Source organism: Zonotrichia leucophrys, chromosome 1 (genome assembly GCF_028769735.1).
Source record: "Zonotrichia leucophrys gambelii isolate GWCS_2022_RI chromosome 1, RI_Zleu_2.0, whole genome shotgun sequence".
Lineage (NCBI taxonomy): Eukaryota > Metazoa > Chordata > Aves > Passeriformes > Passerellidae > Zonotrichia > Zonotrichia leucophrys.
The window spans coordinates 29,659,415-29,803,593 of record NC_088169.1 but is presented as its reverse complement, the minus strand read 5'-3'; the positions used below and the strand labels follow the sequence as shown (position 1 = coordinate 29,803,593).

General features: G+C 36.8%; 1 long non-coding RNA gene across 1 annotated transcript; it reads left to right on the top strand.

Annotated features, from left to right (window-relative positions):
- Window positions 1-49,200: 49,200 nt before the first annotated feature.
- Window positions 49,201-133,996, top strand: LOC135447806 (uncharacterized). The gene is made up of 3 exons (XR_010440330.1): window positions 49,201-49,301; window positions 61,046-61,134; window positions 133,919-133,996. It is a non-coding gene; the product is annotated as an uncharacterized LOC135447806 (long non-coding RNA).
- The last annotated feature ends 10,183 nt before the right edge of the window (window positions 133,997-144,179 follow it).

The following is a 144,179-nucleotide window of genomic DNA, read 5'->3' as shown; positions in this document are numbered from 1 at the left end:
TATTGCCAGGGTTTATTTCTGCCTTGACAATACATAATAACCATTTCCAGCAGGTCAGGCTCCTATTAAATATCCATTGCAACTTGACTTTTGGCAATATCTGTAGTTTTACAAGGGAAACAAAAGCTACAATTCTCTAAATGAAGGCAGAAGACACATTAGGCTTCATGTAGCTTTTCTTGCCAGAAATGCCTGGTGAAGCCCATCTATTAGATTTTATTTATATAGTAAAGGTGCAGTAGCTTTCCAATTCCACGCTGACTTCCAGAAATGAAGAGTTACAATAATAATATGCAGTACAGTGTGGGGTTTTTTTCTCAAAATAGCCATTTTGCATGATGGCAGGATCAGGCATTGCGCTGACCCTTGAAGATATTTCCCTGTTACTCTTCTTTTCAACAAAACATGTCATGCTCATTCACTGAAGGTTTCTCTGCTGATGATGTCAAAGAAAAGCCAAGCAGACTCTGCCAGAGTTACATCCCATAATGTTCTTGAAATTGTCCTCAAACCTTTAGCTATTACAAACTTCCTTGCTGAGTCTGAATTAAACATCAGATTTCAAACTGAGATCTAGAGCTGAGTTATTTCAAAGTTTTATTAGGAGTTAGGAACTGAGGCCAAAATCAAAATATCTGCTGCTTTATAAAATGTGGGGAATACTATAAGAAAGAAAATAAGGATTCTAACTTCAGAAATTGTAAGGCACAGTAGTGGAGAGGAGAGGAGGGTTCTTTTCTTGCCATCAAATGCCCTTGCTCAGTCACGACCAAAATAAATACATGCACAATTAAAATATCTTCTGATAGAATTTTATGTTGTTTTGCTTTTCCATTAAAACATATTTTTTGTTTATCACCTTATTTTCTATATTAGCCATGAGGAAGTTTGGTCTCATAACTTCTCATTTGGTTTCATAAACACTTTATTTAACTAAAAGCTTATTTAATTTAGTCTTGCACCTCTTTTCAATCTCAGCATACACAAACTTCCATTTTAATCTTTTCTTGTGTTGATATTGTTACCTCATTGCCTCCAGATGACTGGTGCCTCCAAAACTAGAAAATCCCATTTTGTTACATAGTCCGGCTGTAACAGATAAAAAAGCAGTTTTTCCCTTGTTCCCCAATGATCTAGATCATCAAAGTGCAATCTACTCACAAATAAAATTACTGGGTTTTTTTAGTAAGATAAGGCAAACTTCAACAAATACTGTATTTGTTGTCTGCAAAATACTAAGATACAAACATTGATCTTTCTGTAGGTTTTCTTCAAATCTTTATTTGGTTGTAATTTTAGCTATTTAGCACAAACAAAACCATTTTGTTCCAGCTCTTATCAACATCAGTGTCTTTCTTTGCAAACTTCTTGAATCAGCATTCCTGTGTCAGTGATTACAGATACTCCAGAGAGAAAATGCTGCAACTGCTATTCCTCTGTGGGCACCTTAGTTTTTGTGACCCTCATTCTGAACTGCTGAATCAGAAGAAACAGCTTTCTGACACAGACACTTTACATTTCTGACACAGACACTTCAGACTTCTTCACTAGCTGCCTTCCTCCCCTTAGGACGTTTTGGTTTGGGTTTTTGTTTTGGTAGCAGAAAGAAAAGAAATTTCTGAACAAACAAACAAACAAGCAAGCAGAGAAACAAAATCCAATACAGAAGCTACAGCTCGGGTCAAAATGTATTTAGCCTGGAGTCCACACACAAAACTCCATTTAGTCAAATCCCAGTTTCATTGGGTCATTCTGCTCTTCCCTTCTGTTTTCTTCATCCATTGGAAAGAGGTGTTGCAATCTGACTCCACTGATTGTTAACTCTCACATGATTAAAAGCCAAAAATAACCCACAAAATTTTACTCATGCAGAAAAAGCATCCTGCATTAAAACATTTTGCTCATTCAGTTCCTAGAGTAGGATATTCAGGGAAATTCAGCAAGTAAATCAATGACAAGGTAATGGCCTATGCAGCAAGAGGCTAATTATAGTGAGACAAAATGGAGGAACAGTTCTTCTGTTTTTTCACTCCCCTTGTGTTATCCTGAGTCCCCACTACCTTGGAGGCAGTAATTCATTAATCTGTGCAGCATTCTGGTAACATTGAAATTGTTGATTTACTTTATCGTGGACAAATTGTTTATATAAAGACATGGATTCTACAAAATAAATATATTATATTTATATATTTATATTCTACAAAATAAATATTATATAAATATGGGAAAGAAAATAAGAATTTTCTAAAATAATGTCATTCATTCTGCAGCCTGTGAAACAAAATCTTTGGTATGTTTTTCACATAAAACACTGTTCTAAATGCAAGTGGATCTGTAACCTCAGAGATTAATAAAAGAAATCCTTTGGTTTGTTTGTTGTGGTTGCTTTTATTCAGATGATGAAAATAGAACAAAGCAGACTATGTTCAAACAGCAGTTATTCAGTAGTCTTTACAGATATTGTCTGAATCTAATTGGATTTTAATGAAATGATATTTCCTTTGTGATAAGTACATAAAAATTATGTTTTTAATTAACATCACAAGGTATAAGCTATAGATACCAACCCTCAACTGAAATAATATTACTTTAATGTTTGCTTCATTAAAAAAAGGACAGAAGTAATAACAACGTAGCAAGGAACGTGTGTAAACTAACTGGACAATGATTAGTGCTGGACCCTTTTCATCCCATGGAGCCGAGCAATTTTCCTCACGTCTTTTTCATTTACTACTTCTCAGTTCAGTGGTGTTTAGCCATGAAAGAGTTTACAGAGTTTGTTTACACACTTGAAATTCATTTTGGGGAGGAACAGGCACTTGGACTGGAATATCAATATGCCAAGCAAAATATAAAATGAAATAAGTTTTCAAAGAGGTCTTGAAAGTGGTACAAGTGAAAATGACACAAAGCAAAACAATTGAAAAGTGATAAAGAAACAGTGATGTCCTGGCACAAAGAACCCTTGAGATACTGTGCTTGTTTGTAATTATTTCTATGGCTTGTTACAGTGTAACACTGCCAGCGTAGAATTGTAGAATAATTTATTTTGAAAAACTCCTCTAAGATAATCAAGTCCAACCAAACTCCCAGCACTGCCAAGTCCACCATTAACCCTTGTCCCCAAGTGCCACATCTACATGTCTTGTAAATACTTCCAGGGATGGTGGCTTAGCTACTTCCCTGGGCAGTCTGTTCTAATGTTTAACAACCTCTTTGCTGAAAATTCTTTCCTAATATCCAATCTAATCCTACCCTGGCACAACTTAAGGCCATTTCTTCTTGTTCTGTCACATGTTACTTGGGAGAAGAGACTGAAACAACCTTGCTACAATTTTGAATGGCCATTGTAGGTAAAACCAAGGGTCTATGTAAATTTTTGGTCCTATCTCAGGTAAAGTCTGACACTGATCCTTCAAAAAATAATATGGCAAGTGTAGACTGATAATGCTGTCTCAGTGTTTGCCAATTGATAAATTCATTTTCATGCCAGCATTATCTATTTGATCTTTTTATTCAAATAATTCAGGAGCAAAGAAATACCCTGGCAGGGTACTTTGACTTAATATTTCCCAAGAGATGAGAGAACAAACAGTCATAAAAAATGAAAAAAAACCCACCAAAAGAGTTTTTTTCTTCAGCACCTTAATTGTGTTCCCCATTGGGCACGAAATCATTACCTTATTTTGCTTCAAGAGCTACAATGAATTAAGGGAAAGACTCAGGACACAGAACTACTTCTGCTCCTGGGTCACAGCAGCCCTGTGTTGCCCTTTTTAGTAAAGGCTTGACAATAAATTTGATATAATGTTAGACATATATCAAACACGTGGCAGTTCAAGGTATAATGCACAGTACTCAAGCGGGCAAGAGAACAAAGGGAAAAAAGCAAAGTAAGCTCAGAAGTTTAAGCCACAGCAAGTTATTTATATTTCCAAGGTGTTCATCCTGGCAAGAAACTGACAGTGAGATTTCCCTTGGCCAGATTCTGGGTTAAGTGGAATGAAGGAAAATCACTTTATCAGTTTAAAAAGTGTGTTTTAAGGCAGTCCAAAATCCATAACCCAGATGCTCCAAGCCCTACAGTCTGTCTCTACAGCTCTGTCTCTAAAGCAGGGATGCTGTGTATCATGTCCTTGGGGTAGGGAAATACTTGAATCAAGGCACAGCTCTGAACCCTGAATCCTGCTTGGCACCTTTTTTCTTTCTGCTTGCAATTTTCAACCAAAGGAGGAGTTGACAAATATGAGTCTGTAAAGGCCTGTAATGTTATGGATGTAACAGAGCATCCTTACCTGGTCACTTCACCATGGAGAACCTAGATGAAAATATTCTTGCTTGGAAATATTTAGACCCTTTTCTACTAACAATGGCTTAATTTGGTGCTCCCTGAGACTCCTGTAATTTATTCATACTGAAGTACACTTACCATTATGTAACTGCAGTACCATTGTTTGAGTTTTTTATTCTGTAACATTAGCTTAAACATTTTATAAACTGCTGTGCAGGTGACAGGTTTATTAAACCAGGAAAGATAATTGTTGTACAGAAATAGTGTTACACCACAAATTTCACAGAGCTCTATTGTATTTATCCTATTTGTCATGTGACAAGAAAGGACTGTACTTTTCCATTGCTAAAGCCACAAATGTAAACAATTCAAAAATACACTTTAAACCATCCAAACATAGATGATTTAACATGAAATTTATATTCAGCCTTGACCCACAATCCTATGCTTAGAAATTCATTGTGTCCAGACCTTTCTAGGCTTGTACTAAGGAAGAAGGGAAGGCTACACTCTGTCTCCACCTCCAGTCACAGAACTAGTCAATTAAGGTTAATGTTCTGATCTGTTTGAATATTAGCTTTGATAATTTAAACTGGAATATCTTTTAACACACAAGACATACCCTCCTCATGTAGAAAGCCTGCATACTATCATCAGGGATATAAAAAGGGAAGTTCAAGTTGTTCAAAGACATCTAACAAAGTGTATGATATATTTTAAACTTATCTGTATGAGGCTTTTCACCACAAATTACGCTGCAGTCACTTTCATGTAGGTATTCCGAGTGCAATAGAGCCATAAGATCATTTAGATTGGGTAGTATGGAAACTACCTTAGCATATAATAACTGATAGTAATGGGAGCAGTAAATCCTCTAATGAGAACACAGAGAAATACAAGCAAATTAATTTTCCCCATATGTTTAAAATAAAATGCAGTGATTTAAAAACAAGTAGCAGAAATCACTACTCTGAATTAAATTTTTTACCTGACAGGCCTATTCCTTATTCCTAATCTTGCTGCCTTAGTGTATTATCTAAAATAGTTCATTGAAACTGAGGGTTGAAAGTGCAGTTTTGCATTTAAGATAGTTGTAAAAAATACATTAAACTCTGTGAAGGATCTGGAAATAATTGGTGTCTCTCAGCATATGTCAGTGACAGAAACAGAAACACAACTGAATTTGCAAAGACATTTCAAAACTATGCTTGAGAATGTTTATTACGTATTTCTTTTTCTAACTAGATAAGCTTTCAAGATCCCATATTTGTAGCTAGCCATAAAATAATTAAACTCCCTGATTTCTGTGGTGCTTAGTAATGTGCATATTTTCTTTTAGACTAAAAGTATTTTATCTCAGTGTTTTATTGAAGAATTCTGATGGGATTATCTTCTGTCAGAGTTTCCACAATGGCAATACTGCCCAAGAGCATTGAGTGCACCCTGTGTTGATACAGATCCTGTATTGATATTGGTAACATTTGCCCAGCAGTGCAAAGCCCTCACTGGTCATGGTAGGTACTCTTGTGCAAGTAAAATATTTTTTGAGTAAAAATGGTTTTGTGGAAGATGGAGGGAGAAATTAATGGGAGCCTGGGCTACAGAAATTATAATTTAGCTTTGAGACATTCATGCTGCAGTGAAATGGAGTTTGATCTGCAGGAGGTGCAAGTAGGTATTTTTACAAGCAAGACAGAAACTGGTAACTGCATAAAGGCAGTGAAGAAGCCCAGTCTGTACTCCCAAAAATTAATGACCTGGAAACCTTGCTCTAACAAACATCTAACAGTGAGAAGATGGACACCAAATTTTTATATGATTTTTTCCCCCACAAAATATTAATCTCTTTTGAATACTCATTTCTGTCTTGACAACAATTTTATCAAAGAGTTCCGAGCTGTTTAATAAATATTCTGGAGTCACAGGCAGAAACAAAGCTGCAAATATTGGCTTAGGTAAATAAAGTTCCTTCCGAGCACTGAGACAATTTCATATTTGTAGTGATCTAGAAAGCACAAGAAAGTCAAGGAGACACATGAAACACAGAGACCAATTTTTGTAACACCTGATTTATCTTTGTCCTGTGACTGTAGATAGAGGAAATTTATGCCAGAAGTTGGCTGAGTTAACCTGAGTCAAAAAGCCACTAAAATATGGTCGTATTTTAACTCTCTATGTTTTAATAAAACTCATATTAATTAAAATGTTGCTAAAAATATATATATGATATTCCCAATTGTGACTCATCAAAAATAAAAACTTGAATTTTTAGTATCTTAAACTAATTTATATCACTATTATTAAATACTAAGAAAACTACTATTAGATCAACACTCATCCCCAAAACATTGCTGACTACACTCATCAGACTTTTCTCATCATCACAAAAATTGTTCCTGACTGAGCATTTATTCTCACAAAATTTTTATTCCTGCTAAACATGGAGCAAATTGTATACAGTCTTGAAATGTCTCTTGAGCGAACAGTTGAGAGCTATTAATAAACAAAATGTGACATGAAAAATAAGGGTATTTCAAGTGCCCCAAAAGACATTTCTTGGCAACTCTCTGATGACTTATTGTAAAAATATTTATATTTCATCTTTTTTAAAACATATCAATAGTCCTGGAAGCTTCACACTATTATTATAGATTATTCATGATTTTCCATTTAAAAAGCTTCAGGAAATATAATGGGAAAAAAAAAAAGCCACAAACAAAATTAGTTCAGCTGATCCAGTCACCAGCAATAATAAACAGTAGTAAACATTTTTCAAGTAACATATAGAATACAAATGCATTCCGTAAATGAACAATTTTTAGAGGTGATGCCCTTTTTTACCCTCTTCTGTTGTTTCCTTATTGTGTAAAGTAAAATATCATACTTTAAATGAAAATGTGAAACTAATCTGTGAAGAATTTATTATTCAGGTCACTTTCTTTGTCTGACCAAACATGTTTTCTGTTGCTATATCTGATTTTCTCTATTTAATAACATCCTTTGCATCTGCCAGAGTGGGTCCATGACCATAACAATGATCTTGATTGCAATACTGCACAAGGTAGTATTAATGGATAGGTAAGAGTGGGAAAATACTAAATTGTTTTTGACAATGAACTAAAAAATGAAGGGGAAAAAAGAGAGAAGTAATAATAAAGGTTTTTGTTTGGTTTCCTGGTATTAAACATTGAAAAAGAAAATATTTTAATTTTTACTTAAATCCATGTGTAATTTTTGTACCCTGCCATAAACACCCAAATCCAGAAGTAATCGTTGTGTTTGGCACAATGAGCATAAGACTACAAAGAAAATATTGCTGATTTGGCAAGCAGAGGGAACAAAGTTCCCACAGTAAATCATGCAAAGTACCCTGCAAAGAAAGTTTGACAGGGGCACAGTATCCACAGAGTGACCAGGAGCAGCCCTGTGGCATGGGTCCTGCTCTAGGGTGTTTCCATTGCCCACAGTAGGGGCATCCATGGCCTTAATTGCAAATGCCCCTGACTGCAAAAGCAACATCAAGCCTTGTGATCTGCATGGCTTCTTGCACTGACACTGCCTTCCATCACAAAGAGAAGCCCTCGAGCAGGCGCTGCTGTATCGCTTACACTCCCATTAAAGGAGCTCACAGAGCTCGCCTCTTCCTGGCACTTCTCCTGGTTCCTTGGTCCTTCCAGAAATTGCCGAATTAAGACGTAAAGGAATAAAAGAATAGCTTTTAAGTTCCTTGTCATTTCAGTGGGTTCCTGCAGGGTTTGTGCCAACTCAGATGCTCAAGTCATATTTGATTAAGCTAACTACAATCAAGGAGGAACATTTCCAGGCCAACTCTAATAATTAAATAACAGAAACAGTACCACCAAATCTGTTGCCCATCATGGTATGCAATCAGAGTGCCTATGCATGTAAAGTAATTATGACTGTGGTTATCCCAAGCATAATTCCGTACAATTAAAGGCAATAGATTTTCCAACATATTCCCCTGGTGTATAATCCTCCTGTTGATTTTTTTCTATATTCTGTTAGAAATCACATAAAAGTGTTGCAACTCAGAGGAGAAAGCAGTCTAAATATTCCATCTGTGGTATATGTTGGTTGAATCTTATGAATCATGTTTATTTCTTTTTGATTAAATATGAGGTTTTATTTCAGAGTATATGGCTATGTATTAAAAACTTAACAATGCTACCTTATAGCATCAGTGCTAGTAGATAACAGATTGTAGATTACGAATGCATATTTGGCATAGGCAACAGTGTTCAATGGCATGAGGTATCCTAACAGATTCATCTGGTTTTCAATCACTTTTGACTGCTTGCAAATACGATACCTCTTTCAGTAGGTGTCAGAGTTTGCAGCTCTCTGCCATGAACTTAGACAAATTTTGTGACAGACTGTTGTCACTCACAGCTGTTTGTGTCTTAAAAGCTGCTAGTAAACAATTGTCAAGGAACCAACCTCGCGTACGCCTAAGGAAAGTGTGTTCTGAGTGAGCCACCATTTGGATGTCTTTATGTTCTAGCCCAGATTCATTCCACAGCTTGTGTTACACTACACTTAACTTTCCTCAAAGTTAATGCTATATGATCCTTAGCACATTTGCAGTTAGGCCAATTTATTTTGGATATGAGGTCCATTTAATTCTATTGTTTGGTGGGGGTTTTCTGTGGTGTTTGGGATTTTTTTTAAGAAAAAAGATAATGTATATGTAGTCTTACTTAATATTTATAAGGGATACGTGCATGTATGCATATTTGTGGAGGTGTACGTACATATTTTGCTATTATAACTGATTACTGTGCAGTTAGTAAATAAACATCAAGTAAATAGCAAGAAAAATGATGACATTTTTAGAATAAAAGGAACAAGTGAATGCTATGTTTTATACAAAGCAGCATCCTTAGTGCACTATATCTCAATACAGGTTGCTGTACAAGGGTGAGAAATCTAGGATTAATGCTGTAAAAAACACCATTGTCATTTCAAATTATATTGGATGAGTTGAGATTGGTGTGTAGTAGTGGTGAGGAAGGGCTGCTCTTTTCATCAGTATTTACCTGACATTTCCTATATGTTAGAGGATTAAATACATCTTTTACAGGTAATTGTCTTCTGGCATGGACTCTGTCAAAGTCCACAATATAATATAAGCAAATAAGTACATTTTAAGAACAAATACAAGCATTTTGTACCATGGCTTCAAAGCAAATCTCAGCTGTAATTCCCATGTATGCTGTTGGAATAATTCTTACTGAATACTCAAATCCTGTTATGTCTTACCCTTTTGAATGACTACCTAGGAGCCTTTTAGCCTGATGGCATTTCAAAAACCAGCAGGGCGATGAAAATCAGTGTGCGTGTTCCATATAGTCATCTGCTATTCCAGATTAGTTTTAATAATTTTCAGCTTGCTTTATATGATACCACTGAACATATGGCAGCAGCTTCAGAAAAATAACAGGTTCTTAAGACTATCTGTAGAGATTAGAACACAACAAAATCCTTGTATGCAGATACATATGAACCAGTATAAGCTTCAGTTCTGCATTCTACTACTCAGCTTTAGTGCCCATCTGAGTATGAAAGTTCATTGTGAAAGATACCTATGGAATTAGAGTCATTCATACCTTTCATACTTTCAGGATTACTCTGGAAAGACCAGAGAGAGAAAACAGGGAGATCTTTGTTTATTTCTTTAATTTATTCCTGTAGAATCCAGACCACAATTCCACAATTCATGAAGGCAACACCTATTTCAGTGGAGGACTATTAATTGGAATACTGCTCTGTGTATAATAGTAGGCTTCAACTGTAACTCATGACAAAAAAATATACTTGCTTATCAGCCATCAGATTTTTTTTTTTTTTTTATCTAGAGAAGTTCATCTTAACATCACCTGAAGAACTTGTAACACAGCTAAGGCCTAATTGTAAATAATTACAGCTCCCACCATTTTCTAGGACTTACTTGTTTAGAAATAGTCATACCTAATATCATGCACACCTAGTGAGAAATTATGGGGACAGTCATGAACAACACTATCACATAACTTCCCTGAACTTTATTTTGACTCACACTGTGCCTTGAACCTATCATGACACTGTAAAGCTTTCAGCAAAATAGTGCAGTCCATAGATGGTAGAAGCTTTCTTACAGAACAATATAGAAAAACTACAAACAGGCTGAACAGGTTACTATATATTTATCTGTGGTGGTTACCTTTTACTATTATGCATTTAAGTACAGGAACTCCATGATATTAAATGCAATTGAATTTTGATATATCCTCCATTCTTACCAATCTGCCACCACGTAATTCAAATGAAAAATAAATAAAATGTGTTGTGCTCAAAGCTGAGTAAAGCTCATTGTGGCATCAATATGTGTTGTATTATATTTTAATTTCTCAAGGTCCATGCCAAGGAGTTATGCATTCCAAAAGTGTCAGTTCATGGTTATGCTTAATTCAATAAGCTTAGAATAATATCATGTCACTAATGTTTTCACTCTAATTGAAGAATAAATTAGTAAAAACAACAAAAAGGATGCACCAAAAATCTTCAGTTCTGTTCCACTTGACTGAACTTTCACAATGGCCATTTCTTCTCCTTCTTTCTTCACCCGACAGACCCCCTGATTCTGTTTAAATTTTACTGGTTGGATTCTGGTCCAACTGCAGGGTCTTGTAAGAGAAAGCAGAACTCAGAAGCGCCCTAAACAATTTTGTACAGATAACAAGCAAGACTACTAGTATTGAATACTCAGCTTAGTGGTTCTAATAGAAAAAAAAAATTAGCTCATAATGCCTTATTGCAGGATCAGCAATCATAGGGAGTTTTGTCACTTTGTGTTCAATATTCCATTGTATTATGATAGGAAGATTAAATTTGAAATTTTTGACTTTCTGCAATTATAAACTCAACCTTAAGCGTAGCATTAATGTCATTATTTGCATGAAATAATATATGTAAAGAGGTAAAAATCAAACCAAGACAGAGAGTATTTATTTCTCACCCATTTTGTCATCTTTTATATGTCAATTTTCTGAGCTCTAAATGAGCTCTTTCCTTTAAACAGTGGCTGTGGGCCTGCTGATCCTCCTTGGGATAGTATTGGGATGTGAACTTGGGATGTTTAGTAACCCTGATCCACAAAAAAATCTTCAAGACCTGTCCTACTTAGTAGCTACTAAAGGTGGGGTAAAAGTGCATTCACAGTGCTTAATCATAGACACGTAGGGTTTACAAGAGAGCAAGAGACTCCCTCCACCATAAACAGAGTGGGATATGTGTCTCCAGTGAGCCTGATCTTCTCTTAGGCAGTGACCAAAAGCACTTAAGTGCTCCAGTTATGTGCCTAAATTTAGACAGTGTGAGCCCCCTCTTCCCCCCAGTCTATTGATATCCATATTGGCATGACTCATACATCTATTTAAGTCTGTGCAGTGCTCAGTACAGCTCAGGCCCAGCTGGGACCTTGAGGTTCTTGCATGATGTGTATGGATCATAATAAAATGCAGAGAATCCCTTTCCTCTAAATATAACTACACAAAAGATCAGCATTTCCAGTTATTTCTGTCTTATATATCTATTTTAAAATAGTATCAAATGTCCTTTGGAAGTGCCTACTTCTCTGCTGACGGTAAATGGCGATTAGAAGATTGGCTTGGAGTAGATATCCAACTTTCAGGGGGTTGTAGTTTGTGAGTTAAATCTTGCCCATCATGTTTAGGTTTACAGTTTTTTACAACAAACGCCAGAAGAATATACTGACTGGTCCTGATGCATATTAAAGTAATGTCAAACGTCACTAACTAAAAATCGCCTTTGTTTCCAAGGACTGCTGAACAATCATCATATGAATGTTGCAATAATGAATGTTGCAATGTCAGTTTGAGCAGACAATAGGTATTGCCATTTTTTTTAAAAAGTCAGAGTTGTACCATTTAACATCCACTTTGCATATATTTAAATGACACCAAAACCACTTTCTCTCAGCTTTCTTTTTAAGAACAGAGAGACATACATGCTGAACATCCAAGGTAAGGTGTAGATCCTGTAGTACCATTTCTTTCCATTCCGGGAAAGCTGCCGACAGTAACTGACAAATAAAGGACCAAAGGAAATTTTTGAATGATTAATGGAGAAAGAAACCTCCTGACCCCCTTCCTCTATAGTCTGGGTCAAAGAAATGTCCTTTTTCAGAGAACATGGACGCAAAGAACCTATCACAAATAAAACAGGGAAAGGGAAAAAACAAAATGCTTTTTAAAATTGGCTTTTCTCCACTTCCTAGACATTCGGCTCACAGAGGGTATGCCTGAATGATCATCCAACATATTTCTTCTGAAAATGTAACTAAAAAAACTTCACAAAAATCCAACCTGTCAGGAAGCTTCAACTTTATGAAACCAGTAGGTAAGCAAGTAAAATGATTGCAATCCAATTGGACTGAATGACAGAAAGGTAGTGCACTAAAGGATGCATACTGCACAAAGTTCTAAAGGTTTGCTCTTACTTGGTATGAATTCTGATATTTGTTCAATGAACCATGTTTAGATACTGGATTTTTTGTGTTAAAGGATGGCATCACTGCAAAACATACATAAACATACACATGAAGTCTAAACAAAATCAAGGACTGACGCCACACTAAAGTTCTTAAGGTGCCATGTGCTTAAAAAGCACTATAGTTAAAATAGACTGACAGCTATGTAGAAAATTCAGCAAAAAGAGTAAACTGGCATCTTTTTATAATGATAGAAACCAAATGAGGAACTTTTAGTTTCATCTACAGCTACCACCAGTATTAGTTTGTATATTTCTCTGTGGACACCCTAACAAAGACAGTATCAGCATATGAGTTCTTTTTTTCAGTCTAGGAAAGTAACATCCAGAATGTAGGGACCTGTTGATTTAGAGCTGGCACAGATAATAAAGCCTTCTCACATCACTGATGCTTAGTGTATGACCACACTGCAAGCACAGGAATGTGCTGTCAACATATGAAAGTTAGCTTAAAAATTAGCTAATTCAGATGCCACAAACCTAGCTGGAGCAACAGGGAGCTCAGTAAGAACTTCCTGAGTGAATATTCACCCGCCACTCTGGCAGGCAGGGCTCCATGCTGTGTGGAGTTGCTAAACTGCTCTTGGTAGCAATAATAGCTAATCCCGTTGTGCCTCCTCTGCTGTGGTCACAGCAGTGATGGTGGTGTAGAGACAGATTTGGCTTGTTGACTATGAAGCGCTAAAAGAGTCACAGGTTATTTTTGCACAGCAGCCAGCATGTGTGATTCAATCCACAGAGAGCTGTCACTGAGGAAGAAGGTGCTATTTTAATGTCATCAAGATGGAACAGGACTTTGTACCATTTTCCAGCTCCAATTCCCTGCACAGATGTTAGAGATGTCAGCCTACATTTCTGCTGTAATTTTTCAAGAAGAAAAGCTTTTATTTTAAATTCCAAATATTCTGTGTATTTTTCTTTTTAGAAGGAAGGCTCTCCTTGAAACTGTATCAGATCCAGAGATCCTTGAGGATCAATGTACTTATAATAAAACATGGATCATTTATACACTAGGCCATATCTTCTCTTTCAGTCATCACAGTCTCATATCAAGGCCTCGTGTTCACATGCTGCACTGAGCTATTAAGCACTATTGTGTCAGGCTTGCCTGGAAGAGTGGGGAGCACTTGAATGCATGGATTATTGGCGCAATACACTGTAATGGTATGTCAATTGTCAAGGCCTGTGTGGGATACTTTCCTATGTGGATCATTAACAAAGGAGCTGACACTCTATCATGTCAGTGCAGCTGCCAAGTGCACACACCAACTCTGCATATTAACACCCTTTATGAAATTCTGAGTAAGGAGAGTGTGTGCCCACTCCTGGCACTTGAAATTCACTCCATTTATGTATATTTAATAACTACATACATGCTCATGCTGCAAGAACTGGCAAGAAAAAGGGGAACCCCTTTAAAAAATTATGCTAGAAAGACTTTATTAATGAGAAGTGAATTGCTCTTCTGTAGCACTTCCCAACAGTGATCTCAGAATGCCTTACAGAGTAGCTTATGTTATCCCCAAGTGACTTGTGGTATGCCTAATTCATAGATGAAGAGCTGAATCACAAATATTAGTTACAGAGGACACTCAAGTTACAACCAACATTTCTGAGACCCAGAAGAAGAGACCATATATGCTACATAAAAACATATTGTGAGAATCTTTATGAATACATAGAACTACCTCTCTACTATACTACTATCTCTCTCTCTTTTCTTTCTCTGTACTTGTGAACAGAATTCTCTTTTTGCTAACAGTTGTTCTGTTACATGTACACTAATAGTCATTTCTCCTTTGCTCCCTCTTATTAAGAAAATAAATACTTCATAAAAGTACTTCAGAACCTCATAAAATATTTACTTGCATCCAGTAGATGACAATAGAAAGATGGCACTCTTTGGTTTGTTCTCTTGTGGCTCTTGAAAGTAAAAACTGAAACTTCTGCTTGCAACATTTTAGTCCTAATATGTCTAGATCTTGATCCAGTCCATTATCACCATCATTAGTGAGACCAGATTTTACACTTGCACAAGGCTTCAGCTGCAGGTAGGATGTTCTCTGCTTATGGAGATTAATTTTCTTAGTGAAGACAGTCTGTTTTCTGTAGGCTGGAACATTTTTTTTTTTTAAGGAGTGTCAAGAAAAACCTTTCCTTACAGGTAGAACGTAAAGACAATCATCAGCATCAAGATATTCCTTGGACAAGCTCAATCCAGCCTTGAACACTGTAAATTATTTTGAGTCAATGACCATAATGCTAATGGAAAGTTACATATTGATATCTCTGATGCCGAACCAAAAGGCTGAAACAAAGCCCACTGAGGAAAAAACCAAACCTTTTCGCTGTTGTCTAATGGTCAAGAGTTCAAGTCCCCGGTTGGGGAAGATACAATAAGCAGAATATACAGCAGAGAAAGGAATTAGTAACATTCTGAATGTTTTTACTTCAGTGACTTTACTAAGACTACAATAATGAAAATCCTCTCTGTAGCTAGTAAATCTTTCACTCAAATAACTTGTTAAATTGTTTAGTATTTGGTTGTTCATGCTGCCATTGGTGGGTTATTGTGGTTTTTCCTTTTATTTTGTGGGGGTGAGGAATCACAATATTCTAATCAAAATATCAAAAGGAACTGAAAATAGTCCACTGTTCCTAAATCTATTTTTATGACATGCTTGCCTGAGTGGATATTTCTTTCTGAAAGACTTTAAATTGAAGTAACTTTTTCAAGTCCACAAGAATAGAACCAACCTAATAATTTAACAAAAGCTAGCACAAACCTCTAGGCAAAGCAACGGGAATTAAAAATACAAGCAAACACAACAACCATCATTTTTCAGCAGTCTATTTGGTTTAAAAAGAGGAAAAACAAATCTTACAAAGATAGAGCTAAATGTAATAAAGAGTTACAATTAATTGTTACTGAAATTTATTTGTGTAAAGATAGAGAGACCATGAGGCCATTGCAACAATGGATAATATAAAAGGAAAATGAGTGATAAGAAAAAGATACAGCTAGAAGGTTTGAAGATTATGAATATGAGACTCCAGTCTGATTTGCTAGAGGATGTACTCACCTTTTGGAGAATGAATACTCTCAATTATTATTTCCAAGATCAATAGAGCTCCGGAGTGCAAAGAGCAGTTAAAACTAGAGGTGGTCAAGGTTATGCAAGCTGTAAAACGTAAATAATGAGCAAACCGTATTTGTAAAGCAAGTGTTGCATCTGAAAGAAAGTGATTCAGTTTAGTACAGGTTCACTTGAATTTATGAAATGGTGAGGTGCTCTTCCATCTTAATCTGTTTGCAGAATCACAGATCACAAATGGTTGAGGTTGAATAGGACCTCTCGAGATGATCTGATCCACCTTCCCTGCTCAGTCCAGCATTAACTAGAGCAAGTTGTTCAGGGCTGTCTCCAGTTGGGTTTTGATTATCACCAAGGCTACAGACTTCAAAAACTCTCTGGGCAACTTATCTCAGTGTTCAACTATCCTAACATTTAAAAACAATTTTTTTTGTAGAATTTCCCATATTCCAGTTTATGCTTGCCACATCTTGTATTGTCACTCAGCACAGACAAGAAAAACCTGACTGTAGTCTTTTACTTTCCCATCAGGTACCAATACACATAGATAAGATCTCCCTGAGCCTTCTTTTCTTCAGGCTGGACAATCCCAACTCTCTCAACCTCCCCTCATATGAAAGATACTGCTCTCCCTAAATTTTCTTTGTGGTACTTTTCTGGACTGTCTTCAGTATGTCTGTGTCTCTGTTGTACCTGTGAGCGCAGCGATGGACCCTGATCTCAGTGTGCCTGAGCAGAGGGGAAGGGTCATTTCCCTTTACTGGCTGCCAATGCCTTTCCCTGTGCAGCCCAGGAAGGAGCTGGAGAGCAATTACCTTTGCTGCAAGGGACACCATGGGCTCATATTCCACCTAATGTCCTACATGACACCATGGGTCTTTATTATTTTATAAGATTTCTTTCTAGTCAGTCAGTCCTAAGCCTGTACTGGCCATAGAGTCAGATAAAGCATTTATAATTTGTCTTTTCTGTACTTCATAAAGTTCTTGTCAGCTCATTTCTCCAACCTGCTGAATGGCAACATGGAATGTGGTGTAGGAGTCACCCTTCCCAACTCCATATCATCTGCAACTTTGCTGAGGGTCTACTCTGTCCTAATCCTGATCAGTAACGAAGGAGTTGCCCAGTATTGGTTTCACTATCAATCTCTTGTGTGCCTTGCTACTGACAATGTTCAACTGGACGTTGTGAAGGTGATCACAACCCTTGGAGCTTTGCCGTTCAGTCACTTTTAAATACATCTGATTATCTAATCTGTATTTCATTAGTTTATCAGCGAGGATGGCATCAAAAGCCTTGCTAAAGTCAAGGTGAACAATATCCACTGCTTTCTCCTATGTGTTCCCTGTGTCAGGAGTCTTTTAGGAGTGACAACTTACCTAAAATCCAAGCATGGGACTTGGTGAGTGGCAAACAGTCAAGTCTCTGTTTGCAAGCATAGCTACAGAGACATAACTCACATTACTTACATGAATTTAGTGCATGGTTTTAGGGGATTTGGGATGTGTCTATGTACAGCTGGATGTGCCTCACCTAAAATATTTTAATTTTTTTTTTTTCATTTTCTTTCTGAGCCTGAAAAGGCCACTTTGGATGAAGGTAATCACATTAGATGGTTGAATTCTGCTAAATTATGATAGTATGGTGATTTCCTTGTAAATTGTTTCCTTGTAACCTCTGTTGCTGTTAATCCTTTCAGTCAAGTGGGGCATGCTTAGTTCACAGCCTGTTTTTGACAGTGCCAGTGGACATCTATGCATGTGCAACTTTCAGAATCCACAGCTGCTTCCATTACTCTATGGCAGTCTTCCAAATGCCGAAATTGCATCAGAGGTAGACTAACATGTCACAGGGAACCAAATTCACCAAAACATTTATGAAACTTTTGCTCACTAATATTATCATTATTTTTTAACATGAAACATGCAATATTCTCTGTTACACAAAGGAAAGGAGCAATGTGGTACATGGGATACAGCAGTACCAAAGAGGACAATTTCCATCAGATCATGGTTGCTCACTGCTTGCTGTAATATTCTAGAAACATGGTTCAGTATAACACTGCTGCTTATCTGCATTTGCTTGAGATAAAGAAATGTGCTTTGATCACCTGAGCCTTCAGACAAGTTCATTAGTTAACTGTAAATCAATATATTGATTTGCATATTTGTTTGTTTATAAATGTGTAAAGGAACTGCTAACAGGCTGGTCATTCAACTTCATAACCTTAATGAATGTGGCCGCTACAAGCGGCTACAAGGTATTGTGGTTTTTGGTAACAGAAGTCTTGCAAGAACTACACACATGACATTGCCTCATGACACTAAAAGATTTGAAACACCTGATTTTAAAATCAGATGTAACTCTGTGCTGTTGGTTTTCAGCAGCCAACCTGCTTCTTTTATTATGATTATACAAACCACTTTTTATTTTACAAATAATAATAAATTAATACATATATTTGATATATTTAGAAATAACATCGTAGGATCTGATTGGGTTTTTTTTAATAAAGTCTTGAAAACATCTGCCTTTGCCTGCTATTGCATTCATGTTAAAAAGAAACACCTTTCTTTCAGACAAATGGATCACTTGGGCACAAATATTCTAAACATCAATAAAGCTAATCAGGCTTAATATTGAAAGGAGAATTTAACTGAAGATTAGGCTGAGAAAACAAACTGAGAAACAGGTTCTTCTCTTTCCTCAACTGCGAACTGAAACTGAAGAAGCTTATCATAATCAAGTGACGAGTTGAACTTAGCACTTACAGTGTCTAGCCTTATGAGCAAATAGTGATATTTATTGATGGTATTAATGTTTTTAAATAGGCTTAGACCTTTTATAATACCACCAACATTTCATTTTATGGAACAAGGAATGTAGAGACTGTAAAGTCATGATTAATATTGCTAACAGTAATAAGTGGAAGTGCAATAGTAATTTTTGTGCATATTTGCTTATATTATGTGAATGCCTTCAGTGTCTGAAGAAACTCTATAGGGATGCAAATTTCCCCAGGTCTGGAAATTGATTGACTTCTGAAAACATTGCCCAGAGGGACAGAAAAGAGTTCAGATTATACACTTTAACTGTTAAACGACCAAAGGCTGTGATAGTCACTTAAGAGGTATGTATCCTAGCTGTGCAATTAGCTGTATTATTTAATCTTTCTCAGCATGTGCTGCTGTTCAGTGGGGGATTTGAATATGTTCAGCATCTCAGTTCTGCAAAAAAAGATGCTAATCATCCAGAGACTTCTGAAAGAAAATTACAAGATCAGAATAAAACTGAAATAAGTTTTGAGAAAATGAAAGAAATCAGAACAGAAAATCAGCTCTACCCTTGCCTAGCTTTGTGAAAGACTGCCAATTTTTGACTGTTGCAGCTGAGCAGTACAGTAAGAGATCTGAAAGTGAATTGCTTACATTACCATTTAAGAAGGTCATCCATCCATAAGAATAAACAAAATTTGTGAAATAATAAAGATTATCCTATAGTAGAATGGTACAAAAAGAAAAATGTAATAGAATGGTAAAAAGAACTTCGATTACCTAACCTTCAGGCTAACCTGAAGATAGCAATTTATCAGCTGATCTATGCCTCAGTGATCTCCATTTTACTTTTTTTGGTTATGTTTCCATTTTATGGTGTAGTAAATATCAGTACAATGACCAAAACATATATCCAAAATCACATCCGAGATTATAGATCATAGACCATACTCTTAACTGACTGACTGAAGTGACAGGGCTTAGATTTCAAGATTTATCAATTTTTTTGCTTTTACCTTTTTTTTTTTTTTTTTTTTTTTTGGGTTTTTTTTGGGGGGGGGTTGGGGTTTTTTTTGTTTTTTTTTTTTTTGGGGGGGGGGGTTTCTTGGTGGTGGTTTGGGTTGGGTTTTTGTTTTTTTTTTTTTTTTTTTTTTTTTTTTTTTTTTTTGTTTGGTTTGATTTTTTGGGTTTTTTATGCAATTACAATGAGTGCAAGTAGTGGTTGGGAAGAAAGCCAGAAAGAATAGGGAATTCCTTATTTCTAAGCATTTTAAGAATAATAAAATAAGGGGCAAAAAAAGGTTATTTTCCTTTGCCACTTAATTGAGCAATTTTTGTCTGTTGTAATGGTTAAAATTAGAATAGTCCAGAATATCAGATATATGTGCAGTGCATTGCTTTAAAACCAGAGCTTTTCTTCTTGAGTGTAAGATAATACAAGCCTGTTTGACATACAAGAACTGCTGTGAAACAGTGGCAACTCACTTCAAAGAATGCACAGAAAATTCTAATTCTTGGATTACTCTTTCTGTGGCTGTTTTTCAAAATGGAATAACAATCAGGGAACATCACTAGAGATGCTGCAGTTTTTGATTTCTTGGCTATTGGTTCAGCTCTGTCAGTAATATCTGTACCCTGTTCTATGCTTTCAACAAGGACTGCAGTTTTTCTCTTTAAAGAAGGAGAAAAGAGTTCTCAGTTTTATTCTGATATTTAAAAACTCCCTAGGACACAGACTACCCTCTCAATGCATAAGCCTGCATCTTCTAATACAGACTCGTATAATCATAGAATGTTTTAAACTGGAAAAGATCTTTTAGATCAATAAGTAAAGCTGGTACCCTGGCATTGCCAAGTTCACCACTAAACCATTTTCCCAAGTGCCACATCTACCTGTGTTATACACCGTCAGGGATGGTGACTCAGCCATTTCCCTGGGAAGCCTATTGCAGTGCTTAACAACTTTTTCCATGAAGAAATATTTCCTATTTTTCAATCCAAATCTTTCCTGCTGCAAGTTGAGGTCAATTCCTCATGTCCTCTCCCCAGTTAACTGGGAGAAGAGCCCAGCCCTCACCTGGCTATCGCATCCACTCACATACTTGTAGAGAATGATGAGGCGTCCCTTTCTCCAGACTGAGCAATCCCATCCCCCTCAGCCTCTCCTCATGTGACTCATGCTCTAGACCCTTCACCAGCACCATTGCCCTTCTCTGGACATGCTTCAGCACCTCAGTGTTTTTCTTGTAGTGAGGGGTCCAAAACTGAGCACAGGATTTGAGGTGTGACGTCACCAGTGCTGAGTACAGGGAGACAATCATTGTCCTGGTCCTGCTGGTCACACTATTGCTGATGCAACCAGGTTTCCATTGCCTTCTTGGTGACCTCAGCACACTCTGGACAATGTTCAGCCTCTGTGTACCAGCACCCCCAGGCCCTTTTCCACTAGGCAGTTTTCCAGCCACTCTGTCAAATTGTAGCAATGCAGGGGGCTGTTGTGACCCAAGTAGAGGACCCAGCACTTCAGCTTGTTGAACCTCATAAATGTGACCTTGTCACATTTATCCAGACTGTCCAGATCCCTCTGCAGAGCCTTCCAACCCTCCAGCAGATCAACATTCCCACCCAACAGGGTGTCATCAGCAAACCACCACAGGGTGCACTCAATCCCCTCAATCCACATCAACGATAAAGATCCCAAAGAGAATATTAGTACTATTGGTACTAAGGATACTTGAAGAAAATTTGTGCAAAGTGTTCAGAGTCCTGAAAGACTAGAGGCAGTGAGATATTTGTGATTGTTTCTGTGTACATAGGATAAAGCTTGTATCATCAGCTCATATTTCAACCTGGTTTCTTAGTCCTGGCTTCATATTAGTGGATACTTATCCAAAAGATTTTTGGGTGTATAGAGATCTTATCCTCTGCTTTTTAATCATATAATTTTTATTGTTCAGTTCAGAGAATTGTTATTGTTCAGAGAAAGAAAGAATTCTGTATGGTAAGAATCTCGTAGTAGTTATTCAAGGACAAAATAATTACTAATAAGACAGAAATATTCTCTCCATGGAGTCACTGTCTGTTTGATCTACTGAGGAGTTAGAGATGTGATATACTGAGAGGCCATGATTTGTTTTTTGGATTTTTTTAGTGATAGTACTTCTTAGAAGCACTATGCATTTAGACATTAGCAAGAATAAAAATGGTGTTTGGATAAATCCATATATTATATTTATCTACTGATATATGGATACTTACTTTGAAAACTTGACTTCTGACCATGAATAATGGTATCTTTATAATATTCCTCTGAGGGAAAGAAATACAATTAGATCTGTTTTATAAAGATGAAGGAAAGAGATTAGGGATTAAACTTAGAAAGGTACCAGAGGACTATTTACAAAAGGTAGCTGTAGTCAGACATTTCCAGAGTATGATTTACAGTACTTAAAGATGGTCTTTGAATCAATCCATGGAGTTTCTTTCTCTTTGTCTCACTTTGTGGACTCATCCTGGGATGATTAGCTCCCCTAGGCTAAAGTTTGCATTTGGCAAGATGCAGTGCAAGCCATATTTCAGACATATCCTTTCAATTGCCTTTCAATTGCTGGCATCCAAAGTCTGTCTATATTTTGGGTCTCTGTGCAATGAGAGAAGTTTGGGGGAAGAAAAAACCAAAATCAGGACTGTGCTTAAGGAGTCCAGTGGGCAAGGATGGGCTTTGAACACTCGTTCCAGGATATGATTGCATTTATTCACTCCCAGCAGGAGGTCAAAGGAATTCTTTCTGGAGCTGCAAAACACCAAGTGCTTCTTAACCAGGTGCCACCAATCCACTTAGTTCTGCCCCCCTTTCTCCCTAGCTCCACTTCTTGCTCAACTTCTGATGGTTCCTCCCCATCTTCCTCCGCCCATACAACAGCTGCAGGGTAATCAGGGTACTGATAATTCCCTTTAGTCAAGAGCACATCCAGGAGACTAGAAAGATGAACTGAGGAGTGTTGAGATCTCTCAATGACTGTGGCAAGGAGAGGAAGGTAATTTCATAGAACACTGTAGCATTTAGTGTACAGACGGCACCTGAAATGGTTTGTTGAACTCTCTGTAAATGTCTTTTAAGATGTGGAAAATATTTGTGGCATTTACTAGAATTATCTACCTGTCTCCTGAATCTTTGTCCAGTGTCTCAATCATCAGATGATGAAATCAAGAGGAAATATGTTAGAACTAAAATAAATTGGACTGTTTTCCTTGTGGAGACTGGAAGAACTCTTAAATGTATGAATGAACCAAAGAAACTTTATATTTTTTTAATACCATTTCTAAGGGTTGAATGGCATCTTGGATATACTTGTTTTTACAGAAATATTAATTTCTACTTGTGAATTACCAGCTGGTTTGGTTGCAGTTCTTCTGCCTATTGAAGCCAGAACATTGTTTGGTTCACTATTATTTGCCTCTATTAAAATAGTGTCTTATGCCAGATTTTTAACAGGTGAAGAACATGGACTGACACCTAAAATTCTGTATTTTTGCCAATTCATTCGAATTTCAGTCAAGAATAAAATAGTGCAGCTGAGTGTCTGTGGGAAATGGAAACTCAGGGTATGAATTACAGAAGTTGAGTAATGTCTTACACCAGAAAGCTTGGAAGGTAACAAGTTTTATGTTGAGTTTTTTCTCCTTCATTTCTTATGCTGTTCTTTACAGCCTGTGTCCATGTAGATCTGTGGGTACTGGTCATGGTGGTGTGTCTTCACTCATCTCCCAGTGATCCTGTCTGGGACCTTCATGAAGTTCACTGTTGCATGATCAAGTTTCATTGAGCTTGTGGATGTCACAGGCATCAGGGCACAGATAAGTGGGGAGGGGAGGAAGAGTGACAGGTGACAATGCTTGTGTCCCAGTGTGACAGGGAGACAGACATATTCAAAGAACTTGAGAGCTCAGAATCACTCCTGTGTCCCACAGCTTAGATAAAGTGTTGGATTTTAATACCACAGCCTCAAACGTGAAGACAATGCAGCAAATACCAGAGCTGCATTGTGGTGCCCCCATGAGATATTCACAGTTGTCAGTACAGCTTTGATACAGTTCAGCTGTGGGCTCGTAGCCAGCTTGCCACTGCAGGATCTTTAGGGGTTCAAAGACAGCCCAACAGTTCTATTTGGGGTAGAATTCCACATGGAAATTGAATGTATGTTAGATCATTGCCTTCCATCATTTAGGTGCTATTTTATTTATTTGAAGCCAGAAAATGCAAAATTGGAATTATCAAACTGTGGCCTGAGTCTCATGCCTTTCACAGGTATCACCACTCTGTTATATGTTACTTTGTCAATTCAGATCCCAAGTTTTGGATCCTTGTGTAACATGTGGATGCTAATGTAAGGCCTAAAGAGAAGACATCTGGGTTTGGAAGTTCCTTGAAGATGTAATTTCACTTCTACATGAAAAGAGTACTTGACATGACAGGGAGTGGGGATATATATGAAATAATTATATGAATACTAAAAATAAATCTACATTCCTCTATCAGCCTTGCATTAAAGTACACTCTATAACATGAATGAATTTAATCAACCATAAGGCTGCTTTTTTATTAACACTCATTTCTGAATGAGATCTGAAAATTCCTACAGACTGAAAAGAATGTTTTTCATCTCTACCCATAGGTAGGTTTGAGCTGCATCACTTGGAACTTTTCAGGCTTGTAAATCTTCACCACCTTAACAGTCCTGGGGTATAAAATGTAGGTCTATTAACATCCTAAGAGGAGCAGAAAATCATGAGTAGGTCCTCTCAGCCCACCATATGACAAACACATTGGAATTGGAAATTGCTTCTTTCAGTTTAATGTATCAGATTTCTTGTTGTTTAGGGCAGAACTATATGCCATTGGCATTACCTGCTTTGGTCCCTTCTGCCCGCTCTTCATGCACTCTTTTGTGCAACTTCAGAATTCTAGAACCAAAGGGAAGAAGCTGGCAAGAACCAGGTGTTTGTGTACTCTGTGAGTGGCATGATGAGTGTGGAGATCTTACTCAGCAGCAGGCTATAGAAGCAGAGAAATTTATTTGCTCAATGGTTTCTATATCAGATTTGATTCAAGTGAATTGGACAGGCAAGTGATAATTAGATCAAGTTTGGATTTCACTGTATGGCTTAGGTAACCAGGACCATACCCTCCTTCTCAGATCAGAATTGCAAAGATAGTGTTTCAGTTACATGGGAAAGATGAGGATGATATATTGGAAAAAAAAATCTTTATCAGATAAAAAATTAGTTTCATTGGTCTGGGTGGAACAACCATTCCCTATTGAGCTGTAGTTTTCTCTATTGTGCTCTAATTTCTGTTCTGTATAGAGGATAATATAGAGATCAATTTCACTGGTCAAACTTTTAAGGAACAAATAAATAAATACTCATCTCATATCATGAGCATTAGAGTTCTTGTGTTTGACAATATGGAACATTTAATGTAGCCTCTTTCATGCTTTCCTCTGTAGCATATTTCTCTTTAGTAAAATTAGGGGGTGGGGAGACAAATTGCAGTAATAAGGGACTGAAAGGTGTGTAAAACATACGGCAAATAAAGTAATTTTCCAGTGAGTCTGTGATATTGCCATTTCCTTTAGCAGTGTTGAGTCTCCTTCATAATAGAAGTTGCTGAGGGCTTAGAGTACTAGAAAATATAAAATACCTATGGGACATATTCCAGTACTGTACATTAAATTTGAGGATTTTACATGTGATAAAGTATGTCAGTGTTGCTTACAGGGAATTCCAGTGATACCTCAGCTTTCTTGGACTTATTATAAATCCTTTGTTGGAATTATTGCGGCTGGTTCAATAATTCAGATTAGCCCTCATGTTTATTAATGCACTACATCTGTGCAAACAACATGTCAAGCAGAGAGTTTATTGTAATTGCCTGAGCAAACAGAACCTGAAAGAAGCAATTTCCAGTTACAATGTGCTATGACAAGTAATGAGGTAATTGGCATTCTGTCCTGATTACTTCCACCTTCCTTTTCATCAGGTCTATATTGTGTGTGATAGATAGTTTTATAAGAAATGAAGGTGTTTGATAATATGGTCTGCTGCTGCTTAAGGTTAGTGATTAAAGACAATCATAATTTTCTCTCAGAGATCTTATTAGCTTTAACATTATTTATTCATATGTGTGAGATGTGGGCCCAGAATCTCTCTTTCACTACTATACATACACTTAAAATGTAAACTCAACTACAATCCTATTGAATGCAAAATATCTTTGAGATTTCCAAGCTCATACAGCACGTCAACTTCTTGTGATAAAATATGTGCTCAAGCAGAAGGATTATGATGAACTACTTCATGTCTATGGTTAAACATAAGCATTTCGGGTATAATATATGCTAATTTAATATCTCAATTGCAGTGTATCAATATTAATAATATAGTTAAAGGTATGATCGATGGTTTTAAACAGATCTTCTTTTGGGGTGAAGCTGTAACTTTCCAGAAAAAGAAATATTGTGCATACTATCTTATTTTTTTTAATATTTAATTTTTAAATATTTGTCCTCAACCAAAACCAAACATTTACAGGCTGTTTTTGTTAGGTATCTTTATTGTCCTACTGTTGGCACTGAACATTTGTCTAGTTATTTTTCAATCTTACTGAAAGTATTTTGAACTTTACTGGGAGGAGAAAGTTGAGAAAAGAGAGAAATATATGCAGAAGGCTCAGAAAAGAACTGTGTGCCTTGTGACATCAGCTAAGTACTTTGGACATAAAATCACATAGTCTTCTTCAGGTATTGCAAGGATTTGGACTTTAATAATTAACTTTTTCTCATCACAGGCATGAAGTATTGTCAAAACCAAAGACACAAAAATAAACACAAAAAGAAGACTATTATTATGGCAAAAATTACTGTAGCTTTCAATTCAAAACAGACACATAAAAATTCATTTTATTAAGATTTTTAAGCAACAAAATAAGAGTTGCAATTTAAAAACATACGAAAACATGCAGATATAGAGAAAGAAAAACCTTGCCTCTTCATTGAAGTTTGTGGTATATGAACACAGCCATCACTAAAAACATTTGAAGAGAATGTTTCTTCCTAGTTCAGCTAAAAGGCAATATTTACCCAAAAGTTGCAAAAGCATTTTCATTTAGGGTACAGAAATTGAAAAAACAGATGACCACACTGACTATTTCAGATGAAGCAGGCAGGCAACTACAGGTATAAGAAACCAAAACACGGTAGGAATGAAGTCAAAATTTCAAAAAGATAGTTTCCCATTAAACCCAAAGTAATAAAAGGAGCCAAAATTTGCATATCTGTATGTCAGTACTGCATACAACACTAGGTCAAGGCGTCCTGCTGTTACCTCTCCTACACAGTTATTAGTGAGAGTGTTTGTCCTTTCCAGGGTACATTTTTGATGGAGATGTCTGCTAAGCTCATACATTGCTAAGCCCAAAAACTTTAGAAAACTTTGTGCTAGACAATTTCCACAGTGCCCATAAATTATCTGTTTCTGTGTGGACATGACTGCTTGTACCCCCTTGCTTTAGGGAGTAAGGAAGCACTACTAGGACCTGGACAAGGCAATTCATTCTGCAAAAGTGTCTGATTTAGCAGGTTGATTGGCCAGGACTTCTCCCATGTTGACTCTTACCTACCAAGCTTAGCAGAGGTGATACGTGGTTGTAATAGTTTAGCCAAGCACTGATGGTAAAATGATCCAATATTTTTTTTTCCTCTAGAGAATTAAATAATTTCAAAATATTTCATGCCTCCAGGTATGCAGCCTTATTTTGAGATTTGTTAATTTTTATACCACTTCAGAAAGCCAACTAAATTCATTAAATCTCTTATTTGGTGTCTTTGAAAAAGAATTGGTGAATGTTTGTGCAATAGTTTTATTATTTTGGCTTATATTTTGTAGTATTATGTTCCTACTAGATGCTTCTCGCTGTTTGTAAATAGATCAAGACTATAACTTCACTTTTCGTGTTTGAGTACAATAATTCCTGTTTCACATGCTTTTATGCTGGTTGCATATGTGAAGTAAAGATGGGGCAAAAGAAGAAAGTTAAGTGTGATACCCTTAAATATTCTAGCAAATGAAATACAGGAAACAGACAATTTGAAGATTATAGTGTTTTCTTCAGACGTATTTAATTATAAAAATCCAGTGATAAACACAGCAGCTCAATAGCCCAAGTGTGGTGCTTACAAGGATAAGAGATTTATACCCTGAGCTACTGCAACAGCCAAGTCTTGGTGACATAAGCAAAACTAAACTAGAAGTTTAGTAGCATGGGAATTTATAGTACCTGAATAATACCCACCTCCGTTTTTTTTCTCTCAAAGATCAACAAAAACACAGGTTCTGGTCATCCAGGCTGTCCATGGGAAATTGCCACTCTAGTACATCAATAAAAATTTGGGGGAGAGCAGTGGAGTTGTCAACTCCTAATTGTTACATTCATGAAAGACTGTAAGGCTCTTCCATTAGCATAGCTGCTCTTGAGCCGCTGCACAACTTTATGTATTTCACTGGGAATTGGTCCTTTATGTTATCAAAAGCAGGAGGCATTTCCTCAATTGGTATGAAGGCTGAGGCTTGTAGGTAATGGAGCTTCAAATTGAATTCTGGATTAAATCCATGCTGAGTTGCCAATCCAGTACTTTGTGTTCTTTGCCAATAGCTTTGGCTCAAGTGAAAGAAACAGGCTTTGTTCTAAACTGGTGCAAATTCCTTGGTTGCTGTGATTGTAGCTTGTTCAAAGTGAGTGATCACATATGTGAGTCTTAAGTAGAGCTGTGCAAAACTTGGCAGCTTGAGTGCACAAGGGGTTTGGTGAACCTTCATTTGGCTTCTATGTTTATGGGTTTGAATTAGTGTTAGGAAAATTAAAGGATGAGGTAGGAGATGCACTAAAAGGAAGCATCTCAAGAAGTAAAATGAGTCACAGAGAGATATCAAAAGTATATGTAATTAAAAGTGAGGGAGTGCAAAAATAGTTTGCTACAATTTAGACACAGTCTTGTTATTTAAATACATTTGTTTTAGTTTAGACATAATATAGAGTATGCAAAGGTAGAACCTTAAAGAAAAGTATGCTTTATTTTGTTTTATGTTGGGTTTTTTTCTTTTTTTTTCCTTTTTTTTTTTTTTTCTTTTTTCTATGGAAGTGACTTCCTCATTCACTGGAAATAAGAGCAAAAGCATAACTTTCCAGAATGAGTACTGACAATGATTCACTTAGTTCTGCATTGCTCATATTAGGCTTTATAATTTGTATGTCTTCCTTGCCAGAATACTCATACTCATTAGCTGTTTTCAATTCTTTTTTAATTTAAGATTTACACATTAATAAATTATGTGTAAGTAGTAGGCTATGGTAAATGATTCTGCTAAATACTGCCTCAGCATCAAACTGTCTTGGAGGAGAATGGGCCCTTTTAAAGGTGTCTTCATATCTTCTTTGTCCTCCAATGTTGTATGAGAGTGAAGAAATGGTAATAGGTAGAAATTCCTTCTTCTACATGATAGGAGTTTAGGGTGAGCTCATTGAGAAACTGATGAAATATACTTTAAAATTTAAATTTATGGTGCTGCCTTTCCCACTCTAAGAATTGACACTATTTCTTAATAACAATGGCAATGAGATATTCTGGTATGCTATGCTTTTATAGATCGTGGTGTTCTCTTTAGAAAAAAATATACTTTTACCATTATCACATCACTTGTTTTTCAAATGCAAATGTAACTGATTGACTAACTATCATTTTCCACTCAGTCTCCCTATTCAAAATTACCCTTGTGGCATTTTCAACCACTCTCAGTGAAGAAATCCTGACCAAGACAGAGGGACAATCCGAAGTACTCCTGTTCACCACCTCAAACTGTGAGTGCATGGAACCACTGGAGTGGTGAAAATGGGTGGTTTGCTCCTAATTTCTCCTCAGGATCAACTCTACTTGCTGAATAACCATGGAACCCTTACTTTGCTTTTAAGATGAGAAGGGTAGAAACGAGTTTGTATTAAGGATGTGACTTTAATGGGATACATATGAAAATGCCATCAATGTGACAATATAGAATGCATCTCTATTTTCAAGGCAAAACTTCAAGATTTCAAACCCAATAAAGAGCAGCATAGGGCAAATAGTAAAACAGACATGGATGAAAATCTAGGCTATCCATTAGCATCTGATGTTGACTCAGCAGGGGAATCCTTCCTCTGAGTTGTTCTGTAATCAGTGCTCCTGTATTTATGCATCTCATTTTTCCAAGAGCAAATGGAGCAGAGCTGGTGATTCGTACCAGTCTTTTGCCCAGTAGCAATTTTGAGGTTTTAGCCAAATTTGAAGCAAATCCCAACCAGAAATTATTTTAACACAGATGTGTAGCACAAGAGTTGTGGCAGAAATAGCAATTTATTTCCAAGGACCTTTCATGTTAAAGGGGCTGTCACTTGCCAGTGATCATGAGAAAATTCATGTCTGCCGGTTCTACTGGCTATAGTTTTATTTGACTGGGAACATAAACCTTTGGTCAATTAACAAGAGAATGCTTCTTTTTCTTAAACATTATCATGCTATTCAGAAATTAGGATATAGTTTGGGATACAGCTGCAGCATTTCTGGTAGTCACACTGGTTGTTTTTGTGTTATAGCATACAATTAAATATTTTAGAGCTAAATTTACCACCAAATAAAATACTCAGGTACCTCTAACTTTGCATTCATGAGATGATATTTGAATATTGCTATTATTAAGTAAAATTAAATTGAGAGCAATTACTGAGAATGAAAAAAGCCTCTCCCAAACTAAGTCAAAAACATACAGCTAATGAACAAAACTAAAGAAGAATGTAGGAGAAGTGATGTAAAGCATTGTTTTTCTAAATGGAAAATCTTGTAAAGAAAAAAAAAAGAAAAGGAAGAGATGTCTGGTATCATTTATATTAAAATTATCCTATTGCATTAGCAAAAAAATGTTAAAAACACATTCCTCCTGTAAAATGCAATAGGATCATTCAGTTGATCCATGAATACAACACATCTTATTAAAATGCAATAATTTTCTACAACAGTTTAGAAAGAAAAATTACATTTTTATCTGACTATTTATATTTCATCCCTTTAAGAACTTCATTGTGAGAGGATATGCTTTGTTTAACCAAAGAGGAATTATAATGTTGGGTAAAAATCCCTATAAAGTAATCAGTGTTTTAAGAAAATCACAAGGTGAAAGTCAACTAATTTGGTAGGCAACAATGTTTCTGTAAGAAAAGGACTTATATTTTAGAAAGAGGGAAATAATCAATATAATAAGAAAATAATCTCACTGGTTGAAGTAAACACTAACACATACACTGAACATTCACCTTAAAAAGTATATTCATTTAAAAGAAACCTTGAATTTTGTTTTTGTTTGGCATAATGTCCTGATGTGAGAAAAATGAGCAAATGAAAGTAGAACTAGTCTATAGCTTCGTGCCTTTCCTTTTTTTTTTTTTTTAAGAAACAAGACATATTTAATAATATAATAATAATAATTGAAAAACCTGAAACACATTTGGGATTTCACTGAATTAGTTTCTCGCATAACTCTGCTAAAGATTAAATATAACAAAACCAATATATTGTTCTTAACTATTAGTATTTTAATATGTGATTATCAATAATTGTAAAAACAATCATGTTAGACCTTTTCTTTTTACAGCATTCTTAAAATATTCCACAGAGTTGAAATAATATAAGTTGGTAGAGTTAGTAGGGGAGATTATGTAGGATGACTTTACAGGGGAAAATATTTAGGCCTCAAAGGTCTGAACAAATTTTTTTACTTTTCCATTTCATGTATTTCACAAGAAAGATTATTAAATCTTAGTGTCAGCATGGCTAGCACTTAGTCATTCTATAATTTTTCTAATTAGAGTATTTCTTCAACCTGATGTATTGCCAGTTAACAGTTCATTTTCTAGCCAGCTCTTATTCCAGCAAATCATAATTGCCTGCTACAGAGCTCTTTACACAGGATCCACAATAAACTCTTTCTTTATAATTCACTAGCCCAGAGGAGGTCTCTGCTCAGAAAGTTTTGAGAACTATTTCTTGTCTTCCTTCTTCATCTTGCCACTACTATAAGGGCTCAAGAAAAAGCCCATCATCTTTCTATGTGTGGTTATGACTTCAAAGAAAGACTGGTTCTGGGGAAATATTTTTCCCCGTTGTCATCAAAGTTTACCTTATGTATGGAAGCCAGATGTTTTCTGCCTTTCTATAAACCAGTATACCTGGTAGAGTAATGCAAAGTGTGTCTTTTATGATCTGTTCACTGTTCACAGTCAAATGTTTTCAGGAAACAGGACTGAAAAATACTGTGAAAAAAATTACCTGAATCTATTTTATTTGGGGAAAAAGCAAATCTCTATTTTGCTAGAAAGTAATTTTGAAAAATGTTTAGTACCCCAACTCAAACAAAGTATTTGCAGTTTCAAAATATCCTTGTATATATGCAATTTTGTACAGTGCCATTCTTCACTCACATACTTTGTGCCTTTTCATTCAGGGCCTGTTTTGGGGCTTTTTTATCAATTTTCTTCTTTTTCAAAACCTTCACTTGTTTTACTTCCAGCTATATTTCCTCTGAAACTTGCAAGTTGGTCCCACACTAAGCTGGAATGAATGCAGTTTTGCAGTCATGTTCATGATGGTATATCTTTCTACAAACATTCCTTTAGAGCAAGATTTGATCGCATGGAAGTTCAAGAGGAAATATAATTATGACTATCACAAGGGGAGCTCAAAATATCAGCAAATTTAGAGTTTTTGCAAAATGAAGTGATAGCCTTTTCATTTAGCAGCTACTCATTTTCTCTACCTAGTCAACACTTACTCCATCAGGTACTAAATTTGCAATGTATCTTCTTTGCTTATTTGCTATGATTGTCTTATTTGCTTCAGTGTATTTTTACTATGTGTGACTTCTGGCTGAATCCATTCAGGGATTGAAGTATCTATGGGACAATTTTGTTATGCAAATTCACTGTTTATGAATTACTATTATTTCTGAAATGTGAAATTCTTTGCTGTGTACCAGTTGGCAATTCACATTGCAAGGCATCCACGCTCCTGAGGGTGGGAAAGGAACACTCCTGGAATGTGGCTGTGGGCCCCTTCACAGAACTTTTGCTTTGAGGAATCTCATGTTAGCAATAGAAAAAGTGACTGGGCCAAGTTCAGTGAAAATGAGCAAAAGGAAGAATTGATGTCAAGTTACTTCAGTGAGCCCATACTGAAAAAAGATGTGTTCATGTGAGCTCCTTTACTCACTAGGAAAGCATCTTGGGCTGACTATGCAAACATTTCCTTAAGTGCTGTTTTTGACTTATGTGGAGTCAAATTTTTGGTGATAAGAGTACAATGAAGCCACAAATCTGAGCCTCAGGATATGGGGACAGCTCCAGATATTCAGCCCTGAAAGTAACTGAATTATCTAACTGAAATAAATTAGGTTTCATTACCCAGTCTCTCTTTAACCTTTCCTACTGGTTAGGTTTGGTAGCATTTCACTCCTCATCTGCTCTGTTCTAGGTTTCAATAGGTTTTCTACAGTTTTCAATAAAGTATGTTGGAAGTAAGTCAGAATCACAGAATCACAAAATGGTTGAGGTTGGCAGGCACCTCTGGAGGTTTTCTGGTCCAATCTCCTGTTTCATCAGGACCACCTAGAGCCAATTGCCCAAGACCTTTCCCAGATATCCCTTGAATATATCCTCTGCAGAGTCATCCTCACAGTAAAATCTGATATTTCCTGATATTTAGAGGGAAATTATTTTCAAGTTGTGCCCAGTGACTCTGGTCCTCTCAGTGGGTACCACTGAAAACTCTCTGCAACCTACCTTCAGTTATTTGTACACATGGATGAGAACCTGGGCCTTCTCTTCTCCAGGCTGAGCAGGCAGAAACCTCTCAACCTCACCTCATATGTCAAGAGCTTCTGTTCCTTAATAATTTCAGTGGCCCTTTGCTGGACTTTTTTTAGTATCTTCATGTGTCTCTTATAGTGGGAAGCCCTGAACTGGGCCCAGCAGCCTAGTTGTGGCCTAACCAGTGCTGGGTAGAGAAAAAGGATCTTGATCCGCTGAAAATATTTTGCCTAATGCACCCCAGGATACTACTCACCCTTGTTGCAGCAGTAACACTTGCTGGCTCATGGTCAACTTGGTATCTAACAAGATCCCCAGATCCTTTTCTGCAGAGCCACTTTCTAGCAGGGTGGACCCAGCCTCTGCTTGTTCCTGCCTGTTCCTCCCATGCTCAAGACTTTGCACTTCTCCATGTTAAAATTCCTGAGGCCCCATCAGTCCATCTCTCCAGCTGCCAAGGTCGCTCTGGAAAACAGCACAGCTGCTTGGCATATCATCTACTCCTCCCAGTTTGGTGTGATCTGCAAACTTAGTGAGGGTAGATTCTGTCCCACCATTCACAACATTAATGAAGGTGTTGTATGGAACTGGAGCTGCTCTTGACCCAGGGGTACGCTACTAGGTGCTGCTGCAACAAGGCCTCCAACAAGGATTTCTGCTGTTGATCACACCCTGTGCCTGGCCATTTAGTCTGCTTTCAATCCACCTCAATAATGAGCTGAACAATTGAGTACTTCAAAATAGCTATTATAATCTATTTTTTTTTAATTTAGCATTTTATACCAGGAAAGTGTTAAAGTGACTCTTTGATTAGTTTTATCCCAGTCCAATACACATAAAGTTTGGTTGTAAATATCCTGAAAACTGTAAATGTACTAAAACTTTAGTTTTATAAAATGAGCTAAGGTCAGGAAGTCTGCAAGCTGAATATTAACTCCCAGGACACCAGGAGCTGATATTCATATAACTGAAGAACATACTTAAAAGTCAGAGTCATAGCATCACTCTAGGGAGGAGAAGTGGAAAGTAGCCTTGAACAGATTGTAAATATCAGCACTTTAAATATTCTCATCTAACAAAACATTACTTAAATTCTTTACATGTAATTACTTCTTCCACAAACCCTGTTTAGAGTAAAACAGTCCTCTGCTGAAATTAGGGTATTATTAATGTAACTACTCATACAGACATTTTTGTTTTATTTTGGCTGCCAGATTAATTTGCTGTAGTTAGGACAAAATGAATGGCAAGGGACATTAACATCTATCAATAAATAAATAAACTGTTAAATTTAGATTTAAACAAGCACTTAGGCATCGTGATCAACACGTGGGAAGAATTTTGATGTCTTTGTTCATAATGGGAATTTTAAATCCAAAGGTTGCCTGGTTCTGGAGGAGCACCTCACCTGGGCAGGGTAGGTGTGATCTGGAAGGGACTAGAGGGAAGACTAAGAGCAGGACAGAAATATTTGTAATTTCAACCCTAACAGTGGTTCTCATGAATTCTGACCTACATGTAAAGGACTGTCTCGGAATCTGCATCTTCATATATGTATGTAAAAATTGTGTCCAGGACCTGAACTGCAGAAGTGAGTGTCCTAGCAGAAAACTATAGTGCCAAGTCTCCAGTTCAGTTTTCATTTCTGTTCTTATAAATCTTGGTTTTGTGTTGATGCCATGAGACTTCCAGCAGATTGGGTTGAAATCATCTCACTGCATTGCCAAGAGCCTCATAGTGTTCTTTTGCTGGAGAATTGTCAGTTTTTAACAAAATAAAAAAACTTAAGTCCGTTCTTGAAGTCAACCCATAGGCAACAGGTCACTACATAACAATTGGTCTTAATAATTTTGGGTTTTATATTATATTTTAATGTCTCTTTAGTATGCATCTTCTTATATGCTTTTGTAGAAGTACTCATATTTTCATCATTCTAACCAAATTAAAAAGCAATCAGCATCTTCCACTTATTCAAAATGAATGAAATGGTAGTAAATTATTCCTAAATGTTTTTGTCACTCCTCAGCAGAAAGCTAGAGTACTGCTGACCAGAGGAAACATATCTTTTTTTTTTTTTAACATGTTTTGTGAATTTAAAATTGAGTAATGTGAAAACATTTCAAATTTCATGGATAATGAGAAGTTTGAAAGTGTTGATTGCAGAGACTCCAGAAGCAGAAGTTAAATTTTAAAACTGTACATAGTGTAAGAATAAAAAGTTAATGCAGAGAAAAGGGTTGTCTCTTTTCTTCTGTAAATAACAATAAATGAAAGTAGGCAGAATGAACCAAATGTGGGAACATTTACTTCTGTTTCTTGTATGTATTTTAGTTTCCCTAAAAAGAGGTCTTCTTTTCATTTCAGGTACCAATAGTCATACTGTTTGGGGTTTTTTTTGTTTCCTTTCTTTGCAGTAGAAGAGCTTATATCTCACAGGTCTGAGCCATTTCCCTAATGAAAAATTGTAAGAAGCATTGTGGGGAAGGAATCAGCATTTTTGCCTGTGACTTTCAATATTTAGGAAATTACATAATTGGTGTTTACTTTCATACAATAAGACCTAACAATACATTAAGGTGCTGCACATTATACAGCCAAAAATATATACATGGCCTACTAGGAGCTCTTCTGTTTTTCTGTATCTGTAGGAGGTTAGCAGGTAGTTTGACTGCAGAGGTCAACAAAGGGATAAGACCAGAGTAAAAGAGATTATGGCTAAAAAAATAATCTCTTAACAAAATCTCTTCAAACCTTCCAGTATATATTCAGGTAATATGCAAAGATTTGTGGCCATTTGGAGAAGAAACTGGTTAAAAAGTACTTACAATATAGAAATACAACCGAGTCTGTATGTACTTTAGTATAAGGGGAATGAACTTTGTGTCATATGGAAAATTCTGGTTCCAATGCATTTTTCTCTCAGATACTTCAATATTTTATAAGAGTATGAGGCCTTTCAGGATTTTACAGTAGGAAAATAACCAGTAGGGGTTAGTTTTAGGTTTCCTTCTTTTGTTGTCTTTTAAAGAATGGTGTTCTGCCTAAATTTAGTTGTCTGTCATGCAAATAGAAGAAAAAACCCTGGAGCAAAACCCCAACAAACCTCATCTAATAGTGAAAATCCCAGACCAAAAGAAAAACAAAATCTTCTTGTTCTAGCTGATTCGATTGGTTTTGCAGCAGAGCAGGAATTGCTATACTTTACAGATTTCAGGACTTACTATGCCCTGATTCAAGTCTGAGAGGTCAGCAGAGGCCAGATGAAGGGCCAGGCTGGGATCTGCAAGACTTTCTACCTAAGTGAGAGGCAAACTGCTGGATCCTTCTGTGGCTGCTGTGGCAAAAGCAACTGAACAAAAGCCTGCATTGCTTATTAGAAGGAGGAGTGTGATTTCAAAGGAATCAATATCCTTTACCTCTGACCTCTCCTCATGCTTTTCTGGGAAAAAAAAATAGTGCATATGGATATTCATCAGAATTAGTACCTGTACCTAGCAAAGGGGGATTAACAGTCCACTATTCATGGCTTGCAATTGTGCTAGTTATTGTGTTAAGGAAAAGTCATGCATTTAAGTAAAATAAGTAAATGTTTTTATTCAGATGCTTTAATTTTGTTCTAATTTAATTCATAAGGAAAAGAAAAAATGGCAGCAATTGTGGATGATAAATATAAGATAGAAAAGATTAAAGAAAAAATAAAGTCCAACAGTTTTACATTATACTTCATTCCAAGGTCTGAAATTAGTTGGTGCTGACTTTGCTCAGTGAGATAATATCTATCTTTAGCCTGACTTCAAGTGAACTCTATTGATGAATGGAAAAGGCTGTTAGTCCCTGGGAAAGTGCCTGAAAACAATCTCTTCCTGAGAGCAACTGAGATGTTAGCAGAAAAGAAAGAGACAGTCATCTGAGATGTTCCTTCATGTGTTCTACTGCTCTGAATAATACAGAAAATTGCATACTAATTCTTTGAATGTAAGGATTCTAATAAACTGCTCTTAGACAAAGGAAGTTTTCTTATCTGGGATTTTTTCCCCCATTATTCTCCATTTGTCTTTTCATATTGTAAGCTCTTGGGGTAAGATCTTTCATACATATTTGTAAAACACTTGGCTTAATACAAACACTAAAATCCAACACAGTATAAAATATTACCTCTTCAGTTATATTAAATCAGAATGGTTCAGTTAACTCCCCTCTACCTTCTGTGAAGAGTATTAATTAAAGTAGCCAGTAAAAAAAAAAGGTAATGATGGGGTTTGAAACCATCTTGTCTAGTTTTACCTCAGTTAAACTTTTGCTTCATGGTGTTACACTTGGTACTTTTTCTTATAACTGAAATTAAAATCCAGGCTACACAAAAATAAAGAACTAACTGAGAGAGGCTAGTCAGGATGTGGGCTATTTTCTTCATCGCAACTTCCTAAAAATTTGCTAGAAAGAAATAACACATCATGATAGTGTCCTTTCCTGGCTCTAGCAAACCTGGAAACATATAAAGAGTAAATAGAATGTTTCCTTGTAAGGATCTTTCTTTCTATTGTATTTTTTAAAATATTAGCCTCACTAGAAATCATCCAAATTAATGAAATATAAAAGGGAAAATAGAAAACAACACCAAAAAATCATGTGAGAGGAGTAGAGGAGTTCTACTCCCTCTTCCCTTTCTCCAAGAGGAGAAAAATTCTTTTGAATTCCCTTGAAGAATTCCAGTGAGTCTCAGAGACAAATATTCAGCTGTGGTCTTGATGCTTCTCAGAGGTCTTATTTTAAAAAATGAGTCACACCCATCTTCTGAAGAAGCAAATTATTTTAAAACACTCTTGGCTGCTGAAAATCATTATTCTTCTTGAATGTCTTAAGGCTATATTAATTGCCTACAGATAAAGATATATTAATTACCTACTGATAAGTTCTTCTTTAAAAATGTTGAGTTCCGATAGCAAGGCACTTGAATATAATTAAGAACTTGGGATAATTGAGAATTGTAGGGCAAATCCACATACACTTCACGTAAGTTTATTCAAGTTAGTCCCAAAAGAGAGGATACGTGTATGCCAGGCTGCTATGCCACACAGGTATGCTAGCTCATGTATAGGAAGCTGTATAGTGATGTGAATGTGGTATTTGCACTGGGACTAATTAGGTCACCTCACTTTTCACACTGTGAGAGTTTCCAGTTCTGGAGCCAGCTGAGTATCTTTTCATGGTGCAGTAGTGTTCACTGTAGACATACCCTTAAAATTATTGTGTATACCCCTTACCTATTTGTCATGTGTACTGAATGAATTAGGATCCCCACTGGAAAACAGAACACAATTATTCATAAGGCATCACATATTTCAGGATTCTTTATTTGGGGTTTTCTAACTTTAAATGTTTGTTTTTTGCCATCTGACTTTTGAAGAAAGGAGGAAACCTTAACATATTTTTATATGTTGTGACAACCCTCCATTCTGTGCTCTAACAAGTATTTGAACCACAACCTTCACAGCTGAGACTGCTATTCCTTGTAGTAGGAGACAACTATTATCTCAGTGGGGAATACACAAACCTATGGTGTTTAATCAAGGGTCTTGGAGGGGCCTCAGAACAGGCTGACTTCCTTTCTTCAACTTCCTACCGTGGAGGCTTTTGGCCAGACGTGAGGAAAGAATTACTTGGATTACTTTGATGCTAGGAAAAATAGAAGGAACTTTTCTTTTTCCATAAAAAAATTTAGCATATATTGCTCTGAATACATATACAGTACCCAAGTATCACCTACTAGTCATTGCATCAATATGTGACAAAAAAACCCCAAAACCAAACTTGTAAAAACCCTACACAGGAGCAATGAAAATTGTGTTCAGATGACGGATTCAGAGGTGTATGCAAGTTTTTTTCCCTACAATGTAGTTTAGGATTTTATCCCTGAAGAAGTTTCTTAAAAAAAATTAAAGATAAAAATATTTTTTCATAAATATGTATTCCCTTTTTACAGAGTTAGCATGAAACAGTAAATTTTTGTATCTGCTATGATTGAAGTATGAGTAATTGCACATATAATTGAACTGCCAGATATAATTTCTCTGATTAGTAATGTACAGATTTGAGTTTGGTTTTCTGGCTTGAAACTGATCTAGCATCATAGATTTGTGTGTTAACATGATCTATTGAGATAGATTTTCATTGGTCTCTGTGCAAAATAAAGTCAAGCCATTCACAAACACTTAATTCTATTAAAGATTAATTCCATTACATTGTTGCAATCTTTCTGAAGTGATAAATTTGACAGCAATGAGCCAGATTCATGCCTAGGATACACTGAATTTTAGAGGCCTCATCTTTGAGTGCAGATTTTTCAGATAAGGAATTTTTTTTCTGGATGTGGGCTACAACCACACAAAAGCACATATGATTGCAGGAAACTGGAACCAAAGTATTCAGTACTAAACTGCCAGGATGTCTGACTGCCCATTAAAACTGTCAGCAAGCTACAGAAAAGTTTAAAAAGACAGTAACATAATCACTGTTTACATTCTCATGAACTTGAACCCATCTTTAGTGACTGCATCAATCTCAGCCTCTAGTTCTGGTGCAGAATTCATGACTTAAAGGCTTTTTGCTCAAAGTCATAATTGTCATCATTTACAGATGGCTTGTTTAGACCCTGTTTCATAAGACACAGCAGAGGAAAGCTCAGGATATTTGGTACAGCACTTATATCAGCCCAGACCTCTCTAGGGGCACCAAGGAAAAGACATTAATAAGAAAGAAACCCCAAACCCAGAAATTAGGTACCCAGGCAAGGTAGAGCTTAGTTATCTTTAGTATCTTAAACTCCACAGGCTGAGAAGAAAAATAATTACATTTACAAAAAATAAAAAATCCTTTTTAATTCCTACTTCTAATGGAGAAATCAAAACGCAAAAGATTGGAGGAAGAGTCATTACAGGTTTTAAGTTAAACTATAAAATGAAAAATAACACGCTTGTCATAGCAAACAGTAAAACTTTTCAGTATGGTTCAGACCTACTTGAAAGACTGAGATATTACTGAAATTGGAAATGCTGCTGAGCTTAAGTATAATACCACACAAGTTTTTTCTAGAACACATATATTCTTCTATAGAACAGCCAATACAAGAAGCATATAAACTCTGAAAAGGATACTTGCAGAATAGGTTTAATTAACCTAATGTGCTTCCAATCCATCAATGAAACGGTTCAAATATTTTCAGTATGCTAAATGTAAATAAGTGAGGCGAGGTTCATAAATTCAACATATTGCTTTGTTGTCTGTGAAGTTGTACTGATTTTCCAATTGGAGTAATTATAGCAATGTCATTTCTTTAATAAATCTTTTTATTAATTTTTGATGCATATAAATACACAAAAGCCATAAATATGAAAAAATAGCACAAAAGAGAATAATGCTGAAGAAAATACAAATTATATCCGTTCATAATACCAACAATAATCTGCATTTCTAGAACACTTTGCATTTTGTTGTCTCCAAACATGCCACAGATATGAAATTGTGAGGCTACTGTGAGAAGAGGAAGACTTAGCATCTCTGTTTAACTTCCTTCCATTTTTTAACTGCCCAACAATTTGGAGAGATATTTTTGGAGAAGTGTGTGACTAAAGGAGGACTGAACTACCCTTATGACATTCTGATCAATAATAAAAATGCCTCTTTTTATCACTGATATCCTTAAAGATCTGGGTCCTTTGGAATAGAGGAGAATTTCATCTGGAGTATGTATTAGGAAAAGAATAGAGTTGAGGGCTGCTGATTTTCAGTCTCCTGTTCTATCCACCAAATCATCCTGTCCATCTCACAGCACAACAGTGTGGCTTGAGGACATCAACTGTCCACAGTTTCAATGTCTCTGAGCTGTTTGTAGCGGAGCTACTTGTCCAAGGAAACTCATTTTGCAATAACTATTGGGACTTCCTGTTTCTGCTCTTATAAATGAGACATATCATCCTCCTCCTGCCCCTTGTAGATTCTGTAGAAATTTATCAGGTCTCTTTTGTATTTTAGTCTATAACACCGCACCAAAAGGAATGTGAATAATTAAATGATTGTGTTCTCTATATGTCTGGAAAGGGACATAGTTTCTGATAAAACTTCCTCTCTGTACAAAGTGTTTGTCTGGAGAACAATGACAGTTTGAAATATCAATACAATTGTTTCAATTAGCACATTAACAGAGAGAAATTTATTTTAAGAAATAAAATAATAATTTGAAAAATAAAACAAAACAAAAAAAAAAAAAAGGAAAGGAAAATAGGAGCTATGTCCTACTCAGTGTTTTGAATTTTTATCTTCTAACTCTGTACTACATCAATAGAAAAGACAGAAAATTTTTCCAGCAGTTATTTCAAGACTCTGTAACCCAAATCCATATTATCATGTTGGGGAGATGTCCTGGTTTCAAGAAATTAAACGAGCCTTAATAATTTCAATTCACCAGTCTCTTATGATTTGTTCATATGATTTCACTAAGTAGTTTGATACGTTGTTTAAGAATATTCTGTTAAATAAGTAACATTTACAAGAATTTCTCTCCATCCCTGCAGGGATAATAGAACATTATAACAGTTCCTTCATAGATAAAGCCCTCAACTTTTAGTTCCTTTTTTGTTAAATCTAAAAATCAACTTCCTTTCTAGCAGCACTGACAAATCTATTCACAGTAGATCAAACAAAGGGGTGGAAAATGAAGTGGAAAATGTCAGGGAGATTGGTAATGTTAGAGAGGACAATAAAATCTCAAGAAAGAGGACCTGGAGTACAAAATCTCTATACAGGCAGTTGTTTCACAACAACTTGCCAGTATGATGACACTTTTATAGATAGTTTTGGGGTTTGTCCTGAGAGTTTATGTATCTTCTGCAACACCCAGGGACTCTGGGAGCTCTGCAGGAAGCCAGAATATGATATGCAGACAGGGGTCTTGGTGACTTCTCCTTCACTTGCTCTCCTTTGCTTGGCCAAATCACAGTACATAATATTTCTTAAAAGTCATAACCTATCACAAAACTTATTTTGGGGGAATGATAATGGATGACAGAAGATATAAATATCACAGAAGAGCCCCTTTCAATCCCCATACCTACATGCCCATGCATAAAAATCATCTTGGCATTGACTGATGATTTCTTCTAAATATGACAGATCACGAATTTCTAGCTCATTTGTTTCTTTCTCTTTCATAGAAGATCTGATTATCGGCCATGAAATTTACCTAAATAAAGACTGTGTGTGGAGCAGATTTTACGCCTTTAATTACAAAGAGGAGTTAGTTAACGTTGCTGTACCAGCCTTCCTCTCTGTTGCACGTTGATTCCACGCAGCCCTTTCAGAAAAAGGAGTGCCTACAAAATGGAACAGCAACAAGGAAGGCAAAGCTGGGAGGGGATCTGTTGTAAATGTCTAGCCTAGGTGTGTCCCTGGAGGTTTTCTGGCAGAAATTTGAGCTTGCAGAGTCCTCAGTTCAAGTGTGCTTGTTGGGAGATGCTGATTGCGAGCCTCGGTTTTTAGAAGGTGAGCGGGTGGTTCGTAATTTGGGGAGAAGAGGGTGCTGAGCTGCCTTGCCGTCAAGCCTTCTGACTGCAACAGTGGCAGGTCTGGCTTCAGTTCTGAGAAGAGAGAGGGGTTTTTGCCAAATTTTCTAACCCAAGTACCTGCATTGTTACATGCTTAGCACTGACATGCAAATACTGACGCTCATACATATGTATGAATATGTCAGTGTCGGTCTTCAGCCGTGGATAGCTGTATGCTTGACTGGCATGTGTGTTGCTGATTACTTGATTCTTGGATTCCAATGATTTTTTGAGACAGCTGAAACCCCAATTTTTTTGCATTTTGTTTATTTAGTGAAATAGCAAAAAAAAAAAAAAAAAAGGAAGAGAAGGCGAAGGTTGATTTAAGTTTGGAGGTTTGTTTTTTTCAAGGTTTTTTTTTTTTTTCCTTTGGCTTTGGTGTTTTCTCTTAAGCTGTGTTTCAGCTTGCAGCAAGTGGTTGGCCACCCCTACCCTTCTGGTTCCTTGCTTTCTTTTACACTATTCCAGAACATGTTTCATGCCTTCCCTCTTTCTTGTTTAGACTAAATTAGCCAATGAACAACCTGACCCAGCTGCTTAGCTGTTCCCTGATCTGCATTTTACTTCTTAATGAGCTCAGAGTGACAAGCTATTTAGGCTGCTTGTTCCAGCATCAGCTCTGACTCCATCTGTAACTTTAGTGCCACTTCTTTGTCAGCAATGCCAATTACAAATGTGTGCCTTTCTAATTTACAGCACTCTACTTATAACGCCCACGCTGTGCTCCGTGTGTTCTCTCTTTGCTTCTACTGTTTGTAGTCACCTGAGCAGACCTTCAGATTGTCAGAGCAAGGGTCTGCTACATGGCTGGCATTGATCAGCTATCTATAGCACCATATACAATTTGGCACTGCATAGATCGTTTGCTCCCTTTCATCTGCCCTGAATTTGGAAAGCTCTGTCGGTTCACACGGGGTTCTACAAACCTGTCTGTGCGTTGATCCTTCTGTGAACTGGCAATCCTGGAGCAAATGTGTTCCCTTGCATATGATACTGCAATATGGGAAAAAGAATTACTTACTGTGCATCTGTAGGGCTATATTATATTTTTCTTGGCCTCCTCTGCATTCATCTGCAGAAAAATCTTAAATATGTTCCTCTTTTGCCCGTGAGCAATAACTACAACTTGATCCATTTCTTTGTGTGTATTGTTAAAAATGCAGAACATCCTCAATTCTCTGATCAGGCAAATACAATATCAGTAAGCAGTCTCCATTTCTGCTGGTTTATAATATGGCTTACTGAGTAGCTGAAAATGGATCTGCTCTTTTCTGTTGTTGCTGCTGCTGCTGGGTGTGCATTGCCTGTTGACCAGTTGGCCTTCTGAAGAGTAAGACTCATATCTAGAAAGATGTTTCAGGGAGCACTAAAGGAAGCAATCTGTTTGGCTCCTTATCTTCTCAGACAGACAGTTCCTCAGATTTAATAGCTCGTGTATTTTAAATTAATTAAAATACATTACTTCTTCACACTATTCATAATTTACTTTTTTGTTTTAACTTCATCATGTTCTGTTGCTGTTCTGATTGGTGGTTGGATATAAAAAGACCAGTATTATCTCCAGCCATGCCAGATGATATGAGAGCACAATCTCAGACTGTCTGATATTTCATCTGAAAGTTCACCATGGGTGGTTTTACCACTAAATTTTTTCCTCCCTGTTTGCACTATTTCTTAGTAACTGTGGAATGCCCTCAATTATTGTAAGCAGAGAGGAATGAGGGAAATCCCAAGAAGAGCATCAGGTGGGTTATGACGTACATCTGTAAAGGTAGAATAACAAGGTCCCAGTAGTTACCAGGCTACATTTCTTTTATCAGATCCCATGTGGTGCTTTCAGTTGAAATGAGTGGGCATCAGCCAAGGTATTCCTGAAATTATTAAGCCCTTTATCTCCCACGGACTGTGGAAGTAGAATTTGGTTTGATGTGCAGAACAAAGAAGCAGTAGTGAGCAATATTTAGTATCTATTTCTACATTATTGTATTGTCTTCAGGGGAGAAAAAATTGAGTCTGAGATAAAATGGTTACTTGCATGGTAGAAGTGCTAAAAGTTTTGTGTTGCACTGACATGCATAACAGTCAGAAACTGTAAACCAGAAAATCTGGTATTAGAAAGTTTATATCTTGCGTCGGTAAAATTATAGACGTAGGTTGCTGAGTTTAAATGGCCCTAGGAATAAGGCAGTGTATGGATTGATTTTGGACCATTTTTGATCTATCTCTAATAACTCTTCCTTTATTAGAAGATTTAATCAGTTTTCAGGAAAACAAAACAATAGTGAACAAGCTGCTCAGCATTTAGATTCTCTTGAGCAACTGATAACTAACTATGCAGTTTGTTTAGATTATTAAAAATGCTACCAAATTTTCAAGTTTTATCATAAATTCTATTTCAAATGTTTTTGCAGAGGGTAAACATCATTGAAAAAAATCCCAAAGGCTGACATGCACAGTGAACATGGTGGAGATCTGAATATCATATCTCATTTTTTTTATTAAACAAGCATAGAAAAGTGCAATAGTAAGTGATGGTGGTGGTCAGACCTGTGAATTTTAGGTTTTAATACTGTATGATTCAGTTTGTTTATTGTTTTTTTGAAGATTCTTCACTAAACAACCAGAAAAGCTTTGAAAATTATGATCATAATTCTAAAGTAATACCATTAGAATTGGCGGGTTTGTCTCAGGAAATTAGATTTGCTTTTATTCTTCTGTTTTGAATGGCTTAAGTTTTCTGAAAAGGAAGGTTTATTACAAAGGTTTTAGTCTACTTTCCACAAGTAAGATTGTGCTGATGTCTCTCAAGTGTCACAATGAAATAACTTCTTTTAAATTTATTCATTTGTAAGAAGGATTCTGTCCTGTAAGAAGATCCTGTCTTTATCCTTTTTTTAAGTCTATTGATAGTAAGGACGAAATAATTTATTTTAGATATATCATTTTAGCTGCAATAAGGAGATGTGATTCTGATCACAATGACTCTTTGCTACTCCTCCTACTTTTCCTCTGTCTCTCTAGTTTTTTTTAGGAAACATGCTTTGGGGACTGCCAGAGGAATGATGCAGAGGTGTATGGATCCTGATCAGGCCTGATTATTCATCAGCCAGTACAACAGTCACAGGACACATTTGCCAGCTAGAACAACTTAGGGCAGTCCTGAGGCTGCGCAAAGGGATGAACAGTCCCGAGAAGGACACAGGAACTGTGACTGTCTCTGTCACCACTTTTCACTACTGCACTGAGAGTACTTTAGCCAAGGCAGGAAAATCTGGCAAGTGAAAAAATCTGGAGTGTTATAAATATGTTATTTTCAAATAGTCACTTTAAAAATGCATAGGATCAAGACCTCCTTATTAATTTCCATTGATATTGCATCAGCTACAGAGCTATTTTGTTAAGATTGGTCATTGTTTCCCAACTTTTTACTTTTCCTTTTTCTTTTTTTATACATAATTTTTTTTTCTCATGTGGTCTAAAACTAATAAATTAATACATTTTAAGTTCAAAAATATGCATGACAATATTTTGGTTTTACCTCCTATATTACATGAGTCATTGAACTTCTTTTTGTGATTTCTGCATTGAATCTTATAACTTACAGTTTAGCTAGAATGTACCTTTTAAAAAGCTGTCCAGTATTGATTTAAGGACTCCCACTGAAAGGGAATCAGCTATGCCCCTCAGTAATTTACTCCAGTGATTAATTACCTTCAGTATTAATATTGTGCATCTTATTTTCAATATGTCTCTTTTTCAATCCAACATTTTCAGTGGGAAAGATAGGAGAGATTTTACACTGTTCTGTGGAGAACTGCTCAGCACTATATGAAGCAAAAATAGCATTGCTCCCTTATTGCTCCCTTACAGATGCATCATTTCACCAGTAACACTTTGAAGCTCATTGAGACATACCTCTAAATAGGGGCTCAAACATGGTATAAGCCCCTATTACCTCCCAATGAATGCCAGAGAAATGCTTACTTTTCCATGGGATCTGGAGAGTGAGCTGTTGTGTGTACCAGGGGGCTAAGACTGCAGGTACATTTACTCTCTGGCCTGTAGCAAGTAACCTGAAGGAGATAGAGCTTAAGTCCTTCCCCTAAGTGCATGTCTGAAAATAATGTGATTGTACAGGTTAGTTTGTAGAGAACAGCTTTTCAGGTACAGATTTTTCATATATTTTCATAGAAGTCAACATGGTGATGGAGATGACTGGAGGGTATCAGCCTCTCCCCCTAATTATGAAACATAATTTTTAAAAGGAAATCAAAACCTTTGCTTATTTATAGGATAAATTGAGGCAGCAAGACTAGACATTGGTTAAGAATTGGTTGCATCGCCTTCAGTGCAGGCTAAAGTTTCTTGTTCGCAAATTAAACAGTACCTTTGGTGTACATTTTTCTCTTCATTTCTTCATCTCCAAATGTGCTTTAGTCTTAACCTAGAGGGACCACCTGTGAGTGAGAGGGTAGTTTAGTCTCCATGCTTATTCACTCCTTGGTCTCTCTGCTGAGACTGTCAAGCCAAGAATGCCAATTAGTTCAGCATTAACAAGCCCCTTTATGTGTTCTATTGGGCCTGAGAATTGACAGCTTCAATTCTGAATTTCCTTGGTTATGTGGATTTATGTTAAATTCTTGTTTCTCATGAAAATGCTCTCAAGCCTCTAGTTGGGCTGTAACTAATTGTTTCAGAATTAAAAGTGGGTGCAAATGAAAACCTGGTCAGGTTACCCTTGGACTTGGATACACTATCAAAGCTAATCTGTACAGATCTTGCCTAACTGTGTTTACAGTGACCCTCTGAAATATTTTTTTTTGTCTAAAACTGTGAAAGGTCTTAGTTTTATATTGATGGACATGCATATGCCTGATACATGAGCATAGAGTGGAATTCGAAGGAAGCCCTGTTCAGAAACAAATTTTGAAAAAGGGAAAGAATTTTAAATGCATGCGCTATATAAACTGCCTTGTACATTTGGTTCAATGTTAGCCCACGTTGCAAAAGCACGGCAAGTGCTGGCTGCTTATGGACTACATAGGGTAGTTGTGCTTTCTCCTGTGCCACCCCACATGCTTAGGAAGACGTATGGGTAAACTCCAGAAAACCATGTTACCTCACTTTTAGTATTCAACATGCCCTCTTAAAAGCCTTCATCATGAGAACTGCAAAGCAAAAGAAGAAAAAGAAAAGAAAAGAAAAAAAGCTGGTGGTGATTAGGCTACTCTATTGCTGAGATCACAGCATGTCCCAGGATCCTGTATTTTCCCATTGCTTCCCTGTGCCAAGCCCTTCCACTGAGTTCTTTTACTAGATGTAACAGTGAATTTTTTTTTTGCATAGGTTCTGACCCTTCCCGGGGTAAAAGTTTATGACATAGATCCCCATGCTTCACAGTTACACCAGTATGAAATAATTTATAAGCACCTGCAAACAAAAGGGCAAAATCAGAGAGATTGTTTCTCATTCTGCTTTTCCATTGAGTATACAACAGTAGTCAGCATGCCTGAAAAATGTCTCTATGCATGTTGTTTATAGCTCTGTTGCATTAGTCAGCTTCCTTTAATAAATCAGATACAAGTTGTGACATGTTGTTAATTCGATCACTAATAACCTGCTCAAATTGCAAATCTATGTCAGCAGGTTGGTGTTGATTAAGTCATAGTCACTACTAACATATTGTTTTAAATGACTGATAAATTTTATTTGCTGCAGTGATAGACAGCCTGCTCTGATGTATTTGGTTGTGGGCTTGTGGGGGATTTTTGTTGCGGGGGCTTTTTGGTTGTTGTGGTCTTTTTTTTTTCTTTTTTGTCTCCTTGTAAGCTTAGAAAAATGACACAAATGGCCCCGAGGTGGTCCTCTAAAGGCCTTTCTCTTCCCCTGTTTGCTGCAAAGAGAGCTGGTAGCCACTAGAGGGGAGGAGACTGCCGGCTTTTCTGAGCGCTCCAGCTACAGCTTGAAGGTGCAGAGGCTGTCACCAGACTGGTTGCCCAACGAAATGGTTTAAAATATGTTATGAAGGTTAGTAAAAAAATAAAAATAAAATGCTTTTCCCTCATGCCCCCACTTCCTTTAATGCATTTGAAATATTAACTGTTCAGCACATGGGCTGTCTTAGGAGGGTTACTATCTCAGGTGATAACTGGGGGAGGGAAAAAAGCCTACGGTAAAAAACATTTAAAATGTTACGTCTGAAGGTAATGTGTTAAATCTTTCAAGGCAAATGTTTCATTTTCTATGCAAGGATGCTGGAAAATTAGGGTGTAGTCTAGGAATAACAGTCATTTATTTCCTATGTGAAATGAGAAGTTTTGATTTTATGTGTTCGAAGTTTCCAATCATTCTGTCCATTCCCCTCTTCCCTTCTCCCCCTCCCCAAAACTATTGATGCTGAACAAATGTCTAAACTAGTAGAAAACTTAAGTATCATTCTTACAAACTTTTTGAAACATATGGTCTGTGTTATATGTAAGCAAATCTAAGCCAGAATAGCAGAAAATCTCATTTTATCATCTGTAGATGGATAAATATATATTTCTTTTTTTATATATACAGTTGACCTTTTTATTTTATTTTTTAAAACAGAGTAAAATTCTTGGTATTGTTAAAGAGCTATAATGTAGAACTGTAGCTTGTTACACTTACTCTCCTGAGTGTAATTGCACTAAGATCATTCAGTTTCCATTTGGAAAGCCAGTGGCAATTACTGGAATACAATGTATCATGCATTTGCTCACTGGATATAAAACGTATATACTAATTCGCAATAAAATGTAACAGCTGTCAGTGCATTTTCTGCTCTGTTACTTCAATAAATTGGAACTCTGACTAGAAAATGGGAATATTGCATTTTTACACACTCCGTAATGTGTTTGCTTTTTGCAAATACAATTTATTTTTTTCATGACAAAAATTGTGGTTTGTTATTACTGCTAGTGGATAAATATTCTTATATCAGAATGAATTACACATGGTATCTGTAAAGAAGTAGTAATATTTTCTGCTTTTTATTGTAGCCTGTCTCCAGTAAACAAAATGCACTTAACCTACTTCTGTCATATATTGGGTATTTTTTTATTTTATTTTATTTTATTTTTTAGCATGGCAGTGGTTGAAGGATAGCGGGAGTGTATTTTACCCTACCTTTGCAGTTATTTGAGTAACTGGTTAACATTTTATAGCAGACTGTTAATTCTCTCTTGGATTTATTTTTATTTTTATAAACATATATAGAGATAAATAGTTCTGGAAGACAGTTATTAACCATGACTCCTCACATCATGAACTAGTGCATCTGAGTTTTATTTAAGATAAAATGCCTGCACATTTGTGTAATTTTGTTACTTGAGGTCAGACTTTTCACAGATAATTAGCCTTTTACACACTGTGAAATCAACCTGCATTGGTTATTTGGCTAGACTCTTTGCTTCTGTTCTTTATTTCCCAGAAGGTTAACGTGCTGAAAATCTAGCTGCAAGCACATAGTACTGTCTCTTTGTGTTGCTAATTATCCTGTTGCATAATTATTAATATCAGGAGCAGGAAGAGGAAACAAGCACACCAAATAGTCATGAATGCTAGTGTTCTGGCAGGAAGCTAGTCCTGCATTAATAAAATGTGCCTGTGCCAATATCACAGAAGATAGGAGCGTTCCTTGTTAAGGATCATTTATTAACTGAGATCATCTTTTAGTTCGCCTTGGGGTAATGACTAATGTCAATGGCAAATTTCACAGTTGTCTAGAGAAATGAATTAAATTTGTAATAAAAAGCCCTTCGGCTTGTTGTACATGTTCATTTATTGGAGTAGTTGAACTAGGAGAACTGTAAGGCAACCAAGAACATTGGCTTAATTTTCCTTACATATAATAGTGACCTTTAGCTTCATATTGAAAAAGTTACCTATTATAGACTGGTAAATTAAATGAGAAGTTCCTCTAATGCAAAATAAACTAAGTGACTGAGCTAAGTTAAACGGCCCTTGAGCTTATGAGGTTTTTGGCAGAAACAAATTCCTTTTTTTGCTACATCTGTTCTGCACCAGCCTTCTGAAGGTGGTTTGGTATATAATCAGTCAGATAAAGTATTACAAACTGGGATGCTAAGAAGTAGTTAGAAGCTCATCCTGTAGGATACCAGGATGATTACAATCTTGGGACAGTACAGTGACATTTTTCACACTGAAATTCTGGGTTTTTTTGAAAACTTTCAAATGTTCTTTACATTATATCTTTTATATAAAGTCAAAGCAACCTGCATCCATTAATAAAAAGGGTGTGTTGGAGTTTACTTTTTTTAAAATTTATGTGTGCATTGGAAAACAGAAAAAAGTTTTAAACATTGTGACCGCAGAGAGTAAATATGAAATTTACAGGAAAATATCAAAATGTAAAGGGAAATGGCATGCACCACAGCACAGATGGAGTGAGAATTATAAAATTTCTCTTTTCCTAGGTCAAAGGACAAGAGAATTTTTTGACTTTGGGGTGTATGTATTTTAGTTTTAGGAAAAATGTTAAGCCCTGTCCCACCACAAATTTAATACGGACTGTGTCTAATGGTTAGTATGGTGGGTTTCTCTCTTTCAAAGAGAGACAAGACACAAAAATGACAAAAAAAGTATGTGGGGAAATCCCAACAGACAGCAAGAGAAAAATACTGTAGATGTTGAAAGAAAATAGAGGTGAGAATACATTTTCTTTGCCATCAAGACCTAGCAGGGCTCAGGATGTGCTTTTATGGTGGCTCCCTGAAATCATACCACAGTGCTTGGAAAATGGACAGAATCAACACAATAGTGCTGTCTTACTCTGCCTGTTTTACAAAGTTCATGACAGAATTGCACCACCAATGTTTTCAAAATCACTTTTCTGTTTGTATAACTACTCCATTTAATTCTAAATAATGGGTGCTTTGGTGTGATCTGCTGCTGGAATCCTGGGTTTATTTCAATCAAATTTAATATGGCAATCATTTAGCTTATTTACTCTGAAGGTTCCTGAAGTTTTAAAAGTTTTGTAGATGTGAAATTTCCTTTCTGCTCTATTCAACGGCATAAACTAACTTTTGGAATTCTAGTGACTTTAATGGATGTTTTCCCCATAAAATAATATTTAAAATATATTTTCATGGGACTTAAAGGATGTTCTTACTATAACTGATGAGGCCGAGCAAAAAAACATTGGAATGACTAATAAAATAATGAAAATACAACTGTTAGTATGAATTCCTAATGGCCCCCAGTGCAAACCATAGGTTGTTGACAAACATGCAGACATAAGAAGTTTTTACAGAATTTTGGCAACTCTTGACTACAATATTATTGTGTGACCAAGTCAAGATTGAATTATTTCAAATGTAAAATTAGGTTGAAGAAAGGTTATAGTCAAGTGTAATATCCAGAGATTGTAATACATCCACAGGGAGTCAGTGTTGCCGGGGATCTTTTTTGCACCAGTCAGTTAATGGACCCAAACTAGGGAGGCAGAAAATAGGGAGTTAAATGCAGAGGTACAAAGCTGCTAATGGTTACTGTTTATTTTTTCTGACAGAGAAGGTCAACTTTAATTTTGTATCTGTCACATGCCTGAATTCTAATGTATCATGTTAGCAGCTTGTAAGAATATTCCGGAGATGGTTACCAGAAGATAATGCAGAAATGAAGCATGGTGGCATTCGTAGGTGGGGGAGGGAAAGAGCAGGTTTGCATTGTCCTTCGGTGTAAATCATTGTTAAGTTGTGTGGGACAGCTATCTTTCTTTAAAGTCCAGACTAATATTCATGGCACTGACAGGATGATAACTAATTGAAGAAAAATTGTCACCTACATGGCTCTGAGTAAAATCTAAAAGTTTATCTTTTATTCCTTTTTGAAATCTAGAAAAAACACTTGAGAATATCTTTTTCTTCAGCAGTAAAAAAAGGTTTTGCTTAGCCGTATGCAGTGAAATTGCATTTTCTCACTAGCAAGAATGTACAGTAGCAGGAGACTTTCATTTCAAAAAGGCTGCTCTAAAATCCAGCCGTTGAAAGTTGTGAACATGGTAAGCAAGCCCTGTGTTTTTTAAATAAATACTCTAATGCCTGTTCAGAATGTGGGCATGGGCATGTATAAAAAGTGTGGTTTACATAAAGTTTCCAGTATGTTGATTTAGGTGGGGTTTTGGTTTGTTTTTTAAGGAAAGAAGAAAAAAGTGTAATCAAAGCTAAAACTTGATCTGAGTGACAAAAATATTCTAATTTGGGAGTTGATAAAGACAGTGATCATATACAGGTACTGATAAATTTCAATATGCAGTTCTATGAAGAAAACAAAGAATTTTTTTATGTGTAAGGAAAAGGAGACTAACTCATACATTATTTTTTTCCACAACTTTTTTTCTTTTCTAGGTGGTGTGTAACGAATAATATAAAATCTTTTAAAAAAACTCAATGAAACTAATGTCCCTGCAGCCAGAAATATGACAGTGTGTAATTATTGCACAATTAAATGAAACTATTGAATATATATTTTCTTAAAATTCAAGCGCTGTCATTAGCATTTACAAACTTGATACCTGGAGTACCTGCAGCACATGTCAAAATGTTTCAGAAATTTCGATATGCAGAATATCTCAAATTTGGGCTATTGTTACTCAAGTCAGCCAAATATGGATTTAAGTAGCTTAAGCAGCTAAGCTTCAACATGCTGGCTCACTTTTGGGCTTTTTAAATTGTTTTCTTTTTTTTTTTTTTTTTTCAATTTTATTAGCCTTTTAGGAAAAGATCTTTCCTCTCTGCTCTGTTTACTTAAAATTAATTTTGTGTTTTCTACCAAGAGGCATGTTATATTCTGGATTTTTTTTTTTTTGGTCTTAATTTTTCCACCTTTGTAAACTCTAGTATTTACTTTTCACAGCCTTAGATGACCAAGAGATACAGCAACATGGGAGAAATAAAGCAGATATGGGTGGGGTTCTCTAAAACAAATTCATTTTCTGTCTGTGCATTTCTGTGCTGTGGAATAGACTTTGTGCTTATTCACACAGAGGGAGTTTAGAAATGTTTTTAGAAAATGCAGATGTGTAAAGCATTCTTAATAAGGATGGGAAAAGAGTTTGCACTCCCCTTTTAACCACTCTCTCACCTCAGCCCTTTTCAGCATGTAACCTTATTCTCTGTGGGATTACTTGGATGAAAACCAATTAGAGAACTGCTCACACAATATAAATGCATACAGATTAGTACAGATTGAACGGTACCAATGCCAACTAATCATACAGTATATAAAGTCCTAAACAATATAGATATTAAGGAATGATGGGGAAATGGACTCATATTGTTATAAAACTGAGCACAAAATGGAAGCAGCAGAAAACTATTTATTTGAATAATAAATAAAGTATAGGTTTTCTTTTGTCCCTCCTTTTTTTCCCCTTTGTGGCAATCTGCCCATAGACAAAACTAAGTGTACCAAAGAAAAGTCAGCCTACATGTTTTCAGGGTATTCCCCACGCCTTCATGGTAATGTTACTTTATTGCTGCTGTTTTCTGTCCTTTAACTGTCCGTCCCTTTGATAACCTCGAATGCAGAGTTAATTCTCCAGCTGGGATGAGAAAATGGTCTCCTCTGATGTGGATGTTTATTCCTTACAAAGGTGTCTGGGAGGGACAAATAGAGACTGTGAATATAACTGAGTTATTTTAATGCATGGCCCCCAAGGACTGTGTGACCTGAAGGGTTTGTTTTGCCGAGGGAAGCCTGAAAGAGGACGACTGCAGAACCATGACATCAGCCATTGTTTCCTTTTGCGTTGGTGTTGTCAGTTCCTGACATTCCAGGGAGGATATTTTGAGGAAAATATAGTTGTTTTTTCTCTTCACAACTGTTGCCCAGCAAAGGTAATGGAATGATGAAAAAATACAAGTCTCCAGGTTTCATTCTGTCTTCATACTACAATGTCTGTTCTGATATGCTCACAACTTTGGTCATTTGTTCTTCCTTTACATTTTATTTATGGGGGTTTTTTTGTTAATATAAATAGGAAAATGTTTCAACAATTCAACTCTAGGCTTTCTGTTGAGCAGTAAGCTCTTCCTACCTCCTTCTTCTGATGTTTCTTTGCTATATATAATCACAGTGAAACCTGAATTTTTAAAGTAATTTCCTAGACAATTATAATTCTGTTTCTAATTGGAGTCATGTGAGGTACTGTGAGGTACCTGTTATCTACTTTATTATTGGAAAAGCTTTTTAGTGGTTCGAAAACATTTTGGCAACATTGTTGAAATAATAGAACAGAATTTTGAGTGTATTGCTTCATAACTGCTCCTGGGCATTTGTCTCACAGATCTCTTAGCTGCTGGACTGAATTGTCCATTTACGATTATGCTGAAAGTGACAGAGTAAGGAATCTATCTAGATATAGCTACAAATCAAAAGAAACACACATAAAAGAACTGAGTCATACTCAGTTTCGAAAAAGAAACCCTTAACATAACTAAAGGAAGTGGAATAGTTTACAGGAGGGATTGGTGTGTACATTGGTCTTCTCCAGAACAGCTGTCATTTTTAGATCAGCAGTGATTATGCATTGAGTTTTACTCTGAAAGTGTTTACTATAGCATTCAGGAAAAAAAAGACTAATTACTATAGTCACTCTCTGTACTACATAGTGTCTGTTTTTCTCTAGCCTCAAAGAAGAGAGAAAAGAAGTCCTTCCTACCATGGCTGTTACATAATTTTAGCTGGATTTTTGTGTTCAACTTTTGATAGAGATATGCAGGAGCTCAAATGCCTGCATTCATTAAGCTCTAACTGCTCAGTTCTGTAGCTGCAATCCAGAGCCAAATCCTGACTGTATGCTCAGATACTAATTATGTCCTAAAAGGAGTGTTGGATTGGCCCTTGTGCGTGTGGCACCCTCATCAGATGATGTCTAGGTGCCGTAATTGCCTTAGCTGAAGTAGTCTAATAATGATTTCCGTATCATGAAAGAAAGTCATTTTAGAAGGGATGGAGAGAAAGCAAGAGCTAGCAAAGATTGCAGTACCCAAGCAGCACGACTCCTCAGTGTTACAGCGCAGGACAGAGCAGCAGGGGCCTAATGTCTCATGTGAGTTCATGTAATCCACTGCTCCCTTCCCAGTTTGCCCAAGTTTTGTGGACTTCACTGATTGCTGCTTTGGTAGAACTTTCCATTTCAGACCTCAAATGAAAATACACATGAGCAAAAATGACTTCTATGTTGGAGCTTCTGGATTTTGCCTGGAGATGGGATCACTGGGGTCATTCATGTCCAGTCTCAGCAAATTTGAAGAAATACTGACCTTTTCCAAGAAAAATTCAGACCTGATCATTTGAACTTTTAGGGGGAGTAATTTTTTTATCATTAATATGAATAATTTCTCAGATTTTCTAGAATGAGATTTATTTTTTCTCAAATGCCTTTCATTACCATTGCCTTAATATTGCCCATCTCCTTGGTCCAGATGCAGGAAGGAGCCAGCTATCTCCATTGCACTGCTATGGAGTGAAAGACCCTGACTCTCCTCAAAAGGCAAAAATGTGTCTCTTCAGTTCATGTGAATGTTTAAACCATATTAGGGAAAAATATTAATTACTATAATAACCAACACTGAAGATGAAAAGTTTTGATTTAAAGCCCTTTGCCATGTCACTATCGCTCAAAGTAAGCATAATCTGAAAGGAATTATTAACATATACTAAGCAGGAAGGACTACGTTATACCATTGGTCACTGAAGATTTTTGTTTTTTCTTATCTGTCACAGATTTGTCAAGGACCAGTCAGGGAACTGAGGTACCACCAGCCTGAAGTGTTTAAAATAGAGAAAAACCTATTAGGTCATCCTTTTCTTCTAGGAGAGATTTGTTACTGATAGTGTGGTCTGAAGTGCTTTGTCCACTTCAATTTTTAATGACACTTGCTGCTGTCTAGAAGTTCTGGCAGGAGAAACAACATCTTACAGGAAAAAAAAAATAAACCTTCAGTGGACAAAGACTACTAATTTAGGAAATTAAATGGAAGTTAGAGGTTTTGTGTGAGCTTTCTGAAATCTCAGAAGGCATCTGTCCAGAAACAGTGAAAAAAGTCTGGGCCAACAGTGGAAAGATACTTTCCACAGTTCTTAAACATAAACTATAAATGATAGCAGAGCATTGATTTTTTAATAACAATTTTTATTTTGTTCTATAAAAATGTATTGTAGGAAAAGAGTAAGGGATGGAGGGTTGCATTTGAGTGGACAAAGGAGAAAATTAGCTGCCAAGGGTAATAGAATCTGTGCGGCACAGCACTATTTCTGTTTCAAGCAGAGGACAGTGTAAGAAAGCAGTACAGTGCTTACTGATTCATCTCAAAAACCATGCTGAATCCTGAAAACCTGCCAGAACTAACAAGATATCATGGGTGAATTCCTGTTCCCCAACAAGTGAGCAAGGATCTTGCCATTGACTTCCTTGGGGTTAGGATTTCACACAGTAGTTGAAATTTCTGTTGTGCGGTGTGGAGCTGAGGGGTCACTGAGACTTTAACTCATGAATATGCACACACAGTGCTATACTGGGAAGTGAAACGTGGGCTCCAAAGAAACAGGGAGAAATCAGTCTGGGATGCTTTCTGTGCCATCTCCTGACCGGGTCTCATTTCTACTGGGCTGATACTAATCCCACACATTCCTCATGAATTTACATTCCGGAGAACAATAACTTACCTGAAATACTGCATTTTCTCTAATTCCCTTTTAATATCCTGTTCATGTTCCTGAGTGTATAAGTAATTGATATGTTATTGTTATGCTTAGATTTCAGGGGTATTTCTGAATACTATCTTCAAGGAAGTGGTATCAGGGCATCATGTGAACTGTGAAGGAAAGGAATGCCATAGCTGGCTACCTCCTGTGACCAATAAACCTCTGTGCCATGCTCTTTCAGGTTTCACTGTGTCATTGATACTGTCAGTTCCAGGTTTCCTTGCTATCCTAGGTTGTGGAGGAGGGGTGGAAAAACTGCTCTCCAAATAGTAGAGATCTTACTTAGTGGGAATCCTGAAGATCAGGCTGAAGACCTTGAGTGGATTAATGGCATACACCTTAGTAGATGTGATGCTGCATTTTGTACTGTTTGGAGCATCTGCATATGTTGGAGCATCTGCATGCGCCTTGGATACTTTTGTAACACTTACAGCAATAATTTTCATTGAGCTCATTCTCATCTCTTATTTTAATAATTTAGACAATATGGAAGGAATTATAGATATGGCCTCCTAGTCAAATTGTGAAAGATATTCAGCATGTGTTCATGAAAATCCCACATTTTTACAGATTGTCCACATTCAATACTAGAAAATTTTGAATAAAGAAAAAAATAATCTTTGGAACAGGACAAACAGTGCATTTCTGAGTATAAAATGTTTGGAAGAATATCCACTCAATCTGATTTTTCTTCATCATTTTCAAAAATGATCCTCATTTTTCACTATTTTATTCCCCAAATCAAAACAAGAAAAAATACTGTCCATTTTCATATGTTTCTGGTACTCTGGGAAGAGTTACACAGAGCATTTTCATATTCGAAAACTCAGAACATATACATCAGACGACATAATATCCATCAACGACTGAAGATAATGATTTTTTAAAACAAATCAAGAAATTCACAGCCAATATTTGTTATTCATGCTAAAATTCTGCTCCCATTATCCATTTTTCATTTCTATATCAGAAAAAAACATTTAGCAGTTTTAGTATCCATAAACACTCCCCGCCCAAAACATAGCACCAGTGTAGGGAGATCTCTATGCAAAATACCAATCCTGCTATATAGCTTATTTTCCTAATAAATTTTGCAGTGGTATAAAGAAAATTGGACCACATTTATTACTTGTCCTTCCTCAAGGCAACACAGCCTTTTAGATTTGTGTAGTGGACACCAAGGAAGAGAATGGCCCTGTAATGTAGTTCACCACTTGCTCTCTATGGGAAATTTAGGATGGCTTCCTTAAGAGCAGTTTACAGTATAGGTATGACCTAGGTCCCTTATGTAGTTGGGCAGGTTTCTATCCTGAAGTCATTAGTAGAATTAATAGAATAAGAGCTGACTAAATCTTGTTCATGCTGAAGTCTACTGCTGGAGGTGATAGTCTTGTAAACGTCTGTGTTGCTGAAAAAATACTATGGGCGAGCCTGTATCTGAGGACAGAATGAAAATACAGATAGTAGGATTCAGCTGGCTTTAATTCAAGTCATTGCTCCCAAATGTCCATTAATGGCCACCTACTGATCCTGGTCCAGCTGGCAGCATGTGCATATAAAGGTCTCCGTGGAGATAAACAGCAATTATATCACAGAGAGAGAGAGAGGGAGACAGAGGCAGAAAGCAATTGCTGTTGAAGAAGCTAATATTGGGAAATACCACAAAATCAAGTTTATACTGCAGGTGTAACATTATTATAGGATTCAAGGTGCATGCACCAAAGAAGAAAACACTGATCTCCTAAGCATATTGGCGGGGGGGAAGAGAGCTGGATATGATTTGCACTGTTCAAGGCCACAGTGCCTGTGCTACTGTGATGGAAAGACATATGGTGCTTGCTTGAAGCAAGCTGAATACAAGCAGAGGTCAGTCTTGCACTGGTGAACAGGATCTTGCATGTGGATATTCGGTGCTACTGGAATTCAGCAGTGGTTAGCACAGCTTGCTTTTCCATTGTGGACATTGTAGAATTGGGGTTAAAAGATGCAACCGTGCTCATCACTGGAGAGGTTGCCCTGAAAAATGTATTTGTTTGCAGCAGTGATGGTATAATTTCTGTTATAGGAGCCTTGTGTCTTTGTTAAGAATTTTTGTTTCACCAATATGATTCTTTTAGACACTGCATTCTCATGGTATTTAAAGGAAATAGAGTGGGTTAATACCCAGGAAATTCCTTCTTAGAGAATGGAATTTACTATTCTGGATATTTACATTAATATATCTTTTTCTATTGAAGTGTCTCTACAGGAAAAACCATCCTGGGGTGAAATGTTATTTACCTATACAGAGGATTTTTGCAGGAATTTTGTTTTCAGGTGCATTGATTCAGCCAGCCTTTCTGTTGGTTAGCATTTGGATTTTGTTGAAAAATCTGAATTTATGTATCTCCTTCTCATGCACTCTCTAAGTTTAACTCACATAGAGCCAGTAGATGGTAATTTTGTTTCCATCCTCATACAGTAAAAAATAACCTCTTCACATTAAGATGACTTTGCTTTTTTGCAAAGATGTAGTACGCAGGTCAAAATCAATATGTATCCAAATCCTTTGCGGCAAGAAAAGATGGATAAAATGCTTTGAGACAAAATTTTAAAAACAAACACTGTAATTAGCTTTTATTTAGTCTTTTTTTTTTTAAGACAATGATTTTCATTTCATATGGAAATGTAGATTTCTTCAGAGTAATTTCATGTTCTTTTTGGTTTAAAGCAACTTTTTTCCTTTGATTACTGAAATATGCAGTTCTCTCTATTTAACACGTAATATCAAATCAACATACTTCCCCCTTCCTTTTTTTGCTGATGACAGTCAGCAGAAATCATGTTCCAAAGTGCCCTGAGAACAAGGACATTGATCTCAAGTGAGACTCTTGTGCCACCTTCCCCTTGTCACTTTCAGCTGTAATTTGTTAAGATACCAGCTCTAAATTATTAAACACTTTATAAGTATAAATAATTCAGCAGTCAACAAATAAAGTGACAGCCCATTAATCAGTTCCTGTTCATGTACATAGGTGGCATGCTGTGGTCTGTGGTGGGCTATGAATTCTGCTGGAGTCCGTGCGCTTTGCAGCAGTGCTGCTTCTTCTCACATCAGGAAAAGGTTTGTGTGTATCTTCTAGGTTTGTCATTTGTTTGCACAAAATCCAAGGAGTTCCTGCTGAACTCTAGGGAGGCTCAGTGGTGAATTGAGTCTTTTATTGTATGAGACCACATTGATATGCACTCTTTCCTTCTGGCCTGGGGTTAAATCTTTCGAGGGCCAGCCCAGCTTGGAAACACCAGAAATCCAGCAGTGCCTGTGAGCGGGAATACTGCAAACTGACATGGTCCAAATAGTAGAAGGAACACCTCTTTGCTATTTCAGGCATCACCTGAACAAGGGAAGCAGTGTGTAAATCAGGCTGAGATTCTTGTATGCTGCCTATAAGGTCAGCAAGCATCCCCTCCTCAGGATTTCAGTAAAGTTCTTGTCAAACACAAGCAGTGTGTACCAATGAAAGGATGTTTTCAGAACACCACATATTCCAAATCCAAAGTATTATTGGGGTTTTTCAGTACAAAGATAGCCTATTTCATAGTCCTGAAATTCTACCAAGAAGCTATCGATGGACACAAAAGTGGCACAAATGTCCTTGGAAATTTTTATCCCAATATGTCGCAAAAATCTAGGTAAACCTGTGTATGAGAATTATGCACTGTTCTTAGACATGATGTTATTTCTGGGGAGAAAAAAATGGAAAAGAAAAATTCTCTGGAAAGTGTTTTAAAAAATGCTGTATGAATTTTTGTGTTTTTAAATCACTGTTTGACAAACATAAATGTAGAGTGAACGCCTTTAAGTCTTCATTTTCAACACCGCAGGTGTTGCAAATTTGGATTGGCAGTAAAAAGTTTCCTCAGGAAGAAAGAGAAAATGGTTGTTTAACAGCTTTCCATTCTCATCTTGCATAGAAAGCCTGGGAAATTCTTGTTGTAATGGAGAGACTACAAAGAGGCAACTGAAATGATCCTAAGTCAAGGATCAATCCATCACACATAGGAAAAGATTATGTATGTGTCAATCTCTCTTGCTTTTTGATGCAGAACAAATGGATGTTACCCTTTGTAAATGGTTTATATGAATGCCAGTGCAGCGTTTTAATAGAACAGGCCAAGGACAGGGAGACCTCAGACTTCAGCACAGTCAGGGTTTCTTGCTGGATAAAGCACTAGACTGGAACTCTCAAGACCTAAGTTCTGCTCTCACCAAGCTGTTAGATGACCTTGAGCAAGTCACTTCACCCCTACACAGCACCCTTATAAAACTGTGATAATGATATTGACCTCTTTTGTTACAAAAGTGTGAGGTCTAGTGTTTAAAAGTCTTGCTTAAGAACAAGTGGTGGTGTCACCCTGTGTGTAGTTGGAACTTGGATGAGACAATTTTTGGACGACATACATGCAAGTGAAGGATTCTAAATTACACTGGTGATTTAATTTGCATAAGTGCTTGAAAAGAGAAAAGTGAGCACCTGTGATGAAGCTGGTCTGAATAATATATAGTAAGTAGGTGCAATGGCAGTAACAAGAAAATAATGTGGTTCAGAAACTGAATATGAGAAATGACAAGCAACTGGCAAAGGAAAGCTTTCACGGAAATGAATGTGATTCTGTGATGAAGCTGGGATGCAGATTTTCTAAAAAATAAAACAATTTGGATTTTTTTTTTTAGAGTGGGATCGTATTAAACCTGTGAAATTCTCACATGTAAATAAAGATTAGGCTCATCTCTTTCCTGCAGTAGGATGGATGCAGAAATCTATTGTCTGGTGGAGAACTTATTGGGACATAGGTCTGTTCATTGCAAAGTCAGAGCATCACAGAGCTAACTGAGGGTGAGGGAAACATATATGAGATATTACTTTTCTGACTATTAAAAGATAGTCTCTGGTCAAGGGATCAGGTTTCTGGATAATGAGTGCTTTTAAGGTCTGCAAGGTTAAGATGATGTGGCATCAGCTATATATAAAATGCTACTGCTGCCACTTGAAGCAGAGCTCAAGGTGAAAGTTAAAACTGTCATGGAACAAGGTGGCTGAAAAAAGTTGCAAGGCCAATTGACTGGATCAGCAGTATGGTGGCAGTTAGAAAGACAGGCAAACTGATGATCTGCATCAATCCAAAGGACCTCAATAGCATACTAAAGTGCTTATACTGTTCCCTGCCAACAGTCACTGAAATATTGCCAAATCAAGCGAACACAATAGTCTTTTCAGTCATGGATGCCAGAGATGGCTTCTGGCAAGCAAAACTGGATGCAGCAAACAGTTACTTGACAACTTTCTGGACCCTGTTTGGGTGCTATCAGTGGCTGACAATGCCATACAGAACAGAAATTGCTTGAGGGGGTACCAGCAGAGATTGCACACAGCCCCTGAGGGTTGTCTGCTGCAGATATCAGTGCAGATGACATTGTTTATACTCATGTGGGAGGGCAAGGATTGAGCTATGGCCAACCATGATCATAAATTTTCTCTAGTAGAGACAGGAGACAGCAAGAAAGAACAGTCACGAGCAAGCATAGGAATAGCTGTACCAGCTCAAAACAAAGCTTTCTAACCCCTGTTTCTAGTGGAGGCTGATGGAGGAAGCCAAGGAGTACAAAAACATGTCAAGTGCCCAGTGATACCACCACAAATTTCTTCTACAGACAAATTTTAGGAGCTAGAGATAGTTATAGAGCAATACACATCTTTGCACATTATCCCTGCCATCTGCAGGACCATCAGTAGCTTCTTATTTGCCCTTCCCTTCCCTTCCCTTCCCTTCCCTTCCCTTCCCTTCCCTTCCCTTCCCTTCCCTTCCCTTCCCTTCCCTTCCCTTCCCTTCCCTTCCCTTCCCTTCCCTTCCCTTCCCTTCCCTTCCCTTCCCTTCCCTTCCCTTCCCTTCCCTTCCCTTCCCTTCCCTTCCCTTTATGGGAGCGAAGTTTGATGATTCTAATTTCCACAGATATCCTCAAATTCTTTTGAAAAATTCAATTGCCACTTTACATTTCCCTTGTACAGAAGCCATTTTGACATTCAAATTCTTACTACAACTGTTGGAAGGTCTTATTATTTTTTAGGCAATTGGGAAGTTATTTATAAAAATCATTTGGATTGTCTTAACTTTTAAGGAGGCTTCAAGTTTGTTTTGATTTCTTTTAACTTGAACAATGCTTCTACTTTTGAATAATTGAAAAATTAAAGAATTTTAAAATAATTCAATAGAATGCTGTAAGAAAGCATCTTACATCTTACCATCTGATAATGCTATAATTAAATTACTGACAAAAAATAGCTGTTATTTGGTTCACTATAGATTTTATTTTTTTCTCTTTGTGTGTGCAATCTTGTACAGAATCTTTTATTTTAGTAGATAATATTAATTTTTATTTATATTTACTATAACATTATGTCTTTAATGTCTTTAAACCATCCACCACCTGCATTTTACTTCTCTAATTTTTATTTTGTCCTCCTACATAATAGTAAATACCATTCTAATGTATTTTGACTGTATTTTTTTAATTTACATTTATTCAGTTTGAACATGCTATGCTTACTCTTTTACCATAAGTATTTGATGTCAAATATTTGAGATAAGGCTTGTTTCAGAATTAAGTTAAATACAACTTCTGCTGTGGATTGCTTCCCAGCTATTCCAAGTGTGACTATCTGAATCATGTTGTGCCTTGATGCAGCATTTACCTGCAAAATAAACAAGGCTGCCCCATTATTTTGCTTTCTGCTTTGTCATCAACCAGTCTGAGCTTCCCTACCATCTCCTTGGCTTTACCACACACCAGTGTGGAAGACAGTAGAGCAGTCTTCACTATTTACTTTTTTCATTTGGTAATGCAGTCGAAGGACTCTACTTTATTCATGGGTATGAGAAACTTTTTGTTCTTACTTCTCTTTAGGATTCTTTAATGTGCTGACCTTCTTTTTTTTACATATGTGCTTATATTTTTGAAGATATATTGTAAGAAAGCTAGAAGACCTTTTACTAAAAGAATAACTCAAAATATTAAAGAAACCTAAAATTTTAATGAGAAAAATCACCCAGAAACAACAATAAAAAGGAAAAAACTCCCAAACCCAAAAATGTCAATATTGTTTCTGATTATCCTTTAAATAAATTCTCTCATTTTTGATAGATAAGCCAGTTTAATTTTTTTTTACCTAAAAAAAGAAAAAGTCTTATTTAAACTATTCACTGCTGAATTCCCATTGTCATTGTCTTTGGCTTCTGTTGCACATTAAGCCAATGCTTTCAGAGAACTCTTTATGGAGGATCCAACATGTATTTCCTGAGCTGTAACCACCAATTCTGAATGCAGAATCATGTAGACTTCATTGGCATTCCCCTGATGCATTACCTTATATTTAGCCACTAAAGCCCAGCTGCCACCCTTCTGGCCACTCTTTTTTGAGGGAAGTGTTTGCAGTCCTCAACATTTACACAGCTCAAGAAAAAAAAAAAAAAAACCAAAAAAAAGAAAAATTAGTATGGTCTGTAAAGTTGAAGATTTTAGTGTTCGCACCCTTTTCCAGACCACTGATGATTTATGCTGGAAAAGAGCAGCACAAGCATCAGTTGATGGGACAACATCCTACTGTCGTCCATCTAGAAAATTAAAGAACATTTGGGCTACAAAGGTCTATGTTTTCTTCCTATCCTTTAATCAGTTTTTAATCTATAAAAGACCCCCTCTACCAATCCTGCCACAGTTTAATTTCTTTAATAATCTTTAGTGTCAAGGACTTTAAAAATGCAAGTACATCCACATTTCTGCTGACATTGTCAGCACAGTAGGGTAGCAAGGCAGCATTTCCTTTACAGAAATCCATCTATTTCCTTTATAACAACCTTTTTATCTTTTCTTTCCCTTTTTTTTTTTTTTTTTTTTTTTAAGTAGAGATGGAATCCTGCCTTTCCCAGGATCATTTCTTGAGACTTTTTGAGATGGGAGGTGCATTGGCAATCTGTCAGTCTTCTGCCACAGTAACCTTTCCTAATGTAGGTTACAGATGGCAGCCAAAAGTCCTGTAAGTTCAGATTTAAGTTGCCTCAGAGCTCTTGGGTAAAGGCCATGCAGTTTAATATCTTGCTTCTTATATCAAATAGATATATCTAGTTCAGCTTAATGCATGTTTAAAGTCTTGCATGAATGTCCAACACTAGGAACAAAATAATCACAGATCTACAGAATATTCTGACTTGGAAGGGACCCATAAGGATCATTAAGTCCAAATCTTAGGACATCCAGAATATCACACCATGTGCCTGGGAACATTGTCCAAATGCTTCTTGAACTCTGTCAGGCTTGGTGCTGTGGCCACTTCCCTGGGAAGCCTGTTCTAGTGCCCAAACATCCTCTGGGTGTAAAACTTTTTTCAAATAGCCAACCTAAACCTCTCCTGATACTACTTCAGACCATTCCCTTGGGTCCTGTCACTGGTCCCCACAGAGAAGAGATCAGTGCCTGCCACTCGTTTTTCCCTCATGAAGAACCTGTAGACTGCAATGAGGTCTCCACTCACTCTCCTCCAGGCTGAACAAGCCAATCGACCTCATTTTCTCCCTATAAACTTCACCTTCATCATTCTTATGGCCCTCCTTTGGATGCTGTCCAATAGCTTTATGTCTCTTTTATATTGTGGCACCCAAAACTGCTCACACGACTCAAGGTGAGGCCATCCCAATCCCCCATCCCCTCCCTTGACCACTTGGCCATGCCATCCCTGCTGCCCCCCAGGACAGGGCTGGTCCTCCTGGCTGCCAGGGCACTGCTGGCTCATGTTCATCTTGCCATCCGCCGGGGCCTTTCCATGGCACTGCTCTCCAGCCTCTCATTCCCCAGTCTCTCCATACACCCAGGGCTGTCCCATCCCCTGTGCAGAATTCAGCACTCACCCTTGTTTAACTTCATACAACTGGCGAGTGCCCAGCTCTCTAATTTGTCTGAACTCTCTGAAGGCTTCTCTGCCTTCCAGGGAGTCAACAGCTCCTCCCAGCTTTGTCTTATCTGCCAACTTACTCAATATCCCTTTAGTGTTCTGTCCAGGTTGTCTACAATGATGTTGAACAGCAATCTGTTTGGTGTGAAAGCAGACCCTGATATTTAAAATGCTTTAATTCAAAATTAATTAAGAAATAAAATTAGAGAGGGAACTAAATTAAAGGGAAGGTTTCAGAACATAGTGGAAAAGAAGTGAGAGTGTTCATTCTCCTGTAATATAAATCAATTCTTGCCTGGTAGTTACAGGTTTCATGTTCCCCATAATATTTCTACTTGTAGCTTCTTTGTATATTTTGCTATACATATTATTGCCCTTGCACAGAGAAATATATAATGAATTTTCAAAACTGATCTATGGCTAAAATCTATATATTTTATATCTGCTTTTTATTTGAAAACTGTTTCCTAGGAAGACATACATATATTTATATTTGCCTTTTAGAAGATGAAGAATAACACCTGGCATGTATTTCTCTACAGAAAATGTTTAGCTTCACATCACACACCTTCCTTGTTAGGAAATGAAGAGTTAATTAATCTCTCTTAGCTACTCTCCATTTCTAGTTCAATCAGGGAGTACATTCTAGAAGAATCAAATCCAGTACAGTTCATAGACATTGCAGTAATTTTGTACCACTATATCATACTACCAGAGGGGATATCAAGATTAGAGTTTTCATGCTGAATATTGAACACCTCAGACTGAAGATGTGGAGTTCTTAATTGCCAGAATGGGAGTGTCTGTGCCCAAAATAAACTTGCAATGGAGAAAGTTCACTCATCAACTTGCATGACATAGGACTTGTTCCTTTCATCTGCTTTTTTCACTTAGACAGTAAATTCTCTGAAAAACAAAATCTAATTCTTATGTGCTGAAAAGTCTTGGCCAGTGTCTGTGAAGGAGAAAGGGTTATATATTGGCCAGTGTTGGTAGAGAAGGAGGGTTATATCCTCTTGAACCAGCAAGACATTTCTTTCACCCATGTTTTATCCCACACGGGAAGGTCCTAACTGTTTTCACCATCTCCTGGACAGTGTCTTGGTCATCAGTGCTGTTACCAGCACTGTATCTTCGAAAAATTTACATTCTCGTTTGTAGACCTTCTCCTGGGAGCGGAGCATTTCTGTAGCTTCAAGTAAAAGAGGAAATTTAAATTGTTTTGTTATAGTACACAGGTGTAGAATATCTAAAATATTTAGTTAATGGGGAAAAGGTCTTCTAGCAATTTTGAAAAAAAGGCCCTCCCTCTTTCGATTTTTAAGTAGAAGTGCCCAAATGAATACAGCTGATTTTGGATAGGGAGAAATATAAACAAAGTATTTCTGAGTTGTTTACTCTGTTTCTGGTGCAACAAAAAATCAAAATTCGGTTTAGTCTAGATTGAATGTTTTCCCTTCCTTTTTTAGTTAATGAACTTCTCACTTCTTTCAATTCCTCCATGCCCACTCCCCCAAATAACCAAGATTCCCAACATAGTCACATCAGTATTAATAAAGAATGAGTGTTTTGTGGATTTTGGATGAGACTAGAATTACCTCTCAGGGAAATCTATTCAGCACATTGTGTTTTATATAAAATATGGTACTATAGAAAAAGCAAAAAAGATGAGATTTTAGATTAAAGTCTGAAAATCTCTCTTGAAAATTCTATTATGAAAATGAAGTAGAAAAAATCATTTCTATACTGCAGAGGAATAAAAACTAACCAAAGCAGATTTTTTTGCTCACAAAATGATGAAATTTTCCCCATAATGCTTTGGGCCAAATTATTTTATTCAATGCAATTTAAATATTTCATTTTGATTTCCTTATTAATGATTTTCTCTAAAAGCAATTTCACTCTGGGAAGAAATTTTGAAATAAACGTTCAATTCAAAAAATGCTAAATAGGGCACTTGGGTGTTATTGAAATACCTAGCTTTATTTCAAGCTGACATGCTTTACAAATGCTGTAGTTTTTATTAAAATTTTATGTTAAGCAGTTCAAATCTGTGTGATTATAAATTTGTGAGTCAAGTCTATTGCCGTGGAAATATAATACTCCTTAAAGAAACAGGTGGTTGGACATGTATAGCTTCATTTGTACTGATCAGGAGCTATTTAAGTGATACATGGAACAGAGTTCAGTGTGCTGATACATTTCCAATTTATGAGCAGAATGGGTTAATGGGTTTTGTTTTTGGAAGGAGGGGCAGGGATAGAGATGGTGGTTACATTCCTCATTTCAATTATAGCAAGAATTAATATTCAGTAAGTAAAACATGCATGTGTTCTACAGACTGGATCCAACCCCTCGGATCCACAAATGCTACAGAGCTTCCAGTTTTGTAATCCTGACATTTGGAGTACTGCAACTACAGGGTGCACTGTGCCATGAAGCTGCTGATGGTTCAAATCTGACCTCTGGAAACATTACAGGGCTGTTGCTGTTCACTGTTTGCATCTACCCAGTGCCAAAGGAACGAGGACTCTGCAGTGCCAGGTGGTGCACAGAGATCACACAGACTGCCCTCGCCCCAGAGACAGGGAGGACAATAGAGACGGACTCCAACAAATAACCAGGCACAAGGAAGCAGTCAGCTTGCTGTGGTAGTAGACCCTGTGAACATATCAAGATTGTAAGATGCACTGCAGAAGGTGACTTAATGAGAAATTGAAAGTTGAATAATGGATCAGTTTAAATACTTCTTGCAGAGAAATCCTCTTTAGCCTAAAAGAAATTAACATCTTGGAAAACGACACATTGGTTCTTGCAATGAATTTAACAAATGAGAGTGAGTGTTTGCATCAGAGATTTACCAACTCTTGTCCCTTAACAGTAATAAATTAAAATAAAACAGTAGCCCAAGTTTGGCAGTAAGGCAATCTGAGAGTGTAAATTTAGATGGTCAATAAGGGATACAAAGTTGAGAGAGGATTAGCTGTATGAATCTGGCAGAATGAACCTTGGAGCAACAGTCTGGATTGATATGAGTAGGGAAGTTTCTCAAGGCCACACAGAATAATGCAACTGCAATTAAAATTAATGCTAATTATACCCAACTCAACAAGGATCATGTCCTGGCCATGTCACGCAAAAGATGGATATGGTAACAATCTGTGGCAAATGGTGAGACTTCAAAGTATACTGGGATGTGGCAAGGGCACCTGGATCCACAATGGTACTGAGGCCCCCCTGGCCAGGAAAGCATCTCATTCCTTTCTGAAGGAATGGCTGCAAGAGGTTTCTGTTGAAAGTGTTAATATTATTTTGTTCAAAGTTAGGTGAATTACAATTTGGTTAAAAAAATGAGATAGATCTTTGTCTTATAAAACAATCACCCCTCCACCTGTTTTAATGGTGGTGGTCAGTCAAAAAAAGTTCACTGTGGACTCCTCAGCATGAAGATTCATTTTCCATCCGTTTTTCAGAGTAATACGTAGACAAACATACTGCAGATATTGCCCAAATAGATCTGAATAATAAGAATTAAGCAATATCAGTACTAGAAACATAAAATTTAGTATTAGAAAAATATCAATCTTAGTTACTTTAAAGATGAAGATATTTTAATAGTTAAAAACAGGTGCATTTGTTAAAGATTATAAATTATCATCAATTGCTGTTTTTAGCAAATTTAAATATGACTGTTTTTCAGTCACTGTGAAATTCTGGTGTAGGTTTGGGAAAGCAGTTAAAAAATACAACCTACAGGAAGCTTTCAACTTTGTATGTATTTAGAGATTTAAAATGAGACAGCATACTATTTCAGATAGGCATAAAATTAGAAGCATCAGCTAATGAGATGTTATGTGTTATGACTTTTTAATGTATTATTTATGGAAAACTTTTACTAGGTAATATATCACTCAAAATAAATGAAATATAGCCATTTTATTAATCATATTTATCAATCACCGTTCTGCTTGAGAAATAGGTTTTTCATGTCAAGAACAAGAAAGCATACATACTATTTTCATTTTATTCTGCATGGGTAGAGCTTCATAAGGGAAAATGATATACAGGAAATAATTTTAACTTCAGTATAATATTCTTTCATGCTAGAAATTCAGAGCAATTCAGAAACATTAAAGATATGAGACAGAAGGTGCAAAGAAAGGACAAAATTATCCAAAGAATAAGCAGTAGAATATGGAAAGAACCAAAAGATTTCATCTGATCTTGGCTGGAAAGCATTTTTAGCTGAAAGGTAGTGACACTTTCTGGAAAAAAAACCAGGGGTCTTGAAGAAAGTGAGAGATAGAAAGTTGCAGAATCACTTTTCAACCTCAACTATAATTAAAGCAAAGCATAACTTCTTGCATACATGTCTTTGGAGATGTCTTCAACTTCCAGAAAGCCTGATCTCCTCACTGAGGGGCTGTGAGTCTGCACCAGACTCTCTGGGTGCATATCTGTGTGCTCCTACACCCCAACACTACCCTCACTGCAAGTATACAGCGGGGACTGCTGACCTGTGCTGTTGTATTTAAAAACTTAAGGACAAAAAAAAAAAAAGGAAAAAAAAGATAATGCTTTTTAACCACTGAAAGCAGTCTAGTATTGTTTCAGGACAAAGTTGGACTGAACATATGACTAGACACGTGGAATCAAGTTAGTTACCCACACGAAGAAACAACTGAGTGAATTTTTATTCCTTAAAGGAAAGCATCTAAAAAAGACCTGTGCAGCCAAAGTTTTTAACACATTTAATAGACATCTGCATATTTTTTCTTGTTATTTTTTTTCTTATTTTTTAACAGGAGGTGTCTTAGTGGCTTAACAAAGTTGGAAAGAGCAATTTTTTGTTATTAAAGTACATGGAAATGACAAGTGCAAAATGCTGAAATGTATAATTACTTATGTAAAATTTTGCAGTTATTAAGATATCATATTCATGATTCTTATAGTATTCATATGAAAACTCAGCCTGCAAGAAGGAGAGAGAAGGGGTCCCAAGTATCAACAGGAACACAAACTCTTTATTTTGCTACAAAAGGTTTATCATTACCATGTCATGGATCGTTGTCCAACATGCATAGCAGCCTGGTGCCATGGAAAATAGACGAATGCAAGCCCCGTCCTTGATGTTTACACTTACAAGGGCAAGTGGTTAGCAGAAACAAATGACTATATCCTGTAATCAATAATTACCAACTGGGGAAAATGAATGTAATCACTGAACAAAATGGTTATTTAATCAGAAGGTATTACTATGTATTATTCAATATTTAAGCTCATTGGGTATTTACTTGGTTATTTTGAACTTTTATAGCTTTAAATAGGATTTGCTCAATAGAAACAATAGAAGAGTTCAATAGAAGTCTGAAAATCAGTAATTTTTGAGGGTGCTTGAAACCAAGGTGGACATTTGATCTTGAAGACTCCTATGAATTGGTTTGTGTATACCACTTATGTGCCAGCAGCTTAATTTTTTTTAATTGACCTTCAGATCAAGAGAAATAGATCTCTGATTCATTATGTTTCAGACTTCCTCTTTGTATATAAAAGTTACAGGTTGTTTTAACAACAGAAATTTTAAACTGCCTTCCAGCTTTTATTTTGTAGAAATCCTTTTCAGCTCCACTGTTGTTGGAGTTATTTTTCAGCTCCACTGTTGTTGGAGTTATTTTGTATGACATGAGATTTTTTGTGTGCCTGTGAGCATCTCTCCTGTCATGTCTTAGTTTTGACTTAGGCAATGTTACCTCATTTAACTGCAAAAACGACACTTAAAATGTGTGGCAATAGCAACTGTAATTTTGCCCTGCCTTTATCAGGAAAAAAGCTCTGAACATTTAGTGTGCTGAGCAGCGTGTGAAGGCAAATATTGGATGAAAGACTGTTCGCTGCTAAGTGACTTTTTGGGATAGTAGATTGCTTGTTTCACAGGAACCTTAGGGCACTGAGGCAGCATCTCAACACTGTGTTTAAACTAGGTCTCTTGACTCTATAGGCACTGGAGAATTATTGGTGGTCTACCACAGTACTTATTCCTGTGCAAATACTTAGATTAGATGAACTGAAAGTGCATTATCTCTAAAGAGAACCAACAGCAATCTTAGTTCTTAAGAGAAACAAGACTTGATCCTGCCTTGACCCTAATGTTCAAGTTTGGATTAGATGCACCTTGCTCAAAGATATGAAAGGAGAACCTAGTCCCAACATGATTCCATTTGTTGAATCTTAAACTAGCAGTTGTGGCACACAGTTTATCTTTTGTAACTTTTTATGGCTCTTTCACTAAGCTAAAATGTTTCTGCACGAGTGTCCTCTTTTCTTTACTAGAAGATCAAACTTAGTTTCTTTTGCTGTTCCCAATCAAGTTAAGCTTTGATGGATCCACATGTAATTCCATACTTCATTGTCTGGACTCCTCTTCTTTCAGCACAACAGAGAAATTTAGAAGATTCAAATATACTTGCAGATGATTGCAGTTTTCTCTTCTGACTTAATTTCAGATAAATGGACAACTGCATTTCCCAAAAAGAAAAATGTTAAAAATCAAATACGAAAACAACTCCTGTGGTTGGTTCTTCCCACTTGATGCTTTGAAGATCCAAATATTCTTTCTGTTCAACTCTCTTACCATTATAATTTTCATATGTACAGAATTTTTGTGTGGTTTGCACTGAATTAAATGTTCGTTGTTCTTGGAGAAAAATAAAATATTGACAAACCTTCCTATAATCTTACCTTTTATTCATGAATGAGAAGCAACTCCAAAAACTAGAAGTGGATAAAATGTAACTCAAATTTTATTTAATGTTTTTAAAAGATTTTGTATTTTAAATTCCATGTTCACTTGCATTTCTCAGTAAAGCATGCATAACAGTAGAAAGAGTAGGGAATACAAAGGATTTACTGACCAGAATCTTTTTCAAAAGGAATAAGCATTTTCTATTACAGAATCTGCTGTGTGTGTAAATAATGAAAATAACATTTTTTTTTCATTTGTGATAGTGTGATACTAGAAATTCTTGAAATTGTCCTACTTGGGCAACTTTGAAATTTGGTACCTTACGTGCATTTCTTTACCTATTAACTCGTTTTCCCTACCTTCCCTCTCATTTGCTCCCAAGATAGATACAAATATAGAGGCCCACACCGGTCCTGAAATGAAATTCCATGTTTAGAGAGTCTCTGTTTCTAGAGTCAGCTAAGAAAAGAGGTAATCTCTTTTGATCCTCATGACTGCAGTCTGTCAGGAGGAGCATAGGATTAGCAGTGGAGTATTGGATTGTTGATTTCAATGCTCTTATGATAAGGAATATCATAATACAATCTCACTGTGATGGTTATCAAACCCTGTGTTTAGACTACCCCTTACAGCTCTTGCCCAATACTCTGCTCTGCATTGGTGCAGCCTCACCTTGAGTCCCATGTGCAGTTTTGGTCACCTCAATATAAGAAATTAGCTCATTAGAGAGTGTCCAAAGGAGAGCAAGGAAGATGGTAAAGGGCCTCGGGAGAAAATTGTATGAGGAGCAGCTGAGTTCACTCAGTCTGTTCAGCCTGGAGGAGACTGTGGAGGGACCCCATCAAAGTTTACAGCTTCCTCAGAAGGAGGAACTGATCTCTTCTCTCTGGTGAACAGTGACAGGACCCAAGGGAATGGCCTGAAACAGTGTCAGGAGCAGTTTAGGGTGGATATTACAAAAAGGTTCTTCACCCAAAGTGTGTTTGGGCACTAGAATAAGCTCCCCCGGGAAATGGTCACAGCACCAAGCATGACAGAGTTCAAGAGGCATTTGCACACTGCTCACAGGTACATGGGATGCATGGTGTGACTTTTGAACATGGTCTTGGGCAGAGCCAGGACTTAACTCAATGGTCCTTGCAGATCCCTTTCAAATCAGCATATTCCATGAATGTGTGAAAATGTTCAGTGTTAGCTGATTTCTGTAGCAAAGAGAAGCCTGGTAGTTTCCAGATTAAAATTACTTATCTTGTTTTATAACTGTATTTTCTTATTCTTATGCTTTGCCTTAAATAAATGGGGTTTTTTCCTCCTTGCTTTTGTTTGTCTGCTGTTAGATTTATGAATAAGACCTACAGTCCTTCTCCTATTGCTCAATCATTTTATCTTGGTGTTTCTTCTTAAATAGTGATGCTTCCATTGCTTTATCATATTAATATATATTTTTTTAATTCTAGTTAAAATTTACCTCTCTTGAACATGTCTGTACAGACTGTTCTAAGCAAGATCTAGGATATTGATACTTGCTGATTGCTTGTTGATCTCCCTCCTCACTTCAGTCTCCAGAATCACAAATAAGTTTCAGGCACCTGCATGAGATCAGCAGCTTGTCATCATTTTGTGATTTAATGATTTCTTTGAGACTAGATCTATTCATCTGCATCATTCCCCTGTCTAAGAAAAGTCAGTGCATCTCACTGAAAAAGATACCTTCTGATTCTAGCACGATGAGTGTTTGGTAAATAAATGTGTAATTTTGCAGTTACATCCATATTTATAATTTTGAATTCCCATTTATGTTTGTTCTAAGTCTGTGTTGTTTTGATATAGCTAACCAGCTATCAATTTGCCATAGCCATTAATTTTACCTCTTACAGGCAAGTGCTCTTCTGAATCTCAACAGTATCCAAGAAAAATCTTTGCTACTGGTCAGAAGACCAGTGTGGATGAGAGTCAAAGTAAGTTGGAAGGAACTTCTGGAGGTCTGTAATATGACCTGCTGACCAAAGCAAGGCTAACCAAGCTCTTTAGGGTCTTGTCTGGTCATTTTATGGAAACTTCCAAGGCAGGGCACAGTATTGTACAACGGAGTCCATCCTGTGCTTCAGACTGAGTCCACTGTGGCTTGCCTCTATTTCAGGTTTGAGTGTGGATGACGTGAAATAAAGCTTATCAATGAACAGAGGTTTTTGTCCCCATGTTCAAGCAAGGGCAGATGAATATTTGATAAGAGAGAAGAGGGACTCTGGCTTCTGCCCAAAGCATGCAATGTGTGGATGTGCTGTCAGGAGCCCAGCCCCGACTCTGACTGAAATCTTTTCATTGCTGTGGCTTCCCTAACATGGGACTCAGAATATTTCCTTTCTCAGACCACTTCCAGAAAAGATAGTTCTACAGGTTTTCTAGGCAGTCCTTTCTCCATCCTTGAAGATTCCCAGGTGAGTCTAAGAAACACTTGGATCATGTCAGCATTTGTCAAGAAGAAGAGGAACAAGGATAGGCTTTAGATCCTAGTAGTACCTAACAAAGGAATGATTGTCTGGCATATCTTCTTTTTTGTCATTTGCCAGGTTTTCCTTTTTCTGTCTCTGAAAATGGACTACTACTCTATTATATTTTATTTAAAATCTCTTATTGATCAAGACTGTCTCAATCCCATAAGGCAAGAAGATGAGAATAAGTAACTTCGGAGCTTGCATTGGAGCTGAGATTACTGCTTAGGGATTCTGATACGTAATGTATGACCTCTATATCCCATCATTATTTTGTCTACAATAGACTGCTCTCATACTGGTGATCAAGCTAGGAATCACTCACAGAAATTTATACATTAATTTTGAATAAAAAATATGTTTGAGAAAATTAGTCTGTTCACAGATAACTCACAGTTACCATCCTGTGATAACCCCTTTTTCATTTAGGGAAAGTTAAAAGGTTGGAAACAATGATTTTGTGCCTCTCTTTCTCAAAGTTTAAGGTCATTTTGGGAGCACACATTTATAAGGCAGAATTCTTTTTGTACTGTGGGCTTGGATTTTTTGATTATTAAAAAGAAGCATGCAGTTTTAAATAGCAAAAATTATAATACCCTGCCTTTCAGGTAACAAAATTTTAGATTTTTCTGCTGTAGAAGCTGTGACTTGTTCTTGCATGTGAGAATTTACAGCAAAAGAGACAGCAGATATCCAGTGCAGTGGAAACTGCGCAATGAACTGGCATCTGCAGTTTGGTGCAATGTATTCTTCAAATGTATGCCTGTGCTGGAGTCTGCAGTATCCCGGCATTTTTGCACATGTCAAAACCACTGAAGACTGTTGGAAATTCCTATAAGGAGAATATTCTCTAGTGGGGTTCTTGTCTCTCTCAGGAGGAATATCTCTAGGTATTCCAGGAAACTGCTTATGAACAGAGAAAGGGAAGCTTGAAAGACAAGGGTCTTTTATTTTTACTTAAAGCACCATTCATTATTCTTTTAAGAAAGACAAGGAGAAGACTGCTTCTTCTTACTTTGGCAATATATTTTAATGTAAAGAAAATTATATTAGATTTAGAAACCATGTAAACAGTTAAATGAACAAGAGGGATCAAATTCAGGTGAAGCATACATTCTATATGCTTCATTATAATTCTCTGCAGAACAGAGATCCTGATAACATCCTTCAAGTCATATGTTATCACTTCTGCCAGTTATTATTAGAACTACTTGAAAATTAAGTTAGCATCAGTACAAGTGAGGCCAACAAAGCCTGATACTCAGGCTGATGTCTGATCAAAAATATAGGCTATTTAATTTTGTTTTATTAATTTTTTAAAACATTTAACTTATTCACAAATGGAAAGTCCATAAAAGACACCGGTGGAACCTTAGGAGGGTCAGAGATTGTTATCTGCATGCCTTCAGTTTTAGGCTGATCTTGTTTAATACACACAAACAAATCAGAGCTGATTCAGTTTACTTTCTTTTTTATATTTTTTCCTTTTATTTTCTCTTTTGAGGTGATATAATTCTTCTGGATCAAGTTATGATTAAATTTTGATTTTCAGATTTATAGGTACTTCCTTGAAACTCCTGGTTGGTCAAAGCAATTTCTTTAGTCCCCTTCCTGAGTTTACTGCTACACTAAATCAGGCAAAAAGCTTATGCTGACATCTGCAAAAAGAATTTCTTAGAGAATTTTGTAGGTTTTTTTAAAGCTGATTCTGCCTTTTTCCTTCAGACCTACAATATGTGCTTTCATTGTTCACACACCAACTTATGAATATGTTGATGCCGTTTTCTCTTTTTTTAAGCTCCCATCTGAGTTCTGTTCATCACAGATGTTTAGACACACAGCTGTCCATCTACAGTGGTTCTGCATGAAAGACCATGGCTGTTGTGTACAAAGAAGGGATTCAGGCAAAATTTACTATAAATAGATAGCATTGTCTGCTTCTTCATTCTTCACTGGAGTCCTAAGTTCTGGAATTGGAATATTTGCTACTTTATCAAAATAGTTTTTGCCTTCTGCCTCCACTGAACTAAAAGACGAAGTGCAACCTGAGCATTTATTATGACTGTTATTTGTGAAAGATTTCCATTCTCTCTGAACCAAGGAAGCTGGCTACTCTGGCAGGGTCCCAGGCAACATGCAGTGCGTGGTGAACATGGGCACACAATGTGTGCTGTTACACAATGCGGCGTCTTCACCTGTACAGGTTGGCAAGCTTCACATAAGATAAACTGTTTAAAAATGCTTCAAGGTCATGCTATTAATGTCTTAAAGCATTTGATTTATAGAACAGATCTGCATGCAGCATGATAAGCCCCTCCGAAAACTGTGGAGCAGCAGCATAATATCTGAGAGCATTGTGGCAAATTGGGAAGTTGAGATGGAGCTGCTAATTATTCCAAGGCATATTTCTGAAAGGACAGGAGGTGTGGGATGTTCTCTGCCAAAAGCCCCTATTTCTTGAATGCTCTCACCATCTCCATATGCACATATGAAACTTAAGCTATGCTGTGTGTGTATAAGCTGTAGATAATGTGGTCTTATCTATTGCTTGAAACCTTGAAAATCAGTAAGATACAATTCAATAATGATGAGGGCAGCAGTGGAATTATTTGGGTAAGACTAGATTATCAAAAAACAAAGAAGAAACTGCAATTAGCATCTGATACAGACCCCCAGGACTATAAGAGAGTGAGGAAAAATATTCATAGAACAACTCTGGAGTAGTTCAAAACCACACACTACTGTCCCAGAGGGGACTGTAACTGTCCAAACATCTGTTAAATTATAAAGCCACCGTAAATATAGATCAGAGATTCCTATGCAGAAATTAAAGTGTTAGGATCCTAGAAAAGATTCCGATCTTTAGTAGTAGAGCACCTTTTCAAAAATATCATGCTAACAAATCAACAAGGAGAAGCTACTCTGAAACAATGGGAACTATATTAAGGATACATGAATACAGCTGTAAAATTCTAGTGAAAATGTGCCATTTCAAGTCAGGAATATATCAATAAAATAAATTACAATGACACAAGAAAAAAAATCTTTTTAGTATGAGACTAATATTTACTTGATGCAGTGTTATTGCAAGAACAATATCTACATAGATATATAGATATATCCAAGACATGAGTAAGCAATTTGACAAGGAAGAGCATTGCAGGAGGTTTATAAAAAAAGAGTCCTTCAATAACTGTCTGAGATGTTGTTAAAGGTTTCATGACAGCTGCACACACCTTGAAATTGCTAGAAATTGCGAGGAATTTTCTGAGTAAGAAATTTCTTTTTTTCAAACAGCATATCCCTCTAATTGTGGTCTTTTTTTTTTTTTTTTTTGTCTTCGAAGAATAAGCCATTGTTTCTCTTCCATATTGGATAAGGATTTGAACACCTGCAGAAAAAGTTGTTTGAGATGCTGGCATTTAATAGTATCTACCTGCTGACTCCTGCCTTCGTTAGCCTGTAAGGATCAGCAGATGTTTGACTTGGGAGATATTTGGAGAAGGTCAAATATTTTGAGATATTTGGAGAAAATTGTTGATCTGCCTTTTAAACCATGTGGTTTCCACAGGTGTTTGATGCCAAGTGGAAACAAGTTTTAGTGATACTCCAATATTTGTTTCCCTTTTAATGATATCTGGCACTTTTATAGCAATGCACCAAAATTACAAGGTTCATCTTTTGGTGCTTTATCCAGGTAAACCAAAGTGTATCTGACTGAGGTGCAGCTGCTTGACCTCCATTCACTGGCTCAACAGAGCAAAAGCAAAGAGAACTATTTGAGTGATCACAAAAAAATTTTACTGGTCACTGAGTCACATTTAGCCTTTAATAAGCATTTTTTGCTTCTTCCACCAGCATAAAAATGTGCATGCTGCAATTTATAATGCTAATGATAGATGAGAGACACACACTTGGTTCACACTGGATATCTGTGAGAGGGACCCATTTTCAAATATCTCTATGTGGTTCACTTGCACAGGTAATTGAGTTTCAACATATTTCTCCTTTGACTGCTTCTAGAAGGATGGTCTATAAAGTAGGAATCAAAGAAAATAACTTTTAGGGTACTGTGGTATTTTTTTAATTTGAGCCATAATGGAAACTTTTTGTCATTCTTCTATTGTATTTTCTTTTAAGTGAATATTTACATACCCAAAAAGAAGCCCTCTCCATATTCGGAGATAAGTACTTTAATACAGCCACTTATGTTGTGTATTTAAGCAGGTGTTTTGCAAAAGAGCAAAATACTTGCTTGTAACAGGCTGTGATGACATGGGCATCCTGAGAATATAAATTTTTATGAAGAATAGGCCCCCTGGCAATTACAGATGTGTTAGTGACTTTCTACTTTCACTAAGAATATCTCAAAATCCATTCTCTCTGTGCATTTCTGGTTTGCAGAGGTTTTTAAATAGAAGAGAAGACATTTTACTTTCCTTCTATAAATTACAGTTTATCCTCAGAAGCCATTTCATGCCCTGCTTTTACTTATTTCTAATAATGCATTTTTTGTCAGGCTCCAAAGTGGGAAGAGATGATTTAAAATGCAGAGTTTCAGAACTTATTTTCAAATTCTTTTTTTCCTAGGGTTGCTTGCTTAGTCTTATAATTGTCAGGATATGCCACATATTTGAGAATTCATTTCTCTGAAGTCCCCATAATCTGCCTTCTTCATTATGGTAGAAGTGCCACAGTTAGCTCCCTCTTAAAGTCAAATAGTCAAATTACCATGTTGTTGTCCTCAGTCTTGACTTTGGACCCTGTCAATTAAAATTGTCTTCCACCATGTAGCAGCCTTTTTTATTTTTGGAGACCTGCCTTTAGTTCTCCTGCATGTATTGATGACTTGAATATTTTGTTGTCTCCTTTAGGCACTGAATTTCCTCTTCAAGTTCATGGGCAACCTGTAATCCTAAACTCCTTGACAGATACTGTCTATTTCTTGACTTATCTCTACCTTTTTAGGTAATTTATGTTTATTTCTCCAAAATGCTGTACTTTTGGCCCCTAGATGGATCTGTCTGTTTCCAACATGCTTTGTTGATGAATTCAGCCAATCTCTTCATAAAGCTATGAAAGTGATGGAACAGAGTAGTGCATTGACATTTTTTTTCCTTTGTGGGAGGGGAAAGAATTTATTTGCTGAAGAAATTAAATTTCTGGCAACTCAGAGCTGTTTGTAACTTTAGTTTCAAATGTGTGAACTAACTGTGCCTGAAAAAACATTTAGAAATATTCAAAAAGCACTGCCATTGGATTTTTACCAACTGATAAAGCATGTAGCTCAGATAGCTCAGCTGTTTGAGGTGACTTGGAAGTAGAAGAGAGAAAAACTCAACCCTACCACTGCAGGAGATGCTCTTTAACTCCATGGGTCAAGGACGAAAAGCAGCAGTAAAAGAAACACTGGTCTTCTGTTTGATTGGAATTGATGCTCCTGTTGTCATTGAGAACAGCATTAACAGCATAGCATGTTAAGAAACCCATCCTAAAATGTCATATGATGTCATGATTTTTACAGATGTGACAGAAGGAATGTCAGTCTGCTCAGACAAACCTGCCAATCTGGTCATGAGTCTTCCATGACCTAGGGGAATAATCTAACCACACTGGATAAGAGGAGAGATAAAGCAAACTGGGATCTCCTTAAACACAAAGCTCTGGAGGATAAAACAAACAGTCACAGGGTTTATTACTAGTGAAGTCACATCTGGAGAAAAGCATCCCAGCTATAGTCTCATTCATGGCTTTTTAAGCGTGATGTACATTTATAACTTCTGTCCATGGAGAATGTATAGCTTAATTGACAGGAAAAGCAGAGGGTGAAAAGAAAAATAGAGGCACGAAGACTGAAAACTGTGTTCCTGAAAGAAAGATAGAAGCAGTGCAAGGGTTTCTGTTGTTTGTCACAGCTATCACTAATCCTTCCAGGCAGCATTTGACCACTCCTCTTAAATTATCTTATGTTCATAACACATCCAGCAAAAACTTGTAATTTGCTCTTTCCTCCCACACTCCTACTTCCTTTGATTACAAAATACACTCAATGTTATACAAAGGTGTATTTTGTAATATAATAGTGATTTAGTTGTGATATACAAATGATGTTAGAAATATTGTTGGGTCACGTATTGACATTAGATGTATTCAAAAGTCAGTGGATCATTAAATGAGATTATTTTTACTGTGCACTTTTACATAATATTTGACAAGGTTTGTAACCCCCATGCAGTTTGGATATTCATAACAAGGACTAATATTTGTGCCCCAAGTGGTGTATTTGCCTCTCATGTAAGCTGAAGGTGTTTGTGTTACAGATGCTGCTCCTGATGTTCAAACCTGAGTCTTTCAAAAGATACTGCCTTTCCATTCTGGATGCCCCATTGCCTTTGTCCAGTGCTGGCCACAGAAACAGCAAACTCACCTGCAGTATTCACAGGCAGCAATGAGGGAACATCAGTCTTAGTCACCCAGAAAGAGAAGGTTGCATTTAAGATGTTGGTTCAAGAAAAACACAGAACAAAATGACATCTATCAGTTAATATGAAGGAAGTCTGTTTATGCCCAACACAATAAAACTGTGAACAGTTCTTACTTTTCTGTCACCAACATACACAGGACTCATTATTCCCATTCCCTGAAAATACTACTAGGGTCAATGAAGAGCAGGGCTACCATCTATACTGCCATTAAACTGGTACACCTCAATTAAAAAAAAAAAAAAAAAAAAACCCAAAAAAACCAACAAAACAAAAAAAAAAAAAAAAGAGTTTGATCTATGAATTTCCATGACTGCTTTGTCCTTGTCCACTGGGCCAAAACCCACCATATCTGCCCTCCTCCTCCCACTGCTCCTCCTTGTCCTTCTCCCCACTGCCGCTCACATAAACATCTCCAGGCTCCTTTTGGACTTGGCAATCCTCTCAAAGGGAGTATATATAGCCAGCTAGGTGGGTATGCCAGTTTGAAGGTAATCTTAGACAGCAATCTGCCCTAAAATACATTAAATCTATGCTTATGTAGCATAAGAAGTGTGCTTTAGTGGACTGAAGACTATAGAATAATATTTAGATGCTACATTGGAAAGTGACTGCAAGTATTTCAACTTGTGTATTTATTAAATTTTTCCAGTGGTGCACAACCTATCCCCTGTTTGTTTGGATTATTGACTCTATAGTATTTTCTCTGATCACTCACTAGGCTTAAATATTATGAAAAAAGCTTTTCTGCAGCTTCTATCTACTGTGCCTCTTCCCGCCACACCGATTAGACATTTTTCTGTGCTTGTTTCCAGAATAAAGGAACTCCTCTGAAATTGCCACTGTGTTTGAATTTATGGACCTACTCTTTTATATTACTTGCCGCCAGTGATGTCTCATGCTTGATCAAAGGTGACAGCTGCATTCTTCCAAGGGACAATTGTGCTCAAGACATTCAATAGGTGTTAAGTGAGCAGTTGTTAGCTATGATACTGCTGGTGGCCAAGACCTTCCAAAACAGTGGAGGTGCTGTTACTGCTGCTCATCTTGCCCGCTGCAGCAGTTGGCAAGCACTGCCAGTCAGCAGGGAGTGGTTAGGGTGAAGGAGACCCAATCAGGCATACTGTAATTTACATTGGATTGATGAATGCATGAAGAGTGTGGAAACACCAATTAGAAATAAAATCGTGGCCACTAAGGATTTTGGATGTGCTTCTCTTACCCTGTGCTCCTGAGTGCTCCCAGAAAACTTGGAAGGTCTGACAAAAAAAAGAAATTCAAAAGGCAAACTCTATGCATCCACAGCTTAATTTGGATTGCATTGCAATGTTTGTAGTACTTTGCAAAATATATTACAAAATGTTTATTTTGAAAAATTTTTACTCAAGTTTGAAATGAATATTTAATTTTCAAGTAAGGGTAGAATTATAAATTATTTGTATTCTAAGCATGGTTCCTGATTATAATAATTATCTAAAACTAACTTTTGATATGCTTTTGAAAATTTTTATTCTACTATAATAGTAACTTGAAATAAATTTAGAGTTTCTTTCTTAGAATGCACTGCTTTTAAATACATCAAAATAATGTTCCAGATTTTCCATGCTGAGTGAAACAGCCTTTAACATTTTGTCCCTAAGCCAGTATTGTCAGTGCTATGCTTTTGATCTGTATGACCTGCTTTTCTGAATCCTTCCTCTCTTTCTGTTTTTGTGTGCGTTCCCAGTAGAGTGATCGATATAATTTATCTCAGTATAGAAGAATTGGAGTTGATATTGATTACACTGTGTTAGATTTTGAAATTCCTTTGTAAATGTGTAAAGCCTGTGAACATCTACCATTCATCTACCAACACCTTAGAAGAATCATCCTTCCTCTGACCACATAATTGTTAAATTGTGCATGCAAAATGGCTAGAGGATATTCTGTCCCTTTTCCAGCAGGTTGTCAGGCAAAACTTGCTAGAGAACATTGTGTTGTTTATATGTGCTCCAGTTTAAGAACTCAAAGGTCAATAGTTGCCAAAAGCAGTTTCACTTAGTAGCTTACTACTTTTCCCAAGCTCTGCAACCTGCCTCACCAGTGATCCTTATCATTTATTAGTGAAAGTGTACATATCCAGCTCCTAGATCTCTACCCATAGGCAAGTAATCTTGGTTTACTGAAATAATCTGTCCACCTTCTCGTATAATTAGTCATGATGATTAATTACCTGAATAAGCAAATATTACCTGTAAATACAATGAGCTTACATTGTAATGTTTTTGTTTCCTAACACTTCTTACAGACTGAATCTGCAGTGCAACTTGATTGACTGAAAGTTTTCCCTGGGTTGGAGTTAGCCTTTTTTAAACTTCCATTAAATAGCTAAGAACTGAATCTTTTTCTATTTTGTTTGCTTGCTTGCTTTTTAAATTAAAAAACAAATTATTGTACTAATTTTTCTAGATCATGACATAGAGTGTTACCAAATATTTAAATTGCATCTGCTTTCAACAGCTTGATTTTGTCTTCAAATTACTTATGACACCCTATTGATTAAAGGAGTTGTTTCTGTTGCATGCTGATGGAATTGAAATGAAAATTAAGGTTATATTTTCTTTTTTTTTCAGGGGGAGATTTTTCTTTTATTTACAGGTTTTTCATACTTTATTTAAAAGGAATAAAAAATATATATTATTTTTCATTTTAATAGTCATTTTAAATTACACTTCCAGGCAGGAAGTTCTGTTAAAGTTGATAATTTTTTTTTTTTAACTAACAGGTATTTCAAAGTGCTGATAATAGTTCTGTCATTGGCAAATGCTGATAATAATTCTGGTCATTTCAGAGGAGCTGTCCTTTTTCTTTACTGAACACTTACCTGGTGTTTAGCTGAAGTTATCTTTTAGTCCAAACTGTCCAAGAATTATTGCTTAAACCAACTCTGTGCAGAGTGTACCAAGATGAAAAGATGAAAAACAGAATTTATTTTAAAATTTTGCAGCTTAAAAAATAAAGGCATTCATGCTAAGTCACTTCATAAAAAAATCAAACTAAAATTATCATGGCGCTGAAATTGGCAGATTAATTGTGTACATAACTTAGGGATTTTGGAATACTGCTATATTTTCAAATGTGTTTATGTGTTAAACAAATGAAAAAAAGGCACCAAAAACTCTCCAAAACCAAACACAAACTCAAAAATATAGAAGCCTTTATATTTTATCTATAGTAGAGTGCTTATGGAGTAAATATATGATTCTGTTCAAATAGACTTGGACTTGTTTTCTTCTAATTGTGATGGCATCATTCAATCAAATAATATAGTTAATGAACATTAAAGCAAAAAAACCCAAACATAACCCCTAATGGACAATGATGGGAAAGCAGTAGCTGCAGTAATAGAAATTAATCTAAGAAAATAATGCATTCAATTATCATGGAGCATCTGAAAGAAAATAAAGGAAGGAAGACTCATCAGATTCTTTCCTGTCCCCAAAAGTTTGATACCATTTCTTTAGGGAATAGTTTGCAAATGATATATATAATATGTGTAACACAACCATAAACAGCCATGTAATCTGCCACACTTACAATCTGTTCCATGATCTTTGTTCATCCCAAAGAAGAAAGAAAAGGTGCAGATCTTGAAACAGTAGGATGGGGAAATAAATCAGAGCTGCAGTTAATATAACTGGTTTGGGACATTACAATTGTAAATGTTTGCCTGTTTTTCTTTGTACGTATTCCAGAATTTATGCTAGCTCTGGCTTTTCAGTGTCTTTGTGGAATATTTCTTAACCCATTTTAACACTGGTAATGTTAAATATAGCAAACAGTTAACATAATCCATGGGAAATTATGGTACACATTCTAAAATCTAAACCTCATTCAAATATAGAAATACTGAAAGTAGTCTCCTTGTGACATGGCAGCAAAGTCTTTATCCTCTGCTTTGTCTTGAGCTTGGCTAGATCTGTTTGAGTGCCAAAAACTGAGCAGGATTAAGGAGAAACCCATAGTGGAGAAAATTGCACATCTGAAGTATTAACTGGTATATTCAGTGATGTTTACACTTTCTTTCACCAAACACATTATGCTCAGGTCTGTAACTCATCTGCAGTTAGACTTTTATGGCTCTCTTCTTAGCTGAAAGACAGTTTACTCTGCAGTGTCTCTGAGAGGGTGGAGAGTGTCTCCAATAAGTTGCTGTCAAAACATGAGAAAACAAAATGCCATCATTTTTGTTGTCCTTGTTCCACTCCACTCCATCCAACCCCCAGCTGTGCATGGCCACTTGCCACTGACCCCTACTTTGTCCCATTTTCATTCCTCCTTTGAGGATACACGTGACTGCACAGAGCAGTGCTGCATTTGGGAAACAATCACACAGCAGAAATTTCCAGCAGAAATCTGGGCAGGAACAGGAGCAGCTCTGTGCAGGTTTGGAGCCCTCAGAGGTGGTCAGCACGGACATGCTGCTTCTGACAAACTGTATTGTGTCTATTACACGCTGCAGGATCACAAGAGTAGAAATGCAGGATGTGAAGCTTAGCTGGGAATGGCTGAGAAGATGTTTCCATTGTATCACAGAATCTGTGCTATTTATGCCATTTAAATCCTGTTTCTTTCTGGGATACTACTATGATTCTTCTCTCCTCTTGCTTTGCCCACAAAGCATCCACCCTCTCATCAAACAAAACAGTCAAGGCAATCAAAGAGTATTTTGTGTTATAAAGTCTGATCCAGTGATAATGTTGATTCTTCAGATCTTTTTATTGAAAAAGTAAAATATTTTTGCAGATAATGACATTCTGGGGCAAAAAATGAAAATGGCAGCAGATAGCGGAAAATGGTCTTATCTGAGTACTTAAATTAATTCCATTTTAATATATATCAGAAATAATCCCTTTTAAAAAGTCCAGTGATTAACCCCTTGCCTGCATACAAAGGAAAAAACAGCACAGAAAAATGATGGCATAAGTGAGAGGAAAAACTCATCCCTTGTTTACATTTGTGCATTATACTACCTACATGTATGCATAGTGATGACTGAACAGCCTTAAAGGATTAATACATAAGCAAGTTCTTCATTTTTACCCTCAAATCATTAGTTGTCTGTGAAATAGGAACAGAAAGAAAGTGTGCAATATAGAACTGATCAAGCAAACCCTTTACTTACTGTTTCCATACGTATTTAAGCAGGATTTCCAGGTGTGTTCTTGAAAATAAACTTACTTCTGTCAAAGAAAATGGTAAAATTTGTACAACCTTTTAAAAACCAGTATTTGAATTTAAAATATTGTATTTGGTGGTATTTGAAGTAAAATTGTTGACCATTCATCTGAATGAGATTCAGAAAATAATTGCTGCTTGGCTTCAGAAAGAGAAACTGCAAAGCATGCTTATGCTGTGACAGCTGATTGAGTGTATACATCGATGCTGTGATTTTTGTGGTTTGCTCTCCCCCTCAAAAAAGCCCCAAAACCCAAAAAACAAAAATAAACAAACAAACAAACAAACATGAGAATCTCTAACAGGCTAAACTGTAGCAAAAAATACAGGCTTAAGGTATTTAAAAATATTTTTAAGTAACAGAAAATGTTTTATATCATTGTAGTTTTGAACACAGCATTAGTTCTCTATGGCAAAACATGCAAAATTCATGAAAAGAAAAAATAATGTGGTTGTCTTAACATTGTTGTTTCATGCATATGCCTAGCAATAAAGGTATTTAAATACAATCAGTTTCACAAATATAGTCACATATATCAGCTTCTCAGCTTGCATATTTTAATGCAAACTATTACATACTTTTGCATATTAATCCCAGGGGGAAAAAATGCCACTTTTGTATGTTTGCATTAATGTTGTCATAATCATCTATCTGATCTGTCTTAATTGTCTCTGGGAAGTGACCCAAAGAAGAATTGCCTTTTTGCAACATTTAAAGATTAATATATAAAATCTTATCTTTTTTGGCTTGATGCACAATTAAAACCACTGTGGGAAAAAATATCTTTGTCTGTGACAGGTACCTTATCTCTGCTTGGATTCTGATTAAGTTTGTCTTTTGCCCTATCTTCCATGTCATGTTTCCGCTTTGGTCTTATGCTCTGGCATCTCAAAATATTAATAAAATGTTCTTTAATAATACCTTTTCATTCTCTGGAAACATTCCTGAAAAAGACACAATTGAGAAAGCAAGAGATACCCAGAACTAGTAAATCCTCATTGATTTTCCTTGCTATTACTGTTTCTTTTCTACCCCTACCTAGTGACCTCTCAGTGTCTACTGTTGAAGTATTATTGTTGTTTATCATAGATTCATAGCAAGTAGGGCTGGAAGGGAGATAGAAAGAATGTTCAATCCCTTTTCCTACCCTGAGGCAGAACCAGCTGTATCTATATCTTCCCTGGCAGATGTTTGTCTATCCCGTTTTTAAAAACCTCCAGTCTGGGGATTCCAAAAATTCCCTAGGCAATCTATTCATTTACTTCACCATCCTCACAGTGAGAGAGCTTGTTTCTTCTTTTGTCTTTTCTAATGTCTAAACTCAATAATAAGCTCCATATTGCAGTTTTTATCATTATCCTCTCTTGCATCTTCAACAAACACGGACAGCAATCTGCAGTCTTCTTCCTTGAAGCCACCTTATTTTAATTTGAAGATTAATATTTGAATATTAATACCAGGTTTTGTCTTTTCTGATGATTAAGAAACCTTACAATTTGGTTTTCTGCCATTGTACATCTCTATTTCCTTCCTTCCTTCCTCCCTCCCTTCCTTCCTTCCTTCCTTCCTTCCTTCCTTCCTTCCTTCCTTCCTTCCTTCCTTCCTTCCTTCCTTCCGCCACTTCCGCCACTTCCGCCACTTCCGCCACTTCCGCCACTTCCGCCACTTCCGCCACTTCCGCCACTTCCTTCCGCCACTTCCTTCCTTCCGCCACTTCCTTCCGCCACTTCCTTCCGCCACTTCCTTCCGCCACTTCCTTCCTTCCGCCACTTCCTTCCTTCCTTCCTTCCTCACAACTAAGCTGTTTTTTGCTTAATCTTCTTGTTCAGACCCTTCTCGTTTAGTTTGTCCACATGAGGCAGTAATTGCATGGGACAAAAATGTGTTGAAACTTAAAAGTGGTCAGTGCAGGACCCATCCTACAGTGAATGCCCCCATCCTTTATACAGCCAATGGAAAGTCCAGCCAGCTGGCTTCCTGAAGGATGTCCTGAGTTTGCTCTACATTAGGTATCTAAACAGTACAGTAGGTCTTTTGGAGGAGCAGTGAACAGAGGGGACTGAAAGAGGAAGAAGGAATGAGAAAAAAAAGCAAATTATGTGTAAAAATTAAGAGAACGTACCTACTGGTAATTAATTGTGTAAGCAGAATACTCCATGCTGGAAGTCCTGAGAAGTTATTGTCTTCCTAGACATTATTGGTCCAACAAGTGGGTTTAAGAACAGAGGGAAGATCTATCTGTGATAGATCTAGCAGGGTGATATCTCACTCTGCTAAGGAGATTCTGCTAGCTGCAGGAAAAGACCTGAACTTTCATTTTAACCCCTTAGACAACTGTACTGACTAGAGGGGCTGCTAAATAATGTGACACTGTGTTTGCTCAGGGACAAACACATGAGTCCTTACCTTATTTGCAGATTAGCATTTAACCCTTGGGACTTCTGGGATGATTTTTATGGTGCTGTAGTTATAAAAGAAAAATAAATGCTCTTTATTCTTATTTTTTTTGTTTTTCCTTTTTAATGCAGCTCACATTAAAAAACCCCAATGGAATTCAATTTCTGAATAACCATTAATATGTTGCTCACATTTCAGACAATTCTACTTTGTTTTGGGTATATTAGTCTGTGTTCTTTTGATATGTTTAATTTTTGCAATTGAAGCTTTCTGAACTCACAGTGAGGTATTTGCAGAAAGTTAATTAGCCCATGCAAATTCACTAACATCTGTTTTCTACTTTAAAATAATTGAAATTGTCTTTTATGGTACAGTTAAAAAAATTAAATAATTAGTAAAATTTTATGCTATACAAATGACCCAGGCTGTGTTGCAGCCTTCAGACAGGTTTTATCAACTTTCTTAGGCTCATTGGAAACAAAAAATCAGTTTGCTACTAAGTTGAGTAGCATATTAAAGACCTGATAGATACCTTAAAAGATAAAATACAGTCAGCCAATATTCTCCCATGTCTTTCTGTAAAGCATATTATCAGTCTTGGTGAAAGTAAGTCTGAGGTAGCTGGTGTTATTACAGTTTAAGTATTGACCTTGCACAAATTAGGCCATAATCTTGTTATCAAACTGATATAGAAGGAGGTGGACATCTAAAAAACCAGGAGGCAACAGCAATTTCAGAACTAAACCCAGAACTATGTATTGGAATAATTGGAAAAATTTTGGGTGGAATTCATCACAGTAAAATGTAGACACTAAAATGAAAAATGTACCATGACTCCAAGTGCAAACTAAGAAAAAAAAAATCAGGAGATTTTAGAAGACCAAATTCCAGATGTTCTAAAAATCCCTGGGCCTGAGATCATATGAGCACTCTGCTAACTTCATCATATAGCTGGGAAGTCTGTGAAATCTGTCATAATCTAACAGGTTAGGGATTGGAATCTGGGAGATATTGCAGCCTTTTCCCATTACTTGTATGTGAGCCCTTGTGGTTTTTTTTCCTTTTTAGAAAGCTTTTCTATCAAACACTATCAACAATATCAAAAGGTATCAAACAGACATTTAGAAATCTTCAGTGAAGGTATCAAAATTTAGTATAGTTATGTTTTCTTTAGCAATCTGTTTTCTGTTGTCTTTTAGAATGGTATCTCTTAGTAGACAAAATTTTTAACAAAACTGTACTTTTATGGGAAATTCCCCTTTACCATTCCTCTATCAAAATTATCTCTTTCAAAAACATTACTGTGATATAAGGTTATCTACACATTTTCATGTATCTTTTACAAGGTATCTTAGGGAATTATAAGAATCTTCTCTCACAGTCTCTACTATATGAAGATTCAGAGTAGAGTTGGCTACCATTGATGAGCAAAAATTCCTTACAGAACATCAAGAAATATTTAGATGTGGGAAAACAGTGTGCTATGGCAATTAACACTGCCGACCCCCGAAGACTGCTTCAGAGGATGGTACCACAAAATGAACAACTGTGTTATATAATTGCAGTAACAAAGATTATAACCACAAACAAACCGAAAATATTACTGAGAATATTTCTCGGTGGTTGTACCAGTCAATATTAAAAGTAAAAACGTCTTTCAATATTTTTATGATAATCATCATGGATCAGTGGCAGCAGGAGGGGTGGCTATGCTTGCAAGCTCCTCTGTGGAGCTTGCTCCTAGAGGCTGCCTGCCTCACTGCCACTATCTCCCTTTGCTGAGAAGAAAAAGCTACAAGGCTGCTTTTAAGCATTCACAGTAACTTATAATATTTGGCAATCAGTTGCAGCAGGGATCCACCCAGATCATCAAGTTATGAATGCAACATAACCCCTCTGCCATGTGTGTAGCACTTAAAGTCTGTGCAGTGCCAAAGAATCCTTTAAAATATGTCACCTGTTTGGCTTATTCCCTGATTGATAGCTGTAAGCACTCCATGCCTTAGAAACTTTAAAAAATAAACATCTGGATTTTCTTGACAGGTGATTTTTTTCCTTACTTGCAAAACACTTGGGAATCCTTCAGTATGTGAATAACTTTAAGTGGGAAAACAGATAAATAACAAGTTGTGTATTGAAATACTTCCTCAAGAAGTACACGAGGGTAATGACAGTCTTCCTAACTTCAGTTAATAATACTGACTCATGGGTTAAACCCTAGAGACAGACAGAAGATGCAATAATGTCACCCTTCCCCAGCCTTTCTGCTGCCATTCAGCTGCCTCAATCAGATTCAATACAGCCAAGCAGATCAGGTGTTAGCTGTTGGTGGCAAAGTCCCCATTTAGGTCACCTTCAGCCAGTTGTCTGAAATTAGGATTTTTGGAGGCAGTCAACCTCGTGGTGATGTTTCAGGGATTCCACTGGGTCAGTCAGCCTTACCAAGGCTCTGGCAAGAAATCATAGACTACATATTCGAAAAAATCAATGAAATTTTAACTAAAACTTGAAGAAGGATGGGAAAATGCATCATACAGAACAAGTTCATTTGTAGTCCTTGTATGCCATCTGCATTTGTAGATGCCTCCTATGTGAAAAACACACATCCATGTAGGACCTATGTTGTGCTGCCATTTCTAGGTTTTGCTATGGAGGCTATTAGCTTGTACTTGACAAGAAAATCTTAGTTTTCAACTCCTTTCTCTGGAAATAGCCAGAAACAAAAAGAACATGGCTAAAGAACATTTTGCTTTTGCTGACATTCATATAACTACTGAAATGACCATGCATGGAGCTCTGAAGCATATAAAGGAAAGAATGCAACTTCCCTGCTTATTGATGACATCTGAAAAATGTGTTACTGTCACTGTTTGACAAAGGAAAACAAGCTTAAGCTTCTGATTGTCATGCACTGATCCTGATAATCCTGACCTTTGTTCATTCATAAATTCATATTATTTACTACTGAGAAACCTAAATAACCTGAGATTTAAGAATCAGCAGATTTTGCAGTTGAAGTTTCAGAAACACAAATCGCAAAAAATTTGGCTGTAACTGACAAAATAAAGAGTTTCTTCAGGCAAGGATCTAAGATTCAAGGAAGAAATCTGGCACCTCTTTTTTTTCACCTTTTATAGAAGAATTGACAGCAACTTCCAAATGGCATACTGAATTTCAGCACTGTTAGGACTCATGAAGTTATACTAATTGTAACCCACTTATTCCAATCTTTAACCACTGTCACCACCTAAAATTAAATCACTAGGATATTGAAAAATTATGTAAGTGATGTAGGAATTGGACTTTTCTTGAATTTGTATTGACTTGCATTCCAGAATTATTGTTTTGCTCTTAAAAATCTTTGGACTCTCCCTTCTGTTTGCTTTGTTGTGCCCTTAATCCTGAAAACCCCCTGTATTTTGGGTCCCAATAGTACCAGTCAAGCAGTTATAAGAAGTAACTACAATAAGTCTGTTTTACCATTGATGCTAATGGCATTCTTTGTTAAAGCAAATGATTGGGCACTAATTTCTCAGTGCAAGAAAAAGCCATGAAAACAAAATTGTCCCGAAACAGCATGGTATCTTTAAAAAGTATGTAATATGCTTAAATGTTTGTAAATGATGATTTTATTCACTTTGGAAGACAATCTATCTTCATCAGTGAGGATGCAAAATGTAAAATTGAGACTGTAATAGCTACTTACCCATCCTTTCACTCCTACACACACTACTTAGAAACTCTAGAAGCTGAAATTTCTGTCTCTGCTGTGAAATAGAGAAGTACTTCTTCTTACTTCAGATACCTGAAAAGGTGATTTATCAAACTCCCTCTTCTTCATGTGATACTATAAAATCAGATAGCATATTGAACTGATTGCTATAATTCTTCAAAGTTTGTTTTCCTGAGCGTAGCAGATGCATATCATGAGCTGTTTTAATATCAAAAGGTGTTGTTTATGGATATGTTATTATGCTCCTCTACTTGTGTTTCCTTCTTAATGACAAAATATGCATTTTCATATAAATTTTCACTGATAAAGTACTTTAAGGTAAAGGACCTAATTGTTTTAAAAGCATTTATCAACAGATATCATTAGCAAAATATTTTAATCACTATAGTTTATGTAGACTAAATGTAAGCTTTTATTAATACAAGCTAAGCACTCATTATAAATTTGCACAGAAAATGATAAAATATTATGTATGAAATGAATCATTAGCATGGACCATTAAGTCCTCTATTTTCCTTTAATTGAATTTGTCAGTAGTACCCTCTTTAACTGAAAACCAGTCATAACCACAAAATTAAATAATAATTAAAGAAACAACTATTCAAAGAGTTGCTTGGTAGCTAAGGTGCCATTTAACCAAAACAGCAATTTAATGTAAATTGCAGCCCATGTAGACATAGTTCTGAAAATTATACATCCTGTGGTTCATATACGTTTGAATTAGCAAAACATTTTCACAGTCTAGATGTTCTTATAGTGGTTCTGGAAGCATAAAGGAAGACTGAATAAATTGGTGAAAATAGGTATAAATAGACCTATGGCAATTAAAGCTAATTAAGACTTTACAGAAATAAATTGCTGGCTGTTCTGTAAATTTTTAGCAGATTAGAAAATGCACCAACTTACAGTATGGGCATTCAGTTCCTCAGTAAAATGCACTGGATGTGAGACCAAAAATAATTATGTTCCCACTGGTGTTTTCTTCTAACTTAACCCAACTATTAAAAGATAGGTGGAACCTTCTTTTTACAGAAACTTTGGTGTACTGCCCTTTTCATACACAAAAAGAAAAACCAAATCAAACAACTGAACACCCCCACAAAAAAACCTAAAAAAAAACCAACAAAAAATACCCCAAAACCCCAAAAAACTCCATACAAGTTAGGAACGATTCCAATAAACACCACTACCGTGTTTGAGAAGGTGAATCTTGCTCTCTCTGAATGAGCAAAGATGCAGCTTGAAAGAGGTCCAAGAGCCTCCATTGCATATATAAAGATTTGCTGTTGCTGCTTTAGAACATAAATTGGGAATATATTTTCTTGTTGATCATGATTGTCTCACATCAATTACCTCTGGGACAGTGGGTTTTTTAGTCAGAATATCTGTTTTGCACAACCAGCAGGGGGAGGCAAGATTTAAGGAAATAAACTGGGAAAACTTCACTGAAGCAAGTTCTTTTTAAAAGGGGAGGGCAGTTGAAAGCTTTGAACAAAGGAGAGAGGTGAGTAATACAAGACAGAAGGGTTAAGCTGGTATTTTGATTGCTATTTTCATGTCTATCAAACCATAACATGCAGTTGCCACATGTGTGAAATTTGAAAGAGCTTGCATCAGTTTGTCCATTTTTGCAATGCAACCCATTTTTCTTACTGTGGATACATAGCTGTAGTAAAAAATATTTTATTTCCATTTTCTAGTAATGCAAACTAATATGAAAGAACAGAGCTGTAAGTAAACGATGTTACAAGTTTCAAAGACAATGTCTCTTGTTTAAATATTTCACATAATTGACTACTTGTGTTTAAGAGGCAATGAAAGAGATGCACAGCTGGACTGAATACCCTAAAATTATTTTCAGAAATACATATCTCATTGTACTTTTTAATTCTTACTTATACAGCTTTCATTCTTCTGAACAATTTACAAAACAACTTGCGTAGCTATTATGGTTAAATTTTGATTCTGCTAAGAGCATTTCAAGATATTTTCAGAGAGGACCTAACGTTTTGATGTGTATTCATGTCTTCTCCCTGATTGTTATAATGTAGGGGCACAAGCCACATGATGAGGACTAATAGTCAATGTGTGTGCTTGTTGCTGCACAGGATCTATTTTTCAGAGCAGGAAAGGGTGCAGACCTGCTGTGAACAAAAGGGCTGTTCAGCTGTGTGACTGTGTTCTGCACCAGGCAGGGTGAAAGGTACAACCAAACCCTAAGAACTTCCTTGGAAAACATGCACATGCAAAGCTGTCTGCTGAATAACTGCCCCATGAATTTCATCAGGACTTCTTGCAGGTTGGTGAGTGAACAGCAAAGTATACCATGTGAGCCACAGATTAATATCCTGCTGGTTACCTATGTGGATCATAAAGGAGTCTTTTCAGCTCATTGCTCCTTCTGTACTCCTTCATAGATCCCACCTGTTATCTGTCTCATAGGTCTGCTTGCCTCCACACAGTCTAGACTAGTCTTTACAAATATGATTAAAGTGTGTGTGCATGACTATTTTAAATCCTACAAATTATGTGCATGTTTATTTTATATGTATAAACCCTTAAGAGCATATAGACTTAAAAAGAAGGTATATGCTACCATTTCCAACTGTAGACCAACATGGAAAGAGGGCAGCAGCCTGCTGCTCCTGAGTGCCTGAGGTACAGGATGACATTTGCACAACAGACCTTGGTAAGGCCTGGAATGGAATGGAATGGAATGGAATGGAATGGAATGGAATGGAATGGAATGGAATGGAATGGAATGGAATGGAATGGAATGGAATGTTTGCTGCTGTTATTACCTTAATCCTAACTTTCTAGACTCTCATGATACCGAGTCCCAAAGAAGCATGCAGATATAACAGTTACTTGTAATTACAGCTTTGACGAGTTATTTGAATCGATGTATTCCAGAGCACAGGAAAAGTTCCAGCCTCATGGCTTTGATACTGACAGATCTGGTGCAAAGTGGGTGTTTGGATACAATGCCAAGCATAATTGGTGCCAGCAGTGGAGATTACATGTGCTGGCTCTATGGAAGCTTTTAGACTTATACAGTTGTTGGGAACAGGGCCATGCATGGTAGCACACATGAAGTCAGAGCACAGCCTTTATGTGAAAGTGATATTATTAATTTGGTCTCAGCCTGCAGTATGATTTTTGGAAATAAGAAGGAATACAGACCTTATTGCTTTGGTTCTGCACTTCTGTCAAGTTCTTCACTCAAATCAGAGGGTAGATACTGGCACCATCCTCCAGATTCAGCTGCTCTTCTTCACCAGGTTTCAAATATAGCATCTAGAAATTTTTATTTTACCTCCTCCAGTAAGGCCATCTGTTCCCATAGCTTTCCCTCAAAACACCTGGCGTTATCTTTTTTAGAATTTCTGGACTTCTATGAGGTTTTTTTTGTCATGTTTAGGGGAAAATAAAGATTTGAAAATACACTTTTAAATAAAGGAGTACACATATCTCTTTTGTTGCTGTTCCCATTTGTCATGCAAGAAAGTTACAGGCCATTCTGGCTGAATTCAGAAGTCCTTTTCACCTACAGTCCTGCCAGGATAAGATGCCTTTTGAAGATGCCTTACAAGGTGAAAAGGAAATGTGTGTAAAAACTGAGTGACAACAATACTTCAAAGTTTAAACACAGGATTATTTTATTGAAATTCTTACAGGAAATAGTTGGTATAATTTTATTTCTCCATAGCAAGAAATTTTAGCACATTGCAACAGTTTTCCATAAAACTTATTGTCTTAACAAAAGTATATTATTACTTAAATAACTAAAGGTCTGGATTTAAAACCACAAATTCACAACCTGGAAGCACCCCACAAACTCTTTGTGATTTTGCAGTTGCATGACAAAGATATGAAGGTTTGATGGATCTAAGAAGGGATTTGTGGTCTGGAGAACTCAGTGAAATTCCTTGGCCTGTCTTATGCAGAATGTCAGACTAGACTCTGGTGATCACTTAAAATAGAATAATTTAAAACAGATTCAGTTCCAGCAGTTTCTAAAAGGTCTGGAAAGACTTAGTAAATTAGCATTTGGAAAGTTAGATCATACTCATGCTTCAAGTCGTCACAGCTTCTCCTCGGCACACTTTTTATTCTGTGTGAATAACCAGGTATGAGTAATGTATCTTGACCAGCAGAAGGATCTGAATCTAAGGCACCTGAACTGCACCTGCTCTTCTGCTGTCTGTAAAATTTGGAGGAGGAAGACTTCTTGGCTGACAAGATGAAAAGTTTTGGATCCAGTGGCTGTCCCATCATACATACCATCTTCACATTACACTGCAAGTGAACCTGCCTAAAGTAAAGACTTATTTCAGAGATAACATTTGGGACCAGTGACAAATGCCTGGCTGATCCAATTGTATAACTTATGCTAAGCTACAGAGACAACCCAGACAACCCTTAAGAAATTGTTGCAAGATTGTGTTAACGCACTTCTAAAGAGGGAAGGATGCTCCAGAGCCAAACCCCATCAAGCCAATGTCTTTAATATATGATTTTAAAGATAAAGCACTGAGGTAATTTATAAATTGTCTGTCACCAATGGCTGAACAACACCTTCTTTCCAAGCAAGCTTGAGTTACACTTGAGAAAGTATGTCCTGGCTGAGCACTGAACATCATTCAACCTGCTGAATTTGGGTTTGAAAGTGATATGGGCACAGATGCAGTGTTCAAAGGCCAATCAGATGTGTCTGACACCATATACCACCATATGCTTTTAGACAAAATAAAGTACATGAGAGAAAATCAATGCATATTATGACTGATACAATTTCTAGCTGAAAAAGGACAAATTTCCCCATAATCAGCAATGATTTCTATGCTCAACTCTGTAAGAAGAGCTAATAGTCGAGGCTACAGCATGCTGTACCACATGGGAATGTGCTTGAGTCTGTATTATCCAGCATCTGTGTGACAAATCAAAAGTCCACTCTCACAGCACAAGTATTATTTCTGCTAGTAATATTTTTAAGTCTGTCTACATTAAGGGCTTCACATGAGTTCAAACTAGATTTATGTCCATGTTCCTCAGGTTTTCACATTATATTACCAAAACCCAATTACAAACCAACCCAAAACAATCTGATTAAACAGTGACTATCCTTTCTTCTTTATTTTTTTTCCTCTGAAATCACAAGTTCAGTAAATTTAGTGTGATTTGGAACAGGTTATTGTTTTCCCACTGTTGCAATCCTGTTTGTTTTGGACATAGGTAGAAAATAATTTCCATGCACAGAACCGTATACTGAAGAACCTCACAAATTCTAAATGGACAATAACCTGAGAACATTATGAATGACTAGGCTTGCATTCTCCAAGGGCTTATTATAAAAACAAGAAGGGCTCATTCATGCAGAGAAGTTAGACAGTCCTAAGAGAATGTTGCGGCTGTATTATTTAATGCCTTTGACTGGGTGAATGGAACAAACTGCCTGGGCATTTTGGGATCACCTCTCTGAAAACCAAAAGCACAGCTGTGAATAAAGTGGAATCCTTCCAACAGATTGAAGACTGAGGTACTGACTGCTAGGGCATGCTGCAGCTGTTGGCCAGCTGTTGTAAGATTTCCAGCTACAATGGAGCCATTTAATAAATCATCAAGGGTTCTGTATCCCATTCAGTTTGTTTAGTGAAAAAAGGGAAAATGATCACTGACTTTTTCAAATACCTACTTGGGAGTTCAAGGATAGACTGACCAGTCTGGACATGTTTGACTTATGTTGAGAAACAGTTGATGACACAGACGATTTATATGAATATAACACATAGACATGCCAATGTGGAAAATCACAGATCAAAAAATATCTTAATGTATCATGGATGGTAATTCTTCTATGGAGCAAGTCACAACATGCAAACAATTGGAAAAACCACACAGTGACCCCAGAAGGACATAGGAAAAAACATCCCCAGTGCTCAGAAAGTTTATTATTCAATTTCCTTGTGCTATTGCATTTTGGCCAGCATGCATCCTTCATATTCCAAATAAGAAGTATAGAAAGATTTTCCAGAGAAGTTCACATAGATGAATATTAAGAAAAATAATGCTCTCCTGTACTAGACAAACTCTTTCAATAAAAAGTTCAGCTTTTTGTATGTTTGGTTTTTAAATTTTGAGACATATCCACATTTTAATCAGAGGTACCATAAGGACAATTCAAAACATTCTATGAAGGTTTTGACTTACAGATCACACCAATGTCTCAGGTAAACAATGTTAATTATTAATTTGATTTTCCTTTTAAAATGAGCTGGTTGTTTCAGAACAAGTTCAAATTGCTTGTCCCCATTTATACTTTTTTGTCTGTCTCTGCATCTCATGACTTTTCAAATATATATAATTTCTTTTTCAAATTTTAACCTCTAAAAGATATTTCTCCTTCTGGTTTTGAGGGAAATTAATACTGTTCTTTTATGATGTTAAATAATCATGCCAATTATCCAAAGACACTTAGGAAAGTGGCTTTGAATTAAATTTTAGATGGATTACCTTGGTGCAAAAAACCCTCAGCAATATAAACACTCCAAGTTTTTCAGTGTTATTAATTATTTGCCTGCGCTTTTGTCAGAACAATATTTAATCAGTATAGATTGCTGCTGGTTTTATATATTTGATCTTGAAATTTGGTAATACAAATTCCACTGAGATGTTACGTTTCTTCCATTTTTTTTTGCCTTTCCTGTCCTGAAGATTGCCAGCAGGATTAGATTTATATAGGGTTCTTGCAATAGTGTATGCAAAATATTTTTATTGTAACAGTGTGCAAAAAAGTCTTCTCAAGAGCAACCCACAATATTAGAAGTTTTACAAGGCCAAATTGGATGTGTTGTGCAAAGGAAAAATTAAAGGGACAAAGGAACAAATAAAGGGACAAATAATTGAGGCTGAGATCAAAGAGTAAAGAAAATTCTGTAGTGAAGAGTATGAAGTGTAAGCATCATATGACAAAGAATATGTCAAATAGTACCAGCACTAGAAAGGAAATGAGAATCGCTCAGTGGACTGAGATTTCATTTTGTCAGGGCAAAATCTTTTTCTCCACAATTATAGGAGGAAAAATTTCCTTTCACAACTCACTCTCCACACCTCATATTCTAGATGATTTCACACACCTTAATAAAACAGACCTTGTACATGAAAAACATTTTGATTTCAGCAGTGGGCTCACCATTAGTAACAGCCAAATTCCCACTCAAACTCTCACCCATTTCCCATGCCGCAGTAGGATAAAAGGAGGTAAAAAAAAAAACAGATAGAAGAATATTTGTGGACAGAGGTAAAGATATGGAGATTGCTTACCAATTACTATGACTGGCAGAACAAATTTGTCTTCAGGAAAATTAATCTATTAATAATTAAAATTTACTTGAATAGTGAGAAACAAATAAAATAAAATTATAAACACAGCCTTAACTTTTCTGCTACATATTCCGGGCTCTACCTCTCTCTTACTCCAACCTCATTTACTTGTGAAATGTTGTAGAATGGGAAGCAAAGAATGAGGACTATGGTCTGTACATGTCCCTTTGTTTCTCATCTTCCTCTTCATACTTTTCATCTAAACCAGCATGGATTCTCAATGAGGCGCCTTGCCCTTCATGAAATATACACTGTCTCCCAACCTGAGAATCTCTTCCACCTCCTGCTCTTACCTTGGTGCTCCTTCTGCTGTTTCTCCCCATTGGGTTAGCCTTTTGTTTTTCTTTTTTCTTAAATTCTCTCCTATTTTGTCCATAATTTTTGTCATTTATTTAATATGTCTTCCCATAGGTGGCACCATCTTGGCTGTTGGGTCCTGCCATGAGTCTGCTGGAGGTGTCTGGCATCAGCTGTGCGTAGCATAGGGCAGCCTTTGGTCACTTCTCACACTTGCACAATGCCATGGCTGATATAAGGCCACCTACACCCACCATGGCTTCACACTGTGCTTCAGTGAGGCTGCTTCCATTGGAGGCACACAAATCCGCAGGACTATTGCAGTATTTTGTAAGAGAGTTTCTGCTATGCGAGGTGTGGGTGTTTTTGCAAGGGTGCTGTGACAGAAGTGAGAAGTCCACACCTGGAAAAGAGAGTAGCAGGAAAGGGAAAGGATTTAAATGTCAAAATCATCTACTTTTGCTCTGACAAATCTTCCAGGGTATCAGTGTTTGTTCTGTAAATGATGAGTGACATGACCCAGTAGCAAAGCTTTACTTTTCAGGACAGGGGGAATTGGTGAACCCTGACACAGTGATACTCCTCTTAGTCATACTACCTTCAAGTTTTCAACCCAGGTCAGAGAGTATTTCCCGTTCAATCTCTCTTTTCATTTAGTCAGGACTCTAACTATGGATTTGAAATTGCCATAAAGATTTTTTCTAAAAGAAAGAACTTGCCTGACTAACATTTAAAATGAATATTGTTAACAAAATCATTAATAGAACTCCAAAGATATTTTGCAATAGAAAATAGGTCCTGTATTATACATTAAAAGAAAATCCAGGCGAATTCAGAACAAGGTGAAAAAATTGAGTCAGTAGAGGAATTCAATGGAATTGTGGAATTTAAATTATTATTATACTTCAGTGAGAACATAAGTGAACTCTAGAAGGGAGGAATAATTTGGCATCTCCCTCGAGACTAGCCATTTCCTGGTTTCCACAGCACTGGAGTGGGAGAGATCTTTGTGCTCCCTTGAGGAGTAGCAAGGTTGAGATCTTCCTCAGAGAGTGAAAGAAGTTGCTGTGGAAACACCTGATTCCAATTCAATATAATAACAGTATACTATTTGTTGTTTTGAGCAAAAACATATTTTTCATAATGATGTGATAAAAGAAAAAAAAAAAAGTAAGACAGCCTCCAGGCTCTTCATGGGTAATTAGTAATGGTGAGTAAACCATTAAGTAAACCAGTTACTTAAACCTCTTTTAATATAATTCCTGAATGTGTGCTCAGCTTGGATCTTTATTTTGAAAGTTCTTAGTACATGACATGATATGTCATGCAGTCACTTTGTAAATGTCAAGCTCTTAATGGAAAAAAAGTCTTTCATTGTTTATTCAACTTATGCTGTACATCCAGCACTTAGGACTAGATTTGTCCTGTCTAGTTGCATGTTCATCACATCTAAATGGAGAGAACTGTTTCTTTAAATTTTGGTGGTCTTTTTTTTTTCTGTTTGTTTGTTTGGGATTTTTTGGTTTGTTTTGCTTTTTGATTTTGTCTTTTGGGTTATTTTGGCCCCAAAAGCAGTAGAGATGCTAAAAGACTTTTAACAGTCAAGCAGCCTTACTGAGGACTGAATCACCTTCTTCACATTCAGAAGAATGCCATTTCCTCTATTTTCATCTGTAACAAGGGCTAAGGGCCATTTCTAATTTGATTCCCTGGATAGACGGATGAACATGGGATAGTCTGCATAGTTGTGCTTATTCTTTTGTCTGTCATTTCTGTTTCCTCTTGGATAGAGAAGGACTTTTTTTGGGCTCAAAAGGATGCTTCTTCCCAGAATTTTCTAGGATTTTGGAATTAGGAAATATCTAATTTTTTTCAGAATTTTTTGAGGAAAGCATGTCAAATAAGGGGCCATCCATTGATTTCACCTGATTTCTGAAAACAGATTAAAAGTATTAACATTCTGGGCATTAGCAAGAGGGAATGTAAATTTTTGGTTGGCTAAGTTCCCTAGGATTCTTAGGAGAATATCTGAGCCGAGGCAGAGAGAGAAACAGCTACTGAACAGTCTGGCAAGCAGATGTGGATAGAGAGCAAAACATAACAGGGTGATGTTTGCTAGTGGCACGGTTATTATGTGTAATACCCTACTCAGAGTAAAGCATTCTTGCTCAGGGAAACCATAGTGATTCATATGTGGTTGTGAATGAGTTTCTAATAATGCTCTAAAATTCTCTGGAGTTTGTAAAGGAATTCTGACATTGCTCATTAATAAAAACCAACACAGTCTCTATGCTCCCTGCCCAGTACAAACAAAAACTTATTCTGCCATTATTAATAGAACCTACAAGAAAATTACTTATTTGGGGTGTGTAGTAAAACTAGTAACACAATAAAGCATGGGCAAATATAGGTGAGCATTGAGCTAAGAGACTAATTTTAACATAACATCCACTTACATTCCTCAAAAGAAAAAAACAGAAGGTAACCAACAGTAGAAACATTGATTAGAGCTGTTCAAAACCATCAAGGTCTTCCCTTGACTTATGCATTTGGCTTAAGCATGATGTGTGTTTAACTTTAGACCAAACACTTTACAGCCCAAACAATTGGAAGGAAATTTAATGTAGAAACATTAAATCTTCATGGTTTTCAAAGAAACCTGCTCCAACAGGTCCATGTCTTCCTTGTCTTCCCTGAGAACCCCACAGCTGTTCAGAGAACTTCAGGTGGGGTCTCACGAGGGCAGAGTAGAGGTAGAGAATAATCTCCTTTGCCTTTCCAGGCACACTTTAGATGCAGCCAAAGATACAGTTGGCTTTCCTGGTTGTAAGTCCACATTGCTGGCTCCAGTTTTTCATCTGCCAGTATCCCCAACTCCTTCTTTACAGGGATGCTAAAAATCTATTCATCTTTCAGCCTGCATTGATACTGGTGATTGCTCCAACTCAGGTGCATTGTTGAATTTCTTCAGGTTTAAAGGTTCACCTCTATATACCTAGTTATTCATATTAAGTAAATCTTTTCTGTCATAGATGATTTCAATTTATGTAGCATATGTGACATAGAGGCTTGACCCTGGCTGGATGCCAAGCACTCACCAAAGATGCTCCAACACTCCCCTCCACAAGTGGAGTGGGGAGAGAAAATATAAGAAAGGTTGAGATACTGAGTTGAGATAAGGGGCAGGGATCACACACAGAATACTCTCACAGGCAAAACAGACTCAGCTGGGGATTTAAATGGTTTTATTACTAACAAAATCAGAGCAGCATAATGAAAATTTTAAAAAAAAAATCTTAAAATACCTTCCCCCACCCCTCCCACCTTTTCAAGCTGTACTTCTTCCCCCTCAGCAGTGTGGGGAGATGGGAAGTGGGGGTTACAGACAGGTCATCACATGTTGTCCCTGCTGCTACTCAGAGAGAAGAGTTCTTCTACTGCTGCAGTGTGGGTCCCTCCAATGGGAGGCAGTCCCCCATGGGCTTCTACAATGCAAGTCCATCTCACAGGAAAGAGTTCTCCACAAAATGCTACAAAGTGGGTCACTTTCAACAGGTGTCCTTCAGGAACAGCCTGCTCCAGCATGGGTTCCCCACAGAGTCACGAGTCCTGCCAGGAAAACTGCTCCAGCATGGGTTCCTCTCTTTGTGGGTCCACAGGTCCCAGCATGGCCTTCCCATAGATTCACAGCTTCCTCTCAGGCATCCACCTGCTCCAGTGTGGGTCTTCCTCATGGACTGCAGAGGGACTTTTGCATCCCAGTGGTCCACCAGGGGTACAGTTGCCACACCACAGTCTTCCCCTTAGTGCGCAGGGAAATCTCTGCTCCAGAGCCTGGAGAACCTCCTTCCCCTCCTTCTGCACTGACCTTGCTGTCCGTTGAGTTATTTCTCTGACATATGCATATTTGTCTCTTTTCAGGTTGCAATTGCACCTGTGCAGTAACTTTTTTTTTACCTTTTTAAGTGTGTAATCACAGAGGCATTACCACCATTGGTGGAACATCCATCGTGGAGCTGCCTGGCATTGGCTCTGCTGAGCATGGAGGAAGCTTCTAACAGCTTCTTACAGAAGCCTCTGTAGCCTCTGTGCTACAAAAACCTGACCACGTGAATCCAATACAGCAGACCAGTAAAGATTTCCACAAGAATCTTCCTTGACCATAGTTTTTTAAAAGGTGATTATCTGTTTCAATAGATGGCTATAGAGAGTGCTGTATTCTGTTTTAGCATGCTAGTATTTCTTCAGTGTAATGGTTTTTACCATACTATCACCTAAGAGCCATAAGACTATACTTTGCTTGGCATAACTCAAACCATTTGCATAATTCATTTCCTAGTACAATGTTTTCAAAGTCCATGTCTGAACATGGGGTGGCATCCCTTAAGAAGTGACTTTTAAAAATACTGCTGGTCCCATATTGCCATTGTGAATTTGGATCCACGAGGTCTGCTTGGTGGTGCTTTCCTTGTCACCATGACAAAACACTTCCTAGCAGCCTGGGCAACAGTGGTGACTAATCTCTGGTTACATTTTCACAGGTCAGTTCAGTCATGTGAAATGAGTGTGCATTGGCATGGTGCTTCCATATGTCCCAGACCTGTACCTTCAAAACACATCATTGTGTTTTGGTGCTGACAAATTGGAATCTCTCATCAAAGTGGAATTAAAAAAAAAATCCCGCAAGTAAATCTATATAATCTTTCAGAGGTTTGAAGTGGTGTCTGAACCTCACATATTGTCAAATATTTTGGTCTAGCAACAGGGCAGTGGAAAAGTGTAGATTGGCAGTAAAGCTAGACAGAAGTTTTCCAGCAAAGCAAATGCTGATTTGTTTATCCTGAAAGGTTTTGTTTAGGCCCAGCTGGAACTAACATATGTCAATAATATAAATTAAGTCACAGCCTCACCTTTTCTTCAGTGACATTCTGTGTAATTTCCTGCTGATTTCAGATTAATTTGGTGTTTAATAATTTGCAGTGATGTTTGAGCTTCCTTTACAATGAAAATTACTGATATGTAGAAAACCATGTTAACTTACCAAAACCCCTCAGAGTTTCATTCATTTATCCTGCAGAAACAAAAGAGATTTATTAGCATCTCTTTCTCTGCATAATGCTTGGGGCAGGAACTCTGTTATACTCCTATTGACAAAAAAGTTGAAAATTATGTTAGACTTTACTTGCTTGTCTATTATGTGCCAAAGAATATGTGTGTATGTGTGCAACTGCATTAAAACTTCTCAAAATCATGTGAGATATTTAAAAAAGAAGATGGTTATTGTCTCATCAGCTAATAATCAGGCAGTATGAAGTGGTTCTGGCCAATTAGCCAGGAAGTGTTTTCATTTTCTAAGCCAATCCAACCTATCTATAGCATTCCATAGTAAAACAAATTAATTAATTTAATTAACAAAACATAAATTCTAAAGTGAAACACGATTTTGAGTGGGTAAGTACCCATGCCAAATAGTGTCTAATAACAATAAAATCTTATTCTACTGGTTGGACAGGTTATTCATATGGCTTCACGCTTTCCTACTTGCTGGGAAGCAACAGGAATGCTTGGTTACTTTGAAACTTCTTCTTTCAGAGGGGACAGATTGCCACTCAGTTATAGACAAACTCTGGTGTGGGGCCTGTCTGTATCATTTTGAAGCTTTTCATGTCAGATAAAATTCTGTATATTTGTCTGTCTTTGAAGAGAAAATGCCAGGAAGGTGATGATGCCCCTGCTGTTAAAATCTAATGCAACGTCATAGGCTCTTCTTTACATGTACTTGGTCCCAGGGGCTTACAAGCATGAACATGAATGAATTTTCTCAACCCTTGACTCATGGGGTAAATCTATCCAGCGACATTAGTCCACTAAAATGAATCTGCAGGAGCAATAAGTCTAACAGGTCACTGCAGCAGTTCAAAGCATGCTGGTGCCAGTCCCAGAGTACTTACACCAAAGCTAGAAATTACACATATATAATAATCTTATTGTTTTCACTTGCAAATTCTCAGTGATTTAAATTCATTATCGAACCGACACTCTTGTAAAGCTTTTTCTTCTGATCTTGTCCCAGGTGCCTGATTGCAGTCATCAAACATACCATACTAAGTATTTATATAAATATATCATAAAATAATCAAATATGATGAGCTATTCCCTTTGTTCCTTTACACTTTTCACAAAATATTTAATATGCTTCTGAAAATGATGATGCCAGTGATATAGCTAGTTTGCAGTTTCATAGATAATTTATGGAAGTTATAAAAAATGAACCAAATTGTCATAACAACATGACAATGTGAACATTCATGTTTACATAGTGTCCACATACTGTACAAATACTGAATATTAATATGAAATGAGAATTTATAAAATTTGCAATAAACATAATGTAGAAAAAATAACAACTTGATACAATCTCTGCTTATATTGCAACCTATAAAGAGATCTTACTTTATGAATGGCTTTGACATTTCCTTTAATGTGTATTGTTTTACACTCTTAACCACAAATCCTGGTATATTTTAAATGTAAATTAGATCATATCTATCCTGTTTCCCCTTTCAGATAAACAATCACTCTAATTCAAGAGAAGGGAAGAGAGTCCATAGACATCATTTTAAACATACTTGGCACAAATTTATCCCATGGGGTGCAAATAGCAAAATATGTCTGGATCAGATTCTGCTACTTCTGTTCTCATAAGGTAGCTATGTGTTTGTTCAGTGATTCTGTTGCCTTGCAGTAAGTTATGCATAGTTTTTTGCCTGAATATAGACATTTATTGTTGTTTTGAGATACTCTAAGACATCCTCCCGGGGCATGCAGATGGTGAACAGGATCTGTGTGAGACCCACACCTCCATAATGTTCTTCTGACCCAGCAGAGATGGCCAGGCAGGACACAATGTCAAATGTCACTCGACAGCTTTAGGCCCCCAGATAAACCTGTATCAATACCCAGAAACGTAACTCTTCTGAGGACAGCCTTTGCACATGATCATCGCCTTACAGTCATGGCAAAGGATGAAGTATCTGTCTGCTAATTGTTTGTTCTGGTGGCATCTTCTCTGTGGTTCTCTAAAAGCTGAAGAAACTGAATGAATCATGAGGCCTGTGCCTTTGTACTGTGCGAATACCCTGAGAGTATTACAGTTATAATTATAATACTTGAACTGTGTTTATTTCAGTAATCTATTAATTACTCTACTAGCAACTGGGAATGAGTCCTGAGATTTTAATTTTCCTAGTGGCTCTAAAGTCAGCTTTTCCTAATACTTTTTACTAAGGACTATCATTAGGCCTGCTGAACTGTGGGCTTGGGAAGCAAATTAGAAGTGGCACAGGCCACTGCTTGCCAGTATGCATCAGTAAATTTGAAGCTTTGGGTCAAAATGTAAACAATGTCTATCTAGTATTAGGTAACACCTAACAGTTCCTCCTCAGGCGTTGCTGAGAAGCTAAATGTTGTGTTCCTTCATGGCAGAATTGCTCTTGGTTATTCCAATCTCCCTCTCTTTCTCCTCATTGACTGTGTAGGGACCCTGAACAGTTGTAAATCTGAAATTAGACACCCCAAAACGGTTTTTAAATCTAGATGAGATAAAAGGAGGCTTCAATGACTCAGTTTCCCCATAACATGGATGAATTAATGTTATATATATATTTTTCTGCTGTTTCATTATGTGTTTAAAATTAAGTTGGGAAGTCCTGATAAACACGTTAGGCATTTTTATTATTGATACCAGAATTTGACTGTTCTAATTTTTGGAATAGAAATATTACAGTTGGATGTTCTAGCCCACATCTTCTAAGGTGCATGGTGCACATGCTTTTTCATCACTTGGTAAGTCATCCACTTATTACCATATTAGCTGATCTGAGGGTATCATAATCATAAGAGCTTTGTGTAATATTAAAACTTGAAATATTATTTGAATACTGCTTACCTTCCAAAAACATTGTAGAGGAACAAATGACTGAAATCACTTATGTAGAAAAGGTCCCCTGCTCCTTCATTCTGTACTAGCAAATAAGACACTACTGAAATTTGATATCCCTTTCAGCCTCCCTCACTGCACAGTACCCAGCATACTTACTTCCAAGGACAAATACTATGCAACTTGGATCAAAGAAAGGAAAGGTAATTATTACTTTTGATAATTAATTTCTATGTCTAAATTTTATCTTGCTTTTACCCTAAGTAGTGCTGCTTTTCACAGCTTACCCTTGCTTTTACCATTCATTATGTAAAAATGTAGTTATTTTTCCAATCTATTTTTAAAAAAATATTGTGTGTGCTATGCACTATTCATGTCTATTTTAGAAAGTCTGGGCAAAAATGCACACAATTAGATTTGCTTCTAATTTAAAGAGTCTTTCTAAAGGCTGAAAACCTTTCAGGTACAAATCAAAATAACTGCAGCAGTCTTTGGATTATTTCTGTCTTGGCAAGTATGAACAAATCCATGGTAATCAATTCAAAAGGTATTAGACCCATTATTGGTTGTAATTATCATGACACCTGGGTCCAGACTTGTGAAATAATTATTAAAGGCAACACCAATGTGCAAAGGTTTTGTTAATCATTGATTTTATACCAGTAAGTGCTTAACAGATTTTGTGACTCTTAATATGAAGATGAGTGTTTCACTTCCAGAAGCATCAAAAGTAAGGAAAATAAATAAAACACACACACTATCATATAAGTGAATCAGAAGTAAAGAATTAAGGTGAAGATACCACCATCCTTGAAATCTTTCTGGTTTCAAAATCAGAACTGGCTTGCTAGAAAAATGTCAGTGTTATATATTGAAATAGCTTGCTGCCAAAGAAAATATATGCAACTGGATTTATAGTGAGAGATTAAGGAAGGGGCCTTGGAGTCTCCTTTTTCTTAATGCTATATTTGTGCTTGATTCTTTTTAGTTATTTTTTGCAGCTGTGCTGCTGAATATCTGAAACCAAGTGTGGGCTATTCCTTCTTGTGGCCCCCACCATGGAATTAGGGGCAGATAGTAGCAGTGGGAGTTTAGTCATTTGCCACATTCTCTGTGGCACCATAAGGCTTTTCTCTGTTAAGAGATTTTGGTCCAGAATATCTGTCTTTTGCACAGGATTAGAAAAATTGACTCCTAAGTTAAGCATTCAATAGTATGAATATCCCTTTCTATTTCCCTTCTCTCTTCTTCATATGCTATTTTGTTCAGTATGCTACTGCATATGCTGATTTTGGCCTAAAACTGATGGGTCCATTGATCTTTAGTAGTGATTAATTGAATGAGCATCCTACAGAGACTGAAATCATTACACCTGTGGAAGATCAGACCTATCCACTTCAGGGAACTGAGGTCTTTTAACACCTATCCTCTACTCAGTCTTGACATGTAGTGCTACCTGCTTTCAGCAGTGGGCCAGTCTTTCATTAGTTAACAATTCTTCCACTCTTTAGATAATTTTGAACTGTTATAAACTTAGTTAAAACTGGTTACCTGCAATTTCTGAAGCAGAGATCAAAAGGTGTGATCTAGACACTTATGTGTCTAGAGGTCCTGAAGCCAAACAAGTTGATGTTCAGGTCCCTATAGCTACAGTCACACATCATGCATTCTGGTAGATGGACAAGAGGTGCAACCATAAGAATATCAGGTCACACTCCATATAATTTGGTGGACATACAAGAAGGAAAATGTCATTAATTAGGTGTCCATGAGGCCACTTTTTTTGAAAAGAAAGATACAAAGCATATATCTGAGTCTCAGCAGTTTCAATGTCACTGATTTGAGAGTGAAACAAAGTGTTAGGTGAAAAATCTTGTGCATAAGGGATGATGGAAACTAATGAATTTCTGAAAACTCCTGGCTAGCCAGAAGAGAAAGTTATATGGAACAGATTTTGCAGCAGTGACTGAAGAAATCCAGTCCTGAAATAGATATTGTAGTAGTGACATTTCCATCTTGCAGCTATTTGTACTTAAAGGTCTAAATAGAAATGGAGAATTAGAAAATAAAAAGCAAAAGCTGACTCCAAAATGTCTAAATAAAGCTTATCCTTGTTTTATGTGTTGTCAGAGGACAACGTCTCTGAAAGTGATGGTGAACTGAGTGTCATAGGAGAAAAATGATCCTGCATGTTTTAGCTGCTTCAGTAACAAAACACATTAATTGTCAAAATGGAGAATAGGAGAAAGGAAGTGTGAGTCAAAGTTGCATAAAATGTGTGAATCTAAATGACTGCACGTGTATATCAAACTGATTATACTGTATAGCTCCTTTGGGAAGTGACGGAAATCCTAGCACAAAGAGAATTCTTGGTTCTTCCAACCATCTGTGAAATAATATCCACTAGCTTTGGCTGATGAAATTTTGTAGAAGTTCACCCATGCTGTCTCTGGGTATATAAATACAAGTAAGCAATATATATGTATGTGAGTATATATACACATGAATGTATATTTATATTCATACACATATATTAAAAAGGTCACTCAAGAGGAATACAGTGGTCTTGAACTATCCTTCTGGATTGAGTTCCAGAAAGTATTTTTCCACACATCTACTCTGTTACATATAGAGACATCTGGTCTCCTGTGTGAAACCACTGGAAGAAATAACAAATCCAGGATGGTGTTAATGCAGCTTTTCCATAGCCAGTGATATCTCTGGTAAGAGACTCCAAAGGCTGACATGAGGAATCTTCTTCATGGAGCAATCTTGCTTATCCTCTGCCCATTCTGATGAATTCAGCTGAGCTGGCGAGATGAAAAGTGTACTTCAAATTTGTCATACTAAAATTTTTTTTAGCATGCCCTTCTCTATTTATTTCACATTTATCTGAGCATTATACAAAAGAAAAAAAAAGTCATGGTGTTAGAAATAAAGCATGGCTTACTGAAACTAATCAGAAGATAGGACTAAGGACAGAAAGAATGAAATGAGATTATATCTTTATCATATCTTCTTAATAAGCAATCTGAAAATCTAAATAGCTATTCATTTGCTATTATGTACCATGCAAAATGGCAGCACTATCTACATGCTTGGGTTGCTGGAAGTAAGTTCAGTAAAGAAGAAGGAGAAAATCCGGACAGGCTGTTTAACCTATTTGAGATTGTTTGCCTTGAAAAATAAAAGGTGAAACATTTCCTACTTAAAAAAAAAAAAAAAGAGAAAAAAAAGAGAGAGTGTAGAAAAATGTCCTGGTAAAATAGCTAAGAATGGGTTTACTCACTAGATTGAAACAAACTCCATATATTTTAAAATATGGAAATACATAAGGTTTGTATTATACAGGATCCAAATCAAAAGTAATTGAAAGAAAATTACAAGTATTAGAAAAACAATTCAATGGGATACTCAATTTTTTTACTTATCCAGATATCTAAATTGATATGACATTATTTAGAAGTACCAGTATGCAAATGTCAGGCTGTGATAAAATACATACTTTCCCCATAAAGGAATTCATAGTGAGGAGAGGAAGGCCCCTTTTTGTGTAGTACTTCTCTTGAAAAGAGTGACAGAAATCCATCGATGCACATTTGCAACAGTAGTGGATTGCACCATGCAAGGGAAAAGAAACTCCCATGCCTGAGGAAGATAATTACACCAGACATTATGTTTGAGTACATCACATAGGCAAGCAGTGAAGCAGTGGGAGTAACACAGTTGGAGAACACCTACAAGGAGAGAGTTTTAGCAACAATTATACTGTTTGGTTACAAAACAGAATAAGGAAAAGGAAAATGATGAAGCAAGCCTAAATACCTCGGTTCTGCAGTTTTTATAACTAATATGTTCCTGGATATAGTTTATGGAAGAAACAATACTAACATTTACAACTGACAATGTGACTGAATGAGTGATATCCCAGAGCAAAAACTATAGGAAATGTCTGCCCCTTTGCTCAGCAGAAATATTGTCCACATCTACGAGAATGGCAGGACGTGGACAGCATCTGCTATATCCAGTGCATGAACAGAATGTTAAATGCAAAGAAAATAAAAATGGTCAAAAAGTTGATCATTCTGTTTGCAAACCAGTACTGAGACTTCATACTAGAATTACAGAAGCACTGTACCTTGGAGAAAGATCGGAAAGGATCTTTTGGTTCAGAAAGGAACTAGTCATGTAGTATCTATGAGATTGATGCAGATTCAAGACTGCTCTGCCTATGCAAACCACTCTGTAGGTGACAATGCCTTCAAAAGTCTAGAGAAAAAGAGAACACACTATGAAGCTCACAGTCTTCTAGCAAATCCCCTAGAAAAATATGGAAGTCAAAACATTAATCAATCCTTGCAAAAATAAAACAAAAGAAACTCCATGACCTTGGATTCCACAAGACAATTTATTTACAGTTTATGGTGAGTCTGGAGAAAAGCTTAGCAATTTAGCTATTTTCAACACACCTTTCTGAAGACAGTGTTTTATCAGATAAAAAAGTGCATGAAAGACAAATTTAAAAATGCAGAAAATTCACACAAGTATTTGAACACATGGTGCCAAAAAATTATGTGAAATTATGTGAATTGTGGCCAGGGATCTCAGAGAAGTCAATGCATACATAGTTAAGTTGTAGAATTCTTGCCATTAGATGTTACCAGTATGAATTGCTTCCTATTTTTGGAAGAAAAATCCATTAAGGACTATTAAGCCCAAAGCTGCCTTCCATGGCCTAAGTCCCAGTGCTTGGAGCTGGGAAGTATCACAACTGTTTCTCTGTTCTTATGTTGTTCTCTGTGTGTCAGCTGTTGTGCACTGTTGGAGATGGGAAATAGACCCTTGGTCTGACCAGTTTTACCAATTTTTAGGTACAAGTGGAGACCATTTGTGTCAATACAGAATTATTTATTCTTAAATTAAACAAAAATAAGTTTCTCATTGTCATTGGAAGCTGCAAATTTAATCAAATTTCATCTGTGTAGGTGGTGAAATGGCAAGACTTGTAGAACTTTACAAAATCTTAGAGAGCATTCAGGACAATCCAACTTCTGCACCATCACAACTTCTTACATGACCATAAAACCACAGAGAGGTGCAAGTGGAACATGAAAAGAAGCCATAGAAGAAAACCATGGACCATGTTCCTTTTTCCATGTAGTTTCACAGGCAGAAAGTATGCACTTCAAGATGTCATGTATAAATTCAACTACATCTTACCAGAAACAAGATTTCAAGCAGCTATGTTAGAACAAAAAAAAAATCTAAGAGTAAGCAAAGTAAACAAGATTTCAAGACATAGTAAGGTTGGTGCATCTATTACATGCATATCAACTTTTTGATAGACTATATTAAACAAACACACAAAATTAACAGAGTAAATCTGAAGAAAAATAAATGAATGACTGCTTCTGGAGTGAATAATGGAAACTTATTAGTCTATTTTTCTCAATGTCTTAAATAGATACTCCAAAACACAACAGCAAAAATTGTACAAAAATTCAAGGAGAAATTAACCAAGAAAACTGAGGACAGTAAAAAATATTTACTTCAGTTTTGTAAAGCATCTAATCATACCTGTGGAAACCCTTGCTCAGTTTGAGTACAGACAGAAGAGCAGAAAGGTGTCATCAGCGCTACCTGCAGAGTCTCTTCCCATGTGCAGTTGCTAAGCACAGCCACTGCTCTGGATAAAAGGAAGAAGACCAAAATCATTCTAAGGCAGTATCTACACATCGCTGAAATTTTTAATGGAAATGTCTGAAATATCAAAGTGAAGTTCCAGTAATTTGTGGTATTGTAACTGAACACACAATTGAATGGTTTATATGAAATATGGACAACAAGTGCACAAACTCCAGGTAAGGCCAAAGATTCCCAAGGGATGAGAGTCTGCAAGCTGGACTAACTGCAATGGAGAACAGCAGCATGTAAGAAAACCAGATGTTATTCTACAATCTCTGAAAATCCAGTGTCTTTTGAAATATCATATATCCCAGCCAGGAGGCAGTACAGATGTCAGAAAGGAAAGACTTGCTCAACGTAAGGCCAAAAGTTCAAAACCAAAAAGTGGCAGTACCATAACATCTGAGATTATTATTCAGGCAGGTTGGAGAAGGTGTCTCAAAGATTGTTTTCACCACACTGAACAGCTGTGGCAATGCAAATAAATGGAAGAATCTTCTTGCAAGGAGGAATCCTGAAAGTGTGCGTCCTTCTTTCTCTTTTCCCAGCTTTTTTGGGTTTCGTTTGTTTGTTTGTGCATAAGTAACCCTCATATTGCAAACAAGTAAGGTGAAGAGATGGGAAGCCCTTTTTTATTTGCTCAGTGCTTTGCCTAGGAGTAATCTAAAAAGAAGCAATCATAGCTTCCAGCAGATACAGCACAGATCCATGTGCTTTAAAGATGAACCTGACACAGATGTATTTGGCATTATTGTATACCAGAAGAACCCGGTGTCTGGAAAAGATGATCCCACAGAGGCAGAGCAGTTGGCTTGGACTAAACTAAGAAATCTGTTTAGCTGGAAAATGGGAATGTTTTGAATTAGTTGGGAACCATTAGCTGCTTGAGAATCAGACCACAGTACAGCATGAAATATTCCAGGTAATGGCAATTAGGGACAAGGTTAATCCACAATAAAATTTTTCATTTTTCTTTGAGGAAATTCTGTTCTCATCTCAAGAACTACTTTTTTTTTTTAATACTCCAACCCTTTTTTTTTTTAGGATTGGTGAAAATCCCAAGAAAGGTAGAAACAGCATGGTCTGTAACAGTGCACCTCAGAGCAGCAAAACACCTGTGCAAACACATGTCCCCTTTTCTGTCAGAATTTGTGGGTCAGAGTTTACAATAATTTTGCCCAAGGCTTTCTATTAACTCTTCTCTACCAGAGTAAGGTGTGTCTGCTTGGGGCATGTTCATTTCCTTCCCTCCCTGCTTAAGCCTGCTTTGCAATGAAACTAGAAAACAGGAATCCTGGCCTGGTTCATGGTAGTCCCAGGGTCTTTACATAGAGCACAGTGCAATTCTGCATAAAAAATGTGATCTTAAGTATTGCATAAGTTAAAATTTTAAAGCTTTACCTTTGAGTATGAAGATATGTAAATTCAGAACTGCAGAGGACATGTTTTAGAGAGGAAAGGATTTTTTAAAGGTGAAGTAAAGAACTGAGGTGCAAAAGTTTCTTTAGAGAGAAGAAAAAATTAAAATGACTTCTCTGGTACTGAGTTTGAATGAAAAGTAATGGTTTTGTATTTTCAGATTATTTCAGATTCAGAACTGTTCATATTTCACGTTGCTGAATACTGTGTGATTCCTGAAGAGTTAATAGCAGATAAAGGGTTGGAAGTAATTTATTTCAGAAAATCTTCCAGATATATCATTCAAGATGCCATATCAAATTTGTACTATTTACAGTTTATCAATCTATCTTTAAAAGTCTGTGAAGATAACAAAGCTCTTCATATTTAAAAACCCACATAAGATTCAAAAGATTGTTAATGCTTACCAGGGTTGCAAGTGAAGTTAATTGAGAAATTAAAACATTGACAGCCAGGGGAAAAAAAGAGAAAGGGAAAGACACTTCAGCCATTCTTTTTGCTTCCTTTAGCTTTCCTTTTTATCATGACGCTTCTTACAGTCATTCATTAGTTTTGTCATCGTGGGTGAACTTTATGGAAGGAAGAGTAAAATCTTTGATGACAAATACCTAACAAGCTTCTGGAGCCAAGGAGCTGTGGAGCCAAGGAGCTGTGCCTGCCAGGGGAACTAGAAAAGAAGGGGCGGGGGGGAGAGGGGGGAAGGGGGAAAAGAGGAGACATTAAAAGCCGGGAGCAGGGTTACCCACGTTGTAAAGGAAAGAGAACGTGAGACTGGAGACCGGATGTGAATGGCAGTCTGCCAAGGCAACAGCTACTCCATCTGCAGCAGGGTCACAAGTCAGAGCCATCTCTGAAAGTAAGCTCCCAAGAAGACATCTAAACAGAACCAAGGAGGGCACTCTCCCTGCTTTGTGAGGATACCCAATATGCTGCTGACAGCTCCCTGCCAGAGCTGCACGCAGGCACGGTGTGCAATGGGAATGCTGCTCCAAGGTGGAGGAGCTGCCCTGAGCCCTCTCTGGGACACACCGTGCGGGGCGCTCCTGCAGAACCTCGTCCTCTCTGCCGTAAACCTGCTTCACTGACAGCCTGAAAACCGCACAAAATGGCACCAGCAAGTGAAGGAGACTACTGGCGAGCACGGGGCAGCAACAAAGGCAACCTGGCTACAAAAGACATTGCCTGGAGGGCAGAGAGGAGGGCCAGAGCTTCAGGGAACACCATCCTGCCCTTGGTGGCAGCTGTGCCACGCATGGTTGTTTGGCTTCACTGTCAATGTGTCAGAGACAGATTTAGGCATTCTGATCACAGATTCTTGCCAGTTTTTACTAGAACTGGGTTTTCTTTCTCCCCACTCCCCCCCCCCTCCCCCCCAGAAAAGTGATTTTGGAAAAAACCATAACATCCAGCTAACAGTGGCCTTTGGTACATGATCTGAGTCAAATGACATGGACAACATATAGAGTACAAATCAACCCTTTGTAAATATTGTAAATATCTCACCTTCTTTTCTGTTTTTTCTCCTTTTTCTTTTTTTTTTTTCTTTTTCTCTTTTTTGCACTCCGATTTTTCTCTGATTTTTTGATTATTTTCTTTTATGCCTCAAGGTGCATAGGTACTCCATCTTTTTCCAGGACATCTTTTTCCATATATGAGGTATATGAGGAGGGGTCTTTAAATGCTTCTGTTCTAATAATCCTCTTCCAGAGGGAGAGAACAGGGCAAAAGGCTAGCGAGAAATTTATTGTCTAGCAGGCAGTGTGTAATTACCATAACTTACAAAAAAAAAAAAAAGAAAGAAAAAAATCCACATGTTGGTGTGTTTGATTTAATGCCATCAGAAGTGTAAGGTTACATGAAATAAATGACTAATTGGGTTAATTTAATAGCAGGTTAAATCTTTCTTTTATTTTGTGCTAAAGGAACATTAAAATGGTGCAGTTTTGAAGTGGTCTTAGAAAAGTAAAGTAGAGTTTCTTGATAAAAAATATATATAGTGTTCCTACTGCTCGGTTTATGGTGGGAGCTACTGGCATTCTTCCAGTTCACCGCATGAGAATCTAAGCTGCCTGTATAAGTACAGAATTTAGCGTTGGGTCTTAAGGTTTTGGTTGGCATGTTGCCAAAGATGTTATGTATTTAGCTGGGAAAATTGCCTAGAAGTTAATTGAGAGGAAAACACTAATATACATCCTCCACCACCTTAAAAAATGCTATGGATGTGCATATGTTGCTGATCCTTGATAAGAGATGAGTGTTTGCAGTAAAGAATTAGCTTAAAATTGGTCCAAAATTGTCTAGATTGAAATTTTCAAGCCTCTCCCTTCACTATATTCACAAGAAATATTATTGTTTCTCCTCTCTAATCTCCCTGCTTGCACCATCCTCAGACAGGCCAGAACAAGCCATGGTCACAGTCCTCTTTGGAGGGGGCAGAGCTGGAGGGTGACAGTCTCCAAGCACCAGGCAAGAGTAAATCTGCCCTTTCCTCTGCCCCAATTCTCTTCTTGTGAAAGCCCCAAAGCTTTTGATGTGGCTGGTTGTCTTACAACCACCACTGCCAGTAAAATCTGGAAGCTCACTTACAGAGTGGACATTGACACTTAAACCATTTCAGAACAGCAGATGTCTTTTCCTTCTACACAACTTGCCATGTTGCACACTATCACCTAGCAGAGCATCTAGGGACCACCAAAGGCCTGGAAAAGCCCCATTACACTGGGCAGTGAAACCTCAGCAATTCAGCAATTTTTCATCCTGTCAGAAAAATTAGGTTTTTTTCATCTCAGTAAGTGAAAGATTGTCGTTAAACTGCAGTGAGCCACTCTGCAGCAGCAGGCCTTAAGTGGTTAATGATCACATCTGTAAGTAGGCTCCAGATCAGACAATAGACTATCTTTTGGAGCAAGGAGGCTGGGAGGCAAGAGGCACAGGAAAACAAAATTAGGAGCTATACTAAAAGCAAATGAGCAAAAGGCTTTCTTCCAATTGTGACCAGCTGTCTTCTTTTGTACACCCAGTGGATGCTCCTGATGCACTGATCTAGAAGAGACATAAGCAAAGTAGAAACAATGACATTTCGCTACTGTATGAATTCCCTCTCCCTTCACTTAATCCTGTTCTTACTGGGGCCTTGTGCTGAAAGCTGATAATTTTGATGGCCCCTGAATAAAGCCGGTAGCTTGAATTCCTGCCACCAGCCCCCGGATAATGAATTGGGCTAATGAATGCTAGTAAGTGGTAGGAATCTGTGACCAGCTGCATCAAGGCAGGTAATACAGCTCAGATTTAATTGGGAGCAGGTATTGGAAGGCTGTATTACTTTAATTGGTGAGGGGGTTTTATAAATGGAAGGGACAAAGTATAATGGACAAATTGTGCTGTACAATAGCACTTAAGCCGGGATTGTATGCATTCGTTAATCTGTTGAGGAATGAGGCAATTCTAAACAATTTTCTCAGTGAAACCAACTCCAGAAAGCTTGTCCCTTTTGTTCTCCCTTGGGAAAATGCAAGATTGAAACAGAAAATACCTTTACCGAGGCAATCATTTGCCACGTGTGGAAAGCGGATACAGCTGTAAACTATGAAAGAGGGATCTTTGTAGTACAATAAAGGATGGAAAAAGAGATAAAGCCGGGGATAAGAGTGGGCCTGTCACTGCATCCAAAGAAGGAATAAAGTGATGACATTTACAGTGACAGATGAGACTGTAAAGGGAACTCAGGACAATTTAGAGAGGGAAATTTGATATTTAAAGAAAGGGCTCTGATAATTAAAAGTAGCATTACATTAAACTGTTACGCATGTCATTAGTGACAGAAGGGAACTGGCACCTTTTGAAAAGTTAATGATTCGCACAGACCTGCTCTTGAAACTTTGTATGTAGTAAAGTTCACTTGAACACAGCATACTGTATGCAACACGGCATAAATTTTCTCTGTGTTTCATAGTGGGAAATAAGAAAGTTATATGATAATATGGAAGGTGTACTGTAAATACCATATGCCAATGTGTGTACAGTGTGGGTGTGTATGTGTAGAATCGTTGTACGCTGGAGGTCCAAGGTAGAGTTGAAAACCCAGCATATATAAATATTGTCAAAAATGCTCATTCTGTGGAATCCTTGGAAAAGGCAGGGCGTCTTTTTCTCAAGGCACAGGTTCACACATTTTATTTTTGTCTTGTTTGTGTTTAGCTAGATCTGTTCAACCTAGTGTGCCTATGGCAACAGAAGATAGCTTAAAGAATAACCTCTAAAGGTAGAGTGTATTTAAAGTGAAAGAACACAACACATGCAGCCAATTTTTCTGTGTAGTGCAGCTGTAATGGGTTAAGATACCATTTATAACCTAGCTCTTCTGGTGGGGTTTTTGCCCCAGTGTACTTTGTTACAGGTGGGAAAACAAGACGGATTGTATGTCCTTCAGTGTTCGTGTAGGCTGGGAAGTGGGAGGAGAAAAACAAAACAAAGCTGAAAATGAGTGTTGAATGGGCTTTCCCAGGATCCCCAGGTGGGTTTCATGTATTGCTTAATGCTGAAAATGAGACAGATTCAGCTTTCTGTACTGGTTGTAAAGGCTGAATTATCTTACTCTCTATTGTTCATGACTTAAAGTCAATGCACAAAGCTGGAGATTATTTCAGAAATTCTTTGCCAGTAAGAACTATTTTGAATTCTTTAATATTTTTTCATTTTTACAAATAAGGATAAAATTTGGTCTTAAGCTTCCAAAACATTTATATATATATGCATAGGATAAATTCTAAATTAAAAATTATATGCAAGAGCAATGTTATTAAATTCTAAAAAGGAGCATGAAATTAATACTTATCCATTAGTGTGAAAGGATCATAATTTTTTTTCAAAAATCTGTGGTTAGCTCTGTGTGAATTGTAGCAAAGTTCTCTAGAAAGCAGGTGAATTACACAATAAAATAACCTATGTCAGGAAAGCAAAATACACACAGAACTGCCTATGTGATGAGAGATCATTCTTTAGTCTCTAAATAAAATGTTTAAACAGTAACAGACACATAAGAATGAAGCTGGAAAATAACTTAGATTTAAAAATAAAACACCATTTATGTGATCTGAGCTGACGCTATTGAAATTCTACAAAGAAGTACTGATCAATCACTGAAAGTGTCTTAAGATAAATTTATATAATAATCATGTTTATTTGATATGGAGAAAATAAAGCAGCTTAAGGTCATCATCTCTTCTGTCATATAATGTGTTATCCCTGTAGTGCACCTCTCTACCTTATCATATGACATTAAAAGACATCCAGGGAAACCCACTTCAGAGAGGAAAAAGGACTTTCTTTCAAAAAGACCTGTATTCCTGATTTTAACAAATTAAAAACAGACTCAGAAAGTGCAATGAGTTTAGTGGGCTGATTAAATGTTTCTGAGGAAGTTGGGACCACAAACTCTATGAAACTCCAGATTATCCTCTCTCTCTCAGAGGCTCAGATGAATATCTAAACACAAAGAAAAAAAAAAAATCATTTTCTTCTTTAGCCTGAAGAGAAATAGCCAAATTTCATTAAAGTTTGGATAGCCTGCTTCCTCTGTCTGTGCATGTGTACATATATATATATATATATATATATATATATATATATATTTAAATATGTGTTTGAAATTAAAAAATGTTTTCAAAAGACAGTTCTGAAAATAGTAGCTCTGTCACAGTGTCATTATCTACATCTGCTTGAGACTGCCATTAAATTCTAATTCTTCAGACCTAAAGGGACATCAAGGAAAACAAAAACCAACAGTTACTTTACAATTTGAGAAAGGTCAGAGATCACTGTGTCTTGGCACTGAAGTCCTTTAGAACAGAAGCATGTGTTGTGTCCTACTTTTCCTAGTTGATGTGCATGAATCATGACTTTGAAAAGCCAGTTCTGTGGTCTTTAGAGTTAGAGCTTTCCCTGAAACTCTGCTGGAGTGAAGAGCTGGGCAGCATCTCTGGCATTCAACAAATGCACCACCTTGTTTTCTCTATGGCACCAGTAATATCTGGCTATTACTCATCTGTGTTAGGTGAGGTTCGAGGAGAGGAACTAGCAATGACTGGTTGTCTGTCCTCTCACAAGATCCCCAAATTGGTCTCACCACACTGCTCTGTGGCCCATCGATGGAGCTCTTCTCTTTCTGGAGCACCTGTGGTTTTCTGTGCAAAATGGCATCTAGGTTTGTTGCTTATGCTTGCCTCTCCCAGGAAAAGGAAATTAATTAGTAAAATAAGTTTATTAACTATCCTCCATAAATAGTATTCTTCATGAAAAACGCTAGTCTAGTTGTGGGATTCTGTGAAGGGGGTACTGAGGAGATTCTTCCAGTGGTAACTACATGTTGTCCGTATGTTGGAAGGACTTAAGGACACAATCCACTGCACAATCCAGCTGAACATCTTTTGTATACTACTATGACTGTTTCTGGAAATGGATGGGTTTGACCTCCTTGTTTTAATAGCTACTCCTCAAAGGTCAGATTATTGTCTGACCCTTCCACTAGTCAGCATGACTAAGTGATTGAGTGTGTCACTTGTGAATGCTTGTTCAGCTCCAACATCTGCAGCTGGAGCAGCAGCCTCTATGCAATTCCCACCATGTCTGGGCTGCTCAGGGGAAAAGCCACAGGAAAACAACCTGTGTCCTCATCAGGATGCCAGTATCTCTGCTGACTGAGCCCAGCACAGAGAGAGAAGTGAGTGCCCAAACTGCCCCCTGATGTGACTCCCAGAGCCTGGGTCCTCTTGGTGGTGTTCCCAAGGAAGTACTGCATTGCACTAGCCCCTGGGTAGGAGTGTTTGATAACAGCCTGGTTCACCTCAAGTGACTAATTTATAAAGAAGTGAAAGAAAGCTCCACGTGGTAAAAGTTGCAGAAAACAGGATAAACAAAATCTGAGAAGCAAATAGTAAAGGAGTGTATTGAATGTAAAGCAGTCACTGGAATTTACATCCCAGATTTTTCTCATTGCTACATGTATTTGAGATTTGCTATATTCGTTTTTCATCAGGAAATTCTTAAGATAAATAGATACTGTTTTTATCTCTACATATATAAGATTAAAACAGTGGGGTAATCTTGAGGTAATGTGCATTAGTTTATTCCTCTCTTTTTTGAGGAGTGACTTATTTGGATTGCTTCTCTCCTGATTTCATAATTTTGAAATAAAACATAAAGTACATTCAATATCCTGGGGGGGGGGGGAGAGAGAGAGAGAAAGAGAGAGAGAAAGAGAGAGAGAAAGAGAGAAAGAAAGAGAGAAAGAGAGAAAGAAAGAGAGAAAGAAAGAAAGAGAGAAAGAAAGAAAGAAAGAAAGAAAGAAAGAAAAAGAAAGAAAGAAAGAAAGAAAGAAAGAAAGAAAGAAAGAAAGAAAGAAGAGAAGAAGAAGAGAAAGAGAGAAAGAGAGAAAGAGAGAAAGAGAGAGAAAGAGAGAAAGAGAGAAAGAGAGAAAGAAGAAAGAAGAAAGAAAGAAAGAAAGAAAGAAAGAAAGAAAGAAAGAAAGAAGAGAGAAAGAGAGAAAGAGAGAAAGAGAAGAAAGAAAGAAAGAAAGAAAGAAAGAAAGAAAGAAAGAAAGAAAGAAAGAAAGAAAGAAGAAAGAAAGAAAGAAAGAAAGAAAGAAAGAAAGAAAGAAAGAAAGAAAGAAAGAAAGAGAGAGAGAAAGAAAGAGAGAAAGAAAAGAAAGAAAGAAAGAAAGAAAGAAAGAAAGAAAGAAAGAAAGAAAGAAAGAAAGAAAGAAAGAAAGAAAGAAAGAAAGAAAGAAAGAAAGAAAGAAAGAAAGAAAGAAAGAAAGAAAGAAAGAAAGAGAAAGAAAGCGAGCCGCGCTTTCAGAAATGAGTTTTCTCTACCTATGCAGATGTGGTGAGACCATTCTACTAGATCCAGCACAAGGATGTAAGATCTTCAGAAAATGTTATATCCTGTGCAACTGAAGAATGGAAAGAAAGGCAAAGAAGAATTCTTCTTTGGGAACTACTGTTTTGTCATGGTAGACAATGAATCATAAATAACTGGAGAGAGAAAAAAAAATAATGGAAAATCTTTACTTCTGCTCCAACAGGGTGAAACTGAAGAAATTCTGGAGAGGTCAAAGGAGCTGTACATAATATGCTTGGATTTCATAAGGACCCACTCAAAATTTCTACAATGACAAATTTTGCTCGGCTTCAGTGTCTTTACTGGAATTTGGAATTGTGGTTTCACCACTAATAGATACATTGGGCCCCCACTCACTGTGTTGGAGCTACAAAAGCAGCAATGAATGTGGAAAGAAGGATGAAATATGCCTGAGTATGCCTATGTACTTTTCAATTTAAACTGGAGAAGGCTCTGTTTATATGAATTAAAGCCTATGAGTATTTTGGCAAACTTACTGAGAAAATTTTATTTGTTAGTACTACAAAAAAGGGTCTTAACAATTGACTCTCAAGAGATTTCTAGGTCTCCCTTCTTTTCATTTGAGTATTTATCTTACAATTTTATCTTCCACTTTGGCTTAAAAATAACTTTACAGTACAAAAGTACAGCTGATAATACTGATAAAATACTAAAGAACTTAAAATCCCTAAGCAGTTTAGATGAGGTTTGGATTTTGAAATTATGTTCCTGTTTATTGTTATCATTATAAATTAGTTCAGTCTCTCTTTTTTCTCACTCATTAACCTCCTTCCCAGAAAGAGAGGCATTTCAGACATAGTAGCCCACAAAGAAGCACTGTAAACTTGTCCTGCCCACTTGTATCTTTGACCTGAGAAGAGGAAAGGCAAAAACTACTTGAGAACCAAGTCAGCGAGTTTTGGAAACCTCTGGAGCCAGAAAGTGCTGTGGGTGTTTTGATTGTGCAACCTATCTTTGAAAGAGCAGCCATTGCCATGTGAAAGTTTATTAATCATGAAAATGTTGTCAGCTCTGTTTCCAAAAATGTAGGTGACATTTTCTTTAAACCACTCTAAAAGATTTTTCCCCTATATATGTTGGTCTAAGTTCCCTCCCCCCTTAGAAGAAAATTATTATTGTGTTTTTAAATTCAGTATCCAGTTACAGCAGGAGCGTGTTTTTTCACTTTTTGGCAAGAATAATTTAAATCAGTTCCTGGCTGAGCTTTTTCAGTCATTGTTGAATTTTTCTTTAGAAAACTATTGGGTTTGCTCACTGCTTATGATTAATTTTAAAGCTAAGAGAATGATGCCTGAATGGAAAAATAAAAAATAAAAAAATACAAAAAAAACCAAATTCCTGCCATCCATGTCAGCCATCTCCAATTTCAAATAATTTTTTTGTAAAATGATTGTGAGTGGATCCCTCTTGACATGAAACACAGTATCTGAAAGTCCATGAACTATCATAACTCTCTGAGCATTTTGGTAAGCTCAACCACAGATTTAACTGTAGCACTTTCACTGTTTTTCTCCTGATTCTTTGCTTCAGTTTCTTGTAGTTTGCGGAAAAATGTTATATCTCTTCATGGACTCTTATTAGTGCAGATAATCCTTCTTATTGACTTAGGTGGACGGAAAATACTAGTATTAAAGTATTTAATAGAAGTTATTTAAATTTTTGTAGGCGTGGAGATGATCTGGGTTTTTGCTGTACTTTGGCTTTCTGGAAACATAATTCACTAGGAGTATTCAACAGAAACAAATATGTTTCTTCAGGCGAAGGCATTAATCAGCTGTGGTCTTGCATCTGGACCCTCCAGTCTTTTATGTGGCCAGCAAACATTCCTATCGGGGGGACACTCACCTCTCCTCTTGGTGCTGAACCACATCAGAAAAGGGTGTCTACTTGAGATGAGAGACAAGTTCATGATTGCTTCCTTTTTTCTAATTTTCTCTTTGGTTTTTGTTTCTTTCCCTCTCCCCAGACTCCATTCAGATGCATTTGAAATGTGAAAGTTTTCCTGTTCAGGATATTTCGTGCTGGCTGAGCATGCACAGCTGGTTGTATTGGAACTTACCTTACAGTTAGTGGGCAGCTGCTGATGCTTAGCACCAAAAATCAGCTTGTTTCACCCAGCCTTCTATACCTAATGCTTCGCTCTGCTGGAAAGCACAGGGCTCTATACTCCAGTGCTCTATAGTTACATATTTGTCTTCCATATTTCTTAAGGCAAAACTCACTGTGTTTCTCTGATGTGCTTAAAATTCAAATACCATGTTTGCTGTCAACAAGTCATCTGATTCAAGAACCTTTGACTTTTTCTTTTTTTTTAAAGAGGAAGATGAGGAGTAGCAACCTTCACATCTTAAAAATATTATGCCTCTAGGGGACCGGTCATTATCCTGCAGTAGGTATTTCAAGTTCCCAAATCAATGGAGAAGATCAGGGATGAAGATGAAAGACCCAGCTAGTCTTGACCCTTGCCACTTCTATTTTTTTAAGTCTCCTTCAGTGCTGATCATGCAAAGAGTTGAAGTTAGGCTTATTTTACCACCAGCCAAGGTGGAGAAAACTCATCCTTCTTTTGAACTTATCCTTCTTTTCTCCAAAGGCTTTTTGAAACAGCCTCAGGTTTAGGGTTAATGTTTTGTCTTTCTATTGCTCAAGACTTTATTCTTTGCCTAAGGAATTTCTGAGAATATTCCTTTCTTCTCGTGTTGTAATGACCATCATGTCATGACAGTAATGATGACAATCATGACAGACGATCTGGTTTTACAACCCTAGAACTAGGAATTTGAGAGCAGGTATGTCATCATAAAAGCTTTTGTGCTGAAACAGGGCTAAGTATGATAAATGAATAATTTACTTTGTGGATTGCTGTTCCTTTAATGCAGAAACATGTTCTGCTTTATAGTGAACCCTGAAGTGTTAAAGTGTGTCAGGTATTAGGAAACAGAAGGCTTCTCCATATGGACATGGACAAAGTTATTATCTCTGCTGCTCTGCAGAGCAAATTTTAAAAATTACAAGTTATTTTGTAAAGGATGAACACTACCTGCTATTTTGCATCTATTAATCAACCTTATTTGCATTGTCTATATACACCAGCAAATCAGCATCATTTTGAGTGAGCTAAGAACCACCTAAAATGTAATATCTGTCTTTAAAACAGATTAATGTGCATTAACCTAACTGTGGCATTCTGAAAAAAAATGTTTTAATGACGCCAAGGTCCCAATATAAGGTTTATTAAAAGTTTAGGAACAGAAAAGTTCAGACAACAGTCTGTTAGAGAAAGAGAGAGATTATAGTACCTTACTTGAAACTTCTTAAATTTTCATGATTTCAAAGGCATCCAACACTTCCTTGAAAACAGAATGTCTTTCAAAGTGTATCCTGTAAACCTCTTCCTCTGAAGTTGTAGGTTAGAGATGTTGAAAGGTTTCATGTTATTTTAGTCACCAAAAATGCAGAATCCTCATGTGACTATCATGGGTAAAGAGGCATGCTTTCCATGCTTAGTCGTCACATTGTGGTTGAATGTGGGACTCCCTTTTGATATTATGAAGGAAAAGATTAAACTTTTTCCACAATGAATTTCACTGAAGGAAGCTTTCCCCCATAATTAGTTAATTCCCTCTACACGTTTTCTCAGCAGTGACCAACTCCTATTAGTGCAATATTTAGACATATTCTTGATCATGTAAATTTTAGCATATGCTTTAACATAACTGGTGGAACATTAAGCCCCCAAAGTGCATTAGTCACAGTTTTAGATTAATCCTTAGATTAAAACTCAAATGAGGTTTTAGTAATCTCTTAGATTCCAGCTTCTTCATAGTCTGTAAAGACCTTAATTTATGAAATGTTCACCACTCTCTAGCTTGCTCCTCAACAGATGTGGCTTGATCCCTCTTTGTGCCAAAACTGTGCTGTGACTCATCTGTTTTTAGTGTGAAGGGATGGAAGGACCATGGGGGGAAGGTCACTGGACACTTGTGAGTTTCCAGTCTAGGCACATTTTCTCTGTCACCAAAATACTGTCTTGTATTCTTTGACAATTATCAGGAAAGGTTTTCTCTGTAAAATCAAAAATCATACCCCATATTTTTGCATTACGCACAAGTAAGTTCCTTCAGTGTCATAGGAGCTGCAAAATTTAAAGTTTAAAGCAAAGAAATAGCCAGTTTAAATTAAGAAAATAATTGATTTGTATTAGTTTTACCTCAAACCAAATAGTCTTGAAAAATGACATTTTAACTGCTTCAGTGTCAGAGATAACCACAGCACCTTACTTATTCTCAAGTTTGGTAAGCTCTGCCTGGGAGTGCAATCTGCTGCAGTTGCTTGCCTTAAGAGATGTCTGAGTAACATATTAATGACCCTTGTTTGAGAGAACCATATTCAAAACATGTTTGATCTTGTGTTAGCATGTGAGAACTCATTATAGACCTTTAAATGTTCAACTCCTCATGCTATTATCAAGATAGCTTGGGTTTCATAAACTGAAGGTACTGAAATGTGAGTCAATACACTTTATTGTTGATGCTGGAAATCTACATCTGAAAAATACTGTAAAAACGAATCAAAGCAGTATTTGGTTTGTGCTGGGTATTCTGAAAGGCCATTTCTTTACATTTTTTTTGTCTTTTCATGTACTTTCCAACAGAGATCTGCATAGTTATTTATATTCATATTTCTGTAGTCTTTTTTTGATTAACACAAGGTTTATGTGTTGTATTCATTCAGTTTGGTAATCTTTGGTTCTTGCTGAGATTGCATGAAAAAACACACAAACAACCCTTTCTCACGTTTGAGCACTGTGAGTAACAACTCGCAGTTGGTACTGTGAAGACAGAAGATCTCCTGATGAAAGTATCTCATTGTCATCTCTGAAATGTAGTTACAGCACCAGAGAATGTGGAGGCAGCATTGTCTCATTGAAGAATAAAACCAGCTAGATCACTGCTTTTGTTCATGGTTTTATACCTAAATACTAGCCCTTACTATTACTTCCACACCTTTGTTCCTTCACACCTGAGGCTGAAATAGGCCATGTTTGTTTTGGTGGGTTTTTTTACTTTTACAGGGTTTCTTTCTTGGTCCTCATGCTCAACACACATCATCTTTTACGATGGGAAGTTTGCTGATTCTCTTTGTAACTTCCTGTTGGTTCCCATGAGCTTCATGGACAAAGACTTTTACTAATACTGTCATAAAAACTTCATCTTCAGCTGACAGGAGGGTTTTAAAAATTAGGAGCAGAAACAATTATGTTAATAAAGCATATTTACTTTTAGACATGATAAGTGCTTTATGATCTGGGAATAGTCAGATTTTATCATTGAGGCTGAATTGTTGAGCACAGCAGTATTACTAGTTAGGAGGTAAAATTGATCTGGAAAAAAATAGTTTGCATTATCAGTTACTTCTCTGTCAACCTTCTATCTCTCTTGATCAAGAAACGAAGTCCTTGGAAAATGAATGTACAAAACAAATGTCTGTTGTACAGCAAGATGTTCTTTAATTTACTTCCTTTTGTTTAAAAGTGATGTCTGTTTAGCACATTGGTTTAGATATGATTTAAAGCAGTTGACATGACAGATTGAAAACTTAAAATGTAGCATGAATAATACACAGTAAATTTATGTTGGGATGTTTTTATTCACTAGGGAGCCCTGAATAAGTTAGCAGCACTTGCAGCCACAACTTGTGTACAGGGGAATAATTTGTATTTATTTCCTTCCTTCATGGAGCTAACTTATGTATATACATGTGTGTATATATATATATATATATATACACACACACACACACACACACATATATGAATGTACATGTTTATGTGTGTGTATTCATGCATAATATATGAGTACATGTATACACATATAGTCAGCTGAGATTCACACACACATGCAACCCATGCAGTTTATTAACAGTTAGCATATCATTTCTAAATGGAGCTTACTGCAATTTGAGATGTGCCCTGCTAGGAGCTAATGAGCAAACTCCTGCCTAATATTGACAATTAATCAGGCATAAAAGCATCTAGGATCAGGACCCATTGCCAAGCAGAGAAGACTCATACAGACTTCAATGAAACATGATATGTGAACAAATTTGTCTAATTGTATATCAGTCCTATGAACAAATTCCCACCAAAAGACTTAATTATCCACAGTACAGAAGCAATGGATCTATCTCAGAATGTTACTGGCTTTTTGGTTTGTTGTAAGCCATTTACCGTAACTAATAAATTGAAGGAAGTATCATTATGTTTTCTTGCCAGTGTTCCTATTTTAATTGGCCTTGTATACTTGAGCCAATATCTGTGCATTGACTAGAGTAACTGAGTAATGATTGCACAATAAAAAGTGATCACTATTGGCTGAATACTTTTCTTCCATTGATGTGGGAAGATTTGCTCTCTCTGATAAAATTAACCTCAAAAATAAAAAAAAATCCCCAGGCTAACAAAGAGTGCAGTAAAAGGTTCAACCTTACAGTTTATAATGAAAGAATAAAAACATAATTGCTAATATAGAAAACACATATTTGTTCAGGTTCTGTGAGCTTAATACCGATAAAATATCTGTTATACAACTTTTTTTCTTCTAGACTAAAACTGTGTACCGCTTTCTAGTTTAAAATCATGGTACAGCTTTTTTTTTTTTTTTAGCGACATCAATAGAAAGCCTGTTATGACACACAACAGAAAACCACTTGAAGTATTGCTGTTACTCACTACAGAAGAATGATTTGTGCAAAGATAAGATGCTTTGGCCTTGAGACACACATGAGTAAATTGGGTAGTTTTCCTAAGAAGCATTCTTGTTGAACTGTTTTCCATTTCAGTTGACAATATGGATCTGTAGTATATTGTTGGATCTGCTGTGTGATAACACAACAAAGCCTGTGTTCTGCTCTCAGCAGTGCTATTTATACCTTGTAACATTTTTCAAAGTACTGCTTTAGTGCTCTTCCACTGTTCAAAAAAAAAAAAAAAAGCCCAACCAAAACAACACAAGATAACCTGCGTCCAAAACAGATAAATAAATAAATAAATAAAAACAGCCATAAGTCAGCTTCAAACCTGGATATTTCCCTGAAAGTGAAGCTCCTTTTTCAGTTGATTTACAGAGGAAGAGCTGTGTATTGCAAATGATGTAATATGAGCCAGAGAGTCCACCCTTCACAACTGGAGAAGGCAAGTGCTGCTCAGATCATTTTCTTAAGCCTATTACTGTGAATGGAGAGGAAGGACTGTCTCTGGGATTGGGCTGAGGGCTGATGAATAGCTGTCTCCCAAAAATCTCCACACCAGTGAGGGCAAAAGCTTCCAGTCTCAAGTGGAAGGCAAGAGCAGTGAAGGAAGCAGGTTAAGCACCTTCTAATTTTTATTTGAAGATGGCTGATAGTAAGAAAGCTCAGTATGACTGCTTGACCTTTCATATTGAAGTGTATCTTCATGTGGTCTCTGAGAGGGAGAGACCCTTCTGTCCTGGATGCCAGTCAGCTGTGATCAGCCAGAAGCTGAAGTGATACTTACTCATTGCTGGAAGTCAGGGGAAGGAGCAGGAAGAGATTTATGCTAGGCAGCAGCACAAGGCTTAAGTCATCCTTGGGTAGCAAAGAGAAGTGAAAAAAAAAGAGGCTGCTAAAAAGTTTATTACTGGTATATTTTGAAATACATGGGTCATCAAAACCAAAGCAAGACTAAGCATGGCTTTCCCTTATACTCAGAATTCACACTTTCCTGGTCAACACTGAACTGCTTGGCAAAGGCCAGCTTTTAATATTGACCATGTTGCGTGAGTGTAGATGTGTTTGTGCATGTCCATGCCCCACCTAAAAATCAAAAAAATTTGATGGCCACAGATAGAATTATTGATTTCTCTTAAAGTTACAGTACACAACAAGATTACAAATCAGGAAAAGATATATCCAATAACTTATATTGGGGAGTGGGTGTGTGGGTGTGATTATTATTGTTGTTGTTATTATTAATATTATTTTTTTTCCAGTTTTTCAAAGAAGCAAGGGCAAGATGAGAAAGAAAAAAACTAAGGCAGAAAAAAATACAACACTTCATTAATTGACTTCTTTTAGTGCCCCAATATCCTGATAAAATGATATAAAATGGCTGGATATTGCCTCTGTGGCTTCAATATAGATAACATGCTTTTTAGCAACACAGAATGACTTTTTTTTCATGAGTGTAGGAAAAAAATTAATATGAAGGACATTATATTCTTGGGCATAAACTTCAGAAGATGGGTTATCTTTCTATTAAGGACATCTCTCATTTTCTATAGATAGATAATTTCCTCTCTTTTTGAAAAAATATTTGTCTTGGCTAATCACAATAAAAGGGAAATATATTAACAGCTGTACTGTCATAAATCTGCTTTTCTCTTAATTCAGAGTAAATCAGCAGTTTCATGGATAATTTGCTACACCCAAAGCACACAGACGTGGAAATACAGCCATCACAGAAAATTTTCTACTGTAAGGAATAGGAAGAAAAACTGCTAAAATCAGACATAGCACCTTTAAGCTTCTCTTTTTTCTTGCTGTCTTTCCTAAATAGAGCCTTTAGAACTCCTGGTATCTCTCAAAACAGTAATTATTCTTTCATTAAAAGTCTTCCCTCACCAAACTCACAGTCTTACAATTAAGAGCCAAGACAAAACTATGCTAGGTTTACCACTCTAGGGCAGCACTCTAAAGGAAGAGGTTGCTGAAACTTGGATCTCTCCTTTATTCCCCCTGCAGCTCACCTTACTTTGCTATAATTTTTTGGCACCACACTAAATCAAAAAGGAACAACTGCCTTTGCAGTTCTAGGTTGTTCAAATTCTTTTTCTACATGCTTACCCTCTTACCCATTGGAGTATCTGAATGGAAAATATTGAAAGCGGTTCTATAACATATATGTTGCAATTGAAAATAAAATACCTGTGACGGTATATGTGTGTATACATACATATAGGTACAGATACATATAGAAACATAGATACATAGATAGATAATAATAAATACATATGTATCTATAAAATATACATAAATGCATATATCAAGTTGAAATTTCAAGACAGCATAGAATGGTTCTGTTAATATTGTGTGTTTATTTTTAATGTGCTAATATATAAACATTTTAAAATGTTTAATACATTTCATTGACTGTTGATTCTTCACCTGGTTCCTGATCCAGGCACACTGGGACAGAGCAATGATGTCAGAGAAGGACAATCACATCTCTGCAGACTTTGAAGAAGCAGGTGACATCAAGGTGAGGAGCAGATCGTCTTCCTCAGTGTTTGGGAGCTGTCTGATGTTCTAGGGAGAACAATCCTCAATGCAAAGTATATTTTGAAGAGCTAAAATTATTTAGCAATTGAAAGCAAACTTTTGAAAACCATTTTGGGATTTGGGTTTTTGTTTTACTTTTCTGTTGGAAAATTAAAAGAAAAAAAAACAACCAATCAGGGAAGGAATTCTTGTGTCCAAAAAGTTTATGTTTCAAAATATGCTTGCCAGCTGGTGTGAGCCTGGGCTGTTTTTGAGCCTTTTCTCCAGGCTCTATCAGTTGTTTTGAAGGCTGGTATAGAGCTACATGTGGGGCCTGGAGAGAGAGAATTGCAGTGCCTACCTGCAGTCAGCCAACAGGTTTGGGATACCCAAAACCAGGATAACTCTTAAGTCACCTAGTGCTTTATGTATGCACCTGTATGCACCAGTGACACTCAGCTTTAGCTTTCTTTTTAGTTCCTAATTTTCCTTTTTAGCTCTGCCTCAAAACATTAGCATTTAGAGGTAAAGGCATGCACATGTTGCTTTTACCATCTAATAGTGATTAGTCAATCAATATAAGGAACAACTGCTCCTGCTATTTTTCCCTTGAAAAGCAGTAAAAGCAGTGTCTGGTGGTGACACCCACTGACTCATCCATCCTCTTTTCAAGACAACATAAAAATAAGCCATGAAGGTAATGCATAGGTGAAGAGACAAATTTTTGAGATAGCTATGGTTTGATACATACAAAAGTTCTTGGACTCTGAAAAGAAAAATAATTTCCCTCCAGACTAGTGAGATTCTTTGTAGAAGCCACTGTAGTACAATACTTTTATCCAAGCAACACAATGTATCTCTTTCTCCAGAAAGCCTTGAAGTAGAGTCCTAACTGAGAGGTTGTAATAAAAATATAAGTAGTCATGGGATTAGAGGCAAAGTTCTTTCCTGAGTTCCAATCTCATTAAAAGGGAGAAAAAATAAAGCTCAGGAAAAACTGAATTTCAAGGTGGAAGTGGGATTAAAACCAAACCTTGCTCCTGCAGACTCCTTTCCTTTGAGCTGGGTCTGTAGTACATGGTTTTCAATTGCACTACATGCATTTACAAGGTAATGTATATATATGCTATGTATGTATGTGTTATTATGTAACATGTGTGTGCTGGTTTATTATTTTTAATTTTTTATCTATTACACCTTTATTACAATATGATACTGTTACAGCCATAGTGGAAGAAATTAGTTAAATTCCTGACATGGTTAAAAAGCACTGAAATTTTTTAGAAGCATTTATGAAGTTCCTACATTACAGAAGTTCAGAAGACTGCTAAAAAAGAAGGTGGTACTGTTTGTACAAATATTCAAAATCTTAATAGTCAAAAGTATAGAATAGGAAGAGAGAGGTAGACTTTGTAGAAGACAGCATAAAATTGGGCTTTGGTTCCTGAGAGAGGCTGTGAAATACAAGTCATTAAAACTTTGTAAAGGGACAGTATAACTTTTTTAAATGAATCTTCAAAGTAACACAGTCAGAATTAAAATAAAATGTAAATTTCATGCTTATGTGCCTTAGAGAAAGATACTAAGACAGAAGTTAATAAGAGAAGCTATTTGTGTTAGCATTCATTGCAGTGGAATACCATTTTTTGTTCCTAACTTAGAGTTATCAAGGAATGTATTATAAGTCTGAGGAGCATCATTTTTTGTCACATATCTGCCTTTTCATATGATAAATATCTTTTTAAAAATGTATGTAAGTTATGCTTGTAAATATCCTTTAAATAACCTTCAAGCATTTCTTCCATATATTGAAGATGAAGGAGAAATTTGATTTTGGTATTTTCCTGATTTTAAATGACATACAGAAAAATATGTATATATTTTACAGTTTAAACATGTCTAAGCTTTACATTTTCTTTTAATGAGGACATTAGAAGCAAAAATGACATGTGTTGTGCAATGTTGCTGCCACAGAAGTAGAAAAGAGAAAGAGTACAAAATTCAGGATTTCTGTCAGCGATAACTTGATTATTTTGGTGATTTGGATATGAGCATTACTAATTTTAAGTGTAGCAGAGCAGCAGCTAAAGGCAGGAGGATGCTGCCTTGGCCCTCCTGGTTATCGGAGGCCACTGCTCTCAGTGGGTGTCCCTTTGTATGCAAGAAAAGCCGGTGAATTTCACCTCCCCTCCCACATGAATCTCTGCACCACTGGAAATGGGTGACTGACAGAAAAAAAAACCAAAACTTCAGCAAGAATCATGGCAAAGAGGGGAAAGGGCTAGAATAAGAAAAGGAGGCACCATAAGAACTGTTCAGCAAGGTGTGCCTTACCCACCAAACCCAATTGCTTGTGATGCAACAGCACAAACATGAATCCAAATTTTTGGAATATTTATTGGAAAGGAATATTTATTGACTAGAGCTAATTACACTTAAAATTATGTGATTTCAAATTTAATTGAAGGAGTGATCCACAGTTATTTATTGATAGCAAAAGATTCAATAGATATGTTTGTAGCTCACCACATTGTAACAGAAAGTATATTTAAATCATTCTTTATGAAAATATGGGGAAAGCCAACAGAATTTTAAAATAAAATTTCTTTAAAATAGATGCTATCTCAACTTATCATTTCATGAAACAACTGTCCATGTCCTTATTTTGTTTATTATGCATTTAAACTTTCTGGGTTCAATTGTTCAACAAGTTTAGAGAACAACTTGGAGGAGATGGGAGAGAATATATTTTCTCTCCCTAAAATTATCCAGTCAAAGGTGGCTGCAACAAACTTCCTTGCCCCTCTTTAGAGACAAAAATCACCTTTGGGCCAAGAAAAAGAATCTAAAATTCCAGACCCTGAGGAACTGATTGAGAAAACTCATAACAAGTGAAATAGGTGAAAAAACCAACATTTCCCAAGTGTTCCAGAACTAGCAAAAAAAAAATTTCTATGTGTATATAAAAAATCTTGCAAAAACATATCCAAATAATCATGTCAAATATAATTTCTCATTAGCCTTATATAGGTAAAAATGTTTAGCAACACTAAACAATAAGGTATTCAAAATATAGAACATCTAGTTTAATGCAGATTAATTTTTAACAAGAATTCCTATGCAGTAGGCAGATAGTTCCCACATTCCATTGTGATTGACAAGCCTGACATATGGAATAGTTCACAAATTCCCAGGTGACTGACAGATGGAGAATAGAAAGGCGGATAAAGTTGCCTAGAGAGCTGAGGACGATTTCATATTCAGCGGTTTTGATCAAAAGGATTCCAGATCTCACACTAAATTTAGCACCGCTGGCAATTAGTGCATGATTTATTCAGTCCTTTCATTTGCTGGTTGACAAATGGAAAACAAGCACAAAATTAAAAATAAGTTTATTTCCAGCATTTCGGATATTTAAAATGTGTGTGTCTTTGTTTGCACATAAATTAACATGAGATGAATTTATAGTGAGATTAAATCTGAAATGGAGATGCAAGCAATAAATAAGAGCTTTTTTATGTATCTTTCAGGCAGAACAGGTGTTTGAATTAAGAAATACTAATATGTTTAGCAGCATGACTCCACCTTTAGCATTAGGGAGTTGATGTTTCCCTAAATTTAGAATAATCTTTCCACAATTTAAGATTCTTTCATAAGCTTCCAGCATAGGTGGCCATCTGTAAGTCAATACTAATGCTTTTTAGACCAACAATAATAAGGAAAAGCTATCCCCATGCTTTTTGAACACAATTGAAGAACTGCAATTTTCCTACTGATGTGTCTGCATAATTCTTACAAGTGGCAGTTAAACACAAACAAAAAGCAAGGGAGTCTTCCCAGTAGTGGAATACGTCATTATTTATGAAAAATAGAAAGGAAACTCTTCAGATCTGTGAGCAAAACTTGTTGAAGCTAGAATCCAATTTCTCATCTATTTTTCTGACTTTGGAGTGAAAAGTAATTTCCTCCAAAACAATTAATGCATGTGAGCCTTTTGAATAGAATATGGCAATATCTCATCCAAAAATGGGGAGCACAGCATGGTATTCCACTCCTGGGGCAACCTATCATCTGGGAAATTTCAGGTGTGCTTTCAATAGAGAAAACAATCTATAGAGACTGATAAGAAATGTTCATTTCTAAATCTAACCCTGAATTTAGTGAGCTTGTACTTATTCTGAGGGATAATGAAAGCAACATGAAATTCTGGGTACATCTTTTAAAACCACAAGTACTGTTCTAAATCATTTGTGGAAATACCATAATTTGCAGCCTGTAAGGGTGTAAGCCTGTAAATCTTCAAAAGTTTATTTTTTGCAACAAATAGAGAGATGTTAAGCTAATCAGAATGCAAAAAATGGCCAAAGAAAAAGTTGCTTCTCCTGGTGAAAAGGTATAAACTACTGATGGGAAATGTTTTAAATCCTGAAACTTAGAGAACTGAGAAAAAAAACCTGCATACTATAAAATTTAAATTTAAAAATATAAATAATTTAAAATTACTTTATAACAGCTTCTACTATTAATTTTTTTTTTCTGTCTGCAGAAACCTGGGAATAGTAGCAGGTAGTGGTGCAGTGTAGCTCTGTAGTACACCTATCTCCTAAGACAGAAATATGTTTCCCAAGCCTCTGTGAAAACTGAGCTCATTGCTTTGGGAAGTCATTGAGCTAGCATGACACCAGGGTCGCCCAGCCTGAGGAGCACAGCACACTTTGTGCTTCCTTGCACTCAATTTCCCATCTTCGCAAGAACCTGTGGTTTATTATTACCATTTTCTCCTCCTCTCGATATCTCTTCCTCGCTCCCAGCAGTAACCCAGAGTAATTCCCAGGCAAGCAGCCTCAGAGCAGACTTTTTTTTCTTTTACAGAATTCCCTTCCCAGTGCCCTTAAGCACTAGAGCAAAATAAAATCATTGTCTCTCCATAACATCCTCAAATTTTTTGCACCTCTGAAACACAATAAGTCTCACAATAAATCTCTCAGCTCCTCCCCTTCCTCTATACTTATTTTCACATTTAAGAATAAAAAGAAAACAACAAAAAACCCACAAAAACAAACAAACAAACAAAAAAAACAACAACAAAAAACCCCAAAACAAAACAAAAGAACACACCAGTAGCTGTTGCATTCACAGTACCTACAGCTATGTGGCCTACATAGCAACTTTTGAGTGAATGTGTAGAATACCCATATTTCTTGGGATGAAGGAGAACATCTCACAGAGAAAATACATATGGTAGATTGTCCCTAGCTAATCTAGGAAGATATAATTTTTGTCTGCTCATATAAGTTATGGTATTTCCTCTGTCTATTCCAGATCCTAAAAGATGAACACTTGATTCACTGAATCACTGGGACTTACGCATATCTAAAACTTACTTGGTCCAAAATAATTTTCTTTCTCCTTTGGGGACAAGAGAGAAGGCAGCAGGAATTAAAAGGGAAGTACCATGCACTGACTAAACCCTTCTAATAGGCTAAGAGCCTGGAATATCTGCTCCACTTGGGAAATGTAGAGAGCAGAGCTGCACCGTTGTTCTCTCTTCTATTGCATCTAAGCAGCAAATGTCACCATCTTTCCATAAAAAGGCAGTCTGCTTTCATGGGCACAACGATGAAGCTGCCATTGTGCAGGAGACTCTAACTGATTGGTAGCTCTATCACTGTTTTCCAAGATGTGCCTGTTTTGCTCTTTTCAGTTTTTCTTCATGTCCCTCTTAGTTTTTTTCTCTTTTTCTGACATACAGGAAGGCAGTGCTTACTGGTTTCTGCTAAGGCAACGTCTCCTTTTACTACACAGCTACACAGACTAAAGACATGCATTTAAAATGTAATGTGAAATTCTGTAAATTCAAATTATTCCAGGCAGGTTGGATCCAATCCAAACACTGGATTTTTTATGCTTCTGTCCTGTGGTTACCAGTGCTCAACATTCTTCATTATTCTGTGATGAGTGTTGTTGCTTGCTTTGTATGAGTATGCTAGGAATAAAGTTTTGCTGAACTGGAAGTGGAGTTGATCCAACTTTCATCCCTTCTTTCTTGCCATCATCACTATGAGTGGCAGTCAGAGACATTAAGGAGTTCCCAATATCCCCATTATGATATTTTTTTTCATTTGTGTTCTTCATTAACCAATTTTTAAATCCTTGGGTTAAAGATCTTTTGCTGGTGAGGCCCTGCACCTAATGAGGAGGGCGTGATCACACAAGAGCTGGCTGTGAAGTAATAGAGGAATCAGAGAGGCAGAATTTGTCTCCTTGTAAGTTGCCTTCCCTGCACTTGAGTGAATACCGATAACCAAAACTTCATCTTTTTTCTTGTGTAGTTCAGATAGTTCATTTGGTGAATTGTTTACTACATTGCCTGTTTTCACATAGTATTGTTTCTTTGCCATGACTACATGACAAAACTTTTAAATAAGATACTAGGAGAGTAATAAAGAGAGTGAATTCACTGGTAGCAAAAAAATCAGATTTGAGTCACATCTTCATGAATCTGTCTTTCATTATTTTACCAGCTGGAGTTTATATCCATCACTATTTTAGCCTCTGCTGATTTTTCACTTCATCATAATGTTTTGGTTAAATTCAATAATCTTCTTTCTGGGCCAGATTCTGCTTTCAATTATGTTAGTGTAAATCTAGAAGAACCTCACTAAAGGACAGTATAGTTATTTTTATTTATTCCAGTGTAACACAAAATGGAGATTGTCTGCTCTACATGTGCTGCTAGGTCCCTATTTTATTCTTTAAAATCTCTTTATTTGTTTACAGACACAGCATTTTTCCCCAAAAGCCTTTATCACTTGCTCTGCGTGTGTTGTAAGGAAGGAGAGAAGTGTTCTTCCCTGATATTTTTTTCTTAGCCCTTTTATTTTTCTCTCCAGACACTGTATTATGTGTTTAACTACTTAATATTATTTCCTCCCTGTCCACCCATCTGTTTATTTTAGTTGCTTCTTCCTCTTGGCTGGCTTCTGTATAGACTCTCCCCATATGCCTGCTAGGAATGTGAATGAATATGATTAACAAGCACTGAAATGCACAAATAAGATCTTGCTTGAAACTCTGTTTCAGGATCTGCGTATGGTGGGTGTTTCAGACCGTGTCTGCTTCTCAGCACATCAAATATCCTGAACATAGGTGTGCAGACAAGAGCGAGTCCACACGACGAGACGGTGTTTCCTTGCCACTGATGAGTAGGTCTGTGAAGTGATCCTTTCTGCCTAATAACCCTCTTCGTGCACTGTAGCAACAGTGGCTAACAGCTCTGCAGAGAAGCATGTGCTGTGCATTTGCATCTGTGGAGCAGATACGCAGAGCTGAGTCCTGCCAAAGCCTCTGGAAGTGTCACATCTTACATGGGTGTTGCAACTTCCTCTGCCTCTGCACAAGCCCTACCGCTGCTGAATTCTTCCAGAGCTCTGCTAGCTTTTACACATATAATTTAATCCAGTGTTACTTCTCTGCATGAAAGTACCCTGTGGAGTTCTGCTTACCGAGGGCTTCCTGTTGTAGCAGAGGTTGCAGCAACATGCCAGAGACCTTCGAGTCTTTGTGACGAAGCAACAGGTTGAGAGAGCTGAGAAATTAAGACTGTGGGAAAAAAGATGGCAAAGATGAAACCTACCAAAGCTTAGCATAATGAGTTCTGTGACTGGGAATAGCTATCAGCTCAGCAAGTTATGCAAAATAAATCCTGAACCCTTGTTCTTTGCTTTCTGAATGCTCTATCTGAATCATCTTAAGGCTGATTTTCTGAATTGTTTAGCTGTATTTAGTAGATCTTTCACAGCTGTGGGCAATCACAAAAAACCACAAAATCTATCCCAAAAAGAAAGCTTTCTGCCAGGTAAGGGAGCTTCAGACCCCAAGCCAACTCCCTTGTTTCAGCATTAATACTCAGTCAGCAGATAGCTGTTATTCATGATCTTTCCATACCAGGAAATGGCAGTACTTGTCTTTCATACACTTTGAACTTATAGCTGGACAAACGTGTATAGACCAAACAGAAACTATATCTATTTATTTTTCAGTTTGGCCAGGAATTTGAAAAGGATTCATTTTAAATTGGCCTGAAAAATCTGTTTGTGGAAGTGCTGCCATAAGTGGTCAATTCCTTGATTGTTCTGGATAATGCTGGAAAACCTCTCTACAAATAATTTATGGTGGTTATTGATTTACATTTTCATAGTCAATATATTTGGCTGTGATTGCATCCTCTTTGTGCTTGAACTCTGCAAGTCTGGTTTAGTCTTACTGGCACCACAGCTTATTGAAAAAGACCTTTAAAAGCAGCTGCTGCAGAGTGCTTATAGTAGGAAGCCCAATCACAAGGGCCACAGCCATCCAACAGCAACAGAGAAATGGTGCCAGCAGACTCATGACTGCTCACTGTTTGACTCCACAACTTAAACAGAAATCCAAAAACATAAAATGTTTGGCTATGTTGGAGGGGACAGTGCCTGTATTTCATAGATGTAAAAGGAGGTAACTAATAAAAAATACTATGTTCCTGAACAGAATAGGAAGTGAAATTAATTAAACATACTATTCACTTATGAATAAGTCCTATGTGTTGATCAAATTCCAGAATATGCCCAGTGAAAACCTGGCAAAAATCCAGAATTCAGTAGGACCTCAGTTCTCCAAATGTGTGTGAGTCTGAGTAGGTGTAGAGCTCCGTTGACAGGGCTCCCAGCCTGCTGCACAGTATGGACCTTTGGAAAGAAAACTTGTGTGCATCTGAGTATGTGTAACTGGCTACATATTTGGAACCCAGATTTTATCATTAATAATAAAGTCAGAGCTAAATGGTTGGTGATAAGTTGCTGAAATTCAGAGGAAGAAATTTGAAAACATATGGTAAGATTTGGTTGAAATCCAATGGAATAAAGTAATTGAATTTTGTACAAAGGCCACAGAAGGGAAATGGAAAATGTGCAATGATAAATTAATGTGTGGCCAAGGGTTGCGTGTCTTATCCAGCAATATATACACTAGAAAGTAAAAAAGTCCGTGTGGGTAAATAAAGATGTGAAAAAGTAATTAAGGGTTGAGACACAGGCATATGTGAGGTATAAAACACCTAGGTATGAGAGAGATCTGGAAGCATTAGAAAATGATTTTCAGAAAAAATTATGAGGAAAGCAAAGGTGAAAAATGAAATGAGGATCACAGAAAAGTTTAGATATATATTAAGGCATTTTTCAAGTATCTAAGGAATGGGAGGTCACTGAAGGAGGCAGCAGTGCCTCAAAGAGAATAGAAGGATAATTTATTGAGAGGTAGACGCTTCAGAAGAATTAAATGTTTTTTTTGATTTATTGTTCATAAAAGGAATGGGGGACATATGCCAGGAATAGACAAATACCAAAGGAAAACAGGTTCATGCCAGAATTAAAAAAACCAGAAAACTTTGGCATAGGTTCTCAGCTGATGAAAATCTGCCAGATTCCCTTGCCCTCAACAGAGCCAGTTAACCCATTAAGATAGTTTGGAGACATTTATCTCATATTTCCCAGTTCTACATAGAATACTTTACTGAAGTATACAAATGGTTTTATATTCTCTATTTTTCTTCTTTCTTTTCTCTGATTTGGGTGATAGCTTGTTGCATGGGCTTCAGAGTATAATTTCCATTCAATAATTTTTTTCACTGGATGAACTAATGTAGAACTTGTGGATGCTAGCTATATCTTTGATGTATATTGCTTTGTATCATAGTTCTGATGATAAGAGGAGTAATATATAAATAGAGAAAAACAGCTATACTTGTTTCAGACTGGGAATGACAAAAATGAAGAGACTATTTTGGCCAATGCTAAGGTATATGATTTATTGGGTACAGAATATGTTTTCCTTCTGGCATTTTCAGTACAGGGACTGACTCTGTAAGCCTGCAAGTTTGATAGTGTAACACTTCATCTGTGAGCAGTGAGACGTGTGACGGTGGAGGAGCAAGTTAGAAGTTCTGTAAAAGAAGATTCCTGTGTGAATTTAACAATTTTTGGTAGCACATTTAATGAGTCATCATACTGACTCGTAGGACTTCAGGATTCCATAGCCTGTCAGGATCAGACATACTTCAGTACCCTCTGAGAATCCAATGGCAGAGCAGTTCTAACACAAAGTTTAGTGTAGTGCCATGTGTGCAGCAAGAAGTGTCTTATCTTCTT